Source organism: Xyrauchen texanus, chromosome 8 (assembly GCF_025860055.1).
Source record: "Xyrauchen texanus isolate HMW12.3.18 chromosome 8, RBS_HiC_50CHRs, whole genome shotgun sequence".
In the NCBI taxonomy this organism is placed as follows: Eukaryota; Metazoa; Chordata; class Actinopteri; order Cypriniformes; family Catostomidae; genus Xyrauchen; species Xyrauchen texanus.
Window position 1 is genome coordinate 25,415,506 of NC_068283.1, and position 138,260 is coordinate 25,553,765.

At 40.7% G+C, this 138,260-nt stretch overlaps 2 protein-coding genes and 1 long non-coding RNA gene across 3 annotated transcripts; all 3 read left to right on the forward strand.

Annotated features, from left to right (window-relative positions):
- The first annotated feature begins 402 nt into the window (after nt 1–402).
- LOC127647687 (uncharacterized) lies at nt 403–10,242 on the forward strand. Its single transcript, XR_007971090.1, has 4 exons — nt 403–489; nt 1,886–2,019; nt 9,606–9,711; nt 9,960–10,242. It is a non-coding gene; the product is annotated as an uncharacterized LOC127647687 (long non-coding RNA).
- A 6,834-nt stretch (nt 10,243–17,076) lies between these two features.
- On the forward strand, nt 17,077–30,206 carry LOC127648487 (serine/threonine-protein kinase BRSK2-like). The gene is made up of 19 exons (XM_052133192.1): nt 17,077–18,444; nt 20,110–20,204; nt 20,630–20,715; nt 20,857–20,997; nt 22,357–22,473; nt 22,553–22,586; nt 22,728–22,796; nt 23,032–23,178; nt 23,574–23,605; nt 23,724–23,888; nt 24,920–25,017; nt 25,849–25,999; nt 26,296–26,356; nt 27,194–27,476; nt 27,797–27,845; nt 28,252–28,375; nt 28,477–28,690; nt 28,775–28,864; nt 28,992–30,206. The coding sequence occupies exons 1-19, from the start codon at nt 18,357–18,359 to the stop codon at nt 29,207–29,209; spliced, it is 2,262 nt and encodes a 753-aa protein (XP_051989152.1). The 5' UTR covers nt 17,077–18,356; the 3' UTR covers nt 29,210–30,206.
- A 2,633-nt stretch (nt 30,207–32,839) lies between these two features.
- LOC127647174 (carnitine O-palmitoyltransferase 1, liver isoform-like) lies at nt 32,840–92,819 on the forward strand. The gene is made up of 19 exons (XM_052131275.1): nt 32,840–32,948; nt 35,990–36,132; nt 36,663–36,802; nt 46,656–46,827; nt 47,309–47,410; nt 47,577–47,714; nt 48,076–48,153; nt 49,492–49,599; nt 60,302–60,389; nt 60,476–60,671; nt 64,387–64,575; nt 64,694–64,799; nt 65,223–65,339; nt 79,574–79,738; nt 80,039–80,167; nt 81,425–81,580; nt 83,176–83,289; nt 83,406–83,498; nt 91,582–92,819. Exons 2-19 carry the CDS (start codon nt 35,992–35,994, stop codon nt 91,690–91,692), a joined length of 2,343 nt encoding a protein of 780 aa, XP_051987235.1. The 5' UTR covers nt 32,840–32,948; nt 35,990–35,991; the 3' UTR covers nt 91,693–92,819.
- Nucleotides 92,820–138,260: the final 45,441 nt, after the last annotated feature.

The following is a 138,260-nucleotide window of genomic DNA, read 5'->3' on the forward strand; positions in this document are numbered from 1 at the left end:
GTATATTGCTTTGGGCCCCTTTAAAAAAATACAGTTTAGAAATTTTTGTGGGCCTCTCTTGGACGTGTGGACCCCTAGAATCATTACCACACTTCACCCCACTGCGGCCCAGATAACAGAACCCTAAATAAAACTCTTCAAGGCATTTCAAATATTTTATTCTGTCACCTAAAATTCTCAGAGTTCTGCTCCTCTTTCCAAACTGTAAATATTTCAAAGAACTGAGCAATTTCACATTGACCAACTTCTCATCATAGACCACCCACTGTTCCTCATAAATACATCCGTTTCAATTGACAACTAATCCAATATAACCTAAATAATCGAATTAAAATTATAACAGTATTTCACTCTCGTGTGTCCTCTATGTTGGTCGTTTTGCCCTCCCCCAAGACTCCTGAAGAAAGGGGCGTGGAACCACTCAACAAGAGACTATTCATTTTGTTTTCCAGTCAACTTTTGCCAGATCCGTCAGGCCGGCAGAACCAGGTAAAGACATTTCATGCTAATTTAATTAAAACGACTTAGTCCGTTGGTTCCGGTGTAAATGCATATGAATGAGACTTCAGAGAGTTCAGAGAACACGATGTTCAGAGAGGAGAAAGCTCGCGCAGTCAAGGGGCCCCCGTCATTTTCACATGCGCACGTTAGACTGTCTTTAGTTTCAAATTGGAAATAATAATACAAAATAAAAAAACAAGGAAAGGATTTTGCTGCATAACCTATTTGAATTAGAATGTATGCTTATTCGTCTTTAACTTCTTAACTAACCTCCTATGTGGTGCATTCACTGCGCTATTATTTGCCCGTGTCAGGTAGTCCTACACTAACTAGTAGTACACGTACGTGATTCAACGTTATTTTGTTTATATTTACAGGCATCTTTGGCAGCAATTTATTGACATATACTGTTAAAAATGAAGTTCCAGTAAAATAAATTGGATGCAAAATTTTGCAATATAAATAGATATGTGTTTTAAACAACTCGAGCATTACAGGTATTAGTATCCATCAAGTATAACATACAATAATAATTATGAGCTTTTTTGTTGAACGTGGTGAAACTATTTTAGCGGGAGAGCAAGGAATGACCTTTTCTAATTTGAACAGACCTTGAATTGTAGCCTACGAACTTTTCTAAAAGCAACATTTAAAAGCTTTTGATTCGTTTTTCTCTCACGAATTTTACCTTTTATTCGTACAACTCTAAAAGTACTCTAAAAAATTTACAACCCACTCGAATAAGTGCAGACAATTTTGGAGAACGGGTTTGGAGAAATCTTTATCAAGAAACATTCAAATAAAAAAATCACTAATAACAATTCCCAGAGAAACAGCTAATTGCATTTCCATGACCATAAATGTCCGTGCTTCCTCATTCTGCAAAACTGGGGGGAAACGTTTAAAGGGCAAGCTTTGGCAAAAGTGGCAAAAGTGGGCTGCTGGTGGTGGAGAAATTAAAATGAAGCAGTGCGCATGTAACAGTCATGAACACATGTTGCCAATAGGCGGCGCCCGTGCACAGTCCGTTAGAAGATTTTGTGTGACACAAATTGTGCAGCTTTTCTATGTCAAGTTTCTTTGCATACTTTCCATTGTCTCATCAGCATATTTTATGCACCATGCTGTGAGGTTGCAGAAAGAAGCACTTGCCTCAGAAGTGCCTTTTGGATTTTAAGCACCAAACTCTGAAAAGTAAATGTAACGGTTTACTTAGATAAGTTGAACTTGTGCACCGTTTGATCTCTTGCTCATGTACACATGTGTGTCCTCTCACGTTCCCCCCTCCCCCCCCAGTGTACTATGTACACTCCCCCTCCCACTTGCCAACTGTAACTCTCCGTTCTCTCTTTTCCCCTTGCTCTTCTTGCATATGCAACCACAGGAGCACACAGAGAAGGCACGCTTACATAGCTACACATCTACGCCATAGACCATGTCGGACTCAGAGACTGCAGCTCCAGTCGAGACCCCTGTCCCAGCATCCTGTGCGGCCATCAAGGCAGATTTAGACAAATGGTAAGTGACTGGGTAGGAGTATATGGTCCATAGTACTGGTCCATTATAACCCTGTATGGACCTGATGAAAATGTGTTAAATCCTCACACTCTACAACATATATCTATTTCCATATAATAACATTATTATACTTCTTGAATGGCTAGAATTACTGTTTGTTAGAGTTATAATTTGCAGTGTAAATGCTGAATTGTGATGGTGATCCAAAATGGAGGGAGAAGTAATGCGACAAATTTCAACAAATGCGACACGGTGTGTTTTTCTTTTCGCACGCCCGTGGGGGGGTCTAGTATGATTTCGTAACTTAATTACATTTTCTGAGTTTTTTAAATGGTTTGACTGGTGTCACTTTGATCCGAGTAGGCAGCAGCAGTGGGGGTGGTGGGGCCACTCATTAAGGGGATTCTGGGTTTTTCTTCAACTTCGATTCTTCCTCACGCCTGATTGGCTGTTGGGAATGTGCCTACGTCATGCTTTTCCTCTTGCTCTGCCATTCCCTCTTTGCCCTCTGGGTCTTCGTCATCTCTGTCCCTGCAGCCTCCCTGGCCTTGCTTTGGCATGTTTGAGTGAGTGGTGACTGCTTACATTCATCCCAATCATTGATGTTTGCGGATGCACCTTTTCTCAACTATTCCCTGCACTCCCACCATTCCCTTCTGGATTAGTGGATTTTGTTAGTTTTATATCCTGTAAATGCATAGGGATTGTGATGGCTAGTGTACATGCATGCTATTGATGATGAACATTCACTTTGGGTTTCATTGTGTTAGTCCTTTCTCCTGATCATTAGCACCAGCCATTGCTCAAGATGTATTTTGACCCTAAATCTCCACACCCACCCAAAAATGCAGTTTTGCTGCTTTTTGTGTTTGCACTGTAGACAGGCCTGGCCAGTATGGAGAAACCTGATAAGGTTGCAAATGCCTTGACCTTTGGTGTGTGAGGACCAGATAGAAGGAGGGTGTGGGGTTAAGACTTTAGCCTGGAATCTAGTCGAATAATGCGTCCCAGTGTTCTAGAAGGACCATGACAGCATAAGACTGTTAGCAGTTACAACACTATTTAAGTTCATATCTATGCCGATATTTGCCAATAGTTTTTTTTTTTAAATGATTTTTATTCCACCATGTTCCTCTGTGACTGGCACTAGAAGATTCTAAAGTTATAACACATTGGTTCTACAGTATAACTCTAGAGCTGAATTAAAAATCAATCATGTGGGGATTTGCTGTATCTTAATCTTTCATCGTTGACAATATTCATCCATGTTTTTATCCTCATTTCAATGCGTATTTTGTTGTTTTGATTAGATAATCAAGTGTTTTGGATTGAAGCGAGGACATGCAACGAAAAGTGCAACATATGGAAATGTGCCCGTACAGCACATATACATTGGATCTCCCAACTTTGAATCTTGTGAATAGTAATACATCTTATTCCTCAATAAAGGCATTGATCTGGTGAATATATAGGCTATACTAAGCTTACATTGGTAAATAATTAAATATAAAGCATAGTTACAGAGCAAAGTCTTCATCATTTCAAAATAAGGGTCCCTGTTGTGTTTCTGACATATTTATAGTTTAAAGTCAGTATCTGCAAAATACACTATCGGTTGACCTCAAGATGTCATTGACCTTTGTTTGATCATTCTGACCAGCAACATGCATGTGCTGCTGACTAGCTAAATGTTCACAGAAGGCTGACTCTTTAAGTAATGTACACCACACTGGTATTTATAGATCTCTCATAAATGGTTATGTGTAAATGTGTCTGTGTGTCATTCATCATACAGTGTGACGCGTTCTGTACATGGGGCATTCCAGGTGCACATTACACCTGACCTAAACACATCCCAATGGCCATCTTGTCCGGTTTAAACAAAAGAGATCTTTTCTTTGTCACGCTGCCCCACAAATGGGATCATCATGGACTTTTGGGATCACAAGAGGATTACAGTTATAGGTTTAAACCTAGAAGTAAGCATTTATCTATTGATCTGTTTGCATGTTATGGAACATGTGAACTTCACATTCTTTCTGTTCCATTTTGAGTCTTGAGATCAATTTGTGGTTGTGTAAATTGGTTGCGTCTCACAGTAATGACCTTATGATCTTAGTATAGGGCATACTACATACCAATATGTGAAATGGCTAGCTGTGACTAAACATTAACCACTCTAGGAGTCAATGTTCAGCCATTTTGTCTTGCGGCTGTCCTTCCAAAATTATAATGAAAAGCAAACACTCTTTCAATCTTTTACATTTTTTGCATATTTTTTGCCTCCTGTTTCTTGTTAGCAGGCCTATGCTTGTAGTGTTTGGAATGTTTTGTTGCAGACAATTTTTCAAAAGCCCCCCTCAGGGTAAATTAAACAGGGTAAAAAAAAAAACAAAGACCTTAAATTTATCAGCACAAGATGTGCTTTCAATTTTAATGGTTAGATTGTGAGAATTTTGTTCTTTTGCGCTACGATCAAGTGAAACTACCTAGCGAGTCCAGGGGTCTAGCCAGTTTGGATAGTATTTCCATTTACCTCAGATTTACATTATGTATGTTGAACATCCTATCCTTGGAAGGGCAGGTCTTTGTATTTACTTGGTGTGTTTAAGATCAGAACACTTCAGGGCTGTGCCCTTTTTCCTTCTGCATTATATAGGTGAAGGACAGGCAATCATGTGAATTATTCAGTCTCAATTTGGAGATGGCGATCAACTCCTTCTCCCAGTTGTCTGCTACATTTTGGTGTCATTGGATTTACTTCCAAATTTAAATTACTTCAAACTAGTGTCAGAAAACCACTTTTCTATTGAAGGGCAATTTGAAAAAAAAAAAAAAAAAACCTTTATGGGGGCATTTTTAGGGCATATTTTTCTAACCATTCAAAATATGATATAATATGATGTCATTGTTTTATGTCAAATACTTCAGTTTAATCAGTTCATTAAAATGCATTTTGAATCTGATGTCACAAATAAGAAATAAAGGAATTCATTAGGGAGGCATTTTTTGCACCCACATTTTCAGTTTCAGGGGCATATTTGTCAATTTCAATGGCATTTTCACCCATAGCTGATATTCATTTCTGACCCTGCTTCAAACATTACCATGTTTCAGTTTGATTCATTTAATGCACTTTCACAAAGGATTCACATATTTTAAAATCAATGTACTAACTTTAACTTTTAATGAAACATTCTGCCAAATCAAACCATGAATGGTTTTCTTGACATTTGACCTGACTGTTATCTCTATTGAGTGGTTGTTTAGGATGAGGACATAATCACTTCCTAATTGTTTTTTGTCTAATTAAAGGCAGTTTTTCCCACACTGTTGATTTGTCTTGTGTTGAAGAGTGAACATCACAATGGACCATTCTCCTACCCTCCCCTCATTCTTGCATGTCCTCCTTGTGAATCTCTTAAGTATTAATATGGCTGCCTATGAAGAGGAAATGCCCTTTGCTAGTGCATCCTGAAGCCAACCCTGCATCACGTGGCTCATTAGAACTGACCTGTATAAAGCTCTTTATATTTAAATTGACCAGCTGTGTGTTACATCACTGCTCACTGATGTCAGCTTGTGAGATGCTGCAGATGATCTGTGGGGGAGGAATCGCTGAAAACACTTTCTGAGTGGGGGGGAGGGGCTTTTTTCATCATGGGTCACAACACCATCCTCTTCCATCATTGGGCATGCCTCTTATCCATTACCTGCCAGCAGTAGCTGTTTGGTTGCCTTGACACATGATTCCAAGCTCTCTATCGCTCTATATTTCTCTCATTCACATGGATTATTCCCCTCCCTCCCTCTTTGCACTGTCGTTCCAACCCTCCTATACGCTTCATCACTCTAATGAAGTGTGTCAGTGTCTGCCGTTGTTTAGTGTGGAGAGGCTCAAATAATCTCGCTCAAAAAACTCATACATACTGACTGTCTCATTCAGTTCCAGTAGAATCCAGTCTGTCATGAGTTCTCTTATTAAATAGTCAGTGGATTTGTAGAGTTATTTTGTCCTTAGAAGAGTCAGTATTCCTTCTTTATAGCACAGTTTATGCTGTGCTGCTTGTTCATGCAGTAAAATGTCTTCAGCTGAGTTGGGTGTAATCTTATTAAAATAAAATGACCAGGATATGTTGAAATTAACATTAACCAACGTTAATAAATGCTGTGAAAGTATTGTTCATGGTTAGTATATGATAATTAATATAGTTTACTAATGTTCACGAATGGAACTGTAAAGTGTTTCCTGATATTAAATTCTAAAGTAATCTGTGTAAAATTGATCAGTTATAAGTAATTTGTAGTAGATTACTTTTTTGGAGTAATTTACACAACACTGGTCTACATGTGTGTCATATGTGTTTCTCAAAATTGTTTTGCCCACGGTCTCATCAGTAAAGGTGCGTACACACTGCCAGCGACTTTATCGCTGCAGGTCGCCAGTGTCTGGCGGTGAAGTCGCTAGTGGGTGTTCCCACTACTGGTTGCCTAGTAACGTTTATAAATGACATTCACGGATGCCATTCCATTGCTGTTGACAGCGAATCTCTTTTCTTGCCACTAAAAACAAACATTTTGGAGGGAAAAGACTAAATATAAATGGAATCAGTACATAAAATGCTTTATATCAAAGATGAATGAGAAACAAGCGTGCTGTTTGCCATAGCGGCTGTTTATCTGCGGCGAAAATGCAAATGCCGGTCTGTCTGGGTCCATAAAATCCCCGCGATCTCAGATACACCTTTCCACGCAGAATTTTTCTTAAAAATGTCCTTGTATGTGGGAAGAGACATATCATAGAACACTGGAAAATTTCTAACAGCAAGAATTAGCCTTTCATCCATCTTTCCGTTACTGCAGGAGCTGAGAGAGAGAGAAGGATCACGTGAGCTCTCCCGTCTTCTCTCCTATTGGCTGTCGCTTCCGTTAGTCGCTCCAAAGTTTAAAGGTGCGTACACACTGCCAGCGACATCGCGACGCGACAGCGACTCAATACCATTCATTTTCAATGCGAGCACAGCGACTTCCGGCGACACGAGCTGTCGCGACCGTTGGTGCTAGATGTGGGCGTGTCCAGCGATGCGACAAAGTTGAGAAAAGTTCAACTTTGGAGCGACTATTGGAAGCGACAGCCAATAGGAGAGAAGACGGGAGAGCTCACGTGATCCTTTCTCTCTCTCTCAGCTCCTGCAGTAACGGAAAGATGGATGAAAGGCTAATTCTTGCTGTTAGAAATTTTCCAGTGCTCTATATGTCTCTTCCCACGTACAAGGACATTTTTAAGAAAAATACTGCGTGGAAAGGTGTATCTGAGATCGCGGGGATTTTATGGACCCAGACAGACCGGCGTTTGCATTTTCGCCGCAGATAAACAGCCGCTATGGCAAACAGCACGCCTTGTTTCTCATTCATCTTTGATATAAATCAATATATTTAGTCTTTTCCCTCCAAAATGTTTGTTTTTAGTGGCAAGAAAAGAGATTCGCTGTCAACAGCAATGGAGTGGCATCCGTGAATGTCATTTATAAACGTTACTAGGCAACCAGTAGTGGGTAGGGGTGTAACGATACACTCAGCTCACGATTCGATACGTATCACGGTACTGGGTTCACGATACAATACGCATCACGATATTTTGAACAAAATTTTAAAAAAAATAAACAAATTCAAATAACAGATTTATTTCCAAAGCATTAACAATTTTCAATAACTTTCTTTGTTGTATTTTAACCTTCTGTTTGTAAATTAACAATTGACTAGGTGTCACTGAACAATAAAACTGAATTTTAACATGAAATTAGAATTAAGATAGCTGTCCCCTAAGAGAGAAATTCTTAAAGCAGTAAAAGTGCAAAAATAAAAAACAAAACATTAAAACAAATATTTTGCTTTTCAAGTAAGCTTGTGGGTTTGTTTAGGTTACTTATAGTTACAGTACACCAACATGCAAATGGAGTGACGAACACGCACACAAATGCAAATACACAGGTTCTCACACAATTAGTAATGCATACATACCTGCTGTAACTGGTTCGATTTGTTCTTCAACCGGAGGAAAACCTCTTCGCGTTGTTCAGGGGGTAAGTGGGGCAACGATCAAAATCTGGGGTCCAAGGCAGTACTCTCTAACAGATAATTCTGTTCCTCTGTTTATCTGCTTGAGAGGTTTTGCAGGATGGCTGTCTTCATGTTAGCTATAGTTGTAGAGTATTTCTCGTCATGCTCTGTTCGATCGTGGATTTCAAGGGCACAATAAGTGACAGGGTGGTGCTCTTTTCATTAGACAGGACGGTGGTGACTTTTTTTTAGCGGTTTAAGAAGGTTTACTATTTCTTCGGCATCACTGATGTCGGCGCTATCCAGGGTATCGAGTTGACGGGCATTTTTGCACACCTCTGAGCTCAAGAGGGCTGATGTTATAGCCACTTGTTGCTCGAGATAGCATTCCAACATTTCCATTGAGCTGTTCCATCGTGTAACAACATCCATGATAAGATTATGTGATGCGATCTCAAGCATCTTTTGAGCAGCAGCTGTTCCTGTGGCACTGCGGTGAAAGAAAGCCACGACTTTTCTCACGTGACAAAGCAAGCGACTGACACAGGGAGCATGCAATCCTGCTTGCGAAGCAAGATTCAATGTGTGCAAAACCCCTTAATACGAGGAGACAACCCAGCTTCTCTCACTGCCACCTCCATAATAATTTCATGATTTACCTGTAATGTTTACTGTGAAATGAGAAAATACATTTTGTTGTAGTGGAATTTTATTGTAGTGTGTGTAAAGAGCTCAAGGGGCTGCATCTGTAACTGTTGGCAGGCTTTTGGGGTTGGAGAGGGGCGTGTGTCGCGGTTCAGTCTTCAGGAACCATGACACAGGATCGTGGATGTTTGTATCACGATTTCGGTTGCGTATCGTTACAGCCCTAGTAGTGGGAACGCCCACTAGCGACCTAACCGTCTGCCACTGGCGACCTGCAGCAACAAAGTTGCTGGCAGTGTGTACGCAGCTTAAGGCTCATTTACCACTTTATCCAAACTTATGTACTGGATATTATTAAGCATTATCATCTGTATTATTAAAATTAACATTATTACAATGATTATGTTTAAACTCAACTCAGTTGACACTTTATACAAACAAAAAGGCTCTCAAACTTAAATAAGACTGAGAAATATAGGACCTGCATTATAAAAGAGACGATTTGAGTTGTTGCAGAAATCTACCTCTGTCCAGAGTCTTTATAAAGTGTTATTCACACAAACTGACAAAACCCACTCAAATTATTTGGTTTTATTTCCTTAAAAAGTTTCTGAATGTGTTAAACATTATGCAATTAATTTATATATTGTTATTATAATGAATTTTAATTGTTTTCTTTTAGCTTATCTTTTGACAGCCCTAATACGTTTATGTCGAAATCTTACCAAGTACACTCTGGAACCTGCTTAATGGCCTCATTATTATTGATCTGCATTGATATGTTGTCTATGTGATGATGTTGATGTGATCCTGCTTGTGCAGACAGAGAGTCTGTGTGTGTCGTGTGCTGGAGTAATAAGCGTGTGTTCTGTGTGCTTCAGTGTAAAGGAGAATGGCGAGGAAGCATGTAAGGAACTGATGGATGCGTTTGCTGCCTGTGTGAAGAGCAATGCTGAGGCGCCATGAGGAGCTCAACATGCAGGAGAAGTAATGCACATCCACCTGCTGTCTTCATTCTCATTTGATTTGTTAGATGTATATTTTAATTATGTCAGCTCGGCAGGAGAACCATGTAATTATCTTTGTTTTATTTTTTCTGAATGTCATTGCTGCTGACTGGTCACAGTGTTAGACACTGGATTGCATTTTAAAAATGACCAGAGTTCAATTGCATTTTCTGATCTCAGTAATTGTGAATTGTCATAAGGAAATTGTCTATTTGTGGTTGTTCTCAGAGGATTACTGCACTGAGTCCTCCACCTTCCCATCATTCCCTGCAGCTCATGGCACTGGACTAAATGACTCTGATGGGGTTGGCAGCAGAGACCATACTTTTGTCTCTTCCCTTCTCTACCCCCCTGTGAAGCTTAAATGGATTCCTCCAACCACCCACCTCCCCTCCCCTTATGTGGATGATTGTGTTGATCTGATATGTAGACAGTTTGGGAGAGCTTATGATTTGATGTAAATGACGTGTCTCAGATGCTTACAAAGTGGAAATAAAGATTTAAATATGGTTCAACGTTTGTAACATTTGTTTACTCTTGATTGTTTAAGTTATTCTGAGTTAACTCATGTTGCTTTAAGGAATATTCCAGGTTCAATACAAGTTAAGCTCAATTGACAGCATTTGTGCCATAATGTTAATTACTACAAAAAATGATTTAGACTCATCTCTCCTTTTCTTTAATAAGGCAAAAATCTGTGTTACAGTGAGGCACTTACAATGGAAGTGAATGGGACCAATTTTGGAGGGGTTTAAAGGCGGAAATGTGAAACTCATAGTTTTATAAGAGCACTTTCATTCATTTATTTTTTTTAAGAAGGAACTATTCTCATGTATTATTTGAGCTGTAAAGTTGTTTCAAATGTCGTTTTAGGGTTTGTTGACATTATATTTTGTGTAAACGTTTACAAGTTTTAAAATGAGCTATAAGTGATTTTATCACACTAAAATATGTTTACCCCCACATTGTATTTGTCTTGGGACAATATTAAAACGGAGTAGTTTAACGTTAAAAAATTGGCTATATTCACTTCCATTGTAACCGCTTCACTGTTCCCCAGATTTGTGCTTTTTTAAAGAAAAGAAGGAATGAGTCAAAATATATTTTTGTACAAATGCTGTCCATTAAGTTTAACTTGCATTGATCCGGGAATATTCCTTTAAAGTAGAGTAGACTAAATGTACAAGAAGATTCGCACTGCAAAAATAATTTTCATGCTGAGTATTTTTGTTTTGTTTTCCAAAGTATCTACATATTCTTAAAACAAGTACATTTATTTTAGAAGCAAAATCCCAAATGTTTTGTCTTGTTTACAGAGAAATCTAACAAATCATTATAATTTACTAATGTTTATCCTTATAACAAGAAAAAAACATTTTGAAAAACTTGGCCAGTTGGCAAGAAAAATTGCAGCGCGGTCTTACCAAAATGACTTCGAAATTGTCTTGGCAGTTTTATGCATTTACATAAAACTTTATGTACAGTATATATACAGTACTAATATAAATGGATTTTAGGCAAGGATTATGTGGGCTTTGGTAATGGGTTTAGTTGAACTAAAGGGGGAGATTAAGCCTTCTAATGTCACTAATACACTAAACACTAATCACTTCGACTCCTTAGGAAGCTCATAAATACAGCCACTCAAATCCCCAACTGCATTTATCTCATCAGTCAATCAATCAGACCTTAAGCTTTGGCTGGAGCTGATCATCTAGCAAGCTTGAAAGCTAAAGGTGTGAAGACTGTGAAGAAAAACAATCCTGAGGGTTTGGACTAAGCTCAAACAGTGCAGCACTGGTTTAGTGTCATTTAAACAATCCAAAACCAGAAATAAATGCTTATTAAAAAGGCGAATGCATTGACATGCCAATCTTCACCTGGCTTGCAGAACATGTTGGTGAATCTTTTGGATATCTCTATGAAGAACGGCTCACCTGTGATCTGAAAATTTTTTAAAGGTAACACTTTACAATAATGATCCATTCATTAACAGTAAAAAATATGCATTAGGTATCAGGACCAAACAATTAACAATATATTTTTTATGGCATTTATTAATCTTTGTTAATGATAGCTTGTAAAAATACAATTGTTCATTGTTAGTTCATCGTACAGAAACTTATGTTAACAAAAACAACGTTTGATATAAAAAGGTTTATAGGTATATGTTGAAGTTAACATTAACTGAGATTAATACATTTGGTAAAAGTATTGCTCATCATTTGTTCATGTTGACTAATGTTGTCTAATAATTTTAACAAATGGAACCTTATAGTAAAGTGCTAGTGGTTTATTTACACATCCTCTACTATGCTAATAGTAGCACTTTTCTCAACACATCATTTCAAAGCAGCTTTACAGAAAATGATGCTGTAACAAAAACGTATGCTATTAAAGTCCTCATTGTGCAGTTCAAATTAATAACAAGATTAAAAAGCACACCTAAACGATTCTCTTTAGGCCCCAGTGAGCAAGCCAAAGCTAAACAGCATGAATACAATAAAAATAATATATATCTGCAAGCAGCAATGTGGATTCCTCCTCAAAATAGCAAATCATTTAAAAATTAATCAGAAGAGGGTTTGGGTTAAAATCTCCCGATGGAGGAATCCTAAAAAACATGTCTTTCTGTCTGAATCCTAAGCGAAAAATTATGGCTGTGGCTGGATTTGAACCTGTGACCCTTCACTTACCAGCACAATATTAGTCAAGTTATATTTTCACATTGCAGAGTATATTTGCTTTCAGTTTCGGTATAAAAAAGAACTAGTGGGTATAGCATTGCCAGATTTGGCCCAAGTTCAAACAGCTGTAATTCAGTTATCTTTTGACATATCAAGGTGAAATTTTGCACGGTACTTTAGAGTGATGTCATGTTGAATCATGTTAGGTTTGAAAAACCATCAGTTTAAAATGACATTTGATTTATTGACACTTATATATTGAGGCAATGTGCATTTTACATTAACACGCCCCTTTCAGCCATTTTGCATTGTATTAATTTTGCTAAGTAACAAATTGAATGACATCAATTATACACATTTGTACCAAATTTCAAGCCAATTGGATGTAAGGTTCAAGAGAATAAGATTTTTGTAGGTTTTCCCAAATTTTCACTGTACAGGAAAATCCATCATGGTGGAAATTATGGGTCATTTTTGTTCCCCATGAGAAACGAGGCATGTACACCATGTTTCAGAAGAATTGGACAAATAGGGTGGAAATGACAACATTTCGAAAATGTTTTTTTTGGGCATAGCCTGTAGCGCCCCCTAAGGGTGAATGTGGGCCATTCTTGGTGTGGGGGTACCCATTGGCCTGTAGTATCAATGTGCCAAATTAGAAAATGTTTGACCAGTGACTTTTTGACATATTGGGGTGCAAGGAGAAGAGGAATAATAATCATATTAAAACCATCAATAACAAAAGATTTCCTCCTACCGGAAGAATCAAATTAGTTATATATGTGTAACACAAGTCTTGTTTTAAGTAAACTGAGTAGATGTTGGTGAACAATGTTTAAACTAAAGGATTTTAAAATTAAGAATGAATGATTAAGTGTCTATGACTTTCACCCAAATTATCTGCAAAAGTCTTATGTGTAATATCTTGTCTGCCTGTCAATGGATCTTTTCAAGTTTTTTCTTTTTTGAGAGCAGTGGTTTCCTCTGTGGGAACAAGGCGTAACATCACTCTCAATTATTACTATTATGAATACTATGGTAGACTCAAAATAAAATACAGACCACATGCATACCTAAACATCTAAGGGTTTAATTGTCTGTGCAGTTACTGTGTCCTATATAGCAGTCACATCTTCAAGAATGTTTCCATGTATTTGCATGATAGTTAGGCTTGACATAAGCAACACTCTAGAGATGAGGGAGTCTGGTGCACTGTTGCTTTCCTGCAGATCTGCCAGAAAGATAGGGGAAGGGGATCACTTAAAACAAGAGCTCTCATTAAAGGCATACAGTTACAAAGGGAGGTCAATGAATGTCCTGCAAATGACTTCAAACACAGCAGTTTGACAATGAGAATCAACACGTGAGGGAGGTTATGAAAGTGCCGAGCTGAACCTGCAGGTAATGGCTGGAGACAGAAATCACCTCAGTCTGCTGATCTGGAAAGAGACAACACAAAATACCTGCACTAGAGACCTGATTCTTTTCCGAAGCTGTGACCTTCAACAAGCAAATTGTAACAAGATGGGCTATGAATGGATACACAGTTACTGCCTCTCTAGGTAGTCTATGCAACGTTGTTGTAAGTAAATTGCATAATGCAACATCTAGGATTAGCACTGAATGATAGTAATCCTAGTGGCATTATGCTACATAAATGTTTCTAGGTTAAGATTAAGATTAAGAAATAAAAAATATTGATTTTTCAATAACGTCTTAGTCTCTGCTGCCATCTTGTGTTCACGCATCAAACTGCAGGTATGTGCATTCATTTAGCAGCACAGTAGTTTTGCACGCGGTGCAAATGTTCCTTCAGCGTCGTGTTTTCCAAACTTTTTCAATCACTTTACTAATCGAAAATGTTCAGCCCCCAATCCATTCGCACATTTCATAGTAAAATGAGTTGTAATTGTTACAGTCATACAAAAAGCTATTTATTGTCCATGTAAACAAGAATTCAAAAGATAAAACTAAAGTTGATGTTCAAATGTAAATGTAACCAATTAATAACTCATTTCGAAATAGTTAAAAATGTGCTGGACATTAAAAAAGCTTCTCCAGGTTTTATTGTGATAAATGTTAGTAAGGGTGTTGATGATGTATAGATGTGAAATGTCTTGTAATTGATGCTGGTGAAGAGCAGGGGTGCTACTCATTTCTAAAATTGTGCATCCTCGTTTACTTTCCTTGCTTCGTTTTAGGAAACGAGAGGAATCGAAAATGTTTTTGTTTAATGCACGCACGTCACTTCAGAGCGCCGTCTCTGCGCAGCTGCATCACATAGGAGCACTTTCCATTTTATTGTTAAAACTTGATATTTTCATTATAAAACCTAATAATTCAAGATGCACAGTTACATTATGTGACTATTATGGTTTATTTAAACCGCAAAGGTGAAGCATGAATTAAAACTGTTGTGTCAGATGTAAAGGGACAGGAGAATTTGTGCGTAGGCCTACGTGAGGTGCTTCAACCAAAAAGTCTTTCGCATAGGAAGCTCCTGTGTTTCCTCGCTCACGCGTCCTCACGGTGCATTTAGCGAATTGATACGTCCTTCATGATGGCGGACTTTGATCGGTTGCCGGGTCACGGGCTCTAGGACGGAGGAGCGAGGAAACAAAAGCGCCCGGATGTTTCCACTTTTCCTTGTCAATGCTGATGCTAGCAATGCCTAAGTGCTCAATCATAATCAGAGCGCGTCTCGCGTGTGATTCCCGGTCGATCGCTCAACACGCGAATCCTGTCTTTATGCACCCCGCGATCGTTCCGGATGAGAAGCATAGTTAGCACTTATAAAACGGCAAAAAGCAAGACGAATTTGAATATCAAATAATTTGCTTCGGCGGCCGCCGAAAGTTTTTCAATGCAATGTTCTCAAAAAAGCAGTGGATTTAACACGTTAAAATGCACAACAAGAAAACAAACTGGCATGGCAGCCACCTCTCTTCACTGAGAGTCTTTGTCCATCTTAAATATTTCAATCAGTTGCACAATTGACACTCAATTGGATTGGAAGCATGCTTAATAATAGCCTAATAATTATTAGCCCTTGCGCCTCCCACTTTGGGAACCGCTGCGTTCACACTGCCAGCTACACGCAGCGACAAAACGACCTCATCTCATTAATTTTCAATGAGAGCTGGCGGCTTCTGGCAACACAAGCGACGGCGACCGGATGTGGGCGTGTCCAGCGACGCAACAAAAATGTTTAACTTTATGCAAATGAAGCGACTTTCGGTAGACAGCCAATACGAGAGAGGATGGTAGAGCTCACGTGATCCTACTATTTTAACAATACTATTAATTGTAAAGAAACAGTGCTGTTTAGACTCTCCATACACACCACTAGCGACCTATAACCGCCGGCCACTGGCGACATGAAGTGATAAAGTATCTGGCAGTGTGAACGTAGCTTTATGCTGGTGTGAGCTCTACCATCTTGTCTCGTATTGGCTGTCGCTCACGAAAGTCGCTTCATTTGCATAAAGTTAAACATTTCTCAACTTTGTAGCGTCGCTGGACACGCCCACACCCGGTCGCCAACCAGGGGCGAAAATTTCATCAAAATGTTGTAAAAAATAAACATAACAATTCACAAGAGCAATTTTTGAAGGGGACACCAATGTTTTTTTTTGTTCTTGCCCCACTTGCATTTGTATTATTTTATTTCTTAAACAATTAATTTAAGAATATATCATTATATTATTTACAATACACAGATTTCAATGATATTTTGGGGGGGGCAACCCTCCTGACCCCCCACGATTTCCGCCTATGTCGCCAACGGTCGCCATCGCTTGTGTTGCCGGACATCGCCAGCTCTCATTGAAAATGAATGAATGAAATGACTGGCAGTGTGAACGCAGCTTTAGCGGTTGTATGTTTTCTTAAGAAAATGTCCAAAAATTACACAAAATATATTCCATGCAAAAGGGAAAGCCCATTCAAATAAATATTATAAAACAAATTCCAAGACAACCATAAACCTAAACTAAAAATAGTATAAAGTAGCCTATAATTATTTCAACTAAAATTAAGATTGGGGCTCAATTTAAAAGGGATAAGTCACCCAAAAATGAAAGTTCTCACATCATTTACTCTCATGCCTATAAATCTCCTCCTATTGACAGCCTCGACCAGTAGGTGATGAGGAAGAATGTGAATCGCCAAAAAGCTAAATAAGAAGAATATGTATGCGTAAGTGAAAGTGGAGATTTATAGTAAAGAAGGACTTAACTATTTATGTGTTTCTGAACCACACTTGCCATTTAACTTCTGAAGACATGGATTTAAGTCGTGTGGGTTACTTTTATGTTGCCTTTATGTCCTTTTTGGAGCTTCAAATTTATGGCACCCATTTACATGCACTGTATGGACCTACAGAGCTGAGATATTCTTCTAAAAATCTTCATATGTGTTCTGCAGAAGAAAGAAAGTCATACACTTCTGGGATGGCTCAAGAGTAAATGATGAGAGAATTTTCATTTTTGGGCGAACTGTCCCTTTAATAATGTGCTGAATGAGCTCAAGGATAGGAGGAACCTGTTCTCGTACAGAAATGGGGGTGGGGGTATGACAAGCATGTTCCATGTGAATCACGTAAGGGAGGGGACGCAAGCAGCGCACTGAGCGTAGAACCCGGATGCTGATGTTGCTCTTATCGGATGAGAGAGTGTGAGAGAGAGAGCTGGGAAACAGAGAAAGGCCTCACGGACAGAGGGAGTGATATCCTGCATAACCGACTCTTGACCACAAGGCAGCCGCACCGAAAGGATTAAAGCCGAGCAGTTTCATGCGCCATTGACACAGAGTCGAGATTGAGAGGATGACTCCACGCGCGGTAGCCGAGGCGACGGGAGGAGAGGGCGAGAAGATGCTGTGATATGCACATAGCCAGCGCGAGAGGGAGGGAGAGAGCGCGAGAGGGAGGGGGAGAGGAGGCTCCTACGCTAGTTAAAGATGCTCGTTTTTTGACCAGGCATGTGTACTGCATGAATAGAGCAAGTGATTTCTGCCAAATAAAACCCGCTACATTTAGCGAGCAACATTGCAATGTACACTTGGGACGCGCGCGGGGGATTAACAGTTGGAAGTGATTGAAGACACTGGGGCTTTCCTTCGCGAAAGGGTGGCTGTTTTCTCCCTTTCTGTTCTCCCATATTTCCGGATGTGAGGCTTGGAATTGACAGTAGTTTTAATAGCAGACACAGGACGCTCATCCTTTACATCAAAACTTTGATTCAAATAAGACGAAACTCATAGTGCTGCGGAGCTCTTGACACATCATTGACAAAAGAGGGACACAATGCACTTAGATTAGAGCAAATAGGTGTCATAAACAAGATGTGCGGTTGTTTCGCAGGATAGATATGGCAAAGTTTTTAACAAATTGGCCACTTCCAGTTTGGCGATAATAACGGTAGACTAGCTACATGAGTATCTGTTTTAAAGATCCCGGCTAATTTAAATCGATGACTTTACACCAGTTTTTCCGAATATCCTTGATGTATTTTGCGGTCTTAAATAATCACAGTCATTTTACATTTTGCTATTATCAAAACGCTTTGTGAATAAGTCATATAAGATCGGCCCATACTGACAGCTTTAATCGTGGCCCCCTCCAACCAATATCACAGGCCCTTTAAACCGCAATAACAGCTGTAGTTCAGGGTATAGGCCTGGCTGGACGCGCAACTCATGATTTTTGTTTCTCTTTTATTTTTACAAACGGAAAATGTTACCGATTGATTTCCATCAGATGTTTGGGAGTAGGCCACGGCATTGACATCACGCCTCAGCATCCCTGTGTCATCGCTCGCCGTCTGTGATGTCTGTACGGCGACGCTATTACGTGAGCAGGACAGATTCCCGTGGATGCATTTTGAAAACGCACTGATTTACCCCAATATAGTGAGACATAAAAGCGCATTTGAACGAAATGTCCAGTAAGGAGTTGTCGGGGAGTCAGGCAGCTCAGTATGTCGGGCCCTACCGACTGGAAAAGACGCTGGGGAAGGGCCAGACTGGTAAGAGCATTTCCTATTTGGGATATTAGGACACAGTTAATGCACTCAGACAAATTCTGCTCCACTTCACACGCCTCATTACAGAATTAATCTATTGAACGGTCGCGTGTGTGTGTGTGTGTGTGTGTGTGTGCTGTGAAATTTTAGAGCTGATGAAATGAACTGGATGCACTAGGATGTATAAGGGAAATTGGAAAAGTATTTAATCTCTCTGAGTTTTTTGGGGGGGTCTTTTATGGCAGTTACAGTCCTATTTTTAAGCCTGTATGCGCTCTGTTGTTTGTTCTGAAATTAAAGGCCACAGAGGCATGCACAAAAGTGATGCAGGTCTATATACAATAAGAAGTGGACTATTTTTTTTTTTGGCAAGTAATAGATGCTGGCCATTAATGGTTTATGCAATTGTACAGTATGTACAGGTAGTTTTTATTTTATTTTAGTATGCCTAAGTCAATCTGATTTTTTTTTTTTAGTGCAGGAGTTTTTAAATGGACTGTGATCGCATTAAATGGTGCAGGGAAGTCTGAATGATGCAGATATCTGTGATCCACATTTAAGTTTGCACAAGCCTATCCCTTCTGGACTTAAAGGGATAGTTCACCCAAAAATGAAAGTTCTCTCATCATTTACTCACCCTCATGCCATCCCAGATGTGTATGACTTACTTTCTTCTGCAGAATGCAAATTAAGATATTTAGAAGAATATTTCAGCTCTGTAGGTCCATACAATGCAAGTCATCATGGTCCAAAACTTTGAAGCTCCAAAATTCATATAAAGGCAGCATAAAAGTAATCCATACGACTCAAGATGATGTGTGAGAGAGACAGGTCAAGATTGAATACATTTTTAACTATTAATCTTCGCTTCTGACTAGATGTCTTATGCACATCCATATTCGTATCACATAAGCGCTTTGGCATGCTCACATGAGAACTGACCCGTGTGCAAAAAATTATAAATACAAAAATATTGGAAGATTATGAAAAAAATATGGCAAATCTATATCTATACCTATTTTGCTTAAGGACTGTGTTCCTCCTCCTCAGTAAACAACACTAAGCTCAACCCTCTCATTGACGTGCGTAGGACATCTGGTCGGAAGCAAAGATTAATAGTTAAAAATGTTTTAAATCTTAATCTGTTTTTCTCACACACCTATTGTTTATCTTCAGAAGACATTAATTTAATCACTTGTGTCGTATGGAATACTTTTATGCTGCCTTTATGTGCTTTTTGGAGCTTCAAAGTTTTGAACCCTGTTGACTTGCATTGTATGGACCAACAGAGCTGAGATATTCTTATAAATATCTTTGTTTGTGTTCAGAAGAAAGAAAGAAAATCACACATCTGGGATGGCATGAGTGTGAGTAAATGATGAGTTTTCATTTTTGTGTGAACTACTCATTTTAAGTGGTCCTGTGTATACCTATAAGATCTTATGAAATTGATTTTGATTACGTTTGACATAATGGACCTTTTAACACATGAATACTGAAGTCACTTTGGTAAGATGGCTAGAGAATGTTAGTGAAGCAACATTATGGAAAGACTTGCTCTCAGTTGTGCTCAGCACACAGCATTAATATGTTGTTCTATTTTAATGTAATGTTGCCCTATTTTGGAATGCATCAATTGAAGGATGACTGTCTGTGTTCCTGTTGCAGGTCTGGTGAAGTTAGGAGTTCACTGTATTACAACACAGAAGGTGGCCATAAAGATAGTTAACAGAGAAAAGCTATCGGAGTCCGTTCTTATGAAAGTAAGTTTTGCAATCTCATACAAAGACAAAAAACAGCAAAGAATTTAGGCCACTACAAAACTTCTAAATTTTTTATTTTTTCTCAGTCAGTTCCTGCTTACACAGCGTTTTGTTATTTGCAATAGCTTTTCAATAACACTGCTGCAAAACCCAAACTACTTTAATAACCACAGTTTATGCTCTGTCTGCCCAAATGTTCTCTGCTAGTAATGTGAGGCTTTCCCTTCTATGCCATTTTGTCCATTTTGTTCTGTTGATTGTTTATATAATGATTCTATCAGTTAATTTCTAATTAAAAGTAATTCCTAATCAAGATACAATATGGTCATGCCTAAATCATCTTTGCTTTGTGTTTTTCTACATCAATTATTCCTTTTCTCTCTTCATCTCCTCTTCAATATTCCTCTCTCTCCCCATATCTGCAGGTGGAGAGAGAGATAGCTATTCTTAAACTAATAGAGCACCCTCATGTTCTTAAACTTTACGATGTGTACGAGAATAACAAATATTTGTAAGTACTGCTCTGTTTCTCTGGTCATGTCTTGTCTAAACTGACATTCTGCATTCTCTGGAAGTGTGCTTGTGTGTAGTGTACCATTTCGTGCATATCCATCTCTGTTTATGTGTTTAATGTCTTTCTCTTGCCTCTCAGATATCTAGTGCTGGAGCACGTGTCTGGTGGGGAGCTATTTGACTACCTAGTAAAGAAAGGCAGATTGACCCCTAAAGAGGCCAGAAAGTTCTTCAGACAAATAATATCTGCTCTGGACTTCTGTCACAGCCACTCTATATGGTAAAGGTTTATTAATATTTATGTTTTCTTTGATGCATGCACTGATTCACATTTAAATGTTGATATGGATACTGTAGCAGTGTTCTCGATGTATTGTAGCTATTCCTAACTTTTGGAATAGTTCACCCAAAAATGAAAATGATCTAATCATTTACTCACCCTCTGCTATCCCAGATGTCACGACTTTCTTTCTTCTGCAGAACATAAACAGAGATTTTTAGAAGAATATTTCAACTCTGTAGGTCCATACAACGCAAGTGAATGGTGACCAGAACTTTGAAGCTCCAAAAATCATATAAAAGCTAAAAAGTAATCCATAAAACTCCAGTGTCTTCAGAAACGATCCAGTTGGTTTAACTCCTTTTTCACGATAAATCATAACATCAGATGATTTTTCATTATCAGAGATCATGATTACAAGCACAATTACACTTCCTTGCTCATGTGTCAAGTGTGATTTATCTTGAAATCATGATCATGTCTTGAGACTTCAGTGGAAAGATTTACAGTGAAAACAGCATTATGTTTTGGTCTGTTCTCACCCAAAACCGATTAGATTACTTCAGAAGACATGGATTAAGCCATTGGAGTATTATGGATTACTTTTATGCTGACTTTATATGCTTTTTGGCACTTCAAAGTTCTGGTCAATGTTCACTTGCATTGTATGGACCTACAGAGCTGAGATATTTTTCTAAAAATCTTCAGATGTGTTCTGCAGAAGAAAGAAAGTAATTCACATCTGGGATGGCATGAGGATGAGTAAATGATGGGAGAATTTTCATTTTTGGGTGAACTATCCGTTTAAAGGCCACGAGAAGTGATGCAGATCTATATACATTAAGAAGTGGACTATATTTAGGCAAGTAATAGATGGTAAAAATTATTGATTCATGCAATTGTCTATTTAAACAGTAAGAACAGGTTTTTAAAATGATTTTAGTGTGCATAAGTCAAAAGTGTAGTCGATAGACTGAGTACTGAGTATTGCTGTAATTTGTTTCTAGTACAGAAGTTTATAAATGGACCTTGATCGCATTAAATGGTGCAGGGAAGTTTGAATGTTGCAAATATCTGTCATCCACTTTCCAGTTTGTACAGGCATGTGATACATTATGCGGTGATACAAGTGCTGGTGACTAAAGATTTAATAGAGGACATATGCTTTGTTTTAAAACATACTATTTATATTTAAAGATGCTTCTGTAGTTCCAGATTGTTCTGCAGCCTCTCAGCCTTCTTCTTGATGTTGCTGTTATTTGAGACTATTTTGCATTACAAATGGCATATATTACATGTAGATTGTAACTGTCTGTCAATTTTGTAAATTTTCACGGTCTGTCTTCCCTTCATTCCCAGCCACAGAGATCTTAAGCCTGAAAACCTCCTGCTGGATGAGAAGAATAATATCAGAATTGCAGACTTTGGCATGGCCTCCCTACAGGTTGGGGACAGCCTGCTGGAGACCAGCTGTGGGTCAGTACTGTGTATATTTGTGGTGGAATGCTATGTTAATAAAGATGAAGTATTCATTCTCTGTGTTATGTATCTGCAGATCACCCCATTATGCATGTCCTGAGGTCATCAGGGTAAGTTTGATGCTCTTAGAGGAGAAGCATCATCTGCTTTAACATATCTCACATAGATCATACAGATTCTATAACTCTCTTAGATGGAAATTTGTTCAAAAATCAGCCAATGTTTTTGTATTTATTTGGACTTTGTCACAGGGAGAGAAATATGATGGACGCAGGGCAGATGTATGGAGCTGTGGTGTTATTCTTTTTGCTCTGCTGGTGGTAAGAAGTTTGATTCTTCGTTCATCTTTCAATTTAAAATTTCTTCCATTTTTGCTTTATTTGAATACCTTATTTACATATTCTTTGCATCGTTTAAAAAAAGTGAAGGCTAGGTGTTTACTGTCTAAAAACCATCATTGGTTGTAAGGATATGGAAGCTCTGAAGCTACCTAAAGGAAAACACCTGTCTCTTGCACTCCGAAATGTGTGTGAATTGTAACATCTCACCATACAGGGAGCATTGCCCTTTGACCATGATAACCTGCGACAGCTGCTGGAAAAGGTGAAGAGTGGAGTATTTCACATGCCTCACTTCATTCCTCCAGACTGCCAGGCTCTCCTCCGTGGCATGATTGAGGTCAACCCTGAGAAACGCCTCACGGTGGGCCCCACACACACACACACCTGTGCTCTCTCTCAAACATCAAACAGCTTGTTCATATACACCAACTCAGTCAGGCTATTGCCATACAGTGCACGGCTAAAGCATCCAAATACTTACATAAACAAATATTTATAGGGGGTTCCCACAGTTATGGAAAACCTGGAAATATCAGGGAATTTTAGCATTGTAATTTCCAGATGTACAAACGTCATGGAAATGAATAAAATCTGAAAAACAAAATTTCTAGAGCAAACATAACATTTTCTGATATTTGTCATTAGTTTTATTGAGAAATCATGATCCACTGGAAAATTCATGGAAATTCATTGATTTAAAGCGACTCAGTAGTATGTATTTATGATCCTTCTTATTTTGTTTGTTTCATTTCTCAGTTGGAGGATATACAAAAGCACCCATGGTATCAGTAAGTATCACCTGAGGTATATGGTCATAAAAACAATTCCATCATCAGTCTTTGGTTGTCTACTACCCACAAGTCTAGTTGTCATTGATTTGTTTGTTTATTTGTCTATCTGTCTCAGAGGGGGCAGGAATGAGCCGTGTCCAGAGCAGCCACCCCCGAGGCGTGTGTGTGTAAAGAGGATTCTGTCGCTTACAGATCTGGACCCTGATGTTCTGGAGAGCATGCATTCCCTGGGCTGTTTCAGAGATCGTGTCAAACTCACCAGAGACCTGCAGTGTGAGGAGTGAGTCTAAACAACATATATATGTGTGGGTGGTCAGTCATATGTGACATTATGGGCAAACTTGAATCAAATCACTTTGGTCTCTCATTCACATAGGTGCACAAAAACATAATTTCATGTTGTAAATTAAAGAACAAACAAGATACAACAGCTAGAGATTTACAACTGTAGAAATTAATAGTACTTTGGAAAAACTGGTAGGGCTGCTAGGATCACAGTGACAACCACTGGGGTGAAATAATAGCATATAATGAGTTTAGTGAAATTTTAGATCCTTTGTTACTGTGATGTTGATTCTTCATGCTAGAGACGTAATAATTTTCATTTTTTAGAAACTTTTGGATTTTGTGCAACATAGCACATTTTTACAGCACAGGCCTATTCATAATGCAAGTTACGCATAGCATGCAACTTGCTCAAGTTCAGCTGTGCATTCGCTTTATTGTCTGTGCAGATATGAGCAATTTAATACAAGCTCAGTAGCTTTTGCTTCAATTTTATGGAGATGAAAGTGGTAATAATATATTTGTGTTGTTGGTGTTGCTGATTAATATATATATATATATATATATATATATATATATATATATATATATATATATATATATATATATATATATATATATTTATATAGGATGTGTTAGAAAAAGATTATTAACCCACTAAACTCTTTCAGATTTTTATTGCAGCTTAGATTGGGCAATCCTCAAAATACGATGACTGGATCATTTGTTTTATTCAAAGAAGATTTTTATTCTTCTAAAATATTGTTAGTGGATTGGTAACATGTTTTAAGTAGAAATGTTTAATTATCCTCAATATGCATAGCTTTCCATCAAAAACACCTCATGTAGTTTTGTCAGTTATTGAGTTTACGATATTAATACTGCTTCTGAACATGTATTCAGTGCTGCTGGAAACATCATAACCCCAGTGAGATCCTCTCAAAAATAATGCACCTTAATGGATTTGTTGGATTACTTAAGAAGTTGCAGAAGTTTTAGTGTCTCTTCCCATCTTTCTTCCCCCAGAGAAAACCAGGAGAAGTTGATCTACTATCTTCTGTTGGACAGGAAAGAGCGCTACCCTAGTTATGAAGATGAACATCTTCCACCCAGAAATGATATCGGTGAGCGCGTTTTTGTGAATCCTGTTGCTGTCACGTTCAAAGCTAGTTATTGAATACCATGAGAATTGTTGGTAACCTAGCAACCACCCTGCTGTTTTAGGCCTGAAAGTAAGCCAGCTTCCTTAAAGGGTTCTAAGTCAAACTTCAGTGATTTGTAAATGTAACATATTGAGGATTTGTTCCCCAAAATAAATAGATCAAGAACAGACTTGGATTAAAAAGGTATTTTAAGATGGACGGTCATCATCGTTAAGCGTTTGACAGGGGAGTCAGTCTACATTGTTGTTAGAACACTGTAGCAAGTTGGAGAACAAGTGGTGCAGATTTGATCATAGCAGGACTTCCTACTATATGTGCAGAAGAAATTGGTCTTATGTTGTCAATCTGGCATCAGTGTTGCTGACATGATTCTTGAAATGTTCTATTTATTACACTTATTTCATACACAGTTGGTGTAAAGTGGTTTATTGTTTTGAAAGGAATGTGTTTGCCTGGCTAATGATACTGTAGTTACTGTAATTTCACTTCCATGCCATGACCTGTCTTTCTTATCATAGCACATGTTGTATGCAGGTACTATTGACTACAGCATGTTGCATAGAAGCACTCAGTCTCATAAACACATTGAAAGGGATTTATTTAGCTAATTTCCCCTACTATCACTGTAATACAGATAATCTCCGCTGCGCTGCAGTCATAGTGATGTATAAAAAAAACAAACCTTAGAGTACTCTATCTGGGACAAAGTAAGGTTTGTCATAAAGTGTATACAGTAGATGTCTGTGTTACAGTGGGTGTATGTGTGTTATGCTGTTGTGGTTGTGTGATCAGATCCTCCCCGTAAGAGGGTGGACTCGCCCATGTTGACCCGTCATGGGCGCTGCCGGCCAGAGAGAAAGAGTCTGGAGGTACTGAGTGTGACAGAACAGGGCTCTCCGACACCTCCTCGCAGAGCACTGGATACCTCTGCACACAGTCAGAGGTACATGCAAATTGTTAGGCTTCATCTGAAAGCCTAATGTAACACTTGTGTCCTGATCAACATAATGTGCTTGTCAAAATAGCTTCCAAAAATGTGTCAGGAAAACGTGAAGAATTTTGAGTTTTGACTTTGCTAAATGAGCGGTTAATGGGATATTTAGAAATTCTTTCAACATTTACGGATTTTCATGTTGGTCTAAACCTGTATAACTTTCTTTATTCTGTGGAACCCAAAAGGGAGATGGTAGAATGAATATTAGGGACTGACTTGACTGGTATATCCTGTTGTTTTGGTAGGTCTCGATCAGTTAGTGGAGCTTCAACCGGCCTCTCGTCCAGTCCCCTCAGCAGCCCGAGAGTACGTTTCTTCACATCTTTCATTTACATTTACCATACAGATATTGGATTAGAAGTAATACTATTCTTTAGTGCTTGCTGTTGAAAAGAACCATGCTTGCCTTTGTTATTGTGGTATGAACAGCAAAGTTGAATTGGATTCAGTTGCACTTTTTATGTTCATCTACCTCATACTGTCATCATACTGGGATCATTATTCACACCAAAGATCATTCAGTTCTAGACACACACACAAACACACTTATACAATGATCATGTCTATAACCGTATTGCTTAACTTGCATTTTGCACAATTAATTAATACCCTAATAATTAAAACACTTGCTTACTAATTTACTATACATGTCACAAGCCTCTCAGAGAGCTATGCATTATTTTCCTAACTCTCCTCAGATAAATTTTTATGTTAATAATCATATAGCATAGCTTTCATTAACTCTCATTACCATTCTCTCATCTCATCTCTCCATTCCTCTTTTCCGCTCCGTCCTTCTGTTCTTTTTCTTCCATCTTGTCAGAGCCCAGTTTTCACTTTCAGCCAAACTGATGTCACCTCTGCTCCCAACACCCAGTCCAAAGACCCCAAACCAGGATGTTCTGCCACACCCCGGGCATCCCAACGTGCACCTGACCCAAAACCCAGACACTACCCTCCAAAGCACCCTCAGAGCGTCCACACCTGCAGTCTATGAAGTCCCTTCCCCTGCAGACTCCCCCGTCTCCTTCCCCTTCGCCCTCTCCGCTCCTCTCCCCTATCCCTCGCTTCTTCTTCCCTACTCCATCTGTCCTGAAGTCTGTCACTAAGACCATCTATCCTAACTCTGCCCATGTGTCACAGGTTACCCCACAGGGCTCCCCCCTCCCCACCCCTCTGGGGACCCCTGTGCACCATCCCCAGCACCCCCCTCCCACCCCACCCTCCTCTTCCTCCTCTTCCTCCTCCTCACGAGCTGAAGGGGGTGGTGGTGTGGGTGGTGGTTCCCTCTCCCTTACCCCACCCTCCAGCCCTGGGGGAAGTGGTGGAATGGCTTCCAGTAGTTCTGCCCACTGGAGGACACGCCTCAACTCCTTCAAGAACAACCTGCTGGGTTCGCCACGCTTCCATCGTCGAAGACTACAGGGTGAGAGAAGCATTATCCAATGTCGTAAAGGGATAGTTGATAGAAAATGGTCATCATTTACTTACCCCTGTGTTGTTCCAGACACAATTGACTTTCCTGCTTCTGTGGAACACAAAAGTAGTTGTTAGGCAGAATGTCAGCCTCAGTCACCATTTACTTTCAATGCATCTTTTTTTCCATACAATGAAAGTGTATGTTGACTGAGGCTAACATTCTGTCCAACACTTCCATTTGTGTTCTATGGAAAAAAGAAAGTCATGAGGGTGAACTACTGCCCTTTGACATGAAATGTTAAAAATGTCAATATTTTGTTTCAATAGTTCCTACATCAGAGGACATGTCAAGTTTAACCCCAGAGTCCAGCCCAGAGTGAGTACTTATAGGAACAAATCTGTAAGAGAAGTGTTTGCGACCCTCTTTATAGTGAAATCAATGCGATGTGTCTTTTGTTTTTATGATTCAGTGTGTTTGTTTTGAGGCTTTTTCGGCTGCTTTTCCCAGAATGAGTAAAACTCTAGGAATAAAGACAGATAAGCAGTTAACTTACACAGGCAGTATCATTTGCACACTTACAGAATTAGCCTTTGTATTTTCAAAGATAAAAGTTATTTTGAAATGGAGATATATCCAGATGATCAAAACAATTTATGATATTTACACCACTGTGCATTGCAAAACTCCTAAACTTGTATCATATGTAAAACCAAGAAACAATAACAATGCGTATTTATATGCTTATATACTTTGTAAGCCTCATCTTTATCTATTGCTGTAGGCTGGCAAAGAAGTCCTGGTTTGGAAATTTCATCAGTCTGGAGAGGGAAGAGCAGATTTTTGTGGTGATTAGAGACAAACCACTGAGCTCTATCAAAGCTGACATTGTCCACGCCTTTCTATCAGTTAGTATCTTTCCTTTCATTTCCTTCCTTCCTTCTCTGCCCTCCCCTCACCTCCCTTCTATGAAGATTCAAACTTCGAAACTGTCTCTCTCCCCCTTTAGATTCCCTCCCTGAGTCACAGTGTGATCTCTCAGACAAGTTTCCGGGCAGAGTACAAGTCCTCCGGAGGTCCGTCTGTCTTCCAGAAGCCTGTCAAATTTCAGGTTGACATCGCCTTCTCTGAGGGTGAGAGAGAACGAGAGAGAGAGAAAGAGAGAGACAGGGAGGGAAGGAGGGAGACTGGCATCTACAGTGTTACCTTCACCTTATTATCAGGTATTGTAAGAGAGAGAGAGACTGTGTAAAAAAATTAACGATATTGAAGTTCATAGAGATAATGCTATGGCGTCTCTTTCGCAGGTCCTAGTCGCAGGTTTAAAAGAGTGGTGGAGACCATTCAGGCTCAGCTTCTCAGTTCACATGACCAGCCCTCTGTGCAGGCACTTGCAGGTAAATGCGCCGCAAGTACACTAATACCCAAAGACAAATTTCAAGAAAATAAAATTTATTAAATTCTGTAAAACCTTAGCACAAAGCCCTCTCCTAAACTTGTTGTCTTCAATTCTTCTTTTTTCAGATGAGAAGAATGGACTTCCGTCTTGCCCACCCAGCACACCAACCCGTCAGAACTCTCGTCGCTCGGAGGGTGGGGGTGATCGTGGTGAGCGGGCAGAACGAGGAGAGCGAGGAGAAGGGTGCAGTATTGGGGGTAGTGGAAGTGTTCTACAAAGAAAAGGCTCTGGCAAGGATAATACCCACCTCCTTTCCTCAAATGGAACCCAGTCTCAGCCCTAAGTGAACTCTTCAGAATTGCTGTAAAGTGGGTGGGCACAAGCCCCTCCCCAGTTTTACTTTAGAGACCACCTGTTTTCACATCCAGAGATGATTAAAATTACTTCTCCGTCTGAGGAGCAATGAATTTGACATTCGAAAACAACAAGTTTTACTGCTTTACAATGTAAACCTCAGCTATAAAACATTTTATTCAGCAACAATACAAACAAGGAGTTTAACTTCCATGGCCATACCCAGTGATCTAATGTCGACAAGCTTATGGAGGAACAAACAGCAAGCGAGACAGAAAAGAATGTCTCCCAAACATCTTCATCACTGTCATCATCACTATTATCATGAGCAATGATTTATCAAAATCCATAAGAATATCAGAATGAGTTGTTCACCACATGGAGAACAAATTTTTTTTTTTTTCAGAGCAGGAATCAAAGTAGGAATCTACATTTTATAACCCCAGGATTCTACTTTTAGTTAGTCAAAGTCCTTTTAAGTGACTATACATTCATGAGGTAAGCACAGATTATGCCTCCTACCTGGAAAAATAGTATAATTTTTAGTGTTAAAGATATAGGCTACTTTAAACACTAATCATTCATACATGTGTAGTAGAGCTTGAACTCTTTGATATTTTGTAGATCAAAACTGTTTGACAAAATCAGCAGTGTTGGAATCATAGTGGAGAGCTGCCCACTTGAAGGTGCCCATACATTGGTCTGTTGTAATTGATCACAGTTTTTAGAGATTCCCAAATCCACTTCCCTAAGGAGGGCACAGAGGAATAAAGAGGCATCAAGACTTCCTATGACATGTTCATACAGAAACAGGACAAGAGGAAAATGATAGCCAGAATCAAACTCTCTAGTGTCATACAAAGTAGGGAGAGGAAAAGAAACTTGAAGGCCTCCATTTTTTAGCTGAGCTGCAGGGACGGATTATGTCTTGCAAAGGCCCTGGGGCCAATTATCTTAAAAGGCCCCCCCCACTCAAAAGTTGTAGAGCATGGGGGAGGGGGGGGTTCAAGCGAGGGGGATCGCCAAAATAGATCGCACAGCCTTAAAGCCCAGGGCACCCCCAGGCAGTCAAGGGCCCCCTGGGCACTGGCCCCATTGGCCCGGTCGGAAATCCATCCCTCCTGAGCTGTGTTTGCCATCAACAAAATGGGAAAAAACAAACAAATGAATGTCCAAAACAACAACAAAGAGATATTTCAATATTTTGCTTATTTAAAGACTTATTTATTGTAGTGATTTATTTATTTATTTATTTGAATAAGTTCAGGCTGTTAAAGGAAAAAAAATATTCCAAATATATTTTAAAAATGTGTCAAATTGTCCTCTTAAAAATAATTTAAAAAGTCCTAAGTTCTCTCATCTCATTTTCATTTCATTTCAAAAAACAAACTTCTCTCCCAAAGGAGAAAATTGGAGAACAACTCTGAGAAATCAACCTAGCAATGACTTCATGCCTTGGAAGTCTCCAACTGGGAATATATTTCTAAACCCTCCAGGATGTACAATGTAAAGACTGAAGTGAAACTTATAGAAGCAGAGGAACAAAACAGAGAGAAAAAGAGGGAATATTTAGCCCTCTGTGTTCACTCTCCATCTGTGAGAATGTTACCCAAACAAGAGCCCAAAGTTTCAGACTTGTGTGTGCCAGGCCAGACCTTTGCACTAAACGCGAGCAGTATTCTCTCTTTTTTCACACACAGACATGTACACACACACAGACACGTACACACACACACACACACACACACACACACACACACACACACACACACACACACACACACACACACACACACACACACACACACACACACACACACACACACACACTCACTCAATAGACACAAAATGACTGTCAATGAGAAGACTTTTCTTCTCAAAACTGATAATATAAAACAAAATGAATGATAACTGGACTTTGAAACTGGAATGCACTGTCCTAAAAAGAGAATTGTATTCAAACAAATAGTTGTCCCTTTCCTTGCCCACCCATGGGAATTGGTGAAGTGCTCTCTTAAGTGCAGACTCAGGATCAGTGGGGCTTTTTAGCTCATTAAGTTTAAGATCAGGTTGTGAATGGGGAAACCTGATCCTGAATATCCACTTAAAAGCTCTTTATCCAATGAGCCTCTGTAGCCCAGAATCTTACCGTAATGCTCCTTTCTCCCACCCTTTCATACACACCTTCTAGTCCACTCTTTTCCTGACACAAGTAGCACTGAATGCAAAGCAATGTTTTGCTCTGGTCCTCCCTCCGCCCACCTCCCACAACCATAACATACACTCTCTCCCTAAAATAGACAACCGCTGGGAATAGCAAATTGGATAGAAATTGGATAGTTTTGTCTTCAAGACCCTCTTGCATCTTCATGATGTCTTGAAATTATTTTCAATATCACCTTTAATATATCTCACTGGACGTAACGACAAACTGTTTTCAAACTGTTGAATGTTCAGGAGCATTGGTCATTAGTTATAATAAGGGGTAGATTCCTATTTTAGTACACTCCAAATGCCTTAAAACCAAATATACAAAATAGTTAGCATGTGCACTCTGGGTTACAGTCGTAACCAATCATTTGCAAATGCCCAAGCAGAGGCAGAGGAACCTCCAGAGCAAAACCCTGAGGATGTTCTATGTTCAATTATGTTAATTATCAGGCAGGGGAAGTCTGGGAGTGTGCAAATACAGACTGTCTGGACACCAGCTCTGAGTGAATGTGAAATACACTCCACATACTTTCCCTGTGTCCCACCTGGACATGTCTGTTTCTCATTTCTTTCACATTGTGCACTGAATGACATCTTGTTTTTGTTACTCACATCTCCCTCGAAACACATACTCCACACATATCACATTTCATATGTACCCATAGTCTTCACTCATTTACCATGCATTATATACCTCTGCCTTCTGCTGCTCCCCCACACCCATCATAGAATTATACTTTAATACAAGCCCTTCCCTCTTCTATCATTATATACATATTCCCTACCTGCCCCAATGTATGCTCATTCCCCCTACTCATATCTTCATTCTTTATCCATTCTATAGTCACCTAATGATTACTGATTATCTTTGTCGTCATTACTGATTACTCCTCTTAAGATTGTAAAGTTGTACTCTTTCATCCCCATCGCGCACAGTTGGAACTTTTTTCATGAGAAATGCAAGTCAATAAGATGGATGGAAAAAATAATGAGAAGAAAATAAATGTCTGTGTTAACAAAAAATGAAAGTGCACTATTATTATTGCCTGTGATAAAGAACAATAAACAATAAAAAATCTGAGCAGTTCCCTTCACTTTTACTTTCTCTAATTTCCCACTTTTTATTTTCTGTTGTGTCTAAAATCTGCTATGGAATAAGTCCATGTGCTGTGCTCATTTATTATAAGCAGACCTATGAATTGTGTGTGTTGGAGTTTTGTCAGTTAAATCAGCTTTCTCTTAACTTTGGGGTTAAAAATGTAGGAAAAACTGAGGACTTTGTAATTAGGCATCACATTATCATATTAATGAGAAGTTGTAAGACTTTATGTTTAGAAGATTATATTTAGTTCAGTTAACGCTGTACGTCGATAAGGTGTGATGTCATCACGTATGTAAATGAGGGGCACTGAGTTTACGCAGATGACAGATCAGCCCAGGTATGCATTTTCTGGAAGTGGAAGGGTGGGGAGCGTTAACTTTACTTCTGTGACAGAAAGCTGCCTTCAAATCTACAGGTATGCCTTTTTAATCATGTCATAATTTTGTGTAAGAAAGAAAAACGAAAAATTATCGTTTGTTTTGGTTTGAAGAGTTTTGTAACCGGTGATTGTGCGGGTCTTCTCGTGTGAGTGATGAGTAAAGTGTTCTTGAGTGCTGTAGGACTTACAGTGCGTAAAGCTGACATTTCCATGGTTAGTGTTGTCAATAAAAACTAGTTCTTATGTTTGTTTTTTCTTCAGAAATGTAAAAGCAGGTCACTTTGATAACTTTAAAACATAGCACGCACTTAACTGTGTAACAAACTATCAAATCTATGCAACACGTTTGATATTTTCTATGTTGTTCTAGAAGCAAAAATAAACCAAAACCCAAAAGGCTTTACACCGTGCTTTCGTTTGAACGGAGTTTTTATTTCTCAAAAGGGGATTTTAAATTCAACTAAAATTTGTAGTAATGACGCCACACCCAAACATTGCGTAGCGCTCCATCACCGGGTGGTCTCTCGTGATGTTTCCTCTTCATAGTAAAGACAGGCCGACGCGTGCGCTTCAAGTTAGCTCTGCGCGCGGGGGGTTACATGACTGTGAGCCTGAGTAAATTATTTTTCTCTCTCGCAATCGCGTGTCGTTACTGCAACCACGTTTAACCAGTTTAACGGCATTCTGTATGTATAATTGCTCTAGTCATTACCAAACCACCCCCTTGTCTTCTACCTTCACCATTTTCCTTATGCAATCCAGGTTTAATGTTTAACAAAAACATTTAATCGCCGACACAGACTACGCATAACCGGATACAATTTCTTTGTCCAATTTTCATTTTTGCTTTCTGTCTCATTTCTGTGAATATGCTGTTTATTTAACCCCTTCGTGTCCTTTGGTCGTTGTAATGTCAATGCAACTCCTTCAAAGAATATATATTACTGGATCAGTACAAGTTCAGCTCAACAGCAAAAAAATGTATTTCTACTCGTCCCTCCTTTTCTTTAAGAAAGCAAAAATTGAGGTTACAGTGAGGCACTTACAATGGAAATAAATTAGACCAATTTTTGGAGGCAGAAATGTGAAGATTTTAATTTTATATAAGCACTTACATTAATTCTTGTTTAAAAACACTTGCATTAAAACTTGTGTATTATATTTGCTGTAAAGTTGTTTAAATCGCAATTTTACAGTATAACAAAATAAGGAGTGGTGGTGGCGTAGTGGGCTAAAGCGCATAACTGTTAATCAGAAGGTCGCTGGTTCGATCCCCACAGCCACCACCATTGTGTCCTTGAGCAATACACTTAACTCCATGTTGCTCCGGGGGAATTGTCCCTGTAATAAGTGCACTGTAAGTCGCTTTGGATAAAAGCGTCTGTCAAATGCATAAATGTAAATGTAAAATTGGATATAAATTTGCACAGAAGGTTAGTAAGTGACATGCATATTGTTTGTCTTGAGGCTATACTTTTGAAATAGTGAGTATTTGAATGTTTACAGATTGGCCCCCTTTCATTTCCATTGTTAGCACCTCATTGGAATTAGAAATGGAGTCACTGTGCTCTATCAGTTCAGCATGTGTAGATCCATAGAAAACAAGTTCTCGTAGTTAAAAAAAAAAATAATTATCCATGCAGCTTTTCTAAAATTCATATATGCATTTATTCACATAGTTTAATACAGGCGAACACAAATGTTTCTGCTTAACTGTCTTCAGTGTATAATATCATTATACAACTGCACAGGGTTCTTTTAACGTTCAGTACCATCACTTTCAGGTGTAGGCATTAACTGCTAATCATAGGTACTTGGAACACATAATTCTTTCATTAGTTATTTTCACAAGCTCGTTAATTGAACCAAACATTTTTATAGAGTGATCCAATGTGTCAAGTGACTAGTAAACCACTTCCGTGCATTCACACCACCTCAACTGACAAAAAGTTCATAAAATAGGTCAAAGCATACATTAATGCATACATCAGATATGAATGCAATTATTGAGTCACAATACAATCACTAATCATCTTATCACCACATATTTGTGCCTCATTGTACCATGATTTTTGCTTTTTCTAAAGAAAAGGAGGGATGAGTTTAAATTTATTTTTGTTGTAATCAACATGCTGCTTATTGAGCTTAACTTGTGTTGAACCAGGAATATTGCTTTCATGTAGTGTGGGGGATTTTTTGGAGACCTCTTTTGTAGTGGTAACACAATGACTGGGGAATGCATGGATATAAAGATACAGTACATTATCAGGAAAAATGCTCCTGGAGTGTTTCACTTCTAGCTTGCTGGTGCAAGAAAGTGATTTGGATGAAGAGGGTGTACCTATTTAGCATCCTTTGTGCATCTGTTACTCCACAGCAAGTCCCTTTGTTGCAATTCCACCAAATGCTACAGGCCTTAATGTACAAACATCATAATTGCTGACTTTGCATAACTGTTCATTCCATCTCTGCTTGACCACATCATTTTCATATTAAACTGAGTTCCACTGCCAAATCCTACTCTATTATGTTGCTCAAGTGCACCGTGTTTCTAATATTATTTTTACTATTTTAATATTAGGGTACAATCATTTCTCTAATTTATATACACACACGCATACAAATGGGGAAAAACAAGACAACATTAAAGCACTGAGAATAATCCTACTTTATATTTACTGATTTTATGATATAATAATAATAATGGTGAAATCATAGCTCTACAATGGATGTCAAAAACTGTATATAAGACACCACTGGGGGGCATTGATGTCATAATTAAAGCTTCTTTATTCCTCACAGTTTGGTTTAACATTGAAAAAACAGGGTTCCTGGCATTTTTGCAAATGTTTACCAGATGTGGATCAAATGGTAGAATGACAACTGTTTATTTCTATGGTCTTCCTGAATGTATTGTTTGGAATTTTCATGCCATCCCTTCTGGACTTGTACATCTTCATTATTAAAGGGGAGAACCATTACAGTAAAACAAAAACATAACATATTGTGCTTTCTATATTTTAGTCATACACTGTTTTGTATAATGCCTAGATTGTGTTTTTTCTGTATCTATAAAGCGATGGCAGAGGCACACCAGGCAGTAGCGTTTCAATTCACCATCACTCCAGAGGGGATCAACCTGCACCTCTCCTACCAGGCTCTCAATCAAATCTACCTCTCCGGATTGCGGTCCTGGAAGAAACGCATCAGCAGGATTAGGGTCAGTCACTGGAATGAGTGTGCTTATCATTATTTGTGTTCGTGTCTCAGTCTCTGCTCTACAAATCATAAAACATTAAGTTTCAGTGCACTGCTTTGTATTTAGTCTTGTCTTTTTACAAATAAATAACTCGGTAAAGTTCTCTGAGGGATGGTCTGTGTTTTTATTGTAAACAGAAGATATCTGTGTGCTCTTATTCTAACGCCATTAAAACACCATACCAGAACCAGATACAGGCATTTTGTGTTTTAGGAAAATTTGTCTCCTTAAGTGATTCATTCTCCTCACAAACTGCATTATTGTTCAGTGATAAAATTCCAAGAATCCTTGGATAGTTCTGCTCCATTGTTTTGCATAAAACACCTTTGTGTATTGCTGCCAAAATGAACTATAAACTTTTAGCTGAGTCAATACCGTGGCGGTTTATTAGATGAAGAATTTGTGGCATTTGTGTTGCCCAAATGTGTGTGCATGCATGTCTATGTACATGCTTGCATTAATACTTATGAATGTTTAATTTTTTTTGACAGAACAGAATCATAAAAGGTGTATACCCAGCTAGCCCCTCCTCCTGGCTTTTTGTTGCCATAGCAATTCTGGCCACTATGTACATGCAGTCCGATCCATCAATGGGCCTCATTACCAAGATTAAGGAGCACCTGCCCCTCAGGTAACACCTCCTTTTACCTCTCAGTAGACTGTTCTTTAAAACGATTTACTACCTTAAAGTGGCACTCTCCTAAGGCAATGTACAATAATTTGGCATAGTAAAATTCAGGGTAGAGAAAGAGCATAATGTCCTTGTAAAAAAGAATGTCATTATTTTGTAGTTACAACTATTTTGTAGCCCTAGTGGTATGGATGCAGAATCATGCAAAAACATCATCGGTTACTGATGATGACGTTGTACTGTAGAAATGCACTATGCAGAGTCAGGCATGATTAATTTATTCTGTGAGCAAAAATCCCTGAAAATGGGGAAGCTACCAAGATAAATGAGCAGTATTTGGCTGGTCATGTGCTCCCAACATAGCAGACACAATGTGGCATCCCAGATCTATGTAAAATAAAACAGCTTTTATTAATGGTGTCTTCAGGTGCACCTGGGAAGCTCCTACCTCCGAGTCCAACATTGGTTATTACAACATGTCTTGCATTCAAGTGGGAAACAAATTACGGAAGACACCAAACTTAAACAAATACACAATAAACGACAGCAAAAGCTCTTTTATTTTCACCAGTGTATAAGCATAATTAAACACACCTGCATCAATTTTACATGACCAATATGATGCATTTATGTTATCAAACAAAATATAACATTTTATTAAAAAAAAACCAATATCAATATATTACATTTCTTTAAAAACACCCCACAAAGTGTGATTTAGTAATCGACTGTACTAAATATCACATTAATGTTATTGAAATAAAACACTGAAATTTAAGTAACTTCACAAAAACATTGCTGAAGCACAAACATGCTTTCCATCGTCTTTCACGTCAACACGCCCCTTCTGACATAAAGGCTAAAGACTTTATTAACAAAAATACTAAGACAAGCTGAGAAAAAAAAAAACCCGGACAGAGGTCAACACAGACTAAAAACAAAAAATCCCATTAAAGGGGGAAAAAAACAGAACTAACCAGTCCGACTGGGAAAACATGAGTGAACTGGAGGGAAACAAGAGGAAAAATCCAACAAACGACAAGAGACACAAGGAGAAAACAATGGCTACATATGAAAACGTTGACAGCTGCCTAATCAGTTAGGCTTAACTGACAGCTGTTTTGAATGAATGGAACTCTAAAGGAAACTGGTCTCCGAACAGTTTGAAAAGCACCTTCTTTTCATCCTGCCTCCATATACAGCCTCCAAAGGCAGCTTATGAGGGAGAAATCAGGCGGACAAACGAGAAGGGCAGCTGTAGCAAATTAACAGAAGATCAGAGAAATGAGGGGGCAGGGCCAGGGTATGAGAGAGAACAGAAACAAATGGAAGAGATACAAAATAACAGCAAAGAAACAACATTAAATAGTGTGTCAGGGTACTGCCATTAAAGTGTAAACAAGAAAACAGACAGAAGGCAGGATGCTGACAGTTATTTCCCATTCACTTCAACCCATATTATCCTCTGCAAAACATTTACCTTTCATTGTTTCAAAGGTATAGTTCCCAGATGTGTGTCTTGTTTTCTTTCTTTCTTTCTTTCTTTCTTTCTTTCTTTCTTTCTTTTCTTTCTTCTGCAGAACGCGAACAGTTTCTTAGTAGAATATCTCAGCTTTGTAGGTCTTCACAATGCAAGTGAATGGTAACCAAACTTTGAAGCTCCAAAAAGCACTTTAAGGCAGCATAAACGTTTTCCAAAAGACTCGGTGGATAAATAAATGTCATCTGAAGTGATAATCGCTTTTTGGTGAGAACACACTGTAGGATCTCATAGGCCGAAGTATTGTTAATTTCCACGCTCATAGGCCCCTGGAAATTCCACAAGAGAATGACAAAATGGCTCCCTAAGGTCTGGCCTAGCCCAGCTAAATAAGATGAACATCTGGCCAATAAAACGTACAAAAGAAAATCTGTGAATAAAGAGGACCCCTTCTCATATATGGTGTAAATCAGGGAATCCCCTTTGACCCCTGTGTTAGATCACACTCCCTGGAAACCCCAGGAGAGGCTAAAACACTCTGTTTTTGTCCTTCGATATAAACCAGTTTGCTACACTTAAACTAGAATCATCAGATCATGAGAAATTGTGATTAGTATTTTGCAAATAGTTGCTAATGAAGAAGTTACTTTGTTTCACTAAAGTGCTAAAAGACAGGTGACTTTGCATGATCCTAATGTGAAGACATCTCATCTTATTCCTTGAACATTACACACAAAGTCACTGTACTTTGCTGACAAATTAATGGTTATAGCCTGATGTACCTTTTAAAATATGTGTCGTGATTTGTAATCACTTATATCTGACAAATCAATTATTATAATCTCTAATCTTGTGTTATTCATGCCATTTTTACTAAGAATGGTAACAGTTCAGGATAAAACTCCTCATGTTTAATATCATTGAAATTCTTTCTGCATTTCAGGAATGTTTATGTTAATGAATTTTTTCAGATTAACACTTTTTATTGATTCTTATACTGAATACAAAATAAAACAATATAAATTAACAGAATCAACTATTATCACATATTAATTCCCAATCCCCAACCCCACCCTAACCCCCAACAAATGGTCATGGCCGCCATGGTCAAATCCTGCTACACATAAAATATAAACACAATAAAATAAAAACATAACAATCAACAAATAAAGAAAGTAAAGCAGAACATAAAAATCCCACAAAGGATAAAATTGACAATTTCAACAACAATCATATTTGCATTTAAAACTATAAATCTCTCACCAATGCCCTTTCCTGAGAGCCTTATAAAAAGGCTAAGTACTGCCCTATTTTTTTAGTAAATCATTCCAAGTTGCCTAGCCTTTTATATGACATCTCTTCAAATGCTGCTACCCTGCCCATCTCTGTGTGCCACTCTTGAAATTAGTGTGTTCCAGCCAACTTCCATCCCCTAACAACGACCTGTCTGCTGAACATAACACTGGCTATAACACTTATACCCTGTATTAATGACTGCCCCATTCTGATTGGTATCACCAGCAGGTGGGCGTGTCTTTAAGACCAAGCCTATACAATCTGGTTGTATTGTATAGGGTCCAATAGAATCAATGTAAAATCTTAAAGTGCATATGGCACACCCTTATCTCTAGATGTAGACTTGATGTTTTTTAGAATCCTAGCCCACACTCCCTCCTCCAATACCAAGTTTATCTTTCTCCCATAATCTCTTGAGAGAACTTGAAGCTCCTTTGAATTAGTAGGGAGTAATACACTAATGCCTCATGACCTTTTCCAAAAACAGTAATCACCACTTCCAGAGTATCTGCCGCATTAGGGTGGTGTATGTTACTCCCAAAAATAGTACAAAGCAGGTGGCACATCTGTAAATACCTATAGAATTGAGACTTGGGGATCCCAAAATGTTGAACCATATTTTCAAAGGATCTCAACACTCCACTCTCATACAAGACACCGAGCATACTAACCTCCCTCAAAATCCACTCTGTCCAGCAGAAAGGGAACATATTAATACTTAATTTTGGTTCAGACATATGCGAAGCAACATTTAAATAAATGTCTGAATTAAACACTCTGGACACTTTTGTCCATATGAGTTAGTTTGACAGAAAGGATTTACAATGGCAAAATAAGGGCAATAACTTCCTGTTCAATACAAAACCAGGGAGGGTCACTCTCAGGTGGAAGCGACCAATGAGCCAAATGTCTGAGACTGAATGCATAATAATAAAACAAAATCTTGGGTAGGCCTAGCCCACCTTTGTAAATCGGCTTATGCAATTTACTGAAATGTAATCTGGGACGTTTACCATTCCAAATGAATGGTCTCCCTGTACCATTCCTACAGGGAGAGACTGTAGCAGGTAGTTGAATTTTGGAATACAATTTATTTGAATAACATTAACTTTCCCAATCATAGATAAATGTAATGAAGCCCACCTGCCAACATCACAACCTTTAATAAAGGGTCAAAATGAAATTTGCAGGTAATAAAAATGCCCAAATACTTAATGCCCTTTTTGGGCCACTGGAAGGCAACCAACTGAAAAGCCGTTACTGGGCAGTACCTGTCAGAGACAAAGCTTTGAATTTAGATCAATTGACTCTGTATACTGAGAACTTGGAAAATAAATTAATAATTCTGTGGAGGCAAGGCATGGATCTAGTAGGGTCGGAGACGAATAATAAAATATAATCTGCGTAAAGCAAAAGCCTCAGTGTATGGCTCATTTCTTCCACGATATATAGGAGTCCGACCATCACCCCTGGTGAGACAAAACCACGACTCATCAGTGAAGAGCACTTTTTGCCAGTCCTGTCCTGTCCAGCATAGGTTGGTTTGTGCCCATTGACGACATTGATGCCAGTGATGTCTGATAAGTACCTGCCTTACAACAGGCCTACAAGCCCTCAGTCTTCAGCATATTGTGGACAGTCTGAGCACTGATGGAGGGATTGAGCGCTCCAGGTGTAACTTGGGCAGTTGTTGTTGCCATCCAGTACCTGTCCCGCAGATGTGATATTCGGATGTACTGAGCCTGTGCGAATGTTGTTACACGTGGTCTGCCACTGCAAGGACGATAATCTGTCCTTCCTGTCTCCCTGTAGTGCTGTCTTAGGTGTCTCAAAGTTCAGACATTGCAATTTATTGCCCTGGCCACATCTGCAGTCCTCATGCCTCCATGCAGCATGCCTAAGGCATGTTCAAGCAGATGATCAGGGACCCTGAGTCAGTAGAAAGATCTCTTTTGTGTCCTAAGTTTTTATAACTGTAACCTTAAAGGGCACCTATTATGGCATTTAAAATGTTCCTAATATTGTTTTGGGAGTCACCAACAACAGTTTTACATGCATGCAATGACAAAAAACACTTTTGTTGTCTTATAATATGCATTTATGTTTACCTGATTTGCTCACCAACTCCCAAATGATTCGTTAAATGACTCATTTTTCCAAACCCCTCCTTTGCGTGACGCTAATCTGCGGTGATTGGTCAGATGACCCAGTCAGTTGTGATTGGTATGCTCTGTGCAGAGATTGTCGGAAACGGAACGCCCATCACCGCTTTTGTAGTAAAAAAATCAAAATCAGAGAAGGAATTTGAGTTGATTTATGTTAGCGATCATAGCCCAAAGTTCGGTGGTAAACACCCAATCAGTTATTGTTTGCGTTAGCCCAACACATAAACATATTGGTAAAGCACTGCATTACTACAAGTTATTGCTCTATTCTTTATGACAACTCCAATAACATCGACAAACATTTCACATATTTCAAAAAAATTGACATTGGAGACCTAGAAGCTGCGCTGAGCGTAACTTACACAACACACACAAATACTTATTAAGCATGCTAAAAAACACATAAAAGCAACAATTATTAATAATACTTACAGGTTGGAAGGATGGAAGGAGGAAGCTGATCCAAATAAACTTGGTACTGAACCTTCCTTCAGTATCAACCGGCTCGCGAATCCACACTTGAAAGCATTCATGTTCGTAAAGCAATCGTCATTAAAATGACGCGAACACAGCACAAGGTTCGGGCTATACTTGTGTGGTATGGTTGTAAATATAAACTCTAGCCACTGATTCTTCACATGCTCGTCCCTGGGCAGTGAAAAAAAGGTCGTTTTGATATGCACTTCAGAACACAGCGTCTTGTTGTCGACATGATGTTTTCAAGTTTTCCCTGGTGTCTGCGGGACAATGAGTGGGCACGGCCAATTTGATAATTTTTTGTCTTGACGTCACAACGAAAAGGAAAATGACTCATTGGAAAAACGATTCATTACATTGACTCAGAGTCGACTCCTACTTTTGAGAGACAATAACTTTTTTTACGGTGAACTTTCATATATAAAACTTTGCAGGATGTTTTTGTTCACTTAAATCTATGTTACACACTACATGAAAGGTAATTTTCAAAATTCCATAATAGGTGCCCTTTAATTGCCTACCGTCTCTTTTAGTGTCTTAATGACCGTTTCACAGGTGTAAGTTCATTAATTGTTTATGGGTCATTAAACAAGCATGGAAAATAATGTTTAATCTCTTTACAATAAATATCTGTAAAGTTATTATTTTTTTTTACAACATTACCTTTAAAATACAATGTCCTGAAAAAGGGACATTTCTTTTTTGCTGTTATAAAAAAGTCCTTATCATCAATGTTGGGTGCATACATTTTCCCCAACATAAGACTTTTTGTCCCTGAATTTCAGCTAAAATAATAATGACTCTTCCTAATTTATCTTTACTCTGTTTGAGACATTTGAATTGTAGATGTTTATCAGTGTAATGACTCCCCTACTCTTAATCGAGCCAGCACTTTAAAAAAAATGCTTCCAAATTTTTCAGCTTCCTTTGTGGAAAGGTGCGTTTTTTTTGGAAGATACACTATATCATATTTCTTACACTTAAGAAGAGAAATAACCTTCCTTCTTTTTATGGGATGCCCCAACCCATTCACGTTCCATGTGGAGAGAGAGAATCCACTCATATTAACATTTGACATGTAAGAAAAAATTGATTGTGTGTAAAAAACTGGATTATAAAGACCACATTCCAACATTAGTGCAACATTCAAACCCTGTACATTCCCCAGAACCAAACAAACAGAAAAAAGAAAAATGTGCGCATTAACCCTGCGCTCAACAGTGCTAACTGGCATCCATCCCTTCAAACTCAAACACAAACTTTCTGTCAGATTACGCAAGTCCGGTGATTCTATAAACATTTTGTGAGATAGAATTACACAGCAAAGATAATCTATAAAGCAAACTCCAGCCAATAGGCAGAATAAACACAAAGAGCATTTAGCATCCATAAAACTGTCCTAAAGGTGTATTATTCTACAAAATAAACTCCAGGCGCTATGCGGAACCAGCCCAAAAAGAGTGCACAGATTCTTCTGACAGTCAAACGAATGTTCAGTGAGCCGGTCCATTCGGCTGCAACAGGAGTACAAGCAAATGACTTACTCACTCACTCCAATAACTTTGCAAGAAATTCTCCACACAATTAACTCCAGCTGATAGGCGGCACCAACACAAAAAAACGAGCAGGTTCCTCAAACTGTCAGGCAGAAGTTCAGTGAGCCGGTCCACCCGGCCACAACATGCGCACCACAACATGTCCCACTCACTCCATTGACTTTATGAAGAACATCACTTGCTGTGGGCATGTGAATGTTTAACAGCCATCTTTAACATCTATTCTCAATTTGGCCGGGAATGTTATTGCAAAAGTGACCTTCCATTGATGTAAACGTTTATTGCATTCCTTGAATCGATCACATTTCACTCTTGTCGAGTTCGCAAAGTCTGGGAACAAGAAAATGCTGTGGTTCTTTCAAGAAAGCCTTCCTTTACTCCTTGCCTCATGTAACAAAAGATCTTTATCGGATGATCTCAGAAATTTGGCCAGAATTGATCGGGGTCTGTCTCCCTCAGCAGATCACCGAGCTGGAAAACTGTGAGCTCGATTTCCATCTTATGGCCTGCTACAGTCAGGTCCATAAATATTGGGACATCGACACAATTCTAATCTTTTTGGCTCTATACACCACCACAATGGATTTGAAATGAATTGAACAAGATGTGCTTTAACTGCAGACTTTCAGCTTTAATTTGAGGGTATTTACATCCAAATCAGGTGAACGGTGTAGCACACGTGACTGGATTTGCTAGTCCTCTTTGCGGAAAGCCTTGCTTCAAAGCCCCGCGTGATCATCCATCAACGCAACAGGCAACGAACATCTACGATCTAACAGAGGTCCAAGACATCAACAGAATGAACTTTCTACAAAGAGCCAAAGAACCAAACAACGCAAGGAAATGCAACGACACACAAGTACATCTCCAGACCTTTTTCTTTTTCTCCCCTTTTTCTCCCCATTTTGGAATGCCCAATTCCCAATGCACTCTTAAGTCCTTGTGGTGGCATAGTGACTCGCCTTAATCTGGGTTTGTGAATTAATCATAATTCCTTTTATTAAAGCTTTTTCCTTACAATAGAAATTGTGAGTGGATGCTGTAAGATGGTGGAGAGTTTTATTCAGACAAATAATTAGTTATTTGTCATTTAGCTTTCTTATGGGTGTCGAATGCGGCTAATTCCATTATAAATTCCCTATATAATAATGACGTAGAATGCAGACAGTTTAGTTTATTTCCTTTCAGCCATATATGTTTGTTTTCTGCCAAACTATCACAAAGCACCACAATAACAGTTTAAAACTTGTAGACTTGCAGGGAAAACATGCTGATCGAGTGCGATTATAGGAGCACGCAGCCAAGTCTAGTTTACATTAGCGCTTACACACACACACACACACACACACGTCTGAGATGTCAAAAAGTACATGGACTGCTGATATTATTTGTTCATTTGTTTTTACAGCAATACAAATTAAATAAATAAAACAAATACAGTATAGCAGACATAACCCATTTGTTCACATTGTAAGGGTATTTGGTATGCTAAATTTAGAAGGGAACCGTTAAAGTGCCCTCATTCTCACACCATTATATGTAAGGGAATCTAGGGTCTCAAAATATGTGAGCTATGAACTAAATTAAACTGTCCTGATTCTACATTACTATGTAAGGCAATTTATAATGGAATCAGTCGCATACGACAACCATTATAAATTTGATAAATGACAAATAACTAGATTATTTGTCTGAATAAAATTCTCCACCATTAAATTCGTAATACAACGTCCCGTTGTATCCGCTCACAATTTCTACTGTAAGGAATTAGCTTTAATAAGTGAATTATGATTAATTCACTTATTGGAGGAATATTATTCTCATGGCTTATTGAAAATAATATTACTCATATTTAGGTACAGCTTTGAAGCGAAACATTTTAGAAACAGGGATGAGATTATCAAAATATACCACAGTCAAATCATCTTTGAATACAGACAAACCTTATTGCTATTCTAAACATAAATCTAATCTAACACATATATACATGAGACAGTTTGGTGAGAAGAGTGACAGAATGTGAAATAAATGATCAATACAGTGAAAATAAACTTTGTGGAGTCTGTTGACAATGCCTTAAGAACCATTTAAGCTTATTTGAGTCTACATTGATTTGCTAGCGGATTACCCAAAGTATTAAACTAATACACCATCACTTTGAGTACAATATTGGAGATGTACTTGCATGTCGTAGAGTTTCCTTGCGTTCTTGGTGTTGCTTGGTTGGCTCTAGGTTGAAAGTTCGTTCCGTCTATGTTTTGGACCTCTGTAAGATCAGATAGTTATTGTCTGTATGAATGATGAGGTTGGCTTTGAAGCGATGCCTTCTCTGAACCATAGAGAGTAAGAGGCTTCCTCGGGACTTTGAGTCCCGAGCTTGGACAACTTGTGCAGTTGTTGGCTGTCATATCTAAAATTAGTTTGATATTTATATAACTAACCTGGGTCCATAGCTTCATATCATCCACCCACTCCTTAAACTTTGATGGGTGAGGCACTGTCAAACAACATTGTGACCCGCTAATGTATCGGCACTGTGGAGCCACGTTTAGACAACTTTTAAAAATGTAATACGCATCACATTTTAATACGCTAATGCGAGTCAAATCACTGGAGTCTGGAAAGTGCAAACAGGCATCCGTTATGAATCATGGAAGACTTCTTTGTTCAAGAAAAAGGTTGATAGGGGTCCTTTGTTCTGGGGTAGTCAAAGTGTTATATGTGTGCATTAACTATTAACCTGGGAACTTTTATTAACCAGCAAGGCTTTGTGTAATGACAGCATTTGAATTTAGGAAGTTATATTCATATGGCGCATACAGTATTTTCATTTGGAAGTTATAATGCACATTTTTTCCTCTCTCGTTCTCTCCTATCAGTCTGTCTCTGAGTGCTCAGGGGCAAACTATGCTGTCAGCACTGGTGTTCAGTACTCTACTGTGGTTGTCCCTCATTCTGGCTCTGAGGTTCTGTCTAAAGCTTCTCCTATCATACCATCGATGGATGTTTGAGCAACATGGTCGCACCTCTACCAAGACCAAAGTCTGGGCGGTCAGTGCTTTAGTATTTCATGTAGCCTAGCCTTGAGAAATATCATGGCTATGTGTCTTTTTTTTTCTATATAATTTCTATAAAGATACTCAGTATTGCATAAAGTTTGAACAGTGTTGCATGAACATTTACTTATTGTTTGTAAAAACACTGGAGTTTGTTATTGTAACCACCATCCGTAATGTGTTTTTATAGGTGAAGTTTGGAATGTTTACTGATGTTAAAAATACATTCTCTTATCCCTGCAAAGATTAAAAAATGCAGTAACTTAACATTTTGTCACATTTTGCATTTTTTCTATGTAGAGCAGTACATGAATACATTTTGGTTGGAATTTATTTAGTGTTTTGGAAATCTGTGGAAAAAGAGTTGTTATATTTAATAATCCATTTGGTGTCGCTAGAGGCACAAAAATGACACTCTTCACCTTTTAAGCATGACTAATTAGACTAATGACTGTGCCCCTTACTTGTTCGGACAGACTCTAGTTCGGTTGCTGTCAAGTAGGAAACCATTACTCTACAGTTATCAGACATCTTTACCACACCTGCCAGTACCTTCCATTAAAGACACACTGGAAAGAGTGAGTCAACATAACATGGTTTATGAGTGTAAGCTTGAGTGTGTGTTGAGTTGCTTCATGAGTTACTGGTAAATGTTGTCTCCTAAAAATGTGCTTGAGGTCTGGGTTTTCATAAGACACCCCTGACACCCCTCTCTCTTGCTCTCACTCTCACTCCTGGTTTCAGCATCTTGAGTCAGTGAAGCCTCTGCTAAGTGTGGCTGATTTTCAGCGAATGATCAGACTGGCTGCTGAGTTTGAGAAAAGTCTGGGTAACCGCCTTCAGAGATACCTCAAACTCAAAGCCCTGTGGGCCACCAACTATGTATGTGCAGAAATCAAAACATCTATATCATAATTATCATCATCTTTAAGATCATGATTATGTAAATGTATTTGGTTCTTTAGCACTACTACATGCTAAAATGCTATTACTGAACAATTCCACTATGAATTTTTTTTTATTACTCCAGTGTTAAAAAATGTTATACCTCCAGTGACTGTGACTCATGCATTTTAAAGTGTTGGGTGTGTTAAAACATATAAGTCAGCGGCTATAAGATTTTGACTGTTCACATACTGTATATTGTTATGTATGTATATTATATTTAAACCATTATTTTGTCATATTGGTGGAGTCTAAATGTTAATTATCTCTTTCATTTATCTCTTTATTTCTTTCCCAGGTTAGTGACTGGTGGGAGGAATATGTTTATCTTCGTGGGCGTAGTCCCATCATGGTCAACAGTAACTATTATGGCATGGTATGTGTGCTTACAACATTAAACATTGTCACGTATCATACCCATGTGATTTGTTTTTATACATGATTTAGCTTAGTAATAGACAGCTGACCAATTAATAGCAGCTTTTCTATGACATGTCAAAGACATACTGTAACTAATATATATATATATATATATATATATATATATATATATATATAATGTAATATATGTTCTATAGAAAGTTTGTAAACACTTCACAATATGTTTCTATATGTCAGATAATTCATTGATATCATGAACTAAACATGAACTATAATTGTTTCACAGCATTTATTAATCTCATTTAAAAATTATTAATAATATGTATACTATATATAGACTAATATATACTTATACTATTGTTCGTTGTAAGTTCATGCTAGGCTAGTACATAATGGATTAACTGATGTTAATCAGTTCACAAAGCCTCACACCATCCCAGATGTGTATGCCATTCTTCCTTCTGCTGAAAACAAACAAAGATATTTGGAAGAATATATCAGCTCTATTTGGCCATACAATGAAAGTGAATGGTGACCAGAACTTTGAAGCTCCAAAAAGCAGATCAAGTCAGCACAAAAATAATCCATCAAACTCCAGTGGTAACATCAATGTCTTCTGATGTGATCTTGACAGCAGTCTCTTTGGTGATCATGATTTCAAGCTTGATTACACTTCTTATAGCACAATCTAGTGTTTTGTGCATGTGTCAAGCACTAGGAAGTTTAATCAAGCTTGAAATCATGATTGTGCTAACAGACTTGGTCAGACTTTTGGTCAGATCTCATCCAAAACCAACCGCTATGGAAGACATGGCTCTGTAGTTTGATGGATTACCTTTATGCTGCCTTTATGTGCATTTTAGAGCTTCAAAGTTCTGGTCACCATTCACTTGCATTGTATGGACAAACTCTTCTAAAATTCTAAAAATCTTAATTTGTGTTGTGCAGAAGAAAGAAAGTCATACACATCTGAGATGGCATGAGAGTGAGTCAGTAATGAGATAATTACATTTTTGGGTGAACTATCCCTTTAACATTGACCAAGGTTATGATATGTTGTAAAAGTATTGTTCATGTTAGTTAATATTTACTATTTAATTGCGTTAACTAATAATATTTACAGCCTTACTGTAAAGTGTTACCAAAAGTTTGTCTTATAAAAAAGAAAAAAAAAAGAAAAAAAGAGTTGCACCGTAACAACATATAAGTTAATACTATGTATTCTGATTTTAGGGAAACTGTCTGAAAGATTAAGTTTACAACATCCTGTTTCGGACAGTTACATTCTAGCCCCAATAGATTCCCACTAATCCTCTGTATGTCTTATCCTCAGGACTTCCTGTATGTGACACCCACGACTAATCAGGCAGCTCGAGCTGGAAACACCATCACAGCCCTGTTTCTATATCGCCGCAAGGTCAACCGAGAGGAGCTCAAACCTGTATGTGACTCACCCCAAAACTCTCAGCAACAGAATCTGAAACCCTACTCAACACCATTTTCACTGTCTATAGTAACGTGCAAACACTAGATACAGCAGTATACATGCCTCTACCTGTTTGCTAATTAGTCATTGCCCTCGATTTCCTTGATTGTTCTCGCTTGACACATAGCTCACAACCAGTGGCCAGGCATACAACAAGAACGATGATTAGATGTACTTGAAAGTTATGTTTGTATCAGTGTTTCCATGGTCATGGAAAATCAAAAAAATACCAGGGATTTTCAATATATTATTTATATAACGTCATAGAAATCTGTAAAATCTGAAAAAGCAATTTCTATAGTCAATATATGTCTCAGTTACTGACGTAACCTCTGTTCCCTGATGGAGGGAACTAGATGTTGTGTCGATGAGTTGACACTAGGGGTCGCTCCTGCGTAGCCCAGACATCTCTGATCTTGAGAAAAGGCCAATGAGAACTGGTGTGTGGAATTTGCATGCCACTCCCCCGGACATATGGGTATAAAAGGAGTGACGCTGCAACTGAGCGTCACTCCTTTTATACCCATATGTCGCACTGAGGAGCCGAGCCAAAGACCCTGCGCTCTCAGCAGTTGGTTCAGTGTTGTGGCCAGCGCAGAAAGCTGTCGCATAACTACCCCCAACACACTGGAAGGCATGAAGCGGTCCCCTGCACCTAGGGGAACAGCTAACTGCTCTGAAGTATAAGGACTGGCTGGCCTTCTCTCTATATTCTCTCCTGTAAAAGGAATGAAATCATTTGGCTGGGGGACAAATATATGGTCCAAGCTGGGGGGTGTCCCTCCAAAGAGTAGGACACCACGGAGACCACACCCGGCCCCGATGGGGGGGGCGGATTTTAGGTGGAATACACACACGGTCTTACCGGTTAGGAGCGGAAGCACATTGTGTGGAGTGGCGTCGTGGTAGATCCTACCAAAGGGGGGAGGAGTTACTACAAACACGGCGACCCAGGGCAGAGGACCCTCTGTCTAAGGAAGACGCGGAGGAAACTGGCTCAACCCTGAGGTTATAGAACATCGCAAAGGTGTTAGGTTTTGCCCAGCCTGCAGCTCTACATATGTCTGCTAGAGAGGCGCCGTGGGAAAACGGCCAAGAAGCCATAACGCCCCTGGTAGAATGGGCTCGTAGGCCAGCAGGGGGCAGCACATGCTAGGTGTGGTATGCCATAGTGATGGCATCGACGACCCTGTGGGAGACAATGCTTCCCTTCCGCTGACCGCCGAAGCAGACAAAGAGCTGCTCGGAGCTTCTAAAGCGGTCAAAATAGATGCAATGTGCGCACACTGGACACAGCAAGGCCAAGGCTGGGTCTGCCTCCTCCTGGGGCAGCGCTTGCAGGTTCACCACCTGATCCCGTATCCCGGTCGGGGTCTCAGGATGACGTGAGGGTAAGCCGGACCGAAATCTAGGCACAGTTCGCTGACAGAGAACGCCTGCAGGTCCCCTACCCTCTTGATGGAGGTGAGCGCCATCATGAGGGCGTTCTTCAGAGAGAGCGCCTTTAGCTCTGCTGACTCCAGGGGCTCGAAGGGAGCTCCCCGAAGGACATTTTCACTGGGAGGTCCCATGAGGGAACGAGGCACAACCTGGGGGGGGTTAACCTCCTCGTGCTTCTCAGGAACCTGATGATCAAATCGTGCTTCCCTAAATGCTTACCTTCCACTGCATCGTGATGTGCCGATATAGCGGCTACATACACCTTCAAGGTGGAGGGGGACAGCCTTCCCTCCAACTTTTCCTGCAGAATGGAAAGCACTGACCCTACTGCACATCTCTGGGGTCTTCACCTCGGGAAGAACACCACTGAGCAAACATCAGACATCACTTCAGGCCATAAAGGTACCCTGGCCTGAGTGATCGTGTCTACCACTGCGGGTGATAGGCCACCTAGGTCTTCTGCATCCCATCCAAGGTCCAGACATGGAGATTCCAGAGGTCCGGTCTCGGGTGCCAGATGGTGCCCCATCCCTGAGGAAGAAGGTCCTTCCCCTGGGGAATTCGCCAGGCGGGGCTGTTGCGAGGAGCATACCAAATCCGGGAGGGCCAATATGGGGCCACTGAGAGGATCTGCTCCTCGTCCTCCTTGACCTTGCACAACGACTGTGCAAGTAGGCAGATCAGTCAGATAGTACCAAAGTGGGCAGTGGGAGGATTCTGGGGAAGCGAACAGGTCTACCTGTGCTTGCCGAATCGACTCCCGATCAGCTGGACCACCTGAGGGTGGAGTCTCCACACTCTCCTGAGCGTAACCTGTTGCAACAGCGCGTCTGCTGTGCTGTTGAGGTGGCCCGGGATGTGGGTGGCTTGCAGCGACTTGAGCCGCTGCAGACTCCAAAGGAGGAGACGACGGTTGAGTTGTGACATTCAGCGAGAGTGTAGGTCGCCTTGGCGGCTGATGTATGCAATCGTCGCTGTGTTGTCTGTCCGGATCAACACATGCTTGCCCTGGATCAATGGCAATAGCCTCCTCAAGGCAAGTAGTGCTGCCAGCAACTCGAGGCAGTGCCGATGACTGCGTGCCCGTTGCAAACGGTGCCCCAGCCCCGTTGGGAGGCATCTGTCGTAACCATGACTTGCCTGGGGACCTGGCCTAGGGGAACTCCTGCCCGTAGGAATGCTAGGTCTGACCAGGGGCTGAGAAAGCGGCAGCAAGCCTGTGTGACAAGTACACGGTGTGTGCCGTGGTGCCATGCTCATCTCTCGACTCTGGTCTGTAGCCAGTGCTAAAGTGGTCTCATAAGCATCAGTTGACCAGAGTCCCAAGGCTACCACCATTGTGTCATTGTGTCACATAAGTGCACTGTAAGTCGCTTTGGATAAAAGCGTCTGCCAAATGCATAAATGTAAATGTAAGCATCAACCCAAGCGGCATGACCGTCGCTGAGGATGCCATATGCCCCAGGAGCCTCTGAAGGATTACAAAGTGTTCTGTCTGATACACATGCAGACAGTTCAGCACTGACTGCGTGGGCTTGTTGGTGAGGCGTGCCGTCACTGAGACTGAGTCTACTCCATACCTAGAAAAGATATACTCTGAACCGGGCCGAGCTTGCACTTTTCTCAGTTGACCAGAAGCCCCAAGCGGCTGAGGTGCCTGAGCACTAGGTCCCTGTGAGCACACAACCTGTCCCGCAAGTGAACTAGGATTAGCCAGTCGTCGAGATAGTTGAGGATGTGGACGCGAGGGGACAAGGACAGGCCGAAGGGGGGGGACTTTGTACTGATATGCCTGACCCTCGAAGGCAAACCAGAGAAAGGGTCTTTGTCGAGGAAGGATCGAGACATGGAAGTCCTGGGACCGATCACCGAGCCGCGAGGGTTCAGGATTCCACTCCACCCCGACGCTCGTGGCCGCCTGGGCAAGCATGGCCGTCAGCTGTGCATGGCGACAGACTGAACCAACCCACTCTCCGATGCTGTAATCGAAAGCTCATCCACTTTGCGAGCTGCGAACGCGACCGTAAACTCGCCATGAGAGAAGCCGGCGGTCACATCGCAAACTCGCTGGGGCAAACGAGCATGCTGGGGAATGGGAGGTCCGTGGGGGGTTTCCCGACAGGGAAGCTCCCATTGAAATCCCCAAATCGCCCCCAGTGCTAACCGACCCCGCCTCATACCTGTGGGTAGAAGGACTGGGTCGGGGAGCTGCTGGGTGGCTTTCCCTCTTATGAGAGAAAGCTGTGACCGCAACGTTGCCAGAATCATGCACTCGCAGCGAGAGCATGATCCATCCACAAACGCTGTCCCTGCGTGGGCAGTGCCCAACACGAGAAGCTGCTATAGTGGCTGTGGGAAGCGGAGAGGTAACGATCGCAACCAGGAAACATAGAAATATACTCTTTTATTTGTGTTTTTATATATATAAATGTATATGGGAATATAAATATATATACAAACTAAGTTATTTACTCCGTGAGCTCTTTTTCTGCTGCTGAAGCGCCCAGGGTTGTACGTAGTGTGCGAGGGGGAGAACCAACAGCTTGGAGAGATGAATGAAGACAGCAGAGGAATTCAGCTCTGTGACTGCTCTCTCGGCTCCGAAGAAGATACATGATGTGTATTTGCAGCGTCACTCCTTTTACACCCATATCAATCAATCATTCAATCAATTTTATTTCTATAGCACATTTAAAACAACACATGTCGACCAAATTGCTTCACATTATAGCATAAACAGATCATATAAATACATGATATAGAAAATATAAAAACACATAAAAATAAGAACCCACATTAAGCACATTTTAAAGCAAGTGAAAAAAGGTGAGACTTCAAATAAGATTTAAAAACATCAACTGATGTACAAGACCTGATATGTAGTGGAAGGCTATTCCACAGCCGTGGTGCCGCCACTGAAAAGGCCCGATCTCCCTTTGACTTAAGACGGGACTTGGGGATCGTTAAAAATAAACTCTGCGAAGACCTTAGTAGTCTAGAAGGCGTGTGTTGCTGAAAGAGATCCGTAATATAGGGAGGAGCCATGCCATGTAAACTATGTAAAAAAGTAAATAATAAAAGAGTGCAGTTTAAGAGTCCTGGATCCTTGAGTTCTCACTCTGTCCGGGGGAGTGGCATGCAAATTCCACACACCAATTCTCATTGGCCTTTTCTCAAGATCAGAGATGTATGGGCTCCGCAGGAGCGACCGCTAGTGTCAACTCATCGACACAACGTCGAGTGAGTGACAGACTCAGTATATTTTCCAAGTACTCTTAGTGCTACAATATTTTGTCAGCTAGAAAAGGCTCTTTGCGTCTCTATAAATGATTGTTAAGACTTTACAATTAGGTTGTATACAGTATGTTTACATTAGTTACAGCATTAGGTATCTTGATCTAACAATAAACAATATTTACAGTTGAAGTCAGAAGATTACATACACTTTAGCCAAATACATTTAAACTAGGTTTTTCACAATTCCTGACATTTAATCGTAGAACATTTAGGTCAGTTAGGATCACTACTTTTTTTAAGAATGTTAAATGTCAAAATAATAGTAGAGAGAATTATTTATTTCAGCTTTTATTTCTTTCTTCACATTCCCAGTGGGTCAGAAGTTTACATACACTTTGTTGTATTTGTATTTGGTATCATTGCCTTTAAATTGTTTAACATGGGTTAAACATTTTGGGTAGCCTTCCACTAGCTTCTCAAAATAAGTTGCTGGAATTTTGGCCCATTCCTGGTGTAACTGAGTCAGGTTTGTAGACCTTTTTGCTCGCACATGCTTTTTCAGTTCTGCCCACAAATGTTCTATCGGTTTGAGGTCACGGCTTTGTGATAGCCACTCCAATACCTTTACTTTGTTGTCCTTTAGCCATTTTGCCACAAATTTGGAGGGATGCTTGAGGTCTTTGTCCATTTGGAAGACCCTTTTGCAACCGAGCTTAACTTCCTGGCTGATGTCTTGAGATGTTGCATAAATATATCCAGTCCCTCCTGCAGCAAAGCACCCTCACAATATGATGCTACCATGCCCATGCTTCACAGTTGGGATGGAGTATTTCAGCTTGCAAGCCTCACCCTTTTTTCTTCAAACATAATGATGGTCATTATGGCCAAACAGTTACATGTTTCATTAGACCAGAAGAAAATGTTTATGGTGGCTTTGGAGCAGTGGCTTCTTCATTACTGAGTAGCCTTTTATGTTATGTCTATATAGGGCTCGTTTAACTGTGTTACCTGTTCCTCCAGCATCTTCACAAGGTCCTTTGCTGTTGTTCTGGGATTGATTTGCACTTTTCACACCAAACAACGTTTATCTCTAGGAAACAGAATGCATCTCCTTCCTGAGCAGTATGATGGCAGCATGGTCCCATGGTGTTTATAATTGCTTATTATTGTTTGTACAGATTAATGTGGGACCTTCAGGCATTTGGAAATTTCACCAAAGGATGAACCAGGCTTGTGGAGGTCCCAGATTTTGCGAACTCGATGAGAGAGACGTGATCGATTCAGGGAACATTTACATCAATGGAAGATGCTTTTGCACTGATATTCCTGGCCAAATTGAGAATAGATGCTAAGGATGGCCATAAAGCATTCACATTCCCACAGCAAGTGATGTCCTTCATAAAGTCAATGGAGTGAGTGAGTCTTCTTGTGGTACTCATGTTGCAGCAGAATCGACTGGCTCACTGAAAATTCCACACTATCTATTTTTCACACTGTCTATTTTATCATACATGTCAAAATGTCAAATGTTAATGTGAGTGGATTGTCTCTCTCCACATGGAATGTGAATGGGTTGGGGCACCCCATAAAAAGAAGGAAGGTTATTTCGCTTCTTAAACATAAGAAATATGATATAGTATTTCTTCAAGAAATCCACCTTTTCTACTCAGTAGGGCTGGGTATCATTAAAAAATGTTCGATATCGATACCGATATCTTTACGTCGATACCGGTTCCTAAATGATACTTTTTTCGACACCAATTTTATGAAATCAATTTTAACAACATTACAAACATTACACATGACCTCAAAAAAACTTTTTGTTTTTATTTTTTCAGTTTGTTGACTTTTTTTTTTACAGACACAAAGACTCATCTCCTGAGCCTTCTGGCCTCCTCATGCCAGGGTCGGCAGGGGCAGAGACTATAACATTAATGTGAAGAGGGAAAAAAAACAAGAGCTAAACTGTTAATTCAGCCAACCCTAAGGATAAGCATGGTTTAAAAAGATAACTAGTTTAATGTGAGTTAAACTTGATCAGTTACTGTCAACCATAAAGCATTTTTAGCATCGATTTAGCTAGCTATCTAAATCATCCAAATAATATCTAACATTACGTAGGTCCAACGTTATAGGACTTTGTCACCACACGCAGAAATGTTAATTTAACAAGTACACAAGCATGCACCACTACAAATTAGCCGATTTGGTTTGTTTGCTAAAGGTTAACCTTACCTGTCGGAGTCCCAGTCATAGCGCCACTGCATTCATCAGTAGTTTTGGAGGAGGACTTGTGTGGTGGGTATGTTGAAGGAGTCTTTGTGGCAGGAGGATGCTGAGAGGATGACTGCACTGGCTCTGTCTTGCAGTCGAAGACGGAGCAACTTTCTGCTCTTATGTGTGCTTCATCAGATTTGTCGTGTTGCCGGCCTTGGCAGCAATTTTCTTGTTGCAAATATTGCTTAAAAATTGCAAATGTAGCCCACTTTTGATCTTTTCCACATCTTTGACATATTTGGGGGTTGAGACGCATACACATTACAGCCTCAAGTGTGAGCCACATCTCTGGGCGTAACCGGTGTAAACTAGTGTTTTTCCTTGATGCCTAACCACAGCCAATAACCAGCACTTTTAGACATGGCACATCTAGCATGCTACATGCTTATCACTGACGTTGACTAGATTAACCCCTTAGGAATTGAAATTTAGTACCGAACGACAAGACATTTTTTGTTACTCAATTGATTAGAGGCAATTTGGTCTGTGCTTAAAATGTATCAAACTCGATACCCAGCCCTACTCCTCAGGAAGCTGAACAATTTGGAAACATATGGGGTAGGCATTTTTTTTTTATAGCGCTGGCTCGAATAAGAGCAGGGGAGTCATTACACTAATAAGTAAACATCTACAATTCAAATGTCTCAAACAGAATAAAGATAAATTAGGTAGAGTCATTATTGTTTTAGCTGAAAATCAGGGACAGTCAGGAAGTCTTATTTTGGTTAATATAAATACACCTAATGTTGATGATCAGGGCTTTTTGATAGATCTTGTAGGGATGTTGCAAGCCACTGGTACCCCTCATGATATAATATTGAGAGGAGACTTTAATCTTTTGATGGACTTAGTCCTTGATCATAGTGAAGCAAAATGTGCAAGCCCCCAAAAGCAACATTGATGCTGTACAGGATATTTAGAGACTTTTGAACCCATCTGGTAGGGACTATGCATTTTTTTCATCAGTCCAAAAGATTTACTCTAGAATAGATTTATTTCTAAGTCCCTCATTTCATATGATGTTTATTGCTCAATTGGAAACGTTTTAGTCTCAGGTCACATCCAGGTGTTTTTGGAGGTGTTGCCACTCTTGAAAAATCCTAAATTCCAACAAATACTAAAGGCTGAAATCAATGTTTATATGGAGACCAACTGGTCCTCAGTATCCTCTGTGGGCATGGGAGGCACTTAAGGCAGTTTTTAAGGCCGGATTATACAGTTTGCTGCTTTCACCAAAACATCCAAAGCACAAAAACTTGTGGAATTGGAAGGGAGTATTAAAAGTGCAGAGGCGGAGCTGAAGTGCTGAATGTCATCTAATGGCCTCAGAGAAATGACCCAATTGAAATACAGTCGTGAAATATTTACTTCTGCCATTGATATTAATAATGCTTTTAAAGAATTATATCTTTATCTTTATAGGTCCACATCTCCATCAATTGAAGAGGATATTAAAAACTTTGTGGAACCATTAGAAATTAATAAACTGTCGGCTGAGCAAAAATATTCTCTTGATTCTGAGATAAACTTGGAGGAGCTCGGTGAGGAGTTTCTGGGGCCAGATGGCTTTGTTGCTGAATTTTTTAGATCTTATGCAACAGAACTGGCTATAAGTTTATATGGAATCGTCAAAGAATGGAAAGATTCCGCCAACAATGACACAAGCCCCGACCAGTCTGATTCTTTATAATAAAATATGATTAAAATATTTTCCGAAATTTTGGCTAACCGATTAATTATGTTATGACATCTCTTGTATATATAGATCATGTGTGGTTTATTCAGGGCAGTGTATCTTCTGATAACATTAGGCGTTTAATCAATATCATGTGGTCAGTTACGAATGATCAGTCTATGGTTGCTGGCATCTCGCTTTACACTGAAAAGGCATTTGATATGGTAGAATGGGATTATCTTTTTAAGATTTTGCAAATTTACGAGTTCAGGAATATATTTATCGGATGGATTAAGTTACTTTATAGACACCTGGTATAGACCCCCCTATGCCTTGCCTACACAGAATTATTGATTCCTTTTCGAAATTCTCAGTATACAGAGTTAATTGGTCTAAATCCGAAGCTTTGGCTCTGACAGCATACTGCCCTTTGCGGCTTTTCAGTTGGATAACTTCCAGTAAGTTACATATGCCGATTGACAAAGGTGGGCTAGGCCTACCCAAGAATATGTTTTATTATTATGCATTCGGTCTCAGACATTTTGCTTATTGGTCGCTTCCACCTGAGAGAGAGCCCCTCCCTGGTTTTGAACAGGAAGTTCTTGCCCCTATTTCGCCATTGCAAAGCCTTTCTATCAAACTAACCGGAGAAGATAAGTCACATCCTGTTGTCTCGCATTTGCATGCGGTTTGGACAAAAGTGTCCAGAATGTTTAATTCAGACATTTATTTAGATGTATCCTCAAGCATATGGCTGAACCCAAAATTATGTATTAATTAGTTCCCTTTCTGCTGGTCTGAGTGGATTGAATGGGAGGTTAATACACTCGTAGACCTATAAGAGAGTAGAGTGTTGAGATCCTTTGAAAATATGGTTTCAGGTCTCAATTCTTTAGATATGTACAACTGCGCCACCTGCTCTGTACTATTTTTGTGACTATCATAAACCCCCCTAAAGTGGCAAACACTCTGGGAGTGGTGATTGCTGCCTTTGGAAAAGGTCATGAGGCATCAGTGTATTACTCCCTACTAATTCAGAATCTGGGGGCAGAGCTTCAACTTCTCAAGAGATTATGGGAGAACATTTTTAACTGAGATGGGAGTGTAGGCTAAGATTAAAAAAAATGTGAAGTCTACATCTAGAGGTGTAAGGGTGTGCCTTATGCAATTTAAAATTTTACATTGATTCTATTGGACACCCTCTAGATTGTATAGGCTTGGTCTTAAAGACACACCCACCAGCTGGCGATGCCAATCAGAAAACGGTGACACAACCCATGTTTTTTGGTGGTGTGTTAAGATCCAAGAATTTTGGTTGAGGGTTCAGAGTGTTATGTGTGATGTATTGGGCACTTAAATTTCATTTTGCCCCAGACTCTGTATTTTAGGCGATGGGCCGTTCGTTAATATAGGGGATAAATACATAAAAAATTGGGTCCTAGCCAAAGATTGATTTGTCTGCCAATCATTTCTTGGGGGATGGAAATCAGCTGGAGTGCCCTCATTTCAAGAGTGGCACACCGAGATTGTAGGGTGGTAGCTTTTGAGGGAATGTCGTAAAGAAATCTAGGTAGCATGGATTTGTAAAAAATGGGGAAACTATTTGGCCTTTTTGGAAGGTTCTCAAGGAGGTGCAGTGGAGGGAGATTTGTATTTTTTTAATCTATTCTTAAGTGTTTCCTCTTGTCTATTTTTGTACTTTTGTATGTGTGAGTATACTGTCATTTTGTGTTCGACCACTAGATGTTTGTAGTGTGAGGTGGGTGGGGTGGGGGGTATCATTTGATTCTGTGTGTGTATGTTCTGATTCTTCAATCCTGTTTTTGCTCAAACATTGTGGGAACCCTGGTGTAAGTATGTGTGTTGTACATCAATTAAAACACAGCAACATTAAAGTAGACCATACTGACATATTTTTTAACAATGGAAAAATACTCAATTTAAAATCTAGAGAATCTGCAATTTGTTTAAACTAACTTTCAATAAAATTTAAATAAACTAACCAATCGTTGATTCTGTCTTGTTTAGAGTCGTATTCCTGGCACTGTCATACCACTGTGTGCAGCTCAGTGTGAACGCATGTTCAACACCACACGCATCCCTGGGGAGGAAACGGGTACACATGCAATCATTCAGTTCAATACACAAATATGTGTAAAGAAAGTGGTCTTGTTTTCCTGACATGATCCCTTGATCTCTCAGATGTGCTGCAGCACTGGCAGGACAGTGAGTTTGTTGCTGTGTACCACAGGGGCAGGTACTTCAGGTTATGGGTTTACCGAGCGGGACGCTTGCTGTCACCCAGAGAGATCCAGTTCCAGATTCAAAGGATCCTTGATGACCCCTCAACTCCTTGTCCAGGAGAGGACAAACTAGGAGCACTAACTGCAGGAAACAGGTCAGAAACATGGCTTTTGTTTACACTGCACACACATCTGGAAATATTAATTAAAATACGATTTAAATATTTAGGCACAATCTACTATCACATTTTTATCAAATCGCATAATGAAGTCTAAGACATTACAGGTATATTTTACGTTATAGCATAAATTCCTGTACAGCAGTTTTGAAATGACGTCTGTTGTGAAATGCAATGACAAATAAAAATTACTTGATATGGTTTTCAAATCCAATCTTTAGGACTGACGGTCAACACTCAGTCTGTCATTTTGCAAGTAATGAAACGGATCCATTTGACTGTGCTCTCAATATCTGGTGTTCGTACATCTGCAGCTGTAGTAATAATGTAATTGTCAGTACAATGCCAAAATACTTTTTTATACAACAGCTGAGAGTCCTGTCTATCATTCCATCTCGCCATCATGAACTCATGAGGAACATGAGTGAGCATATGCAACCAGAGATATTTTATGCATCATTGAATATAACAGTACTCCATCCAAAACATACACTAATTTTCTTTTCGTGACATAATTTGCTATATGAGGAAAGACTGAGCGAAAATTTGTGAATTTGAACACTGCTTCAGAAAATACTGTAAATGACGTATGTCACATATGTGTTGCATCCAGCATGACCAGAAAAAGACTTGAAATACTATTGGACTGTTCAGACTGCGATACATTAAAACAAATTAGAATTTATTTAGATTTCATACTTTACATGGATTTTGACTGTTTAGACTATGAAACATGGATTAGATGTTTAGAAAAATTTCAAGATTTGAGTCTAGTACACCTAAAAATGTGAATTTAGCTCCCAGTCTGAACAAAACTTATGATGCGGTCTGTGTTTGCTGTCCAGCAGGGGGCAATATGGGATTCTGTTTGAAACGGAACTACCCACAGAAGATCTTTAACATATTGCCTTCCAGATTTGTCCTTTAGGGGGCTGTAAAGAGAGAATGTTTGAGTATTTCAGAGTTGTAATTTATGCTACAGTAACTCACATTCAGATGAGGTGCTGATCCCCCACAAAAGCTGATATCCTATAATTACTCCTGTTTGTGAATGCAGTTGACTTGTTGAATTCAAATTTTGTGGAACAAGTGCTTGAGGAAGAGTCATGTCTTAAAGCAGTTTTTGAAGAGCATTCCATCATCAAGGTAAAATGTGTGTGAAGCAGTGGCATAACTACCTGGGCCCAGGGAGAGATGAAGGCCCAAAAAGCAAAGGCGGACTGCCCATTGGGAGAACCGGGACAGCGGGACCGGCTGCAAAATTGGGCAACGGTATACCAAAGTGCCACAATATGATGAAGGGGACAGCGATATGCAGAAGTGGACAGCAAAATGCATTGCCACTTTTGATTGTATAGCAGAACCTGTCCATATGTTAAACTTCAGGGTGGATCTTTTCATTTCCTTCTTTCCTATATATACCTAAACCTGCATAGATTTATTTGCATTAATCCAGTGATTAAATCCAGTGAGTTCAAATGTTAGATTTGATTCTTTATTTGTAAGCACTGACAAGACACAGTTTAACTGCTCAGTTATAAGATTTTAAGTTAAATATTTAAGCATGGTTGTAAATGATTCCTTTATTCAATTACTAATTCATTGTTGAAATTATGACCTAGATAAATTATGGGTCATCCTACAATTGTGGTGGAATTTTTTCAAAACAAAACTCCATCTTCAAATTTAATCCAGATTGCATGGTAAATAATAATTAATAAGAAAAAAAAAAAAAATGAATGAAAATTTAATGTGAAATGTCTGGCTCAGCATTACTACATTAATAATACAATCTCTACTATACTGTTTGAATAGCTACAGTGTGTTTTTGCCTTAACATTTCTTTGAAGAAACTGCTTCTTACCAGGTAAAGATTGTCAGCTAGCAGGTTTAAAATAAACAGACAAATAGCTTTCATCCAAATTCCTTATGTTTGAATGAGGAACTAAATGATTGAATGCAGCAGTTATGAAGAATGATAAAAAGTGAATGTTCTTCCTGATTTAAAACTAGATATAGTTTCACTAACATACATAAAAGCTTTTAAAGGCCTAGCTGGGTACAAGGAAGTTTTGACTTCTCAAAGAAATGTTAATGTTTGTTACTGTTTATCTGTTACTATTGGGGTTGTACACAGAGAACCGGTTCTTGCTCAGAACAATTCCATTTAAAAGAAAATGCATACTGGATCTGTATGCTTTTATGACTTTCTTTTCCGCTAATTGTCCCCAAATGTGCAATTTTCCACTAAAGGGGACAGAATACTGTATTATAAGTGCTGTTCAGACAGTGGCAGTGCTGCCCCGCTACTGAATCTACAGCACAAAACACAGCGTGACCAGTGTTGTCCGATTTCATAACAAACGACTCAATAAATGAGCCGGTTCTTTTTAATTAATCATAAAAATCTGCGCATTTCAAGCTATTGACTCTTATGAGCTTTCTCTAGTGAATCAGAATTTAGTGAATCAAAAACACTTGTAGATCAATCGAAGCGGTTAAAGAATTAAACTTACTGATGCATAAACTCTAAATAAAATAAGAACTGTTACTGTGTGTTTAAATGTAGCCTACTTAAGGCTTGTGAGACTTAAATCAGGCAGTGCATTTACTGACTGATTGTTCATTTGACAACATGTAGTTAAAGATACACAAAAGTGTTGTTATCAGTGGAATTTTATAAAAGAATAAATGAATGACATATGTTTTCACTTTTTTACTTGTTTTCATTATTTAATATATAGTTAGGATCAATTATTGGATTGTATTTGAACATCCCTTTTTAAATTGATTTCTGAGTTGTTTATATCTGCTAAGTGGAAATCTGAAATGATTTCATAATTTGGCAACAGGCCAAATCTAATTAGAATTGCGGTTCTTATTTCAAAATAATTCTTCCTTTTAAAGTACTAAAATAATCTTTAATAGAACCGTTAAGGAAAAAGGAATTATTAAAAGAATATTCGGGTTCAATACAAATTTAGCTCAATCAACAGCATTTGTGGCATTATATTGATTAACACAAAAAGTAATTTCGAGGTTCCACTGAGGCATTTACAATGGAAGTGAATGTGGCCAATTTTTGCGGGGTTTAAAGGCAGAAATGTGAAGCTTATATTTTTATAAAACACTTACATTCATTCTTTTGTTAAAACTCATGTATTATTTGAGCTTTAAATTTTTAAACAGTCATTCTAGGTTTTGTTGACATTACATTGGCATGGCAATGAAGTTGTAAAATTGGCTATAATTTTCCACAGAAAAGGTTAGCAAGAAATTTTGTCACACTAAAATCATGTTTACACATATATATTATAGCATGTGACTATACTTTTAAAAGAGTATTTAATTGTCAACATTCACTTCCATTGTAAGTGTCTCATTGTAACCCAGATTTTTGCCTTTTTTTTTTTTTTTTTTTTTAAGAGGATCAAGTCAAAATAAATGTTTGTGGTAATCAATATAATGCCACAAATGCTGTTGATTGAGCTTAACTTTTATTGAATCCTGAATATTCCTAATATTCCTGAATATTCCAAGGGTAATTGGAATATGAACCTGAATCTGTCAAATCTGTATGATACAATACCTACTATTACTGTATAAGTGCACATTATATCAGATGGTTAAATTGTAATGGTTATCTGGAAGTAAAATTTTTAACAGTCTATCTTTGCCTTTGTCCTACTAGGGTGCCCTGGGCTCGGGTCCGGAAACAGTATTTCAGCTCTGGTGTGAATAAGCGATCATTGGACTGCATTGAGAAATCTGCTTTTTTTGTCACACTTGATGATGAGGAAGAAGGCATGATTGGGGAAGAACCTTCTGTGAACTTGGACCGCTATGCCAAATCTCTTCTACATGGCAAATGCTATGACAGGTGGGAGAGGAACATCATTTGATTGTATCTGAGAACTTAAAAGACATTTGTCCTAGGAAACTTGCATGTCTAGGACATTGGCTCACTTATGTCTTCTTTCTTTACCTTCCTTTTTCAGGTGGTTTGATAAGTCCTTTTCTGTCATAGTTTATAAGAATGGTAAAAATGGACTGAATGCAGAACACTCTTGGGCTGATGCTCCCATAGTGGCCCACCTGTGGGAGGTGAGTGGGAGGGGGAGAGTCTCCATTTCACAGAAGCAATGACCTTTGGTAAGGGTCTTGTGGTTAGCTTTGGACACATCTTAAAGGTTCCATTCACCACAAGTAGGGTCTGTACATGTGTAATCAAGTTTCAGTATAAGTCACCAACCGACTGCCCTTTTCCATTTTAAAAGTCTACATTCATTTTAGAATACATAAAGTATTTGTGGGTATTCTGTAAGGTCAAAGACAGTTTTGATCACCCACAATCCTTTTATTTTCTATGTTTTTTAATGTTTAACAAATGTATGCCATTATATAATTGACTTTTTGTTCATGTTGAATCAAAGTGGATGTGTTCTTGCATGTGTGACTGTGAGATAGTTTTCCAGCTGCATTCTTTAAACCGTAGTGTAGTCACTCATCTCTCTTTCACTCTCTCAGTTCACTCTCGCCACAGACACATTTCAGTTGGGTTACACCACAGATGGAAACTGCAGGGGAGAGATTGAATGTTCCTTACCACCACCTCATCGTTTAAGCTGGGACATGCCATTGGAGGTTAGAAGATATATATATATATATTTTTTTTTTTTCCATCTTTGTATTTTCCATTTTCCAGAGCTTAACGTGTGTCACTGTGCTAGATGTCATGGCACAAATTCCAAAAACCTGCTCTTCCTTCATCCTCCACCTACCCCACCTTTCATTACGTTATGACATGAAGTCATGCATAAATTTAATTACTTCTGGTGAGGAATGATTGATACATTAACAATGTGGTTAATATAAAACACTTGACTTGAATATCGGGAAAATACTCTGTCAGCTTTTAATAATGGAAGTACTTTCTGAAGTTCTAAAGAGCTTGTATCGACCACATGACAGGCAGTATGTTTATAAATGCAAAATTATGAATAATTTCAGTCCCACTTTAGGCTCTGGTTGGACAGGCCATATAGGGTTACATGATTTGTTGTCTGCAGTGACATAGATTGGTTGAGAATATTTTAGCAAAATGGCAGTCTTCTCACACTAAATGTTTTCAATTGATAAATACCTAATTGGGGGCAAGTACACACTTTGAAATAGTCACCATGTCTAGATGTTTGAAGGCATTATGAATATAATTATTGTTTTCTAGACATTTTTTGGCCAGCTGTACACTTTGATGCTTTGTAACTGGTTTATGTTTATGAGGTAAAGAGCCAAGAAATTATTTATTTTATAATAGGGTGATTACTGACAGGCAAGGGTCTTTGATCATCTCTCTTGCACAGCCAAATAATTGTGTTTCAGTGTTTAAACCGTAATAGTCCCTACATTTTGTGAAATTTAATGTTTGTTTGGTTATTAGGAACTTCTTTTGATTACAGTCCTTTGATCATGAGATGAGTTTAAACATCACAAGCTTGATTTTTGGAAGGGTGTCATAATTAAAATGACAGTTACAAAGACTAAAATCCATTCTATCCTTTTATGTTAGTATTTAATGCCAGAATATAGCTGCTTGCTTTAAATATATATATACCCTCTACCTTCTGTCCTGCGGCCAGTTGCACCAGCCATGCGTAAATTACAACTTGGACTAGTTATAGTGTAAATGGGCAAGTTACAATTTATGAATGACTAAATATTTGAGCATTGCACTATTAACCTTTGGTAAAATGTATGCCTAACTACAGTATAAAGGTAATATTTTAACGTGCTGAGATGTTGCGTTGAGGCACCGCTTCCGGATATCGCATTGCATAGTCCACTAGGACTAAAACAAAGTGATGTCTGTGTGCTGACCGCTCTAATGGCCAGACGAGATCCATGCCAATTCTTTCAAAGGGGACTTCGATCAGTGGTAGGGGGCGCAATGGTGCTTTTATGGTTGCCAGTGGATTCACCAGCTGACATTCATGGATGCCGCACACCACCTGCGGACATCACTGCCAATGCCCAGCCAAAAAAAAAACAGGCTATTAGTCGGTTCAGTGTTTCCTCTCCCCTAAGTGACCCGCCATCAGATTATAATGAGCCCCCTGGAACAACATTTCCCGGCGGCTCCACTGTATTAAGAGCTGGGTTGTATCTTCCTTTGTTTGAGCATCCTGCGTCACTCTATAAAACTGCTCCTTTATTATTGCAAAATACAGATATGAAAGTGTGACGTTTAATGGGAGGGGCCACAGCCTCTTCCCCCCCCACATGTCACCCTGACATGGAGCTGACAAAGAAGGCCCCCGGCACATTTCGCATCTCGCAGCCTTCGTGCAGGACCCATCTGCACACATTCCCTTTACACATTTTTTAATTCAGGCCAATTAGTTCCCAGAATCAGTGGATGGGCGAGGCGGGAACTAACCGCGGCCTCCTCTCTATGCTTTGTTCCCTGAAATTTAATAACGAGGGTCACTACCGGATAGTTGTGAACGTCCTTGTGCACACACTTCACCCTCACACTTTTGGTTGTGCCCAAAGCTCGTGTTTAACGAACCAAATAGCTTTCAACTGTGATTTTCTATTACCAAATTAGCAATTTAGCATGATTACACAAGGATAAGGTGATGGAGTGATGGCTGCTGGAAATGGGGCCTGTCTAGATTTAATCCCCCCCTCCAAACTTTTCAAGATATTTTTAAAGTGTGAACTAATATTTCTGTGTATTTTTATTTTTGCAGCCCACTCAGTCATTATAAAGATCTCATTATTTTACATTAGAAGCTATGATGATGTCATCTGAGTTCCTGAGGCCCAGTGAAATAAGTTTTGGAATTTCCTTTTTTAAACGTCAATATAGTATTTTGTGCACAAAATACATATGATAAAAAAAGATTTTATTCTTATTGAATTTGATATGCTAAATTGAACTGTGAAACATTTCAGTCCATATTTATAGACCAAGGAGAGAAAGTTGTCATGGCTAAACTCTCAAACATTTGGTATCTCGGAAAATCCGAGAGAGTCATCTGATAATACAACCAAATTTACCACTGTAGCATGTACAGGCTAAGAAAAACTTAAATAACAAACATCCTATACAAAAATGAATTTCTGGCCTCAGGAGGATAATGACCTTTTAAATTCTAATGGATCAAATATGATATATAATTTAAAAAAAAATACAAATAAACATTATAGTTTGTCTAGTGGTGCTAAAAACAATGCAGTGTCAAAAAATAAATATTTTTCTGACAATTCTTTCAAATGTCAGGCTTTACAGGGTTAACTTAAATAAATGTGTTTTTTCCCCTGTCTGTTGTAGCAGTAGTTGTTATTGAATATTATTATTTGCATAATTACCATTAAAAATTAGTAAATTCGTGTCACAGGGCAGTGTCATGCAAATGTCTAGCACAGGAGTGGGCAACTATTTTGGTAAAGGGGCCACATCGGGCTTTAAGTAGTGCATAGGGGGCCACATTGTATTACTTTTGAGATACAATGTTCTGCATTGATTTGATTTTTGTATCTTTTAAGGCCAGAAATAGTTGCTTACTCAATTTTCTAAAGTGTATCTGTGACTAGTGAGATTATTCTGCAATTGCCTAAAGTATTATATTGCTCTGCAAAGGCATTAAAAAACTGAATAAAGGCTGAGCTTATAAATTTATTTTACCATCTCTACTCCCCTGTTAATTTATTATTCAATTTAACACTCTCTACATAAGTGGTCCGTTTTAATAAAATAAATAATAATTTATAGAACTTTTAATGTTTGTCGCAAAGCGGGCGAGTTTACTTATTGTTTTCTTAAGTTTACATGCTAAAAGTGTCATGACGTGGGTCTCCTCAATGGTTTGACTTTCAGCACACAACTGAATAACACAGGCTACATGACTATGATAAATTATTAATGCAAGACTTACATTAACATACAGGCGCAAAGGGACTTCAACATTTCTAAATTGCACAAATAAAAAATACATATTTGTCTACATATTGTCAATGATGCCGAGATCTACTTATATATTTAATTTAATCACCGAGAAGGTTTACCTGCAAAGTAGCACCACACATCACAAGCAGCCTCAAGAATGGACACAGAGTAGCCGTATAACACTTTTCCTTGAGCGGAATATTGCACTACAGATCACAAAGTTTGTTCAAAGGGGAAAGCGAGAGATAGAAAAATCACACTTGCGTCCATTGTTGCCAGATTGCACAAAATAAGTATAACATTAGGCAGAATATTTCCAATTTGCAGAAGTATAAATCTCGTATGCTTTTACGATAAATGAGCCGCGGGCCGTATGTTGCCCATGTCTGGTTCAGCACAACAGTATGTGAATTAGAAAGCTGCTTAAATATTTTGTTAAGAACAGGTGGTGCAACCAAATGAAGGACTGACTTAGTTAAAAACTAACTAGTAGTTACTAAGTCTCAGGGCCAGCGCAGACTCTGTTGTGCCCTAGGCGACATTTTGGATTGGCGCCCCTCAATTGACCTAATTAACTGCAGAAAAGAAAAGCTTTTTAATAAATTTTACTTACTCATATGAAGTAAATAATTTGTGGTAAAAAATAAATAAAAAAATTACCCACACAAAATATACATTTCATTGCATTAGATTTAAAATATCAAACCAAGTGGCATCTGCAAAAATATTATGCTAACTTCACTCTTCTTTGACATTTGTCAGTTACCTTTAATCAACTAGTTCCTAGGTCATTTTAATGATTTTATGTTTTTAAGTTTCACAAGGTCACATACAGAGGTTGCACTACATATATCTTATGGACCCAGTTGTAAAATTTTCATCATGGTCTATTTTAATCAGTCTTATTAGTTTTCCCTGATACCTATTATTTGATAGTAACATTATCTAACATGATCTGAAAACTAACATTTTCATAAAAAATTACTATGCATGGCAAGTGCAAGTCTGATTCTATTTCTATTTAATAATTTTCTGAGTTGGGGAACGTATTTTTAAAAGTATCCTTACGTTATTGCTTTTTCTAACTGCAGAGCAATCTGTCAAACTTTTTTCACATGCACACATACTGTACAGAATGTGGATAGTGAGAAGTCGGGTGGGTGGGCAAATGAGAGCGAGCATGGAAAAAAAGTGCTGTGAAAATGCACAGAATGTATGATAGTTCTTACTGTAGAGAGCATATCAATATGAAGACAAAGGCAAATCCAGGACTTTTGTAGCCAAATTTGAAGTCCTGGTGAGGTGCTTTTTTCAGGTATAAGAGGATGACAAAAAAGTGTGTGGCACCCCGCTGTCATTTTGTGCCCTAGGCAATTGCCTATGTTGCCTATGCCAAGGACCAGCCCTGCTAAGTACATATAGTACCAATTTGAGTGAGACAGTTGGTGCAACCTTGGTGCAGACAGAGCAGGATCTGCAAGTGCTAGCAGTAAACATTTATCAAGAAAATCTTATCTAAGTGAAATCTAAGCTTCTAAGACTCAGTGGTTTTGCATTGAAGCATAGTAATAGGCTTTGTGTGCATGATACTGTATGTTGGCCATTTGTCTTATGGTAGATACAGTATATAGTGTAGGAATGTTTTGTACCTGGTCTTTTTAATTATTTGCTGTAGCACTGATCAACCAACTACTTCAGGGGACTTTCCGCATACAATGGCACCAAGGAGGTTTGAAAATCTGTATGTAAATTAGGGGATTTCCCTTTGACATTTTTTGGAGAACTTCCTTGTACATATTGACAGCTGCTTGCATAATTGCATTGAATGCATTATTTATTGCATCATATATTATATTTATAGTGGTTTCTGTCTTGCTCTGTCCCTTGGAAATTGGAAATGTCACCTCAGCACACTCATGCAGGTTACTGCACAATGTTAGGTACATGCTAAATGACAAGCAGACGTTAAACAAGAACAGGGGAACCGGCAGCTGAGAGAATGTAACACTTTGTGGGGAAATCTAGAATATACATTGATAGAATAGTATAATTGTTATAAAATAATTGTGAGTTAAAAGCTAGACCCCCCCCATGTAATAGTTTTTTGTCATTTCAGTTATTTGATTAATAATGGTTATTTAATTATTCAGTACCTGCATGTCAACTTGTAGTATACAGCTATGTGATGGGTGTCCAGTGGGTGGCAGTAAGCCAGAGGAATACCCCCGGAGAAAAACCTAGAAGAGGAAAAAGAAAAGTTAGTTCACGCGAGGTTTTGAACGGGACTATGAGTATTGAGTTATGTTGTACTGTGTGGTACGGAGCTGTTGCGAATGACGCTGGCTGAATAAAAGAACCCAACCAATGCACACGCTTGTTCATTCATTCAAGTGTGCTACAAAATACTGGCGATGAGGATGGGATCAGCGGTGCTGTTTTGAGTGAGTTGTCTACGAAAACGCTGAGCATGGACATTGAGCAACTGCAAGATCAGCTGAGCGCGGCGTTGCTCCGGCTGCGGCTCGATCAGCTGCACGAGGTGTGTGTGTATGCAAAACTATCAGTGGAGGGACAAGCCAAACGGCACTCGCTGATCAGATTAATAAGTGAAGCAGTAGAGAGTGTTATAGAGACGGAAGACGATGATGTAGCCCGTCAACATGTGAACAATTTGTTAGAGTTTTCAAGCGGGATAACGCAAATCTGTGACCGCTGGTACAAGATAGCGGTGGTGACGCAGACAGAAATTCGGCGGAGCTCAGCGCATTTAAAGAGACAGTACACAGAATTGCAGCATCAGTTTGAGTTGTCAACAAATGTGCTGAAAAACGAAATTCAACGCCTGAGTTTGAAAGTTCCTGATGTGTCAAGTCCCCTGTGTTTCCCCAACATCATCATGCAGTTCCTGAAGTCACCATCCGGCGTGATTTTAAGATTAATGGACAAATTGGAGAACGTGGTCAGAAAGATAAGCTGTCATATAACAACTTGATGCACCAAATTGATGCTGGAGTGAACAAGGGACACAGAGAGTCTGAAATCATTGATGCTGTGATAAGAGCAGTCAGTCCCGGTATGAGCCTGCGTGATATGCTGGAGATCAAGACAGATTTAACCCTTTCCCAGCTGCGCACAATTCTGAAAGGCCATTATAAGGAAGAAAGCTCAACAGACCTGTATCATCGACTGATAAACATCACTCAAGAGAGCCGTGAGTCACCACAAAACTTCCTATTCCGTGCCATTGAGCTGAAGGAAAGACTTTTAGCTGCTGCTCGAGAACCGGATGGAGAAGAATCGTACAGCCCTGATCTCATACAGAGAAGATTCCTGCGTGCACTAGGAACAGGGTTATCAAACGATCACATTAAGTATCAGTTAAAAACCTGCCTTGATGATCCTAAAATCACAGATGAGGTTCTCATCACAGCTATGAACGAAGCTGCAAGTCTTGAGTGCGAACGACAGCAAAAGTTCAAGAAAAATGCCAACATCAAAGAAACTAAAGTCAGTGAGGTTCCAGTAGAACTACGTCAAAGTCAAGAGAGAATGGGTTATGCTGTTGGAGGTAAAGAACAGTCCACATGCACACAATTAAAAGCTTTGAAAACTCCACAAGTCATGGACAAGAAAGACTCTGAGCTCTATGAGGTCGTTAAACAGCTGAAAGAGGAGATCGGAGAAATGAAGAAAGCGATGAGTACTTACCGCTCCACGCAGCCCAGAGAAAGGAAGCGAGGATGCCGTGGATGTCAAGATGATGGCAGAGGTGACCAGTGTGATCATTGCTTTAAATGTGGGCAAAGTGGACATCTTTCCAGAGGGTGCAGGGGACCACCTGCAGGAAGAACAGAAAGAGGACACTCAGCTAGCAGTATGGTGGTAACAACTCACACTACATCATCACTGTGGCCAGAACATCAACGTGAACTCCTGTGTGACAGCATTAAGCAGCTGGAAGCTCAGGAAGCAGCGGCTGAAAGGAGAGCCCCTGCAGCATATCAGATCCATAACTGCTAATCAGCTGTCCACCAAACGTAATGCACAGTTATTGAATTTGATCGGAGAAAAATGTATGGTGAACTGTTTCTTCGATGGGGTAGCAACAAAAGCGCTATGGGATACTGGCTCACAAGTCTGTCTCATGAATGAAAAGTGGAGAAAAGAACATCTCCCACACACAATACTACGTGGCCTTGAAGAGATCCTAGGCCCTGGAACCCTCACCGGTCGAAAGCAGTGAATCAAACAGTGATCCCGTTTGAAAGCTGGGTCGAAGTGACATTCAAGCTGGGAACAGACAAAACCACACCTTTGGAACTGGAGGTACCGGTTTTAGTATGTGGTGACGATGAAGTGGCAGAGGAGCCCATCATTGGTTACAATGTCATTGAGTACCTGTTGAACAGTGGTGTCGAGCGACCTACCAAAGTAAAGACCAAAGCCATGAGTACTGCACTGTCCTGTGACTGCAAGAAAGCTGAGGTTTTGCTGAACTTAGTGAGAAGCCAAGACGAAAGGATCAGCGATGGAGTAGCGAAAGTAGGACGGTCAGTAACAAAGATTCCTGCCAAACAGACTAGAGCTGTCAAATGTTGCATTAAAACGGGCCCTTTGCTATCTGATCAAGATGCTCTTTTTGTGCCGGATGAGTGCGCGAAGTGGCCAGATGGATTGAGGGTGGAGGAAAACATCGTCGGCCTCCAGAGAGGGACATGTTCACGTATCTGTATCCCTGTGATCAATGATACTACTCATGACATCGACCTGCCTCCCACGGGCAGTTCTGGGCCATATCCAGCGAGTAAATGCCATCTACCCCGCCGAAGTGAGACCGGTGACCGCTCAGAAAGAGGTTGCATGTGCGACTGTTGCACACACCAGCCAAAGCCTGTTCCAAAAAGACGGTGAACAAGTCAGCCAATCTACAGAAAACGCAAATACAATGCCAATGGCTAAAAAAAATAACCTATGGGACCCTCCTGTATGCGTTGATCACTTAAAACCTGAACAGCAGCAGAAAGTGAAGCAGCTTTTAAGGGATGAGAGTGGTGCTTTTGCTTATGATGACAGCGAGGTAGGATGTATTCCATCTCTCCAGCTAAAAATCCGCCTCCATGATACCACATTCTTGAAGCACACATACATGTCCGTCCCGAAGCCACTTCGCAGAGAGGTTAAAGAATACCTGGAGGATCTGTTAAATAAGGGGTGGATTACTAAATCTAAGTCACCATATTCTTCACCAGTAGTCTGTGTGCGTAAGAAAGATGGAACTCTTCGCCTCTGCTGTGACTATAGGGAGTTAAACAAGAAATCCATTCCAGATAGACACCCTATTCCCCGCATACAGGACATGCTCGACAGCTTGGCAGGCAACACCTGGTTTTCAGTCCTTGATCAAGGCAAAGCCTATCACCAGGGTTTTGTAGAGGAATCCAGCCGACCTCTCACTGCGTTCATTACACCGTGGGGACTATATGAATGGGTGAGGGTCCCTTTCGGATTGTCAAATGCACCTGCTGAATTCCAAAGGAGCATGGAGGAGTGCCTGAGAGAATTGCGTGATGAGGTATGTCAACCATATTTGGATGATAATTTAGTTCATTCTAAAACATTTGATGATCATCTTCAGGACCTTAGAAAAGTGCTGCAGTGTTATCAGAACCATGGTGTCAAGCTAACGCCTCGAAAATGTGAAGTGTTCCGAAATCAGGTACGATTCCTAGGGAGGCTGGTGACAAAAGATGGGTACACGATGGACCCGGCTGACGTTGCTCCTGTCCAAGCACTGAAAGAAAGGACCCCTAAGACAGTTGGTGAGGTGAGAAAGTTGTTAGGATTCCTCTCCTACTACCGGTCATACATTGGAAACTTTTCCCGCAAGGTCGCACCTCTTTATCTGCTGCTCGCTGAAAAAAAGACACCAACAGGGAAAGTACAGATGAAGCGGAAAGGAAAAGGGAAACATGGCCAAGGACAGCTTAGCGTCATCACATCCAGTCACGTGGACAGATGAACATCAAAAGGCCCTCTGTGAGTTAATTGACTATTTATCTAACCCACCGGTGCTGGGATATCCAGATCTGGATGAACCTTTTGTACTCCATTGCGACGCCTCACAGGAAGGCCTTGGTGCGGTGCTTTATCAAAGACAAAGAGGCAAGTTAGTGGTAATAGCGTATGGATCAAGAACCCTAACCCCTCCTGAGAAAAACTACCATCTTCACTCAGGAAAGTTGGAGTTCTTGGCCATGAAGTGGGCTATATGTGAACGGTTCAGAGACTATGTCTATCATGCACCATCATTCATTGTGTACACGGACAATAACCCTCTCACATATGTGATGTCAACCGCCAAGTTAAATGCCACAACGTACAGGTGGGTAGCGGAACTTGCTGACTTTCGATTTACCATCAAATACCGCCCAGGAAAGTAAAATGGGGACGCGGATGGCTTGTCGTGTATGCCGCTGCATATGGAACAGTACATGAAAACCTGTTCAGAAGAAGTGCACCCTGAAGTCATGGTCAGCTTATCTCAGTCAGCGGTAGTACAGAGTCTGGAGAGAGGGCCGTGGTTGTGTCCACTTACAATTGAAACTGCGTTGTCGGGAGAACAGGAGGAGGAGCTGTTCACTGCAGTTGCAGAGATCCCCAAGGAGGTACTGAGAAAAGACCAAGAGGAAGACCCTGATATCAGAGAAGCCGTTACATACCTAAAAGTGAAACCGCTGCCTGTGAACAGAAGTCAGGGTAGAGAGGTTCGGGACTGATGAGGGAAAGAGCAAAATTATACCTGGATGAACATGGTCTCTTGTTTCGGAAAACAGCCACTCGTCATCAGTTGGTATTGCCTCGGAGATACCATGAGCTCGTTTATAAGGAGTTGCATCAAGACATGGGCCACCTGGGAGCAGAAAGGGTGCTGAACTTAATCAGAGATCGATTTTATTGGCCCCACATGCAAAAGGAAGTGGAACACTATGTCACACGTGTTTGTAGTTGCTTGAGAAGCAAGCGTCCAAACAAACTGACCCGAGCTCCTCTGATAAACATCACCACCACTTACCCATTTGAGCTGGTCTCTATTGATTTTCTGCATCTAGAGAAGTGTAAGGGAGGTTATGAATACATTTTAGTTGTGATGGACCACTTTACGCGCTTCGCGCAGGCGTACGCATGCAGAAACAAGAGTGCCAAGACAGCGGCTGAGAAGGTGTTCGGGGACTTTGTTTTGAAGTTTGGGTTCCCGACAAAACTGCATCACTGACCAAGGCAGGGAGTTTGATAACAAACTGTTTTCAAAGCTGCAAGAGTACAGTGGTGTGCAAGGCTCCCACACGACACCGTGATCACCCGCAGGGGAACGGTCAAGTTGAGCGGTTTAATCGGACTTTGCTAGCAATGCTGAGGACCCTACCGGAAACCGCCAAAGCCGACTGGAAGACATCACTTGCAAAAGTTGTGAATGCATACAACTGTACAAAAAGTGAGGCTGACAGGGTTTGCTCCCTATTATCTCCTGTTCGGCCGTACTCCTAGACTGCCCATTGATATCATGTTCAGCGTACCAGCAAAGGACCAAAGCTCCTCTTACCATGACTATGCTGAGGATTGGAGGAAGAGAATGACAGAAGCTTACAAGTTAGCCTCAAGAGTGTCACATAAAGAGAAGGAAAGAGGTAAAGCTTTGTATGATAAGAAAGTACACGGAGCTGAACTGATCCCTGGGAACAGAGTACTTGTTCGAACTTCAAGGAAAAAGGTGGACCTGGGAAGCTTCGATCATTTTGGGAAGAACAAGTTTATGTCGTCACCAAGAGGAAGTACCAGGACAGTCCAGTATATGAAGTTCGACCTGAACATGGGAAAGGGAAAACAAGAATACTACACAGGAACCTACTGTTACCGTGTGACTACTTACCTGTACAGAGAGAATACTTACCTGGAAGACCTGAAAAAGAAAACAAGAAAAGAGGCGAGAATGAAAAAACATCGACACAGCAAAATCAAACATTCTGTGACAGTTCAGATGGTGAGGATGATTGGAAATGCCTGGTTGGAGTGCCAGTCGACAAGGAGAGTCGGAGCGCCAGAAATGGTTTACAGCCAAAACCTCCAGAACCTCATTCAGAAGACACGGTGATGCTGAACGATGCAGAACCCGAGGTGGAACATGAACAAGGTGCAGGACAGGGAGAAGATGATGTGTCATTCTACAGAGAAGAGGCTGAAGAAACTGGTGATGCCGAAGAAAGTGATGGGGAGCCTCCTTCAACACCTGTCTGCAAAAGAGTATATCCTTTGAGAAACAGAAAACAAAAGAAAATGTTTACTTACCATACTCTAGGCCAGCCTAGTATCGAAGATGGGTAAACTGCTGAATTAAATCACAGTAATTAGTTCTAGTTAAAATGGTAAGAAGTTAAAATAAGACCAGAATAAGATTGAGTTCATATTTTTGTTTTAAAGAGAAAAAAGTTACCATAACATTCCAGAAGAAAACATAAAGTAAATTGTTTCAATGGTGTAAGGTTAAATTCCTTCAGTGAAAGTACAGATTCCTGTTGATAAACAGCGATGGTGGTAGAAGATCATGGTGCACAATGATGTTTGCTACAAACACACTGCATGGAAAAGGAGATACATGTTGTGTGTCGGGTGACAGTATAGCACGAGTACTAAAACTGTTGTATCACTGACTCCTACCAAAGAAATGATCTACGGGTAGATAACCAGCAATTTATTCTGAGAATGTCGGGACTACATTCTGTTTTGTAGGGGAGAATGTGGGGAAATCTAGAATATACATTGATAGAATAGTATAATTGTTATAAAATAATTGTGAGTTAAAAGCTAGACCCCCCATGTAATAGTTTTTTGTCATTTCAGTTATTTGATTAATAATGGTTATTTAATTATTCAGTACCTGCATGTCAACTTGTAGTATACAGCTATGTGATGGGTGTCCAGTGGGTGGCAGTAAGCCAGAGGAATACCCCCGGAGAAAAACCTAGAAGAGGAAAAAGAAAAGTTAGTTCACGCGAGGTTTTGAACGGGACTATGAGTATTGAGTTATGTTGTACTGTGTGGTACGGAGCTGTTGCGAATGACGCTGGCTGAATAAAAGAACCCAACCAATGCACACGCTTGTTCATTCATTCAAGTGTGCTACAACTTGCTAAGATACAACTTACACACCTCAGGGAAGCTATTAACATTACTACAAACACAACAAACTTCATATTAATTATTATCAAGTTTCTTGACTAAGTTAATGTGTAGCAAGGATACTAAACTACTTCATAAATGTAAATATCTAGATGACTCCCCAAATATAACATTAAGCACAGTACATTTGTGTAGGTACAGGTGCAAAAAGTTGTTGTTGTTTTTTTTTTCAATTTTTGTTTTGTTCAGTTAAGACAATGTGAGGTCTAGAGAAGATGAGCCTTGAAAAGATTGAAAAGAAAGATTGTTTTAATGCCTTGAGAGCAAAAAAAATAAAAATAAACAAAATCTCTGAGGAGCAGTAGCTGATGCTTGACCAGAACAAAAGGAAACCTGAGTAATGGAGAAATTCAGAATGTAGTCTATAGTGCACTTTCAGCCAAAGTATGATTTAAGTGTCATGATCACAGATTTGATTGATGTACAGTCCTGATATAGTGTCTGATCGCGGTGGCCTGCTGTATCTTTTGCTGTGTAGTGCTCAGAATCAGCCCCAAGATTGGAACAGAGCATACAAATTGCATTCAGCACAGATCTTTTGGCCTGATCTTCATTTGTGTGCCTAATCTTCATAATTCCTTTCAGGCGCTAAACCAGCGTAGACAGCACGTGCAAATAACTGCCTCTTTTACAGAGTGCAATTCATTCTTAGTGAATTCTCCCCACAGTTTCTTATAGTCTATATGTTCTAAAGTGTTTGGATGGTTCCGATGACAAACAATTGAAAAATTAATATGACAAAGTTGTATAACATTACATGTGATCTATGAGCTTTATACAGTCGGGGTGGGTAAACATTTTTTTTTCAAATGAATCGAGATCTTAATTTGAACAATCTTGATATTGATTCTTAAATCACAAGATCAATCTTTCACTCAATGCACTATAAAGAGTGGAAGTCACTCGCATTTGCAACGAAATTTCATGCTATGTGACTAAAGTGAATATACTTGGCAACTGGCTGGTAAATGTTTACATTTCACTCACCAGTATTTGTGTAGTTGTGAAGTGTTCAGCTGCAAGATCCTTTCACAGTGTGTTCAGAGTAAAAGTTGTTCCATTAAATGTGTGTCAAAGACGAGATCCACGCAACCCATTTGTCATTGAAGAATGTCTCATTTAATACCCTTTCTGTTCTTTACAGTCAGTTGTTGATCAAAAACAACTACAAAGAAACATTTAATTCTAATCATGCATTGCACAGATGAGGTGAAGAGAGTACCAGTTTCAGCACGTGTTCAACAAATCAATGTATATATATTTAACAAAAATAATGTATGAAATATAATATTTTATTTGGTGATTGAATACATTTATTTGTTTATTTTTAAAAGCCAAAATGTGACAAAATGATGAAAAAGTATGACTGGTCTGTGGCAGGTACTCAACTCTTCATAAGTTATTTCTGAAATGATTGTACATTTTTGAAACAGTCTCTCTCAAGCCTTACTTATTAAACTCCTTTTATTCAATTTACTTGCAAAATAAATAATAAAAATTAATTAAAATGGATTTATAGCTCATTTGAAAATCATTTGGCTGTTTCTCATGCTAAATCATGTTAATATATGACACATTGCTAACTGTTTCTATGACTAATATTTGATGTGTCATTAGTAGTTCAACTTGTTCTACAGGGACCCAGATAAATGAAACCCATCACAAGTGCACTTACCTCTTTGTCTTTTTGTAGGTTCAGGTTCAGGTTTCTGAATCTCTTGCTGTTGCACAAGCACTGGCTGATGATGTGGACTGCCATGTGTTTCCCTTCAGAGAGTTTGGGAAAGGCTGTATCAAGAAAATGAAAATCAGCCCAGATTCCTTTGTGCAGCTGGCCCTACAGCTGGCCTATTACAGGGTGATTTTTATACCCCTATACTATGTTCATTACCTTGACTCAAATGCAAAAGCACTGATTTATGTTTTGGTGTCATGATGTACGACTATAACAAGAGAATCCAACACAGTGCTACTGAATTTATGTAAATTTAGCATTCAAGGTACATTTTCACCCTGGGAATAAAGGCTTCCTGTTATCTGTCTTTTGCATTGTGACCCCACTAAAATCTCATTCTGAGACAAATTCAGCAGGGTTGCAGTTGCTTGCACTACAGCTTGGCTCATATAGAATATTTTGTTCCTTCTTGTTTCTTCTCAGGATAGAGGGACATTCTGCCTGACATATGAGGCCTCAATGACACGTCTGTTTCGTGAGGGTCGCACAGAGACTGTACGCTCATGCTCTATTGAAAGCTGTGCTTTTGTCTGTGCATTGGAAGCAGGAGAGGTGACAGCAAAACTTTGAATGCCTTTAAATCTTCCTTGTATCTCTCAGGGAATTTTTTAAGGAAATGTTGACAACCCTGGTGACTATAGAAGTTCATTCTATTGCAACTTACGCCTTGATTTTTATCAGTTGGCCTAAACTTACTATAGTACCTGGTTACCAAATCCAGAGATTCTTGCCATTTCATTCTTGTTTATGAAGAGCACAGCAATCTGCATCCTCCTTTTTGAGTCACAGTAATTTTAAAGTAAATGTACTCTTAGTGGACAGTACTTTAAAACAGTGTTTCTCAAACTTTTCAGGCCAAGTGCCACCTTCTGTTAAATCAGAACATTTGAGTACTAGATCATCACCATTAACATTCCATCATATACAGGGCTGGACTGGTAATCTGGCATACCGGGCATTTTCCCGGTAGGCCGCCGCACTTTTGGGCCAATCAGGTGTGTAATGGCCATCGGGAGAACCGAGCGGGCTGGTGGTTCGGCCGCGAAACGTTTTTTGTGTTACTGTACTGACAGAGTTTTTATAGTCAAAACAAGTTAAAAAAAAAAAATCTATCAGTGCTGAAGAAGTAATCCAAAGTATTTAGAATACGTTACTGACCTTGAGTAATCTAACGGAATACATTACAAATGACATTTTACAGCATGTTATCTGTAGTGAAATACATTTAAAAAGTAACCCTCCCAATCCTGAAAATATCTTTGATTGGAAGAACGGGCTGCCAAATTTAAGATCATTGCCATGTGCAATGTAGAGTAACAATTTTGTAACAAATGTTTTAAGTACAAGCAATGTTTGAAGTAAACTAAATCGGATTTGTCTTTACATTTCATTAAAATAAGCCATCTGGCTAAATGTGTTGTAAAGTGATCAGATTTTTATCTGTGCTATTTATACACAGAGATCCTATGAAACTACTGCAGATATTCTTAAAACAAGAGGTTTAATACTTTTGTCAAAAAAATAAATAAATGTTGCCTGAAAACCAAAAACTTTTGAGCCTGACCTCAACATTCAAGATAGAAACATTATTTTTCTTATTTTTTAATAGTGTAAGCTTCATTTGTGCTGCATACCACCTGAGGGTACTCCGCTTTACCACATTTTGAGAACCAATGTTCTAGAAAAAGGATTAACTACAGGCCACTCACACACAGTTAGCTCTCTGTGTCATGTAACCTTTAACATGGAAAACACTTCATTTTGCTAGTTTAAGTGTTTAGCTTGCATGACCCTGATTTGTATTCATAGGACCGAGAGCATTGCATCAAGCTGTTCAGAATGGCTGCTGAGAAGCATCAGAATCTCTACCGTCTAGCCATGACTGGATCTGGCATTGACAGGCACCTCTTCTGCCTGTATGTGGTCTCAAAATACCTTGGGATAGAGTCCCATTTCCTTAAAGAGGTCAGTGTGTGTTTATGTTGGGGAGGCTGATTCATTTAACCCAAGTTGTTATGGTCGGAGATATTTCTGTTCTAGGCATGAGTTTTATTTTGGTTTGATACAATTTCCTTAAACCACCTTCTCTTTGACCGCTCAACATGTACCAACAAGACCTCACTAAGAATTTTTAGTAGCTTAAAAAACATAAAATAAATTATTATTTACATTAGTAGTAGATCGTTAATCTTTATATTGATGTAAAGGATCAGGATACATTCATAGATAAAAGGAGAGTTTTGAGCAATTTAAGGATGTGAGTGTACCGTAATTTCCGGACTATAAGCCGCAACTTTTTTCCCACGCTTTGAACCTCGCGGCTTATACAATGACGCGGCTAATATATGGATTTTTCCCGCTTTCAAATTTTATAAAAAAAAAAAACATTCTGTGACGTGCTCAGTTTTTTGCGGCGTGAAGCTTTCATTAGACCAATGAAATTGCCGAACGGGTTAAGGTCAAAACAACTTTTTTGTTTACTGTTTAGATTAAATCGAAGCGCTCAAACTTCCCATCATTCTGATTACGGTAGTAATTTTGTCACCCTCACCATGGCAAAGACATGGAGAAACGCATATGATGCTGCTTTCAAGTTGAAGGCGAGTGATCTGGCTGTTGGAAAAGGAAATAGAGCTGCTGCACGGGAGCTTGGTCTTAATGAGTCGATGATAAGACGCTGGAAACAGCAGCGTGAGGAATTGACTCAGTGCAAAAAGACAACTAAATCTGAGGTTATTCAACTCCGACACCGAAGGAGATGACTTTAGTGGTTTCAGTACACAGGACGAGGAAGATAGTGACCAATGACTTTCTTGGTAGGCTACTGTTTACTGCAAATGTTTTATTACAAGCCGTGTGTGGCAGCGGGGGCGTGGTCAAGCGCCCATCCGGGAGAGAAAAGCTGTAAGGGCGCTTACACCTGCGCTTAAATTATGTCTAACACCGGTGTCTAATTTCAAGTGCCCTGCTTCCCGTGTCCTTCTTGGGAAAACTGTCACACGGCACCAGTGTGACAGTTTTAAGCAGGGCACTTGACGTTCCAGGTAAGGCTTTTAATGGCCACAGCAATGTTTACAATCAATTTTATGAAGTTTCTCAATTCTTCTATGCGCCAACACTAGACTGACGTGTGTCACTCTCTCAGCTCTGTGGCTGCTGCCTTTTTATGCCGCTCTCCCCATGCTTACTGAAATTATACACCGGTGTTAGACATAATTTAGCTCAGGTGTAAGCGCCTTACCGCTTTTCTCCCGGACGGGCGCTTGACCACGCCCCGCTGCCACACCGTGTTTCGTTAAAGCCTATTTATTTTTGTTACAAGCCTGAGTAAAGTTCATTTGTTTCAATGTACCGGTAGGCACCTGCGGCTTATAGACAGGTGCGGCTTATTTATGTTCAAAATAATATTTTATTTAAAAATCAGTGGGTGCGGCTTATATTCAGGTGCGCTTAATAGTCTGGAAATTACGGTACATGTGGGTTTAAAATTATCTCTTTAATTGCGTGTGTGTGTGTGTGTGTGTGTGTGTGTGTGTGTGTGTGTGTGTGTGGTTGTATAGGTCTTGTCAGAGCCTTGGCGCCTCTCCACCTCTCAGACGCCTGTGCAACAGATGGAGCTGTTTGACCTTGTCAACCATCCTGAATTCATCTCGCTGGGAGGAGGCTTTGGTCCGGTAAGCAATTTTATAACAGTGACCACAAAGTGAACAACATGCACACACAAAAGCACTCCTAGGTTAACTTTAAAATATATATATATATATATATATATTTTATGTTTCTCTGTAAGGTTGCTGATGATGGCTATGGTGTATCCTACATCATCATGGGAGAGGAAATGATCAACTTCCATGTGTCCTCCAAGCATTCCTGCAAAGAGACTGTAAGAGCTGAGCAACCCTACACCACACTGGCATGAACCCTTTATATATACTCATACACTCTTGTAACAGTTCAAGTTGGGCAAGCAGAAGGCGGGAACCGGCTGAACAGTCGACAAAGTTTTAATGTCAAACTTAAATTAAAACAAATACAGACACATGCAACGCGGCCGTGTGCATCTCTCGCTCTCTCGAACTGGCGCCTCCCCATTATCTCGCTGATTCAGTGCTGGCTGTGCATCATCACGCCCCGGCCAGGCCTGCTCCTTGTCACACTCCTCCCCCACCCTGTTCAGGCCGGGGTGCCAGTGGTCCTAACCCTAACTCTTTTTTTTGTTCTAATCTTGATGATTATGGCTTACAGCTCATGGAAATGAAAAATCCAGTATCTCAATATATTAGAATTAAGAAATTATATTATAATACAGAAATGTTGACCTTCTTGAAAATATGTTAGTTTATGCAATAAATAATTGGTTGGGGCTCCTTTTGCACGCATTACTGCATCAATGCAGTGTGGCATGGAGGCAATCAGCCTGTGGCAATGCTGAGGTGTTATGGAAGACCAGGTTGCTTTGATAGTGGCCTTCAGCTCATCTGTATTGTTGGGTCTAGTGTGTCTCATTTTCCTCTTGACAATAACCCATAGATTCTGACATGGCACCCCAAATCATCACTGACTGTGGAAACTTGGACTTCTCCACTCTTCATTTTTCAGGGGCGGCTGTGGCTCAAGTGGCCACTAATTGCATGGTTGGTGGTTCGATTCCTGGCACACATGACTCCACATGCCAATTGTCCAATGGCAGGCTTGGAGTGCGAGTGTGTGAATGGGTGAATGAGTCACAGTGTAAAGCACTTTGAAAACCGCTAAAGTTAAAAAAAGCACTATATAAGTACAGACCATTTACCATTCCTCCAGTCTCTGGGACCTTGATTTTGAAAAGAGGACTTTGGACCACTGAGTAATAATTATTTGCAGTAATTCGTGCAAAACGAGCCCCGACCAAGTATTGAACGCATATATTATCAAACTTTTTAGAAGGTTGACATTTCTGTATTATAAATACTTTATTCTAATCTAATAACCCTGGTGAAAAAAAATATTCAAAGTATACTTGAAGCCAAACTAATTAGAAGTATGCTTGAAGTGTGTTAATGATTAGTTAACTTAAAGTGTGCTCTTTTGGAACAACTAAGATTCTTAAACTGAACTGCAATTACAGTAAAATAATGCCAGACACAAGTTCAGCTTAAAAGAGGATTTTTAAGGGTTTGGAGTTTGGGTTCGAGATTATTTCCTCCCAAAGACAGAAATACCTGCTAAATAAAATCAAATGTGTTCCTCTTTGTATTTGGATGGTCTAAATTTAGAGCATAGATCAAAGCAAAATGGAAACATACAGAATGTGGCAAATTTGGGACATCATCCATGACAATTCTTCCCTCCATTGCATCCATGTTGTGGACATGTGGACGTTTGGCAGGCATGCCTTCAGGTAAAACTGTGAGCAGTCCAACATCTAATTTACTGACGCCTACATCTACATCTGAATCCTATAACAGAATGAAAAATAGGTAGTGTGAATTTCTGTTAAGTGCTGGATATATTCTAGTGACCAGGGGCTGTTCATTAACCAAAAAAATTAAAACTTCATACATTTTTGTTAACCACAGCAGGTGTACAGTAATCAATGCAAACATCAAGCACAAGGAAATGTAATCATGCTTTAAATCATGAGAGAGATAACAAGATTTACAGAGTTACAAAACAGAACATATTGTTTCAGAAAACATGAATTAAATCACTCAGCATAAGGGTGAATTATAATTTTTGGGTGAACTATTCCTGTAAACTTTGTTTTCTAGTTTACTGTATCATATTGCATGTCTTCAGAAGACTTGGAAAATCACAAGTTCAATGGAATACTTTATTGTACTTTTACATTGTTCTGAATTATTAAAGGGTTAGGTCACCCAAAAATTTAAATTATCCCATAATTTATTCACCCTCAAGCCATCCTAGTTGTATATGACTTTCTTCTTTCAGCCAAACACAATCAGCGTTATATTAAAACATATTCTGGCTCTTCCAAGCTTTATAATGGGAGTGAATGGTACCTTGATGGATGGATGCCCAAAAATGCGCATCCATCCATCAAAAAAGTTATCCATATGGCTCCAGGGGGTTAATAAAGGCCTTCTGAAGTGATGCGTTTTTTTAAGAAACATATCCATATTTATAACTTTATAAACTATTATCACTGGCATCCGGTAACGGCCGTCTGCACGTTCACAAGTGAGTTGAGTTCCGGCGTATGACGTAGGCATAGCATAAGCTCCGGTGTTAAGTGACAAACACGAAAGCGGATAGAGGAAGCCAGTGAATGTGTGGACAGCCATGACCGGAAGCCAGTGATTATAATTCATAAAGTTATAAATATGGATATTTTTCTTACAAAAATGCATCGCTTCACTTTAGAAGGCCTTTATTAACCCCCTGGAGCTGTATGGATGATTTTTTTGATGAATGGATGCGCTTTTTTGGGCTTCAAAATCGAAGGTACCATTCACTCCCATTATAAAGCTTGGAAGAGACATTGTTTGTGTTTGGCTGAAAGAAGAAAGTCATATACACCTAGGATGGCTTGAGGGTGAGTAAATTATGGGATCATTTTCATTTTTGGGTGAACTAACCCTTTAAGAACACAGAATTGAATTTACAGTACATTTTATTGCATCAATTTAAGGAATTTAAATCACCAATGTCACAAATCAGAATTTTTTCACAAGAGACAAATACAGTATCGACTGTAAAAATACACCCAGAACTTTTTCATAACCTAATCTATAATATCATGTAATAAAGCAAATTGACAATTTAAAAAAGTATAAACAGCGATGAAAATACTTAAGCTCATCCTGAAAAATTCCTCTGGGTCATCCCCCAGGAGGATTGGAAGACCCTGAAGTACTGCAGTGCAAGCATATGTTACATCAGATGACTATGAAAAGGTAGAGACAGGTAGATGTGAGGGTAACAATCATAGCCAAATCATGATTTAAAGATGACAATAATCACAAAGGAATACCTTGAGTCAACATGATGCATAATTTCATCGTTCTTCCCTGATTTCCTCCTTTTCTCCGGAAATTTTCAGTCAAACGTGCAGAATTACATTTACATTACATTTATGCATTTGGCAGACTCTTTTATCCAAAGCGACTTACAGTGCACTTATTACAGGGACAATCCCCCTGGAGCAACCTGGAGTTAAGTGCCTTGCTCAAGGACACAATGGTGGTGGCTGTGGGGTTTGAACCAACGACCTTCTGATTACCAATGCGTGAAACAGAATGCGTGTCCAACGCTGCATAGAACTCCGATCTCAGATTTTCCCCAGATATGCGATTGAATTCTGCAAAGACCTAAGCAAAAATATGGAGTGGTTATTAACATTCAAATACACAATTCATAGAAAAAAGTAACTCTGGGATTTGGAGGAGGAAAAAAACCTGGCTTTCTGTGAAAAGTGCTGGCCACTTCTCCAAGATTTCACAGACATGTCACTGTCATGCACAATAACGTGACGTGTCATCAACATGGCAAACTAAAATTACAAAACAAAGAAATAAGGATATTATAAGGTGCCAAAGTGAAGGAGTCCCTTATTAGAGAAGGCTGAACAACTTGAAGTGAATGCAAACTGCACAACTCATAAAAGAGCAAATGCTCAAACATGCAGTCTGTTGTTTGCAGAGGAACATTATGTCAGTGTTGATTGCCAAGATTTTCTCAATCTGCGTGAACTTGGGCAAACCTGAAAAACATCCAACTGAAACCACCATGTCTGGGCAGTACTTAATGCCATCAGTGTAAACACTGGATGAAACGAGTGTGGTACTATAGGAATCCGCAACTGTAGATATTCCTGAACATTGTCAGGAATGTCTGTGACAAGTGAACTAAACACTCTGTCCTTTGTACTCTTGGCTTGAAAAAAGAAATGGCATCCATGTGAAATATATTACTAAAAAATATATTACTTTGCCTTTCCCCAGGATAAGAACGTTGAATTCTCAGTCCATGTGCTTCTGCACTGTGTGTGGGAAATTGCTGTCCAGTGCGCATGACTAACAGCACGTCTTGAACATTTTGAGTAGTTAGTTGGTTATGGGAGCTGTGATCGAAAATGTCAGCAACAATTAAAATTGTCAAAAACTAAAAATTTTTAAGTAAGGAATCCTATTACATTTTACAGTGTTATGAAGGCTGAATTTCTTGGGGGACTTTTTTACCCAATGCTGAATGCATTTGTTCTCAAGGCCATTACAATAAATAACATATAAAAACTTCAATAACAGAGTGTTTATTTAAATCTCACATGGTTTTATAATTGTAAAACATAACTTAATGTATCAACTGTTGCTCCTTCCAATGGCAGACATGTCACACGAGGTCATGGTTAAAAGCCCTCGTAGGCTGCCTGTCTCTTATGAGGGGCTAAATCTTCCTTTATTTTTCTCTTTCTTCTAGGTTTGTCTGCTTGCATGTTTATTACTTAGTGTAGCTGTCGCGAATTTATTTTCTGTTGTCTTTTTTGGCACTTCGCTCAACAGGTGTTTTCTTAATTAGTTACGGGCGGTACACTAGTGCCGCAATTTCTCCAAACTACTATTACTATAGGTACCAAAAAATAGCAGGATAAACAGCTATAGTTTCAACTGCCGATGGGAGGCAGTTACACCAACCATGCTTTTCAATGAAAAGAATGCTGAAAGAAAGAACAACAAAATTATAATTTTGGAACAGCGACCACACACGAACTACGCATTGTTATTTTTTCTTGCTGAAATGCTCATTGTTACACTTGCGCCTGATGGCCACTCGCCTAAAATATATTTTTCAGTAAAGTGCAAATAAAAACAGAATTTTCACTTCAAGTATATTTATCTAAAATATATTTTTGTATTATATACTAAAGTACAATTATTTTAAAGTGTGTTAAAAGTTGTATTGTGAAAATTGGTAAAAGCATGATGCTAATATACTTTAAATATATTTAAAGGTAGTACAATTTTGGTTAGTATATTTGCAATATACAATTGAAAAAAGAATATATTTAAAATACAATAAAGTATACTTTTTTTCACTAGGGAACAGATACTGTTTTTTTTTCAGTTATTGTGAACTTTTCCACGATATTATAATTTTTTGAGATGCACCTGTAGAGAAGAGAGCTCTGTGTCAGTCAGAGGAGAGAACATATACAGAGTTGCATACAGGAGCCAGGTGTTTATCTTGTTCTGGTAATAGGAAGTTTTTGCAGATTTAATGTTATCTGAAAACGTTGCAAGCAAAGACTGATACTTACCTAGATCTGCTGGATATTTAGATTTCCGCCAGCTCCTCTCATCTGCCCTGAGGTCAGTCCGATGTTCATGATAAAGTAGAGCTTAGTGTGTCTGTGGCAGTGTTTACTGACTATAATTCATCCTGCCTCAAATTTGAAGAAAATGATCTTGGTAAATTTCGCCTCATATTTCTGCCTACTAGATTCTGTGTATATAATTGTACCCTGTAATTTAACTATCTATTACTGAGATTTTTGGGCTGCTGTGAAAGATTAATGCAATGTTATCAAAAGGGCTGGGCAATAAAACGATCTAGATCTAGATCTAGATGCTTATCTGAAAAAGAGAGAGGTCCTCGATCAAAATTTGTTGTCGTTTTCTATATTTAGCCTATGTTCTACATCTAGAACAGGTGTGTTCATTACATCAATGGCGACAGCAAGAGCACCACTGGTTGGTTGATCTAGATGAAATATAAAAGATTGACTTTTTATTTCCTGACGTTTACCGCTGCGTGTTGTTTGATTGACAGGCGGCTAATGTTTGAGTGCTAACATGCCTAAATGATCAAATACACTTTATAATTCCACCAATGCCTGTCTTGATGAGGATTTAATGTAAAGGCAGTCGTTTATGTCTAAAGTTAATTTAAACAGTGGGATAAAAAGCATATTTGCATCAAAATGTCAGACTTGAAATGTACATGGAACCGAATTGAGCACTGTCTAGTGTGCTATATCATATAAAGGCTATTAATCAATCAACAATAACAAGGAAATGAGAAAACCACTCACTACTTTTGACCGAATAACTTGAGTAGCATTAAAAGTATTTATGTAATAGAATAAAACAGTGATATTTCTAATAATAATATTTTTTTTAAATATTGTTCGTTTTTTAATAATACTGACCCCTGATGTAGAGAGTGTGTTAATTGCTATAATAATTTACCAGGAAAATAGAGATGATAAAATTATTTATAATTATGCTTAGCATTAGAATGTGAACAACTATTTCTGGGCTTAAAAGATACAAGAACTAAATCAATGTGGAACATTGTATCTTTAAAGGATGACAATGTGACCCCCCATGTGCTACTTAAAGAAATAATTCACACAATAATGAAAATTCTCTTTATTATTTACTCACCATCATGCCATCTCATGACTCTCTTTCAGCAGAACACAAATTAAGATTTTTAGAAGAATATTTCAGCACTTTAGGTCCATTTAATGTAAGTGAAGGGGTGCCAAAATATTGAAGCTCCACATAGCACATAAAAGCAGCACAAAATACATATAACTCCAATGGTTTAATCCATGACTTCAGAATCGATATGACAGGTGTGGGTGAGAAACAGATCAATATTTCAGTCCATTTTTGCTATAAATTCTTCTCTCTGCCCAGTAGGTGGCAATATAAATGAAGAATGTGAATCACCAAAAACACAAGAAGAACAATATGAAATTTAAAGTGGAGATTGACTGAGCAGGAAGGAGATATAATAGTAAAAAAGGAATTAAATATTGATCTGTTTCTCACCACATCTATCATATTGCTTCTGAAGACATGGATTAAACCACTGGAGGCAAATTAATTAGAATACTTTTATGCTGATTTATGTGATTTGTGGAGCTTCAATATTTTAACACCGGTTCACTTTCATTGTATGGACCAAAAGAGCTGAGATATTCTTCTAAAAATCTTAATTTGTGTTCTGCAGAAGAAATTCATACACATCTGGGATGCCATGAGGGTGAGTAAATGATGAGAGAATTTATTTTTTTTTGGATGAATTATTCCTTTTTAAGCTTGATGTAGCCCCTGTGCCAAACAACTTTTCCCATGCCTGCTCTACCTCCTCTATCGTGCAGGACATAACGTGCCAAATGATCCTGCTTATTTAGCATTCCTTGCATTGTTTGAACATGTTTTATGCACAACAATAAGGCTCTGTCTGCAATAAGGGAAATTTAGACCCTACACATAAACTGATTTTAATGTAATTGTTTCATACATTATGGTTTAAAATGGTGATCAGTGTATGAAAATAACTTTAATCTTTTAATTTTTGTTATCATGTCTCCCTTTTATTTTTTGGAATCAGATTCATGTAGTGTTTATCATAGATAAGTGATGTATTTTAAAAGTTGGCATACAGTGTTCATTATAATGGGGCATAGGTTTTGCAAGTCGGTACTCAATACTTTTAAAGGAGCTACTCTTTTACTCTTACTTGAGTAGTTTTTAGGACAGCTACTTTTACTCTACTTAAGCTAAATTTTTTGGGAAGTAACAGTACTTCTACTTGAGCTTCCATGCCTGGAGCTGAGTGACTCCAGCCAGGTCTCCTAAGCAACCAAATTGGCCCTGTTTCTAGGGAGGGTAGAGTCACTGTCCTCGTGGTCGATATAATGTGGTTCTCACTATCTGTGGGGCGCATGGTGAGTTGTGCATGGATGCCGCGGAGAATGGCGTGGGCCTCCACACACACTACGTCTCTGCGGTAACGTGCTCAACAAGCCAATTGATAAGATGTGCGGATTGATGGTCTCAGACACGGAGGCAACTGAGAATTGTCCTCCGCCACCCAGATTGAGGCGAGTCTTTACGCCAGAGCTTAAGAGCACATTGGGAATTAGGCATTCCAAATTGGGGTGAAAATAATTGTCAGATATAATGTCTCTTGTATAGCATGTGAAATTATGTAAAATTTCGTCTTGTTCACAGGACTCTCATAAATTTGGCTCTCAAATCAGTCAAGCCATGATGGATCTGATGAGTCTACTGAGCCAAGACTTCAAGGGACCCACACAAGGCAACCCCAATAAGCAGTCTTAAATCATGGCATGGAGTCTGAATGCACGTTCCTGTTGTACTGAAGATGGATTGATATTTATATATTTTTTTTTAGGTGTATGTGTCATGTTTTGTAGGGTTTTGAGTGTGGGGTAAAGTGGAGCTATAGCGGGAAGTTAATTGTGTTTCCCTATTTAATCGATTTCATAAAGTTTTTCTTTTTTGCAAAAAACATGTAGGCTAATTTTGTTTGTCAGATATGATTAAATATGAACAGGAAGTGCAAAGACAGGTGACTTGTATTTAATGCATAATTTGTAAGTTATGAGATCCTGGAAGAAGTATGGATCCAGTTGGAAGCATACATTTAAAAGAGTGTGTTTAACACAGAATCGACAGTTCAAGCTGAATGATGTGACAGCTACATTTCTACCATTAAATTCAATGGAGATATATAGAGTACATTGCGAGTAGTGTGATGTGAAACTCTTGCATCTGAATTTTGTTGATTAATGGTGTGAGCGATTATGATATGTTGCAAGACTTGCTTGAAGTGTAGATTAGTTAGACCTATAACAGGTGTTATTGATCGTTACAGTGGTGGTGAATTTCATAATATTTTGCATTATGATAAATTAATTTGTAAAGATTATTAAAATAGCAGGGGTGTGTGGTTGAAGAAATGTGTACAGTTTAATCCAGTGGCTATAGTGGAATTTAGCAAAACTGCTTAAACCATTTACACCTTTTAACAAAAAAATACAACTCTTACATCATTTACTCATTCATGTTGTTCCAAACACATATGACTTTCATCCATGGGATACAAAAGGAGAAGTTAAGCAGAATGTTAGGGAATGACAGTCTCAGTCACTGTTCATCTTCATTGTATCTTTTTGCCATATGAAAAAAGTGAATAGTAAATGAGGCAACAATTTTGCGTAGAATCTCCTTTTGTGGATAGGAGGAAAAATGAAAGAGAAAAAGAATGTCACATAGATTTGGATCAACATGAGTCTGAGTGTATGTGCCATGATTTGGTGTGTCATTAGTTGGGTATCCATCCATGTAATTTTGTGCAAATTTTGGGATAAAAAAAAAAAAATGTAGGATGGAAATACCAAGATGTGAATAAAATATCCAAAATGGGCATAAAAATTTATATACCTGCTTGAGGTGGAAATTGTTTTATTTGATTAGAAGACATACATATGCAAATAACCTACAAGTAAAATGCATTTATAGAATATATTGCTATAGAATTTATAATGACTGCCTCAGAAAGCCATGTGAATGAGGAGATTGTTTTTCTTTTCACCAGATGGGATGGAAACTGCTTTATTCACATTGTTTTTGCAATATTCCATTTTTCACATTAATTACATTTGTAAATATAGCTACTTCTTGTTTTGCCTTTTTTAATTTGCAGATAACATGATTATTGTCCTTAATTTTTAATGAAACATATGGACAGGTCAAGCCTTATCCAACAGGAATAAATAAAGCAGATTTAGGATGTGGTATAATGTAATTGTCAGGAGAGGCATGAAAATAACAAGTTCACTAGTTCAGGAATGACATAGCAAACATCTTCATGACTGTCTGCCAAATGAAAAATGAATTATGTAAATGCATCATCTTGGCATAAGAAGCATTTGTGACTTAATATGGACCCAGCTGCTGTCTCTGTTAAAAGCCTGAGACAATGTATTATGCAGAACATCTTTAGTAATGCTTGATTGCTTGTGTTAATCCTTGAAGTCTGTGGCTGTGTCTCGTTCGTGTCGCATTTGGCAGCCGCATACGTCATCGAGGCTGTCTCGTTTCAGAAAAGGGAGTAGGACACTGTATTCTTCGTGGGCACTCATAACCCACGGAAATGTCTAAAAAAAAATTACGCTTATTTGGCCGTCAATATGATGTTCAAACGCAACCAATGTTAATTCACAAGTTGAAGTACCTCAGTAGAACGGTGCAGTGTAGACCTATATAATATGTATAATTATATTCATATATAATTAAAATAAAGTATTAGACTTTTATTAATTATAACGCTCCTAAAATGTATCTCATACATTCCCTTGAGGGACTTTGTTCCCTTCTCACTAGAAGCGCTGGCGCTTGTTAAAGAGTAACGTGCTGTCATAGCAACCATGATACGTTCGGTTTCCGTTTGTCCTAGAAGGCCGTCTTGTTTAAACGAGGCTTGTTTAAAGGGTAACTAAACACCTGCTCAGAGTCTGACTCCACCCACTAGAAATATTTGAAAATGCAGGAAAAGTGGGCAGACCCCGGCGGGGATAGAGGGAACGAACCGAGTGCGGGGCTGGGGGGCACCTGAGACTCGTAGTGACGGATTAATTGACAGCTGCTGTCAGACTCTATGTTATTATTATTCCTCACACGGTCGCAAGACGACATGTACATGAATCTGGCGTGGTGAGCTGGAACCTGCTTACGTCAGCTGTCACCGCTTACATTTACATTTATGCATTTGGCAGACGCTTTTATCCAAAGCGACTTACAGTGCAATTATTACAGGGACAATCCCCCCGGAGCAACCTGGAGTTAAGTGCCTTGCTCAAGGACACAATGGTGGTGGCCATGGGGTTAGAACCTGTGACCTTCTGATTAACAGCCCTGTGCTTTAGCCACTACACCACCAAGTGTTTTAATTCTATATTGTAGGGTAACTAAACCCTAAACCAACTTTTTTTAGTTAATGATCTGTAAGAATGGGGCTTTATTAGTACTGGTCATTGATTCAAGTAATTTTTTTGACATTTGTGTATAAAGTGTTTTAATTCTACAATAGATGGTGTAAAAACGTCTGAGTGCTGCCCTCTTCAGGTTGAACGGTGGCTACTGCAGTTGAATTTTCCTATTGGCTGTTTGCGGTACTTCGTGATGTAACCGGTGACAGCTGACATAAGCAAGTTCCAGCTCACCACGCCCTTGGTACGAGCTACCACGCCCATGGCAGTATAAAAACCATCTTGTTTCGTCAAACCACTGTAGCGAGTCAGGAGTTGGAATTGGAGTATTTTAGCATCTATTTAGCATAGCATTTATATAGTTATTTAGATTATTTAGTGTAGTCTAGGTAGTTAATTAGCATATTTGTTAGTGTAGTATTGTTAGAAGCATAGTTAGTTAGTAGCATAGTATTGCGTCAGTTAGGATAGCTTCAAGTTAGCATAGATTATCTGTATTTAGTACAGTGGTCAGGATGGTACGTAGGTGTAATGTTGCTGGTTGCAACAGCACTGCTGGACTGTATAGCTTTCCAGCAGACTTGGAAATTAGGCGCCAGTGGTTGCATGTCCTTGGCCTGGAAGACCGCAAGTTCCCGCCTAGAGCTGTAGGAGTGTGCAAACTGCATTTTACGCGGGATTGCTTCTCCAACGCAATGGAGGTGGAAATGGGCTGCTCCAAACAGCTCGCGCTGAAAAGCGACGCAGTGCCAAACTAAATTAAAAAAAAAAAAAAAACGCTGCTCCTCCTGCATGGACTCCACCACCGCAGCGGCGTCTTGAGGTGAGTGATCATATATATTTGAATCACAATTTATGGTTAGGCTAAAGTTAATCCTCTGGGGTAGACAAACGCGCCGGCGCATTTGCTGGATTTTTTCACATAGCGGCAAAATATGAATATGCCTACAGAGCGCGCGCTATTGACATCAACTCGATAAAACTCATCAGATTCATGTACATGTCGTCTTGCGACCGTGTGAGGAATAATAATAACATAATAGTAATACTCCTGGAGAAAATTACCACTCCAGTCACTCTCCATTTTAGAGTCTGACAGCAGCTGTCAATTAATCCTTCACTACGGGTCTCAGTTGCACGCCCCCCTGCTCAGCCCAGCCCTCGTTTCGTCCCCTCTATCCCCACTGGTGTCTGCCCACTTTTCCAGCATTTTTCAAATATTGCTAGTGGGTGGAGTCAGTCAGACTCTGAGCAGGGGTTTAGTTACCCTTTAAAGGACGCTGGGCATAATGCAGCCTTCAAAGCACGCATCATACATAGCACGCGGCCTTCTAAACAAGACACACCCTATAACTGACATACATCACACACCTATTTACATGCAGGATATGGAAAGTTATTTTAAGTCAGTAGGTGAGCAGGTAGTTGGGTTCGCTTTCTGTCAGAGTAGTGTGAAAGAAAGTCTAACAAACAAAGCAAAAAAAAAAAGAAAAAAAAGAAACGTCCTCTAACTTTCAACTGCTTTTATTTTCAGCAAACGTAACATGTGTAAATATTTGTATGAACATAAAAAGATTCAACAAGTAAGACATAAACTGAACAAGTTTCACAGACATGTGACTAACAGAATAATGTGTCCCTGAACAGCCCTTTTTGCCAGTCCTGTCTGGGTGGATGACCAGTCTTTTTTTCAGGCAGAAGACAATATCTTCTTGTTCATAAGGCTAAGGGTCCGATTGTGTGACAGCTTGCTTAAGGATATGCAATACATCCCTAACAAATATTTTGCTGAGTACAGTATGAGAAATCTGCTGAGGTCAAATGGCATGTAATGCTGAGGAAAAGACTGCACTGTGTCCTGTAATGTGTTTGAAACACTCTCTGTGGCAGGGCGGAGGGCGGGGCCGGGTCGTGATTATACACACCCGGTCCCTTATCAGGCTAATCAAGCCTCCGAGAGGGATAAAGGCCGACTGCAGAGGATTGTGCGGTAGGGAGAGATAGTTTATGGACATGTCTGTCATGTGTGTTAGTGTCTTCTGTTTAAGTTTTATATTAAACAATTATTTATATTGAAAAGCTGGTTCTCACCTCCTCCTTTCCATTGACTTCTTTATACTGGTGACGAAATCCGGGAAGGAGGAGGGATACGCCGTAGTAGAGTTCTTGCCACTACCGTCCACCCCAACGGAGCAGCCGCGGCCATCTGCTGGGGGACGAGGAGCCCTGCCACCTGGAAGCAGACGACGGTCACCGACCGCGAGGGTAGAAGGGGCTCCTAACCGACCGCATGGAGTGGTCAGGACCGCTGCCAGGGGTGGAGGAGTCCCCTACCAGCCGCTGTAACGCGGCGGGGTCTGAGACCACCAACCGCAAGCGGGGAGGGGCTCGCTGCCGACCACCTGGAGTGGGAGAACCGCTGCCAGGGGCGGGGGAGACCCGTTTTGGTTCCCCAAGAACCCGGCGGGGCATTCCGTCCGGCAGGGACTGGAGGTCTGCCTCCGATCCGCTCAGAGAGGCGCGGCTGTCATCCGTTAGAGGGTGGAGGAGTGGCCGAGGAACAAGCTACGGAGTATCGGAGAACTGGCGAGTAAGTGTTTTTTTTTAATCTCTCTCTCTCACTGCCGCTCCACGTTGGCCTTTTCCCTCTCATTTAAATTTTACAGTGTTTTTGTTTTGGTACTACACTATTACAGGAAGTACCCCCCCGCCCCCTATTTAATTATTTCTGTTTCCCTCCCCTTGTCCCCTCCCTCATCCAGGGGGTGACCTGCCGGCAGATGGGGCAAAAGGCACGCCCCTCCCCAGGGAAAAGTGGTGGTGGTGGGGGGGGGGGGGGGTGTACGTCATGCCAGGGGCTCCCCTGTCTGAGAGAACGAGGGAGGAATGTGGCAATCCCTTATCAGGCTAATCAAGCCTCCGAGAGGGATAAAGGCTGACTGCGGAGGATTGTGCGGGAGGGAGAGATAGTTTACGGACATGTCCCTCATGTGTGTGTTTGTGTCTTCTGTTTTAGTTTTATATTAAACTATTATTTATATTGAAAAGCCGGTTCTCACCTCCTCTTTTGCATTGAATTCTTTACACTCTCACTCACTGTGAATTGTATGTAGAGAATTTCCAATGTTTCGGAGATGAAGGACCCTAAAGCAGAGACGGAAAACAAAAAATTTGCCCATAAACAAAGGCAAAAATACAAACAAAAACTCTCATAATGGAGGAAAACCAAAACAGAGCTAGTCTCTAGCTATTATACACAAACCGACTGAGGGCTATAAAAGCCTTAACAACAGAATAAGGTGACATAGACCAACCGATACACTCCTTAACAAACAAAAGAATTCAGCAAAGACCAGAAACACGAGAGGGGTTAAAATCAGTAAGTAAATAATGAGGGACAGATGATGTTGGTCCGCTGATGAGCTGAGCAATCAGCATTCCCACGGAAACGCCAATCACCCACTGGCAGCAACTGAAACACATGAGGAAAAACACCTCAGAGGAGGCACATTCATGCCCGCCTGTGGCACTTTCTATACTCTCATTCAGCCATTTACATTTATTCATTTGGCAGATGCTTTTATCCAAAGAGGAAGAATACAACATAAGCGATTAATCTTAAGAAGACAGTAGTACTTTGACGCTGACTACCACCCCTGGAGTCATGAGTGCAAATCCAGGACATGCTGAGTGACTCAAGCCAGGTCTTCTAAGCAATCAAATTGGCCCGGTTACTAGGGAGGGTAGAGTCACATGGGGTAACCTCCTTGTGGTTCTCGCTCGCGGTGGGGCGTGAGGTGAGTTATGTGTGGATGCTGCAGAGAATAGCGTGGCCCTCCACATGCGCTATGTCTCTGCGGTAATGCGCTCAACAAACCACGTGATAAGATGCGTGGATTGACGGTCTCAGACACGGAAGCAACTGAGATTCGTGCTCCACCACCTGGATAGAGGTGAGCCACTATGCCACCATGAGGACTTAGAGTGCATTTGGAATTGGGCATTCCAAATTGGTGAGAAAAGAGGAGAAAAAAGAGAGTAGTACGAGAATGCTAGTATTTAGAAAAATACTATCCAAGATAGATCTAAGTGCAACAAGAATATACAGTAATGTGCAAATGTTTTAGGCACTTGTGAAAAATGTTGCATAGTGAGGATGTCTTAAAAAATTATGCGATAAATGTAAGCGCAGCGTAGTTCTGGCGGGAAGACTACACTGTAAGAAATATCTGTGTATAAGTTGTATGACTGTGTATTTGATCAGAAATTGTCCATAGCACGTGATTCACAGGTGTTTTTGCGTTTATTTACATTTTCGAGGTGCATTATGGGACCTTGATTTCTGCTCTGACCACTTTTGGTGGACATTATCGCAGCACAAAATGTTATCCAATATGTAGTTTTATGAAAAATGTAATGCTTCAATTTAAAAAGTGACTGTTTTTTGCAAGTAATAGTAGTTTGAAATGATATATTGTCTTGGTTGGTCATGTTCATTGTTTACCACTAACCTAGTGAGTTGCGTTCACAACGCCATTATCGTTAAGTTATTTACACTACTTGGTTTGGAAGGACTGATGATTTTTTCATAAGTTTACAAACTGAGCAGCTTTCTATGAGATAATTTTTGTAATGTTACTTGGTAATGCCAACATCCCCCATTGTTTTTGTGGCAGTGGGTGAGTATCAGTGAATTTACAGTTTTATTGTCAGTATTGTTTTTTTCTGGGCAGGAAACATTTAAAGTACCCTCCCCCTCTGTGTGACTCTCCTCCAGCTCCACTTTGCGTGTAAAAGGTAAATATTCAATGGAAATTTAAAATGACTGTTTTCATGGTATTATACAAGTAGCTATAACTAACAGTTTAAGTTCGTAACTATTAAGTTTGTAACTAGTCTAGTACTTTGGTTGCGTTAAGACAGCTGTGTTAACTAATAGTGGTTGAGGCGCTTAAATGGAGGCTCTTTTTAAATATAATTTTGTGTCATTTGTCGTTTGAGTTTTTGTTTGCATACTGAATTTGGGCATTTTGACTGAGGAACAACCCTAATCCAACGTTCAAGTTCATTAGTGACGCTAAACAACTGCAGGCAGGGCTGTCATTTCTGTGTGTGTCTATGTAATGAGGGAAGGAGACACGGCGAGGCTGCACCGAACCCGGGGTCCGTTAACATAATGATTCTAAACACGGAGGCCACTGAAGTCAGCATGTACGTGTTCATTTCTAACGCCTGTTTCACACATGATCCATTTGCAGTACTTACGTATGTGGTGCGGATGCAGCACGCGCTGTGCTTTCACACTGGCAGTGTTTCCAGTGCGCAACGGATCCGTGGCTGATGTGTAAAAGCAATGGGTATTTCACCATACTTTCTTTTGATTTAAATGGGAACGGTTAATAAATGTATGAGGAAAGCCTCTCAAGATGCTTCTTTTACTATAGATCTATAGATCTAGTTTTCCAATTGTGAGGTAAAGTGTAGTCTTCCGACCACCATCAGCCTGTCATGTGCTTTTGTTTACCATCACCAGCATACTCTGCTGTGCCCCCCACACCATACACTTCTAGTTTAAATCATTTTAACATGATTGTAAAGGGGTTTAGATGGGAAAGGAGGAGGTGGGAACTGGCTTGACAATATAAATAATATTGTAATGAAAAACTTCAACAAAAGACACAAACACACACTATCTCTCTCTTGCACCACTATCTGCAGTCTGCCTTTATCCCTCTCAGAGGCTTAATTAGTCTAATAAGGGTGTGTAAAATCATGACCCAGCCCCGTCCTCCGCCCTGTCACATTCCTCCCTTGTTCTGTCAGGCTGGGGAGCCCCCAGTGTGTACAGTGTGTACATCCAGGGCTGGACAGGGAAGAGATTTCGGCCCAGGATTTTACATGGCAACTGGCCCTCTCTTTTAAAATATAAAATTTAAAAGAGAGGGAAAAGGCCAACACGGAGACCGCGAGGGGAGAGAAAGAGGAGAAAGAGAGAGAAAATTAAAAAAACACTTACTCGCCGGTTCTCCGATATGCCATAGCTTGGTTGTCGGCCACTCCTCCACACTCCAATGGACGACAGCCATGCCTCCTCGGGCAGATCGGAGGCAGTCCTCCAGCCCCTGGCGGATGGAACTTCCTACCGCGTTCTCGGGAAACAGAAGGGGTCTCCCCCGCCCCAGGCGGTTTGGCAGTGAGCCCCTCCCCGCTCGCAGTCAGTGGTCTCAGACACCGCTGCATTTCAGCGGCTGGTAGGGGTCTCCCTTACCCCTGGCAGTGGCCCTGACCACTCCAGGTGGTCGGCTAGGAGCCCCTTCTCCCCTCACGGTCGGCGACCAATTCCTCCGCTTCCAGGCGGCCGAGCTCCTCCATCCCACTGAAGACGGCCCTGCTGCTCCGTTGGGGGTGGATGGTAGCAGTTAGAACTCCACTACGGCGTATCACTCCTTTCCTGGGTCTTCGGCACCAGTGTAAAGGGGTTTAGACAGGAAAGGAGGAGGCCAGAACCGGCTTGACAATATAAATAACATTTTTATGAAAAACTTAAACAAAAGACACAAACACACATATGACGGTCAGCTGCTCGTAAACATTCTCTCTCTCTCGCACCACCATCCGCAGTCGGCCTTTATCTCTCTCGGAGGGATACGCCGTAGTGGAGTTCTCACTGCTACCATACATTTTCGAGTCAATCCATGTTCATTTTGACCACGAACAATGTGCATTAACTTTAATTCAGCACGTGCTGTGCAGCAAAAAATAGACTCGTGCAGAAACGATCGCTGCACTGCATCGATCTGCATTATACTGCAAAATGTAATTATAGTATTAGTAATGTATAAGTAGATTTAATTTGAACTTAAGTACAGTACTTGTGTAAATGTACTTAGTTACATTCCACCACTGAAAATTAGCTAAAGTAAGTAGATAGGAAAATATGTTCCTTTTGGATTTTTTTATAATATTTGTTACACTAAAATTACCGTACTTGTCGTTTTCAGATTAACCATACCAGTACCAACTTTTTGATGTCACAGATCACACACACAGAGGGCATCCAGTCTTCCTTGCCTTTACATATCAGATATAATTTATCTTTCTGTTTTGTGCTTGCTTGCTCTTACTATGATATTTCATTGTGGTATCTGTGAGTTTATTATTTACTTCGTTTCTGACTATGTAAAGCTTTGCAGGACCCATAGAAATATTAGCCTTATATATTGGAGATGGGTTTTTCTCCAAATCCAATGAATTATTTGAATCTGATCCGCATGCTGTACAGATCATGTTGTTTCAAGATGCTTTTGTTCTTGAACAACACAAAATTCTTGCTGTGGACTACACTTTAGGTAATGTCTATGTACACAACCGATCCACTGTTGACTCAATACAACTTGTACTACTTTGTTTGGAGAGGGACTGTGAGTTGTTTGGACCTGAGAGAGTTTTTGATATTTGGTGTCAGACTTGTGTGACCTGGAGTCAACAGATGTGTTGAAGGGTAAACCTTCGGAGGTAGTATTGCATGTGTCATTGGAGACAATCTTGGTTCCCACTATCTATTTCAGCTGTGCAAAACATTTTTGCAGGTACTGTCATATTAGAAAAGAGGATTTTCAAAGAAATCCAAAGAATTGTGACTTTTGCAGGTGAGAGTCTGAACAAGGCTAATGTTCTACCTACCAATGAGACAAAACTTGGGGGCATGCTGCCCAAAACTGGTGGCTACTTCGATTCTTGCCAGTACTGTTTCATGGCAGGGTCAGAGATCCTAAGGTGAAGTTTGGCAACTCATACTGCTACTTAGTGTCATATTCCCTGTTGTCTTTTGTTTTTGTACTTTTACGTTGAAATTCTTGTTTTGTTCCTTTTCTAATTCCTAATACTGCGTTTAGATACTTATTCCTAGCCTGCCTCTTCACAGAAGAACTGACCAAAAGATGGATCAAGCAGCGGTATTTATCCGGATGAACCGAACGAACCCCCCTATGAATACTCTCATCTGTTCAGCACCATAGCCAGATGCACTGGTTTTTCTATACCAGATCGGCCTCCTTGCCAATGAATGGAGGGAATTACCGGAGACAGGGAACTAAACGTGGGAAGAGTACATCAATTTAATTTTAGAGATGTTCGCCTCTGAGAATTCTCTTAACGATCCAACACCCACGCCTGCCACGGCCAATGAGCTGGAAATCTCGTCCGTCCTAGAGCCAGCATTGCTAACTTCGACCATCCGGAGGAGGAAGAAAAGAAGAAAGGCTTCTGTTCCCCAGGCTACGCCCCAGAGCCTTCCACGGATCTGCCTTCCACGGCTCTGCCCCCAAAGCCTTCCATGCTCCGCCTTCCACAGCTCTGCCCCCTGAGATTTCACGGCTCCAACTTCCATGACTCCGCCCCCTGAGCCTTCCACGGCTCCATCTCCAGAGCCTTCCTACGGCTGCCTCCCAGGCCTCCTGATCCAGTCCCTGTCCTACAGCCGCCTCCCAGGCCTTCTGATCCACTCCCTGTTCTACGGCCACCTCTCAGGCCTCCTGACCCTGGCCGTCTGCCTGATCTGCTCTGGTCCCCTTGATCTCCTGGCTGTCCGCCTGATCTGCTCTGGTCTCCTGGCTGCCCATCTGGTCTGCTCTGGTCCCCCTGGTCTCCTGGCTGTCCCCCGGATCTGCCCTGGTCCCCTTGGTCTCCTGGCCGCTCGCCTGATCTGCTCCCTGAACTTGCCATGTTCCTCTGCTCTCCTTGCACCTTGTTCCCCCCTTAGACTGCCTGTTTGCCCCTTGTGTCCTTCCTTAGGAAGCCATGTTTGTCTGTGTCTGCCAGATTATATGTTCTGTTTAGGGTCCAAATATTAATTTTTGCTTTTTATTTTATGATTTGGTTTATTCTGATCTGGTTTTGTTCAGCAGTGCTGGTCTGAAACTGGTGTTTGTTAGTTGTTAGTGGGTTTCAGAGCCAGCTGACAAAGGGGACTGGTTTTAGGCTTCAGCTCTTGGGTTTTAAGGGCTTCATGTTGCAGTGTGTTAGGGGAATTTAAATTTAGGTGTGTCCAAAATTTGAGGGATCATTTTTCAATATGTATTATAAGGGGGTATCTGCCTAGTTCGGCCCGGCATGCATTAGAAGGTGTTCTTCTCTGAACTCTTAGAATGTGTCTACAGAATTCTGCATGCAGGGATTCTATGGGGTGTTTGTCCCATCTAGGGTAATCTGCAAGACAGAGTGGACCCCAAACCTCACATCCATACAGAGCAATAGCCATTATAATACTATCAAAGATTTTACACCAGATTGTTACAGGAATGTCAACTTGGGTAAATTTGCCCCTAATAGCATAGAATGCTCTTCTAGCTTTCTCTTTTAGTGCATTCACCACCAGACCAAAACTAACAAATTTTTAGACTGAGGTAGTCGTAGTGCCGTGTGTGTTCTATTGCAGTGTTCCCCAGAGTGAATGTGTATCTGGTGTCCTGTAATCTGACTTTTTTCTGGAAAATCATAATTTTAGTTTTTTTCAGATTGACTGTCAGGGCCCAGTTCTGACAGTAGTTCTCCAGCAGGTCCAGGTGCTGCTGTAGCTCTTGTGCATTAGCTGACAGCAGCACCAGAACATCTGCATATAGAAGAAATTTAACTTCAGAATTATTTAGAGTAAGACCGTGTGTTGCAGTTTATTCCAGTAGCACTGCTAACTCATTAATGTAAATGTTGAACAGAGTTGGACTCAAACTGCAGCCCTGTTTCACTGCTCGCCCTTGAGTGAAGAATTCTGTTCTTTTATTGCCAATTTTAACTGCGCACCTGTTGTCTCAATACATAGATTTGATAGTGTCGTACATTTTACCCACAATGCCGGATTGTAGAATTTTATAATATAGACCATCATGCCAAATGGAATTGAATGCTTTTTTTAAAATCAACAAAGCATGCATACATTTTGCCTTTGCTTTTTTGATGCACGCGCTAGTTGACTATCGTGTGTAGCGTGTGAATGTGGTCAGTGGTTTGGTAGGAATCCAATCTGACTCTTACTCAAGACATTGTGCTTGGTAAGGAAGGCGTTCAGGATACAGCAGAAAGTCTTCCCCAGATTGCTGCTCAAACAAATGCCTCGGTAGTTATTGGGGTCGAATTTGTCTCCACACTTATATAATGGGTGTATTAAGCCCATACTCCAGGTGTCAGGAAAATAGCCAGACTGCAGAACCACATTGAAGAGTTTTAACAAGGCCTCCTGCAGTACTTCTGGACTGTGCTTCAGCATTTCTGTTCAAATGTTGTCTAAACCACATGCCTTTCTGGGTTTTACTTTCTTAAGTGCATCTGTCAATTCTTCTCCGCTAATCTGATAGTCTAAAGTGTTTTGGTTATTTTTTATTGTAGATTCCAATTGACAGTTTATTTTATATGCTTTCTCTCTCTCTCTCTCTCAATTTCAATTTCAATTTAAAAGTACTTTATTGGCATGATTGTGTTTACATACAATATTGCCAAAGCATTAATACGCAAAACAGATAATGACAAGACAAATAATAATAATAATAAAATGGTAACAATTAGCAATAAAGATAGAATTAAAATAAGGCGCCGGGTAATGAATCAAATAAAATAAAAACTATAATATCAATATAACTATACAATGTAAAATAAGCATTTAACAGGACATTATGAACATAAGAGAATAAAAGTACTGTGAATGAAGTACATTAAGGCAGTAATTGGTTTCTGATGAGGTGCAGCTCAAAAATGAATTTAGCTGCAACTGATGCATGATGGTCCTCCCCCAGTAACACCAGCATCTGATCGGTTTCTGCCAAACTGGAAAACTGTGGCATGAGGTTTGAGAGTTTGTGGAGGTATTTCTCTCTCAACTCTGTAAATTTCTCACAGTGAAGGAGAAAGTGTGTCTCTGTCTCGACCTCACCCGTATCACAGTGAGCACAGACTCCTTCCTTTGGAAGCCATGTTTGTGCATATCTCTCTCTCTCTCTCTCTCTCAATTCAATTTCAGTTTAAAAGTACTTTATTGGCATGATTGTGTTTACATACAATATTGCCAAAGCATTAATACACAAAACAGATAATGACAAGACAAATAATAATGATAAGATAGAATTAAAATAAGGTGGCAGGTAATGAATCAAATAAAAACTATAATAACAATATACACTATACAATATACAATATAAAATAAAATATGCATTTAACAGGACTCTCTCTTATTCTCTCTCTCTCTCTCTCTCTGTGTTGCGCATGCGTGGATGAGTGACTGCGAGAGGTGAATGAGCGTCTGAGTGAGTGTTCACGGTGCTTTTTCTGTAAGTTTTCTTGTATATTTGTATCTTGTATATTTTTTTTGGAGGTGTAGTTTACATTTTCTGTGTTAAGTGTCGCTGAAATGGGGATACATTCTGATGGTTTTTCTTCTCTAACCGCAAGGCATGGATGTTAATGAAGAAGTTTTAAATGCTATCGGTGATGAAATAGGTGCTCGAAATATCTTGTCGGCATCTTGGATGATTAAAGCCCTCTTTGTTTTTCTGAAAGAAGAGCCGATTGTAGATGTTTTGGTTGAGCGTGGATTGTCTGTAAGGGATGTTTTCTTGCCAATTTTACCATTGTCTAACTTAATCAAAAAAGTGATGCTATCTAATGTACCCCCCGTTTATTCTTAACGATTCATTAGAGCGCTTACTTGGTCGATACGGCAAATTGGTGGGACCGATAAAAATGATTCCTCTTGGACTAAAAAACCCAGACCTGAAACATATTATGTATTTCAGGCGCCAAACACACATGATTTTGAATGCAGATTGTCAGTCCTTAAATGTTTCTGTGAAGATGACTTTACAAGTCAAAGATTACACAATATTCATTAGCACAGACTCGATGAAATGTTTCAATTGTGGCAGATATGGACATATAAAACAGGCATGTCAATTGACTATTGAGGCTGAGTTTGAATGAGGTTGTAGCAAGTAACCCCAGCTACAGAAAACCATAGGCTGGGTAAGACCAGCAATGGAAAAAATTATGATCTAATTGAAATGTTGACTGTCTGATGATAGAAAAAATCTAATTGAAGTTGAATCAGCAAGCAATGTGAGTGCAAATTAAAACGCTGTGGACACAGATGCACTTATGAATGATGGAGTAGAAGTGTGACGTGTGGAATGTTGTCTCTAATTGGAAGAAATGAGCGAATGCAAGATTGGCTAGTAGCGGACTTGATTGCCTCCACCTGGATGTTGTTGCGGAAAGGAAGTGTTTAAGAAGGAACATGGGAAAAGGAGAGAGAGAGGAGCTGGTGACTTATGTGGGGAACGTTACCTGAGTGCTCTTGGGGGCAATAAGCCCTCCGGAGACGAAGATAGAAAGTTAGTTAGGCGTGGGATGTGCGTGAGGAAGCTGAGTTAGGGTCGTCGTTATTTTAGTGTCACCGGAATCTCCGAAAAGAAAACATCAGACCAATGTTATTACGTTACCTGCTGTAATCAGGCTATTGTGCATGACCGTGGCCTTTTATGGTATCTGGCACAGCCAAAGGACATGGACTGAATATTGTCCTGGTGTGACTTCGTGACCGCTGAGAATCACCCTCTCCTGCACTTCATACCCCAGGGAGGGGTCTTGCCAATCCGGGACAAGGGAAGTGTTTTAAATTATTCTATGTAATGTTGTATGGATGTATTGTCTGTCTCTGTCCCCAGTGCTGTAGCTGTATTGGAAAAGGGAGCAGGGGAGAGGGGGTTGCGTCCTATGGGTGTGCAGTGATTATCGTGTTGTGGTGAATTGGGTAAATCGTGAATGAATTGAGTGGGACTAGAATTCACTGGTGTGCTTTCAGAGGCCTTTCCAGCATTGAAGGACATCCGGGGCTTAGCCCAGACAATTTTATTTTCATACTAGCAACCACTTCCCTGTAGTCCAAAGCTGGTGAGAGGGTATTCTTTGAGTTTTGCTCTGGCTGGGCCTGTTTCTACAGTTCCTAAATCTTCCACTCTAGTACTATCCTCGACTAACTCATCCTCTCTCCTCCCTGAATCATCTGTGATGCAAAAGAACAGATACAGCACATAACTTAATGCAGATCAGCTTCACACAACGAATTCATCAAGTGCTACATATGTCAAAGTGTAGACCAATACCATTGAAGAAAATGTATTGGGAAGAGCAGATCAGTGGGATTGCCCTAAGATCTATCATAATTCTTGAATTTTCATGTACATTAACATAAAGTCATCACAAAAGTATATTATAGTGAGTAAAGTGAGGTAAAAAAAATGTTTAATATAAATAATTTATATTTTTGGACATAAATAGTCAAAATGATGTATAAGATCCTAAATTAAAGCAATACATGAATGACTTTAGTCTAAGTTCATTAACACACCATGGCATCGAACTGTATATAATTCTCAATGTTCATCTATCAAAATCCTTTCATTAGGATCATTGGGATAAACAATGTTTCACTTTTAACTTTAAAGTAAAGTGACTGATTAATTGTTACCAGTTTCCATGCCTGATTCTGGCACAGCTGCTGCTGGCTCCTCAGTCTGTAGCTCATCTTTGCTACCCTCTACAAAACCATTTAATCAAATCAAAGTGTATATTTACTACAAACTAATATCACAAAACAAGTCACACGTAAATTTTATGTTAATGCTCATTGGTTATCCTTAGAGTAAACAACACATGATAAACAAGAAAAGTACGCTACTAACGGGACTCGATCTGACGTCCCCGACGTGAGAGACGGATGGGCTAACAAGAAGCTAATAATTTGCGTCAGTCGTTTGTACACCTTTTGAGGTCAAGAGAGTGAGGTTTACACACTGCACCGCTATCTACCTGCTGGCTCTCGTTACATGTGCAGTGTGATAAAACTAGTGTTCCTGGCTACCCACTGACATAATTTCTGCCTCATTATTAGCCTCATTTGCTTCATTTTTGCTGTCTTTCCTGCTAACTGCCGTTAACTCGCCAAAAAGTAACGTTAGTTGATGTCAACGACTGTGCAAGCTCCTCCTCTACCTGCTGCATATTCAACAGAGAGGAAGAAACAGAGTCGCCCATAGGCTACCGACAGCAAATAAACTTATTCTATAGGCTAGATTATTTTTAAGACCTATGTCTATTTTACAGGCTGTATGCAGTATGTACAAAGCCAATTGCACAATGAAATAAGGCAATTTATGATTTCGGGGGTTTACATAGGCTATTGTCCGGTTTCATTTTTGTCAGTCAACATTTCAAAATACATTCAGGGCTACACTCAAAACATTCTGCTGCTACCCTTTGTATTGCAGCCTGGATTTATTAATCTGACAGTTTAATAAAGTAAACTGTCCTTTGAAATAGTCTGAGTGGTTGTGTTATTTATCTTCTGGCAATTGCAAGTAACTAAATAAAATAACTACTACAGAAGTTTGCAGAGACTCCGCAATAATTGGTGCTGAAAAAATGTAATTGAATGATTCTGGCGAACAGATTAAGTCTGCGGGGGAGACACAAATGTTGGTTGGGAATTTGTCACAGGATATTGTAGACCCACTGTTAGAGCAAGAACAAGGTGAATCTCAGTTGAATGATTATGATTCTGATAGTGTTACATCGGATGAAACAGATGTGACTGAAATTATTTCTCAAGGAAATTTTGAAGAAAATAACACTTGTTTTAAACTTGTCTCATTATTCTGTTCAGCAGATTAACAATTTTCTTGATGCTACTTTTAATCACAGAAAACCTAAATTTGATAATTATTTTCCTGATTTAGAACTTTTTGTTGAATCTGTTTCTATGGCTATGAGAAAAGCTACAACCAGCCTAAACGTTACAGACTTAAGAAACACTTGAGTGCTGTTAAGAAAAGACTGAAAATCTGTCAAAAGAAACATTAAATTAGTTATGATTCTCCATGCAATAATTTTTTTTTTGCCCCTTTATTTAAAATATGGCATTTTTAATCATTGGATCCTTTAATAAATGGTTGCTGGGGCAAAACAAACTTCTAAAATGCCAGGTGCATCAACCCAGTGCATGGACCCCTTTATGCAGTTCCACTGTACTTTGTGACCATCTGCTTGCAGGCAACCTTTTACCATCCTATACCCTGCATTTGGTATTCTTCTTTTATCTAATGTCTAAAATAACCTTATCCAATTCCTGGTCAGACAGGGTGCTATAGTTAGTTTTGTTAGACAAACCTAATTCACGCATTCGGCGGAAGATGGTCGACTGGCTGACTCCTAAGATGTTAGAAATGCAGGAGATTGTTAAAGACACGTCAATGAGTCTGCTCAGCATGTACTTGGGTTGGCCTCGTCCGCAAGCAAACTCTCAGAATTGGGGGTGCCTCTTGCGAAAGAGTTGTGAATTTTTGTTTGAATCAGAAGTGTCTCCAAAATGTAATTTGGTACATCCATTACTGTGTGGAGGCATAAAACTTCATGGTTAATGATGTAGTTACAATAGTCAAGATCTAACTGATGTCCTTCTAAAATTGCCATTAATGTTGACCTGAGGCATTCCAGTAGGTGCATCATCAGTGGTCCCTGTAAGAAAACAGACCATTTGAATCCTCTGAATGACACCTGATAAACAATGATGTAGACAATCAACAACAAGAGGCAGAGCTGTATTCCACCCAAAAATGAAAATTCTCTCAATGTAGTACTCGCCCCAATTCCATCCCAGATGTGTATGACTTTCATTGTTCGGCTGTTTTTGACTCTTTTGGTAAATAGAATGGAAGTAAATGACAACCAACAAGTCAAATTTTTGCAGGATGGAATGAAGGTGAGTAAATTATGACAGAATTTGTATTTTTGGGGGAACTATCCCTTTTAATAGACGTGGAGATGGAGTGGCCGCACTAATGGAAAGGAGTCAAAGACAAACACTTTCAGCAAAACATTGAAAACTATATTATTTTAAAACTAACACATTGTAAAAGTAAACTTACCAAGCAAAAGTCATAACCCCTGACATAAAATGTTGAAACAAAAATAATGTTCTACCATAAGTGCTGCTGCGGTGCAGTGATATGGTGAACGGGTGTTTGGCATGAAAGTGGCAACAATAAAGTGTATTACAGTATACTGTATAGTACACTACTATATCAAAATATGAGAGCTGTGAAGCTATGCAGCGAAGTGCCTAACAGTATACTCTTAATCGTGACCAGAATCAGTATAACAACAGCCCTTCTTGAACATGCTACAATTTTCCTTAATGTGAAGAAGTGTAATTATACATTGATTAATTTTAAAACGACTTTTAAAAAAAAAAAAAAAAAAAAATTTCCATTAACCTGCCTCTATATGCCAAGTAATGTGACAGCCTGTTTTATTAACACAAAATAACATGATTAAAGATCGATAGAAGTAAAACAATGCATAATAATAATAATAATAATAATAATAATAAAAAATAAAAAACTTTCCTGAGTGGGTGTGTGATAGCATTCTCGTTCGTCTGCCATTTTACCGCGATGAGGTTCAAATGGCTGTCCATCCCTCACTAGGTGAGATACAGGGACGACGCGCATGCGCATTTTAGAAATGGCTGTGACAGCAATGACGTAATTTTGACCGCTGTTTCGCACTTTTTGATTCGTACTCATAAGCAAGAATTTGTGCTCGTAACTGAGCAGCTGTAAAAACGGAAAGTGCTTGTGACTTATGGAATTATAACAGCCTGAATGCAGGCATAAATGATGCGGAGCTCATACTTAAAAAGGGGGGTATGTGTAGTATGTATATATATATATATATATATATATATATATATATATATATATATATATATATGTGGCCAATGAGTAGCAAGTGCTCTAAACAGAGAGGACTTGTGAAGAAAGAGACGTTACGTCTAGGTTGTAAAACCTTGCTAACCTGTTTTGCGTGGACCATCCTGCTGCAAAACATATGTCTTGTAAGGACACACCATTCGTCCATGCCCATGAGGAGGCCATGCCTCTAGTTGAGTGTGCTTTAACACAAATTGGGCAAGTCTGACCTTGCGATTCACAAGCCAGGGTAATTGCATCGACAATCCAGTGAGAAAGTCTTTGCTTGGAGATGGACATTCCTTTTGTGCGTCCTCCATAGAATATAAAGAGCTGATCAGACAGTCTGAACTGGCAAGTACGCTCAACGTATGTATGTAGCGCCCGCACAGGGCATAACAACTGCAATGATTGTTCCTCATCTGAATTAAATGAAGGAGGGAAGAAGGCCTGAAGGTGAACTACCTGAGCTTTGAAGGGTGTGGTCAGGACCTTGGGTACATAGCCTTTCCTGTGTTTGACAGTGGCTCTTGAAAGACTGTGGCCAAACTCCAGACAAGAATTGTCGACTGATGTAGGTCACCGACCAGTTTTACTGAGGCCAGAGCCAGCAGTAGTGCGGTCTTAACGGAAAGCATGCACAAATCAACAGTCCAAAGGCTCGAAGGGGGGCCCTGCTAGAGCTTTTAAGACTAAAGCAAGTCCCAAGTTGGGACTGTAGCTGGCCGAGGCGGGTTTAATTGTCTTGCGCCTTTTAGGAATTTTATGATTAAATCATGCTTGCCTATAGAGGAGCCAGCTTTATGTGTGTGATACGCAGATATAGTTGCCACATACACTTTGAGCGTTGACTGGGTGAGTCCTGCGTCCAATCTCTAGAAGGAATATTAGAATTTCGTGTATGGGGCAGTTTACTGGGTCCTTACTACTTGAGAGACACCAGTCAGTGAAAACCTTCCATTTTAGTGCATTGAGGTGTCTTGTGGATGGTGCTCTGATACTTTACACCTGCCGATGCGCTGTGTAGATCCGGAGAATCCGGATGCTGTTGTCCGTTCACCAGTGAAGCATCAAACGGCGAGGCGGAGTGATGTTCACCGGAGCACTGCAGGGGAGTGGCGAGTCTTCTCAATGCCGTGAAGATTCCGTCCGCTGACTGGTACTGTCAGTGCTAATATTACGGGGTCCCATAACTCCACTCAGTAAGATATCCCTGTTTTGCAGTTCGCCTTTGCACTAATCACGTAATGGGTGGTTTACAATACAATTTATCATACCTGTTCCATACTCACTAGGAAAGGCATAGCTCACGGCATGGGATCAGTGGGAACATGGCATCACAGTTTAATATAGCCTTTACTAAAATCTTGCGAGAGGGTCCTTGGTGAAATAAATAATTTATTTCATTCAGTACAACATTTCGAGCGGTGTTCCCTACCCGAGGGAACAATGCTGATCCGTAAAACGAAGCGCTTTCTTACTCTATAACGTACTTCCATGTTCTCATCGGAAGCACCACTGGTGTGGCGCGCCTCTGAGTAATTCCTATTTCATGGCATTTATGTTTTATTACTCATTCAGGCATCATTAAAGTGCAGAAATTTGAATGGTATGTCTTCATTGATCATTCACTCATCTTCGTTCAGACCACGTTTCAATCTATGGGGATCTTCAAGCATTGGGGCTTTATCAATGTTCCAAATTTCAAAGCTCATGAGTCTAACAGTCATGTCAGCCCAACTACATTACTTTTAACGTGCATGGTCGGGGATGTTCCATTTTAGTAGCAGATAAGAAGGTCAGGCAATCATTGGATAAAATCTGTGCCGAGTCAGCTCATTAATATCATCCTTTTAAAGGAGACCTATTTGCCCCTTTTTACAAGATGTAATATATGCCTCAGGTGTCTCCAGAATGTGTCTGTGAAGTTTCAGCTCAAAATACCCCACGGATCATTTATTATACCATGTTGTAAATGCCTCCTTTTGGGTGGAATCAAAAATCTGCTGATTTCATGTGTCTTTAAATGCAAATGAGCTGCTGCTCCCTGCCCCCTTTCTGGAAGAGGTCTGCGCCTTTATAGGTTGCCCTTCGGACACTACAGCAACAACAAATTGGATCCAATATGACTGATATGTGTATATCTGGTCTCCGTGAATACAATCGGAGACAATGGTAACTTTAGCTGCATTAGCCATCGAATCAGTTATCAAGCACATTCGGAAAGGCGATTTGCAAACATTGACAAAATATAAAGTGCGATACATCTTCAGGATGTAAATGGTTGAGAATAAAAGATTTTGAAGATCCTGACACCATACACATATTTTGTATGTTTTGCAGAGAACGCGCAGAGACCTTCACCTATATTACTGGAGACCGCCATTGGACCGATAAACGGGCTTACAGAGGCATACCCTCCTCATGGGCATGGATGAACAGTGTGTATTTACAAGACATATGTTTTGCAACAGCTTGGTCTTCTCAAAACACATTTGCAAGGTTTTACAACCTAGAGGTAACTTCTCTCTCTTCACAAGTCCTCTCTGTTTAGAGTGCTTGCCATTTCATTTGCCAAACATATACTGATGCCCCTCCCTTTAAGTATGGAATCCCCATCATTTTACACAACCGCCTGCATTCAGGCCTTTGTAATTCATAATAAAGTCACAAGCACTTTCATTATAAACAACCCGACTGGGTTCATGAAGGGGTTAATTCATACTATATAACGTTTGGTTACGTATGTAACCTCCATTCCCCGAGGGAGGGAACGACACGTTGTGTCGGAGAAGCGACACTAGGGGTCTTTTTTGAGCGCCGATATTCACCTCTGACCTATTGAAAAGGGCCAATGAGAGTTGGCAGTCAGTATTTGCATACCCCGCCCCCGCATACGGGTATTTAAGCGGGGCAAATACGGAAGTTTAGTCAGGATTTTTCTGAGGAGCCGGAAATGGTCCGGCCACAACAGTGGCTCGGTTCAGCGACATGGCGGAGGAAAGACACAACGTGTCGTTCCCTCCCTCGGGGAACGGAGGTTACATACGTAACCAAACGTTCCCCTTCTGTCGCTCTCTCCACGTTGTGTCGGAGAAGATTGGACCCATTCCAATCTTGCCATGTGCTGAACCATGTACGTGAACTGCCGATAAAGAGGCGGGCAGGGATTCATCCAGTGCCACGCATCGTCTGTACCCGGCTGCACGTACCCTTCCCCAATGCCCCATACGAACATCGGGATCCTTCTAGTTACCCTGAGAGGGGAACAAGGCGATGTTTGCCAACATGGGAACGGGCCAGCCTGGCTGGGCCTCTTTTCTCTCTATGTTTCTCGCATAGAGCAATCACGGCCGGGGCCCTTACACGCATATAGGGAAGGGGTCTTACCCAGACCCTTGCGGAAACCACAACTGCCCTTTTTCTTGGGGAGGAAAAGTGGTAGACACGTCACACGGCCGCCTTAGGGCTCGTGTGGAAAGTATGGTGCGGTAGTAGATCCAGCCTCGAAGGGGGAGTTGCTACAGCACGGCGACCGGGAAGCTGTAACTGCCTAAGGGAGAAACGGGGTCCGCTCGTAAGGGGACAGAACCGTGGAAATACACACAGGGGGAGTCCGAGCAGGAGGCCTTACCTGTGGAGCACCTATACCAGTACAGGGTAGCCATCAGGGTACCGCGAGTGGCTTGGGTCGGTGAGTTCCTCCGCTGAACCGCGGACCCGGAGGGCTGGGGAGGAACCGACCAGGGTCCCGACTCGGAGTGGGGCTCTGGGAAAAAAGGCGACTACTTAAACTTGACGCCAGGAAAGGGCGCTAGGCGCAAGCGATCCACCCAGCCGGTCGGTCTCACGCTTTACCGAAGTTCTACGGGCTCGACCTGACAAAACATGAGACGCTAACCGACTCACCGCGGAGGTTGTAAAACCTCACGAAGGTGTTGGGTGTTGCCCAACCCGCGGCTCTACAGATGTCTGCTAGGGAGGTGCCCTTGGCCAATGCCCACGAGGACGCTAACACCCCTTGTTGAGTGAGCTCGGACCCGCAAGGGTAGGGGCACGGCCTGGGTGTGATAAGCCAGTGTGATGGCGTCGACAACCCAGTGGGCGAGCCTCTGTTTGGAGACGGCATTCCCTTTCTGCCGTCCCCCAAAGCAGACAAAGAGCTGCTCAGAGCGCCTGGTGCTCTGTGTGCGGTCCAGGTAAATGTGCAGGGCGCGACTGGACATAGCAACGAAAGGGCTGGGTCTGCCTCCTCCCGGGCAGCGCTTGCAGGTTCATTACCTGATCTCGGAATGGTGTGGTAGGAACCTTGGGCACATAGCCCGGTCGCGGTCTTAGGATCACAGACGTATCTGCCGGACCGAACTCCAGGCAAGTGTCGCTGACAGAAAACGCTTGCAGGTCCCCGACCCTCTTGATAGAGGCGAGCGCGATCAGCAGGGCCGTCTTAAGAGAGAGGGCCCTGAGTCCAATTGATTTAAGTGGCTTGAAGGGGGGTCTCTGGAGTCCTGCCAAGACTACCGAGAGATCCCAGGAGGGAACTAGGCCTGGCCGGGAGGGATTCAACCTCCGGGCGCCTCTCAGGAACCTGAGGATCAGGACGTGCTTACCCAAAGTCTTGCCGTCTACAAGATCGTGGTGGGCGGCAATGGCGGCAACATACACCTTGAGGGTGGACGAGGACAGCCTCCTGTCCAGCCTCTCCTGTAGGAACAGGAGCACTGACCTAATCGCGCATCTCTGCGGGTCTTCAGTTCGGGAAGAACACCAATCTGCGAACAAGCGCCACTTTAGGGCGTAAAGGTGCCTGGTAGAGGGGGCTCTGGCTTGGTTAATTGTATTCACAACGGTCGCCGGTAAGCCGGCTAGCTCTTCCGCATCCCATCCAGGGACCAGACATGGAGGTTCCAGAGGTCTGGGCGCGGGTGCCAGAGCGTGCCCCGTCCCTGAGAGAGGAGGTCCTTTCTCAGGGGAATTCGCCAGGGAGGAGCTGTCGCGAGAAGTCTGAGTTCCGAGAACCAAGTCTGAGTGGGCCAGTAGGGGGCCACTAACGTGACTCGCTCCTCATCCTCCCTGACCTTGCACAGCACCGGTGCAAGAAGGCTTACTGGGGGAAATGCGTACTTGCGCAGCCCCGAGGGCCAGCTGTGTGCCAGCGCGTCTGTCCCAAGGGGAGCCTCTGTTAGGGCGTACCAGAGCGGGCAGTGGGAGGTTTCCTGGGAGGCAAACAGGTCTACCTGGGCCTTGCCAAACGTTCCCAAATCAGCTGGACCGCCTGGGGGTGAAGCCTCCACTCCCCGCCGGGCAGGCGTTGTCGTGATAGCGCGTCCGCTACGACGTTGAGCTTGCCGGGGATGTGAGTGGCACGCAGCGACCTGAGTTGCTGCTGGCTCATAGGAGGAGACGGCGGGCAAGTTGTGACATGTGGCAGGAGCGTATGCCACCTTGGCGATTTATGTACGCCACCACCATGGTGCTGTCCGATCTCACGAGGACGTGTTTGTAACTAACGGGAGGAACTTCCTGAGGGCGAGAAGGACGGTCAGCAACTCCAGGCAGTTAATGTGCCAACGCAGCGGGGCCCCTTTCCAACGGCCCGCTGCTGCATGCCCGCTGCACACGGCACCCCACCCGGACCGGGAGGCGTCAGTTGTGACCAGAACGCATCAGGACACCTGCTGCAGGGGCACTTCTGCCCGTAGAAAGCAGAGGTCTGTCCAGGGTCGGAGTGTTTTGAGGCAGCCGGGGGTGATCCTTACCCGATGCGTGCCGTCATGCCATGCTTGTCTCGGGGCTTGAGACTGGAGCCAGTGCTGGAGTGGTCTCATATGCATCAACCCCAGCGGCGCGACCGCCGCGGAGGACGCCATATGCCCCAGGACCTCTGGAAAAGTTTTAGAGGGACCACTGTGCCTGGCTTGAAGGAAGCGAGGCAATCCAGCACCGACTGAGCATGCTCGCTCGTGAGACGTGCTGTCATTGAGACTGAGTCTAACTCCAACCCGAGAAAAGAGATGCTCTGAACCGGAGTGAGCTTGCTCTTTTCCCAGTTGACCTGAAGCCCCAAGCAGCTGAGGTGCCGGAGCACCTGGTCTCTGTGTGTGCATAGTAACTCTCGAGAGTGTGCTAGGATAAGCCAGTCGTCGAGGTAGTTGAGAATGCGGATGCCGGCTACTCGTAACGGGGCAAGAGCCGCCTCTGCGACCTTCGTGAAGACGCGAGGGGACAGAGACAGGCCGAAGGGGAGGACTTTGTACTGAAACACCTGGCCGTCGGACGCGAACCGTAAGAAGGGTCGGTGTCGTGGCAGAATTGAGACGTGGAAGTACGCGTCCTTCAGGTCTACCGCTGCGAACCAATCTAGATGCTGAACGCCAGCCAGAGAGCATTTTGAGTTTTAACAAGGCCCGATTGAAAACTCGCAGGTCCAGGATTGGTCATAAGCCGCCGCCTTTCTTGGGTACAATGAAGTAAGGGCTGTAGAAACCCTTCCTCATTTCGGTTGGAGGGACGGGCTCTACCGCGCCCTTGGCTAAGAGGGTCGCGATTTCCGTGTGCAGGGAACTGGCATGCTCGGCGTGTACTGCGGAAAAGCGGATGCCCCTGAAGGGGGGCGGGAGCCGGGCAAACTGAATTGCGTAACCGAGTCGATGGTCCGGTGCAGCCAGCGTGATGCGTTGGGAAGCGAAAACCACGCTTCCCAGCTCTGCGCTAGGGGCACCAAAGGGACAAGTATTTTGGACATACCCGGCGGGGCCTCACAGCGGGGCGGAACAGGTAATGCAGCGTCGGGCGGCTTTGTTGCGGCCTGAGGCTGGGGTGCTGAGAATAGACTCAAAGCACTTACCTTGCTCCGCGCACCCGGCAGGGGGCGGGTTCGTGACTGAGGAGGAGGTCTGCTGGCATCCTCTGGACTCATCTGAACCGGCCGGCCGGGGGGCAGTCGTAGGCAGGCGGAAGGCGGGATTGCCGCGTCCGCTGTACCGGGACTGTCGTAATCTGAAAGCAGATTGCCGTGACCCAGAGGCAAAGGAAATAGCTCTTTTATTGAGAATGTGGGTACCACAGCCCCCGTCAGGGGTGTGGCAAATGAAAAACAAAGGATTCTCCTCCCGGCTCTCCACCGGGGACGGAGTGGTCTTACCACCTCCGGAGCTAACGTTTTGGGCTCTGGGTCGGCTGTCTCAGGAACGCTTGGGAGCCTTCCGGGTCCTAGAGGGGGTTCGCGAGACAGGGGGCGTGCGCCGCCTGCGGGGTGCTCGACGCTGGGGCTGAGAGCTGGGCCCGGGTTGAGGCGGAGCAGGAGCTGGTTTCTTCGCAGGGGGACGCCCTCGGCGGGCAGACGGGGCAGGGCCCGTAGCGGCAGGTCTGCGGCGGGGCATGATATGGGAGATGGCCTACGTCTGCTTCTTCACCGCGGAGAACTGTTGGGCGAAGTCCTCGACGGTGTCGCCGAAAAGGCCAATCTGGGAGACAGGTGCGTCCAGGAAGCGGTTCTTGTCGGCCTCACGCATCTCGACCAGATTGAGCCAAAGATGGCGTTCCTGGACCACTAGGGTGGCCATCGTCTGTCCGAGTGCCTGCGCTGTGGCCTTCGCCGCTCTCAGGGCGAGGTTGGTCGCTGAGCGCAGTTCCTGCAGCACATCAGGATCAGGTCCACCCCCGTGCATGCTTCTGAGAGCTTTGGCCTGGTGGACTTGCAGGAGGGCCCTTGGCTAAGAGGGTCGCGATTTCCGTGTGCAGGGAACTGGCATGCTCGGCGTGTACTGCGGAAAAGCGGATGCCCCTGAAGGGGGGCGGGAGCCGGGCAAACTGAATTGCGTAACCGAGTCGATGGTCCGGTGCAGCCAGCGTGATGCGTTGGGAAGCGAAAACCACGCTTCCCAGCTCTGCGCTAGGGGCACCAAAGGGACAAGTATTTTGGACATACCCGGCGGGGCCTCACAGCGGGGCGGAACAGGTAATGCAGCGTCGGGCGGCTTCGTTGCGGCCTGAGGCTGGGGTGCTGAGAATAGACTCAAAGCACTTACCTTGCTCCGCGCACCCGGCAGGGGGCGGGTTCGTGACTGAGGAGGAGGTCTGCTGGCGTCCTCTGGACTCATCTGAACCGGCCGGCCGGGGGGCAGTCGTAGGCAGGCGGAAGGCGGGATCGCCGCGTCCGCTGTACCGGGACTGTCGTAATCTGAAAGCAGATTGCCGTGACCCAGAGGCAAAGGAAATAGCTCTTTTATTGAGAATGTGGGTACCACAGCCCCCGTCAGGGGGTGTGGCAAATGAAAAAACAAAGGATTCTCCTCCCGGCTCTCCACCGGGGGACGGAGTGGTCTTACCACCTCCGGAGCTAACGTTTTGGGCTCTGGGTCGGCTGTCTCAGGAACGCTTGGGAGCCTTCCGGGTCCTAGAGGGGGTTCGCGAGACAGGGGGCGTGCGCCGCCTGCGGGGTGCTCGACGCTGGGGCTGAGAGCTGGGCCCGGGTTGAGGCGGAGCAGGAGCTGGTTTCTTCGCAGGGGGACGCCCTCGGCGGGCAGACGGGGCAGGGCCCGTAGCGGCAGGTCTGCGGCGGGGCATGATATGGGAGATGGCCTACGTCTGCTTCTTCACCGCGGAGAACTGTTGGGCGAAGTCCTCGACGGTGTCGCCGAAAAGGCCAATCTGGGAGACAGGTGCGTCCAGGAAGCGGTTCTTGTCGGCCTCACGCATCTCGACCAGATTGAGCCAAAGATGGCGTTCCTGGACCACTAGGGTGGCCATCGTCTGTCCGAGTGCCTGCGCTGTGGCCTTCGCCGCTCTCAGGGCGAGGTTGGTCGCTGAGCGCAGTTCCTGCAGCACATCAGGATCAGGTCCACCCCCGTGCATGCTTCTGAGAGCTTTGGCCTGGTGGACTTGCAGGAGGGCCATCACATGCAGGGCGGAGGCAGCGCGTCCAGCCGCACTGTAGGCTCTCGCGTTGAGCGAGGATGTTGTCCTACAGGGCTTGGATGGGAGTACGGGGCAACCGCGCCAGGAGGTAGGGCTACCGGGGCATAGATGGTGCGCAACTGCCCTATCGACCTGGGGAATCGCCAGTATCCGTGGCGCTCTCGCCGTCGAGGGTGGAGAGAGTGGAGCGGGTGGCACCTAGACGAGCGGAGAGCGGGGCTCTCCACGTAGACGCCAGCTCATCATGCACCTCCGGAAAAACGGGACCGGGGGATGCGAGGCCGCGAACGCGCGCTGCCCCCAGGAACCAATCATCCAACCGTGAAGGCTGTGGGGAGGACGGAGGGTTCCAATCCAACCCCACGCTCACGGTGGCCCGGGAAAGCATGTCGGACATCTGAGCGTCGGCCTCAGCCTGGGCCTGCTGGCCCGAAGGCGGCAGTCCAGAGGAGTCCTCGGCATCAGACACCGCACTCTCCGATGCAGCGGCGAGCTCATCTGCTTCAGACTCGGGAGGATAGACGGCCAGGCCGTGAGGCGAGCTGCTATCGCCGCGAGCTTGGACGGGGACCAGCGAGCGTGTCGGGGAATGGGAGGTTCGCGGGGGGGCTACCCGGCTAAACCGCACCCGCTGCCGCCCCCAAATCGCCCCCAGCGCCAACCGCATCATCCTCAATCCCGTGGGAAGAAGGAGCAATGCGGAGTGCGGCTGGGGTGGCTTGCTTTCTATTGAAAGCAAGCCGCGACCGCAACGTGGTCATGGTCATGTTCTCGCAGTGAGAACATGAACCATCCACAAACGCAGCCTTGGTGTGATCGCGGCCCAAACACACGAGACAGCGCCTGTGGCCGTCTGAAGCGGAGAGACTTCTACCGCATCCAGGAACGACACAGGGGCGGAAAGGCATCTTGAAAAAGACGCGTCCTTAAAAGGACGTTCAACGCCGCTGTTTGCTCTTTTAGAGAAATTTGCTCTTTTAAAGGAAATCACTCTTTTAATACACAGTGTGTGTGTGTGTGTGTGTCTGCGCTGTTGAAGCGCTCAGGGGCAACAATGCACGCCGTGCAAAGTACAGAGAAAGCCGCTGTTGTGCGCCGTCAAATCCAACAGCAAGCAGATCGTCAGAGATACAGGAACGTTCAGGGTGTGTATTCCCGCAGCAGACTGCAAACAGACCATCGGCTCCGAAGAAATTTTCTGACTAAACTTCCGTATTTGCCCCGCTTAAATACCCGTATGCAGGGGCGGGGTATGCAAATACTGACTGCCAACTCTCATTGGCCCTTTTCAATAGGTCAGAGGTGAATATCGGCGCTCAAGAGAGACCCCTAGTGTCGCTTCTCCGACACAACGTGGAGAGAGCGACAGAAGGGGAACTATAGTTCATATATTCATTCTGAGTGGTCCCCTCCTGGCCCAACATGTGGGTCACTCACTTGTGGCATACTTGTGTCGGCATCATGTTTCCTCTCTGTAAGGTTATGCCGTGTAGTGTGGGTGATGGGAATCTGTTCCCCATATGCATTAGCAAACACAATGTCAAGTGTACCGAGTCATAAGGGAACATCTCGGTTGCGTACGTAACCTCAGTGCCCTGAGATGAAGGGAACAAGACATTGCAAACACTGGCCACACTACAAGACTCACAGTTCTTTTGAATTTGGAGCGATGCGCTGTGTGTCCCTCAGTCAGAAAATTCTAAGGAATGGTGTTTGCACTTTTGATTTTATAGCGGACAGCTTCGCACCTAAAAGGGCAGGGCTGAATCAAAAACTTCCTTTGAGAGTGAGTTTTTCACAAAGTGGGCAGAAACCACAACAAATGGCGACCACGAAGGGACAGAACAGGGCAGAGTGACCACAGCAGCACGTTGACTGGCCAGGCAACACAATAAATGGTGGCCACCGAAAAAGGTAAGCAATTTGCTTATTAATTTTGTGTTGCTTGCCAGTTAACTTGTGGTGGTGGAACACTTTAAAAGCTCTTCCAAATTTAAATAAGGAAAATTAAAAATAAATAAAGGGTTTTGATTCCAGAAAAATAACTGCATGCAATGATCAATTTTCGAAATGTTAAGTGGGCCTTGACGGATAACATTAAAAATATCCCTCATTGGTTGAGGAAGTAAAAATATCCCTCATTGGTTGAGGAGTAAAAATATTCCTCATTGGTTGAGGAACTAAAATATATTCCTCATAGGTTAAGGAACTAAAAATAAATCCTGCAGGTCACCTAAGAGGGGTGAAAAGTTGTCTTTCACTGTGTTGAGGAAGTGTATCAGTGATGGTAAAATAGTTGGGTTTTAGAATTTTAGTGTATCTTTTGAGAGCTCTGATTATAAAGGACTTGTATGTGTACAAAATGTGACATTTCTGTGGTTGTGAGTGTATTTTAGTCTGTGTTTGAAAGTGTGTGTATGTAAGTGTATGACTGAGTACAAATATAAGCCCAGTACAGGGATTGAGATGTGGATGTTATATGAGCCCTAAAAAATAAAAGGGACAGGATAAATGGAGTACATGTTGTCTAATAAAGAAGATTTGTCTTTTATATGTTGAATGGATGTTGGGAATGAAAGCCTGTCTCGTGAAACTTTGGAAAGGAATTTCCTTGGTTAACAGAAATCTTGGATTTATTAGTTGTTTGGCAATTCTACAAAATTGCAATATTTGTGATCCAGAGAGAAAAACTCTAACGAAGAGTATATATGCGATTTATAGCAAAGAAAATCTATTTAGACCTATTTTCAATCTTCCATCAATAATTTTGAACCTAGAAGCAAAAGAGTAATACAGCACAAATTAACAATAGGGAAAATAATAAAAACTGTAAGACAACATGGCTGTAAAATGTGCATGGAAGAGAAAAATTTACTTTTAGCTGGCAGAACAAGATTTAGTCATGGGCTGTTCTATTCAGGCAACACAGGAAGCCTGGTGTAAGATTAGCTAAACTGAGAAAAAGCTGCTGTTGCCTGGTCATAACTCCTAACTAGACTGAAGCAAAGACAAGTATTTAACTTCATACAAGAGAAGTTATACAGTTAAGTGATATAACTGTGTTTATAAGTTCATTTCATAGTGACAAGTAAGAATATTAAAATAATATAAAAAAACTTTATAAAGTACTTATATTTCATTTGGGAAATCACATTATCTGAGAAAACAATTTGACTCCAGCGTTTTACAATAAACTAAATTCAACTAAATAATTAGATTTTAAACAAAGGTTGTATTAAAGATAAGTGTTGTCATAATACATAAGGTATAATTATGGCAGCCACTGCTGTGGACATATTAGGATTAAAATATCCATTGTGTAAAGAACATATAGATAAACTCTCAAACAAATGGCAAAAAAGAACCAAAAAATTGTAGGAACATTTAAGGAAGGGACATTTTATGTTTGTGTGAGGAAATGGAAACGTTGATAAATTACAAAACTAAAGATAAGAGTAACAAAAATAAAAAGAGAGAAGAAAAAAGAGAAAGGGAGAAAGAAGTGCTAGCATTGTTCAAAACAGAAGGAGAAAATTATCTGAAAAATATAAGACAGGCTAGATAAATACTGAAGGATGCAGAAAGTGAGATGAGTGGAGAAGGAGAAGAGGCCCTTGTCAAATCACCTCATATGTGCCCTCAGCAGGTCAGTTCCCAATACTCAAGGGAACTGTAGAGGTTCTACGAGAAATGCAGATGGAGGGACATGTGGAGTTAGAAAAAGAAAGACAAACAAGACTGGAATTCAGACCGAAGGAAAAAAGAAAGTTCAGAAAAAGTGAGAAAAACCTGCCATATAAAAGAATTAAAGAAATGTATATACATCATAATAGTTAAACAGGGAGCAACTTTGAGTATAACTGAGAATGAATTTGTAAAAAATTGGTTTAATGTAATAGATTCTGATCCATATGTATCCTTATATTTAGGGAAGAATTGTATTGCAAAATATTGGTGGCCAATGATGAAAAAAGCTAAACAGTGCCAATGAGAAACAACAGTAAATCCATTGATTTTTCATTCTGCTGACCAAAAAAATTACATGAAAATTTTGTGTGGGACTCCATTGATGGGTGGTACTCAGGAAGTAGTCATCAATAAAAAAATAAAAATATACAAACACAGATGATAACAATACACAAATTGGTAGAGACTATTGATGCTGAACTATTTAAAGAATTGGAGCTTCAGGTACCAAATAAGTTATGGTCTCAGCATGACACAGATGTAGGACTGGTAAATACAGCCAGTCCAATAAGAATACAACTTAAGCGAGATGCACAGCTGCCAAGAAAATCGCAGTACTCTTTGCAGCCTGAGGCTGAACCAGGCATAAAAGACACTATAGATGGTTTTGTAAAAGCAGGAGTATTAATGGAAACTAACAGTTACTGTAATACTCCAATTTTGCCTGTGATCAAAACAAACAAATCTAAATGGCGCCTTGTTCATGATTTACGAGTAATCAATGATATAGTACAAAATTGGCCGGCTGATGTTCCAAATCTGCACACGCTACTGACAAATGTCCCTCTTGATGACAAATACTTTACTGTGATTGATTTATGCTCCGCCTTTTTCAGTGTTCCGGTGGCGGAAGAAAGTAGACACGTATTTGCATTCAGGTATGCTGGTAAGCAGTATACCTATTCAAGAAAACCACAATGGAAATGCCAACATTTCAAGATAATGGGAAAGAGAAATTTTGTAACTGGAGTATGAAAAGTAAATCTTAAATGAGAAAACTTCACATTCATGTGTCTGTTTTAAGTGCTGTCTATTCAACTTTATGAGAAAACACAAATTATTCTTGATATCAAAATGTAAAAACCCATGATTTTATGTTTTGTTTTTTATTTGTTTTAATATGTCAAGAGAACAATTTACATGTGAGTGCAGCTTTATCAGTGTAAACTTGATCAACCAACAAAAATAAGACCGGTAGCGTTTATTATTTTTGCTAGGGAATGTCTCAGATGTCACAAGGACTCTGTAAGGAGTGTGAGCAGGAGGGGTTAATACCCTGCACTAAAAAATATCGTCTCTCTTGATGTCTCCACTCAAACAAAGGGGCGCCCCGAATTTTGAAAAGATAGACAGCAGATTCTTTTAAGATTAGATATTTTTCCTTTTATTTCTTGTTTTATATTGGTTGATCATGGGCACACTGAGAGCTGTCACTGAGACTAGAATTAAAGAAAATAAATTTAAGAATGATTTAGATCATTTCATGTTCTCTACTTTTCAAATTTGGATTTGTTCTATGACCAATCATGCCAGATAAAATTGAAATAAAATCCAAATATGTGATATATTTAATTATAAAAATAATTGAAAATGCTAATAAGAAATTGGTCATTGGTAGCAGGTGAAACCCATGGGAAACATTGAGATTAAATTGAATATCATAAATAATTTAATGATGTCATCATTATGTGTATGTTGTTCACTAACTCATTCTGCAACTAGTCTCTCACCAATGTACATGACCTGCCAAATGATTTATTGAAGCGGCTAACACTGCAGGAGGAAGTCAGAGGAAAAAAGACTGAAAGATGTGGGCTATTATCTGATTGGCACTCACACTATCATGAATGCTGGTAATCATTACTGAACTGACATTTCAATTGTGGATTACAATTCTCTGGATAAGTTGATTTCAGTCATATATGACTAATTGGATGTTTGGCTTTCCAACTGCCATCCATGGGTTCAATACCCATGTCTAAATTGTTCTGAGGGTCTAAATTTAAATCCAGCATATAATCACTGAGTTATTGATTTAAAGAGTAAATATTACAAATGTATGGCAAAGTAAGAGTTACCTATTGGATTGGTACTCGCCTATATTTTCCAGAGTACCCTCACTTTAAAGAAAAAGGGTAGTGGGTGTTACAAAGAGTTGATAGAGTATCTTTTCTAGTGTAAATATTTCCATTTTGACATAAATCTATGAAAGTATCACTTTAGAGGCATACAGTTTCTGCACAATGATGTTTGTCTCTACTATTTAACTGAATCTTTTATCAGGAAATGCTGAGGAATATAAGAGAATAATAACTGAAAAATAGTATTGTTAAATTATGTTTAACATTAGGATTTAAAAGATGAGAATCATGAGAAATTAAAAGGATTTAATGTATTTTGCTGATCAATTATTTTAAAACACAAGAGAGTTGATGAATTTCAGTTGTGCCTCTTTAATACTTTACTTTGTTTAAACATTTACTTACTTTACTGTTAGTTTATAAAGGTGATTTTTGTTGTTTCATTAGAATTGACATCATGCTTCTCATGAGAAAGTAAGAAAACAGAGTTATTCAACAGAAAGAAAAAAGAAGGGATAAGATAGGGGCTGTAAATGTAAAGCTCAGCTTGAACAGAAGGCTAAAGTAAGTTGAATTGAATGTAAAGAGAATGTTAAAAAAGAGAGGAAAAGTTTATTAAAGATCTGATGGCTGTTGTTTTAGAAATCATTAATTTAAATAATGCAGGTCTATATGAACATACTATGTGAAAAAAAAAAGAGAGAAAAAGTTATATTTATTTAAAAATAATTAAATAACAGTGATAAGGAGAATTAAATAACAAAAATATTGGTCTTCATTTTTAGGTTGATGAGTTTTTGTCAACATGTGAAGTCTGTGCACAAAACAATGTCAGAAAAGGAATAATACCACCCATAGCTCATGTGTTAGTGCCAGAAGGACCATTCAAGCATTTGGTTATGTATTATATGGACATAAGAAAGATAGATTTAGCACATGGCTGGAAGCAGTGCCATCAGCTGATCAGGGGTCAGGAACAGTAATCACATTTCTAACAAGAGAAGAAGGTTGAAAGTTTTTTTTTTGAAGATGGTTTAAAATGGAAAAGTTTGAAAGCAGTTAATATAATGAATTCTTATAATGATCACTTTTTTCACTGTTGAAGGATAACTTAAATGTATTACTGTAAGATTCTAAAATGAAAAAGAAGGAACAGCTGTAATGAGATGGAATGTCCCTCTCTGAACCCCTCCCCTTTCTCACTCTCTGTGTGATAAGTGTCTGCTTGAAACAAGAAACTCAAGAGCAGATGTTGAAGTGTACTCTAAAGGCACATCTTTGAATTGTTGAATTTTCTTTTATATGGTAAATTATGTGATGTGACACTAATGTTAGATACAGTGATATGAAGGAGAGGTTCAAACCGCTTTCCTTATCATGATTAAAGATTTTAAGGGCAATTAAGGTTTTCCAAATTCAGAGGACAATTTGAAGTTAAGTTTTTATATTATATAAGAGATTAAGTTGAACGTTCATCTGAGAGAATCAATGTATGTTCAAAACTATCTAGAGACCATTATTGATTAAGGTGATTTTTTAAATTAAGCTTCCTAGAAGCTTGACAGAGTCTACCCTGTATTTTGTTTTGTTCTGCTATTATGTAACACGTTGCATCACTCTAGTGTAGGACTCTAATTTAACTGATCAGGTTGAATGGGCACAGCAGCATTACAATATAGTTAACGTTTAGTTTCGTAAGGAGGATTGGAGACAGCAATTTCACTACACCTTGTGAAATAACAAAAAATGACTGTATTGGTAACAGTTCAATATTTGTAAACATACAAATACATAAAACAAAACAAAAAAATACAATCAGACCTGTTTAGTATGATAAATGAAATAAATGGTTCCCAAAACACAGTTCAGAAAGTCTTTTCCTTGTGTTGTCACTTCTCTTTTTTTTTTATAAAATCTGATCCTTCCAGGAAAGAAATATTGAAGTAAAAAAAATAGAAGCAGAGGTAGTCACGTGACAGAATTACTACCCTACTACTAGTTTTAAACTCAATTTTACTCCAAGTATCCGAAGTATATGGTGTGTGCTATTCTCTTATCGGTTTGAAGACAGATTAAGGATACTGAGCTTGCTCCAGAGGAAGACGTGTTGTGACATCAACTAGACACTGTTGGCTCGCCGTTCACTCGTCCACGATCAACTCAAGGAGTGCACATCAACAGGAAACAAGAAGGAAAAAAAAAACAACCTGCATAATGCAGAGAACTTGTCACTCATTCACATTCACTTCATCTCAATTAACAACAGATATACAGTGAGGAAAATAAGTATTTGAACACCCTGCTATTTTGCAAGTTCTCCCACTTAGAAATCATGGAGGGGTCTGAAATTGTCATCGTAGGTGCATGTCCACTGTGAGAGACATAATCTAAAAAAAAAATCCAGAAATCACAATGTATGATTTTTTTAACTATTTATTTTTATGATACAGCTGCAAATAAGTATTTGAACACCTGAGAAAATCAATGTTAATATTTGGTACAGTAGCCTTTGTTTGCAATTACAGAGGTCAAACGTTTCCTGTAGTTTTTCACCAGGTTTGCACACACTGCAGGAGGGATTTTGGCCCACTCCACCACACAGATCTTCTCTAGATCAGTCAGGTTTCTGGGCTGTCGCTGAGAAACACAGAGTTTGAGCTCCCTCCAAAGATTCTCTATTGGGTTTAGGTCTGGAGACTGGCTAGGCCACGCCAGAACCTTGATATGCTTCTTACAGAGCCACTCCTTGGTTATCCTGGCTGTGTGCTTCGGGTCATTGTCATGTTGGAAGACCCAGCCTCGACCCATCTTCAATGCTCTAACTGAGGGAAGGAGGTTGTTCCCCAAAATCTCGCAATACATGGCCCCGGTCATCCTCTCCTTAATACAGTGCAGTCAGCCCTGTCCCATGTGCAGAAAAACACCCCCAAAGCATGATGCTACCACCCCCATGCTTCACAGTAGGGATGGTGTTCTTGGGATGGTACTCATCATTCTTCTTCCTCCAAACACGGTTAGTGGAATTATGACCAAAAAGTTCTATTTTGGTCTCATCTGACCACATGACTTTCTCCCATGACTCCTCTGGATCATCCAAATGGTCATTGGCAAACTTAAGACGGGCCTTGACATGTGCTGGTTTAAGCAGGGGAACCTTCCGTGCCATGCATGATTTCAAACCATGACGTCTTAGTGTATTACCAACAGTAACCTTGGAAACGGTGGTCCCAGCTCTTTTCAGGTCATTGACCAGCTCCTCCCGTGTAGTTCTGGGCTGATTTCTCACCTTTCTTAGGATCATTGAGACCCCACGAGGTGAGATCTTGCATGGAGCCCCAGTCCGAGGGAGATTGACAGTCATGTTTAGCTTCTTCCATTTTCTAATGATTGCTCCAACAGTGGACCTTTTTTCACCAAGCTGCTTGGCAATTTCCCCGTAGCCCTTTCCAGCCTTGTGGAGGTGTACAATTTTGTCTCTAGTGTCTTTGGACAGCTCTTTGGTCTTGGCCATGTTAGTAGTTGGATTCTTACTGATTGTATGGGGTGGACAGGTGTCTTAATGCACCTAACAACCTCAAACAGGTGCATCTAATTTAGGATAATAAATGGAGTGGAGGTGGACATTTTAAACGCAGACTAACAGGTCTTTGAGGGTCAGAATTCTAGCTGATAGACAGGTGTTCAAATACTTATTTGCAGCTGTATCATACAAATAAATTGTTAAAAAATCATACATTGTGATTTCTGGATTTTTTTTTTTAGATTATGTCTCTCACAGTGGACATGCACCTACGATGACAATTTCAGACCCCTCCATGATTTCTAAGTGGGAGAACTTGCAAAATAGCAGGGTGTTCAAATACTTATTTTCCTCACTGTAAATCACATGAAATTTCAGATATTTTGCTTTACTTTCTTCAACTGCATATTACACAAGAGATTTGATGAATTTCAGTTGTGCCTCTTTAATACTTTATTTTGTTTAAACATTTACTTACTTTTCTGTTAGTTTATAAAGGTGATTTTTCTTGTTTTATAAAGAAAATCCTAGTAGAATATACTAAACAGAGAAATGTCTGACATATTATTATTGTATGACTCAAACACTACTGAATGTCATACATACATATTCATCAAATCACATACTCTGATACTTTTACAACAATATATCCCCAGGGTTAATTAACAATATCAAATGACTCTAATATCATCAAATGACTCTGTTTACACAAAACAATGCACATTAATTTGTGTGTGATACAGTTGATTTTAACATCACATTGGATTTAAACTCCGATTGGTTTAATAACAAAACTATCCTTCATCTCTTCGTCACAACATGCATATTTCCATATTTACTCATCATCAGTTAGTTATCAATCATATTTCTTACCGCAAAACATTAATTGAACACACATGACATGACCGATTACAGAGCAACAACGGAGTAACAAAACACCCACCGGAGTTCCTCGAAATAAACATATGAAAAGATGTTTCTTCCCCCCGGATTTCACTAGAAAATAACTTAAAACTTTTTTTTCCTCACACTCTATTATTCTCTTTTAAAATATTTACACTCTGAATCGTCTTTTTCTTTCTCTGCTCTTTCTCTAGTCACGAGGGGGAACGAACCCCCCTTGTGGAGAATAGTAGTTACTACCTTTTCTTCAAAATAAGAGTCTGTTAACTACCTAAATTTAAAGGTGCTACAGTTAGTTTTTGTGACATTTGCTAAAGGAGCAGAAATACAACTTGAATGAAAATGAATGTTCTGGAACTGAGTTAAATTTTAGCATTTTATTTAATTTGTTAAGTTTTAATAGACTGTATAATTTTGAATAATGCTTAGTGAATTTAACCATGTTTTGAACTGTCTCCATATTTAAGCAGTTGTAGATGGTTCCATTGACTGACGGTTCTCAGGTGATACTTCCTGAAGCAACAGAAAATATCTGTTTACGGATACCAAATTATTAAGAATTGGCTGATAGGACTGAGCGGTATCAGACCAGTGGCAAGAGGTGATGGACCCAATGACGGGTAAGACTCGACAATGGAAAAAATGTTGAGCAACTTAATGCAGGATCACCGCCCTGTAAACCTGCCCAAGATGGGAGGGTAATATGGGTTTATGGAAGTGGATGGATGCTTTTAGGTTAGAAGCATCAAAAGGGAGGTCCAGAAGAAACCTGCCCGAAGTTGTGAGTTCCACTAAACCCGACTGTGTCTTAATAACCGCTTTATTCTAATATTTTTTTCTATCACTGTGTTATCAGGGGAACACACCCTGTGTAGAAGATCAATTATAGATTGATTTTGGGGGTAAAATTTTGAGAACCGTTGCAGAAAAAGGAGTGCCTAAATTATTAAAGAGGTATTGAACACACCTGAGAATGTTGGTATGATGAAGAATTAGGATTGAAAAAGGTTTTTTTCTTATGATTTTATTGAACTCATGTACATTTTAATAATAATGATGAATGGAAAAAGAAAACATGGTGGCGGCTAAAAATGAACATGGCTTGACTTGTTTATAGCAATTTAAATAGATTGCTTAAAGAAATGGGGTGCACAATTAGCTAAAATTTATATAATGTTAGGAATAACAACATTGTGGAAGGAATAATATTCTGTTGTGTGTTACCATTGGTAAAATATTTTTTTTTGACCAACAGTAAGTAGATTACCTTGATCGATGTATATGGTCCAATGCAATTAAAACTAACCTGGATGGATAGAAAGATCAAGATGGGAGGAAATTGATCTCTTTAATGAATATATATATGAAGATATGAAGAACCACGCCCTGGGTGTAAATACTAGTCTAACCTCTCCCCAAAGGGTGACCCTCTTCGATGCACAAAGTATCTGGGTTGAAGACATCTACACTACAAGCAAGAACTCTTAGAATCATGATGAATATTTTGTATGATACTCTCTAAATAACTGTGACAACCAAACACAAGGCTGAACCAGTTGCACACGCATGCTTAAATATGTGAAATATGTAAAGGTGTGACTCTGAAAGTCACAAAGGGGGGATATGTGGTGTATTTTTTTCTCAAGTTAAGTATACATTAATCAAGTATAATCAATGCCATTTAATTCTACAATTATTTCTTATGGTCAAGTATGTATTTTACTGTGTGTGTGTGTGTGTGTGTGTGTGTGTGTGAGTAAAGAGGCCTGTGAAGATTAGGCCCCTCAGAATGCAATGTGTGACCACATATGGTACTCGTATATGGTAAGCTTGAGTCTCATGGTTTGACACTAGAGAAGATTTAGTGGTGGGGCCTCAAAGATGTTTTTCTGCTCAAAACACTACAGACTGAAGACACAGAACAAAAATGTACGGAAGGTTTAGCCACGCCTTGTGAGACCTATGTAAGCTGGTGCAAACTCAAGACTTATCAGTTGTTCTGCAGGCAACTCGGCTTTATGGTCTGATAATAAAGTCTATTCTTCTGAAATCAAAAACTTTCTTTGAGAGTGAGTTTTTCACAAAGTGGGCAGAAACCACAACACATAGCACACAAAGAGCTGATCAGACAGTCTGAACAGGCAGGTGCGCTCAATGTATGCATGTAGCGCGGGCTGCACAGGGCATAACAATTGCAAGGATTCATCCGAATTAAATGGAGGAGGGAAGAAGGCCTGAATGTGAACCACCTGTTCTCTGAAGGGTGTGGTTAGAACCTTAGGCACATAGCCTTTTCTGGGTTTGACAGTGGCTTTTGAAAGACCGGGGCCAAACTCCAGACATGAATTATCAATTGATAGTGCATGTAAGTCACCGATCCGTTTTACTGAAACACCAAAGGGGGGCCCTGACAGCGCTTTTAGTACCAAAGTTAGGTCAGAATTTGGGACTGTAGCTGGCCGAGCTGGATTTAATCGTCTTGCTCCTCTAAGGAACATTATGATTAACGCCACATAAACTTTGAGTGTTGACAGAGTGAACACTCCTGCTTCTAATCGCTCTTGAGGAAATATGAGAATTTCATGTACGGTGCAGTTTACTGGGTCTTTGCCATGTGAAAGACACCAATCTGTGAACACATTATATTTTAGCATGTAGAGGAGTCTTGTGGATGGCGCTCTGGCCCGTAAAATGGTGTTCATGAAAATGCAACAATTCTGGCACGTTTAGCGTGCTCCGTTCAGGGGCCACACATGCAGGTTCCACAGCTTGGTCTAGTGATGCCAGATTGTGCTTTGTGGGGTCTAATTTCATTTTTGTACACTCACAATAACAACAAAACCTTGTGTTTTGTAAAATAAAAATGGTGCGCTTTCAGCTGTCTCTGTGTCAGCGAGCATATTTCTGAAACACGTCACAAAAATGAACTGAAACTCGTGCTGGGGCGGGGCCACTTGGGTTGGGGTTGCCGCAGGGGGGCGCCCTTGGGGAACAGACGGGGTCCGCGCCGGGCGCCTTTCCGTGATGAATGGGACTTGGGGGGGGGTTGGAGTGGCCGAGAGAGGGTGCCGAACCCTGGAACCAGTGGTCAAGCAACGAATGTTGAGGGGCGGGTGGAATGTTCCTCTCAAGCCCCAACACTCGCGGCAGCCCGGGCAAGCATGGCAGTCAGCTCGGTGTCGGCTTCGGACTGGGCTGCCACTCCCGAAGGCGGCAGCCCGGTCGAGTCCTTGGCGTCTGACATCACCAAGGTGCTCTCCGATGCAGCAATCAACATCTTGTCCAGCTCACAAGCTCTGGAAGAGCAAGGCTGGCAGTGAGGCAAGCCTTCGTCATCACAGTGCTGGACAGAAGCAAATGAGTGTACCGGGGAGTGGGCGGTCCATTGGGATTTACTCGGCGGAACTATACCCACTGAGGCCTCCGAATCGCCTTCAGCATCAGCCAAAGCGGTCTCGTACCCGTAGTTAGGAGGAGCCGCGAGGGGAACAGACTATGTGGCTTTCCCTCGAAAGAAGGAAAGCCACGACCGCAACATTGCCATGGTCATGTTCTCGCAGTGAGAACATGAGCCATCCATGAACGGTTCCTCAACATGCTTATGGCGCAGGTACGTGAGGCAGTGATAGTGACCGTCAGAGGCATAGAGGTAACGACCGCATCAAGGAACTGCACAGAGATTGAATCTTTAAAAAGACGTTCAACGTCACTGTGCCTGCTCTAATAGAGGAAATACACTCTTTTAGGGGAAAAGCTCTTTAAAGCGCTTTCAAAGCACCCAGGGTTGTAGTCTGCAGCAGAGTTCAGAAAGAACTGCTGGAATGCACCGTATATCCAACAGCCATTCTTCGCAGAGAGGTGAATGGAACTGCAGTGGTATTCAGCTTGCTGTCAATACAACCGCTTGGCTCCTAAGAAAAAGTCTGAATGAATCTGCATTCCGGTCTCCCTTTTATACCCGTATGTCGGGGGGAGTGGCATGCAAATTAAACTCGCCAATTTCTCATTGGCCTTTTCTCAAAGATCTGAAGGTGATTCGGGCTCCCAAGTGCGACCTTTGTGTCACTACATCGACACAATTTTGAGTAAGAGATAGAAGGGGAACATAGATTTTCATGTACCTTGCAAAGGCAGGTCTCTCTGTCTTCAATGGATGGCTGGGCCATTATAATACTTGTATTCCATAACCTATGACAATAAACCCTACCAACATTGTCAACCGTGTTAATCCCTGTCTACTGCGTTACACTTGATGGGTAACACAGTTGACAGGTAACACAGTGGACATTTCTTCCATTTTAGGCCCTTGTGCTAACTGCAGACCTTGAACATGTCACCACATGCCTTGATCAACTCATGCTTTTTTACATTTTCTCAAAATTTTTGTAAATATAATATTTATAGCAAGTACACAAGAGCATGTTGATAACATGGTTGAGCAATTAATCTACTCTTTGGGCAGACAATAATACTGATTAAATATTGAAGAGGTTGAGTAGAATCTTACCACACTGTATTTAAAATGGCCACCACTGAAGGAAGTAACATCATGTGATGTAGGACATGTGACTTTGGAGCAAACCATTACTGATTTATAGGAGTTTTGTCAAGCGATAACACAGTTGACAAAGATTTCTTGGACACACACAAAGTGCATAATTTAATGGATGAATAAGACAAATAGTTTTTGAAACACCTTTCTCTTGTTTTAATGATTATTTTGAACAAATAATGGTAAAAAAATTATATACAAAAACATGTATTCTAGTGTTAATTTGAAAGGCAAAACTTGACATTTAGTAAACCGAACAGCACAAATAAAATTCAAAGCAAATTCCATATGTGTAAAATCTATTTGCAGGTGTTGGAACGGCAATTCCGGGTGCGGTAATGAGTTGTGCTTCGTAGACTTGTGTCTGTTATTCTGTGCGCATGTTAGACATGAGTCCAGGATTACTTTTACTGCACTTCGTACCCCACTTATGCAATATGTTTGATTTATTGACTGGATAACTTTTTCTTTTGAAACGTGTGAAATACCGTGATAATGTCGACAGTGTATTACTATTTCGGTCTTGGGCAGAGCCAGATGCCCTTGTTTATCCCTTAACAAATTATTCTGGTCTGGGCTTAACACAACTTCCCTTGCAGCCCACTTTGCTACTTCATCAGCATACTTCGAGTCTGTGTATATATCAATTGATTTAACTTTAGCCAAATGGCATGCTCTGATCAACGCAAACAACTCAGCAGCTTGTGGAGATTTATATAGGATCGAATAAGCTTCCATAATTAGATTCGGAAGTTCCGTTACAGCATAACCAAACCAGTATACGGAATAATTTGGCTTGGAACAGGACCCATCCGTGTACCAATGGTCCCCCTCCTCCAGGGCGGATGATGAATCATCCGGCCTGCAGGAAGTACATGTTTCTAGGCGATCGAAGCAATCATGTGTATCATTGGAAAATTCACCTCGAGTCAGCAATTTGTGTAATGATAATGTCGGGCAGTGTACAACGGAAGTTGGTTTATTTGTCTGATTAGCAGTAGCCAATAAAATAACTTCATACCCCGATCAATGTTGTGCTGTCATGTGGTAATGCTGTGCATGATTGTTCCTACCTGGTGAGAGGTGTGCACAACTAATGGATGTGAGAGAGCAATACAATAAAGTTCTGCATGTTGTACCATCAACGCTGCAGCAGTCACTGCTCACAAACATGCAGGGAGGCCTTTGGCGACTGCCTCTAAAATGTTTGACAAGTACGCCACTGGTCTATATGTTCCGCAATGGGACTGAGTTAGGATCCCTGCTGCTGTGCCTGCCGCCTCGTGCACGTACAGATGAAAGGATTCATCATGATTTGGTAGCAATATTAATTTCAGCAGTCCACTTGATAGGTTCCTCAGCCCTTGAGAGAGTTGCTTCTCTCAGGATTTTGTCATATAACGAGCAGTTTGGCACCCATGCTCGACAATATTTCACTAAACCCAAGAAGCTTTGCAATTGAGTCTTTGTTTTAGGATGTTGGAAGGAAGTAATCGTCTTCACTCTGTCTGTGTAGAGACGTACTGTTCCTTTTTGTAGTTCATGACCCAGATTGATAGTTCAGTTTCACCCATTGCAGCTTTTCTTTTGATGCCTTGAAGCCAGCCTTTGCTAATGCATTGCACACAACAGTTGAGGCGTCTGTGCACGACTTGATGTCTGGGCCGGAAACCAGGATGTCGTCAGCATATTGCAATAGACAGGTGGCAGCTTGGTGTCCTTCAAATTAACTTGCACTACAGCAGAGAACTCAACAGGTGAGTCTCTAAATTTCTGAGGCATTCTGTTACTGCTGGCCTCCATATGTGAATGCACACAGCGGCTGCGTAACAGGCATGACTGACACTGAAGAATGCAGAACACAAATTAATAATAGTAAAATTAGTGTGGTCTGCTGGAATTTAGTTAATAATAGTGCACACATCTGGCACCACCGGTGACAATGGCATTCATTTTTCAACTCTTGCGTTAATCGCCATGTATTATTAGCTTTCTTCATAGGATTAATTGGTGATTTATATGTGAATGATATGTAATATGTGAATGGGTTTCAAAATACCTTGTTTCAGACACTGTATTAATACCTTTTAATACATTTGTTTTTTGACAGAGGACACTGTTTGAAGTGTAGTGGCAAGTTAGTGCGGAGTTTGGCAACATATGGTCTTACATCAATGAGGCCCGCCTCATCTTAGTGGGCAGCCCATAGCGCTGGGTCGACGTTGAGCATTTCCTGTTTCGCAGCATAAGTGTTGACAGAAGTTGAGCTGCAACCTTCTCTGCAATGTCCTGTATACACAGACTGACAATATACTGAGGGAAATAGCAATTGTAATTGCTGTTAGAATCAAAAGTTATTTTTTTTCCCCGATTTTATGCATCGGATCACAGACCAGTAGGCAGAACGGAGAGTCAGACAAAATCACAAAATCATGCATTTTTAACAAGTTTGTGTTATCTAGAGATGTCACGGGTAATTTTGGTGTCATATGACACTTAACAGGAATGCATTAATTCCCACAGAGTTTAGAGTGCGTCCCGTAATAGAGCCCTCATAGCAATGCGCTGTTAATAAACTATTAGATGCGCCCATATCGATGATAAAGGTATACCTTTATCATCCATGCGGTTTATATATTGTAATTCTTTGCATATAGCCAGCATCTCTGACAACGTTAGTGAAACGATTTTATATCCGTCTGGGCACTTGATGAAAGGAAATGCAGATGTTGTACCCTCGCTCGTATCTTTCTTTGAATCTGAATTCGAATACGTCCGCGGATGCAGCAAATGAGTTGCCTTTAAATTTTGTTAAATCGGGATACAACAGTGTGCAGAGGAGACCGTACACTACTAACGATAAATAAACTTGATCATGTCCTTTATCGCCCTTCCCGCATTAATTAAAACACGAGGTATCATACGGTCTTTCAATAAGGCAATACGGCACTATCATAACATTATAATCATATACTTTAAAATTATTTCTATTGTACCAGAAGTTCAGGCTATAATTAATTCCACTCCTTCAGAACATACATTTTATTCTGTTATTGATTTAAGCTCCGCATTTTTCAGTATTCCTGTTCATCGTGACACTCAGCCATTGTTTGCATTTTGTTTTCAGAATTGTCAATACAGTTGGACGCGTCTCCCTCAAGGGTTCAGTGATTCTCTGGCTGTTTTCTCCGCTGTAGTGCACGATACACTGAAAGATGTCAAACTCCCTCCAGACACCTGCCTGCTCCAATATACTGATGACATTCTGGTCACTGGTGCCTCTGAGGACATGTGTGCTGCTGCCTCAAAGATTGTTTGCAATGTTCTAGCAGAGGCTGGTTTCAAGGCATCTAGAGACAAACTTCAATGGGTGCAGAGAAAAGT

Bases quoted from the DNA above. Each gene is read 5' to 3' on its own strand.
- LOC127648487 (XM_052133192.1), top strand. From the start codon at position 18,357: ATGTCCAGTAAGGAGTTGTCGGGGAGTCAGGCAGCTCAGTATGTCGGG. The intron at 27,477-27,796 runs GTGAGAGAAGCA...TTGTTTCAATAG, and splicing joins CCATCGTCGAAGACTACAGG to TTCCTACATCAGAGGACATG. The intron at 27,846-28,251 runs GTGAGTACTTAT...CTATTGCTGTAG, and splicing joins ACCCCAGAGTCCAGCCCAGA to GCTGGCAAAGAAGTCCTGGT.
- LOC127647174 (XM_052131275.1), top strand. From the start codon at position 35,992: ATGGCAGAGGCACACCAGGCAGTAGCGTTTCAATTCACCATCACTCCA. The intron at 47,411-47,576 runs GTGAGTCAACAT...TCCTGGTTTCAG, and splicing joins TTAAAGACACACTGGAAAGA to CATCTTGAGTCAGTGAAGCC. The intron at 81,581-83,175 runs GTCAGTGTGTGT...GTGGTTGTATAG, and splicing joins AGTCCCATTTCCTTAAAGAG to GTCTTGTCAGAGCCTTGGCG.